Source organism: Bos mutus, chromosome 11 (genome assembly GCF_027580195.1).
Source record: "Bos mutus isolate GX-2022 chromosome 11, NWIPB_WYAK_1.1, whole genome shotgun sequence".
Taxonomy (NCBI): domain Eukaryota; kingdom Metazoa; phylum Chordata; class Mammalia; order Artiodactyla; family Bovidae; genus Bos; species Bos mutus.
The window spans coordinates 99,180,027-99,289,406 of NC_091627.1; the positions used below are offsets into that span (position 1 = coordinate 99,180,027).

Here is a 109,380-nt window from a genome sequence, read left to right on the forward strand (position 1 = left end):
ATAATTGTACTTTGTGCTATACTTTTCAAGATTGTACAATTATAATCTTTGATAATTAAAAAAAAATACACACACAAAGAAGCTGACAATAAATATATTAAAGTCACACCTTTTAAGTTTCTCTAAACATTTAAGGTGGATTCACATTCAAGGGGACTTCCCAAGTGGTGCAAGGTAAAGAATCTGCCTGCTAATGCAGGACATGCAAGAGACACAAGTTAGATCCCTGAGCAGGGAAGATCCCTGGAGAAGGAAATGGCAACCCACTCCACTGTTCTTGTCTGGACAGTTCCATGGACAGAAGTGGGCTAGTGAATCAGAACTTACAATTATTTGAGAAAATTAAATTCTCCTAAACTTTCCATTGCTATTTGTAATCTTGCCAAGATGTCTATTGAAAAATGATTTGACTGTTTCAAGCGCTTAAGTTTTCACTTTATACTGGAATTTAAGTTCAATCTTTTGTCTCTGTCAACTCAAAATCTCAAACAATAGAAGTATACAGTTGCAAACATGCACAGTTTCCTTAATTAAAATATCAGTATCACAGATTAGATCTCATAAATATTCTTTAAATTTAGTTTTAAACTCCGCCCCCCCCCATTGAAAGATGTTTATCCATTATGGAAACAATGATGTCATTTCACACAATTTGGGGATTTCTTTCCTATAGAATTTCAGGGGGCGCCTTCTCAACTTGGCAAGCTTCTTAATGGCCAGAGATTTCAGGCAGGACATGATTGATCCTTGTCTGATGCTAATGGATTACGCCTGACCACAAGTATGTGGTGGCTGGTCCATGGATCCATTATTCAAAGGAGGTCATCAGATAGTCCCAGACTTACAATTAATTATATAAGGACTATTTGAGAAAGACATTCAGAAGTGGCACCATAATGCACAATTTTCATTAGATTGTCTATGTGGATCTTAAGATACATAGTATTTTTTCGTTTCACTGTGAAGATCTTTAGAACGGATAGAATCTCCATTTTTTCAAATATTTCTTCTACTCCTGATATTAAATGATCTTTGCTTGAATTTTGACTCTCCTCTCATGACTTGTCTGAGTACTTGATCATGGTCTTCACAGTTGCTCTGTTAACATGGAGATCAAGTTGAGAGCAGCATTGAGACTGCCGAGAGAGTTATTTCAGACTTATTCACTGGAATATACGTGGACAATAAACTAGAGGGCTCTTTTGTAAGAGTTGAGCAAGTTTTCCGTGCTATTCTTTCTTTTTTTAAAAAGTATAGTTGATTTACAATATTGTGTTAGTTTCATGTGTAAAGTAATTCATATATATATATATATATATATATGTATATATATATGTGGGCTTCCCTGGTGGCTCTGACAGTAAAGAATCTGCTTGTGAAGCAGGAGACCTGGGTTCAATCCCTGGGTTGGGAAGATCCCCTGGAGAAGGGAATGGTGACCCACTCCACTATTCTTGCCTGGAGAATTCCGAGGACAGAGGAGCCTGGCAAACTAAGGGTCCATGGGGTCACAGAGAGTCAGACACAACTGAGCGACTAACACTTTGATACACACACACACGTATGTACTCTTTTTCAGATTTTTCTCCATTGTAGGGTCTAGGCACAGACCCACACATACACACACACACAGTGATTTTTGATCTACATATTTAAGATCAGGTAGCTAAGTATGGAATCCATATAGCTGAACTGACGAATTCAAAGCTACAGAGTTACAGTAGTTGCACCCAACTGCAAGCGCTGGCGATGTGTAAGGGTGCAAATGTTTCAGTGACAAGTAACAGTGTCTTTAGGTAAGAAAGCCAAGGTTTTCAGAGTCTGTTCAACAGCAGACTCCTTCGCTACCTTAGCATACTTCATCTTTCACCAGAAATGGTTCTGTAATTCTCCTGGATAAAGGGAGTCAAAGGCTATGATTAGAGAGTACTTAAAAAAAAAAAATGACAGTGTGCTAGTATTATTGAAAGGCCAAAGAAAGTTTGAAAAATGTCCATATTTTGTTGGGAAATAATCATAGGAATAACATGGATCGAGCAGTTGTTACTGCAATATCTTAAATGCCTCCCAAGAAGTCTATTAATTTCCCAAATCACATGGCCACTATCATCAGTTTTGAGATGAGAAAACCAAAGATTACTTGCCCAACATCATAAAACCAATGATATAAGTGTGTTTTAGTCACTCAGTCGTGCCCAACTCTTGGTGACCCATGGACTGTAGCCCACCAGGCTCCTCTGTCCATGGGATTCTCTAGGCAAGAATACTGGAGTGGGTCACCATTCCCTTCTCCAGGAGATCTTTCCCACCCAAGGATAGAACCTGGGTCTCCTGCATTGCAGGCAGATTCTTTACCATCTGAGTCACCAGTATAGGATCTTATATAAAAAAATTAGGCAGTCAGACTCCAGAGCTACCCTCGTAACCCCTGGCCTATATCTACGCCCCCAAAACAAACTTTTTTGTCGCTTTTTCTCGGCATTTCCCTCCACATTTGATCTTCGCAATTCTTGTTACATTTCCCACTCGGACTATTTTAAAATAAACCCTAGAAACCATGAGGTATGTGTATCTGAGGATGCCTTCCTAAAATTCGCCAAATGTAGTTTCCACTTATTCACAGGGTTGTGTGTAATTGGGTTACTTGCATAATACCGAGGCACAAGTGCCCTAAACATTCATATCAGAAACACCATTCTCATTTTTTCTAGCCTCCTTTGACAAACACTTCCCCACCCTGTACTCAACCTGTTTTCCTTGTTAGCAGTCTATGCAGAGATGTACTGCTATATTTTCTGAGTATGACTGGTTACCTCTCTGAGTCATATTTACCATTATTGCTTCTTGGTTTCCATATTCTGCTTTGTATGAACTATCTAAGTTTCAGAGAAACTCGTGTTCATTTCCTTATCTTATACCAAACCAAACACTCTCAGAAAACCTACAGAATTCTTAAACAACCCTGATGGAGCAAGAACTTGATATGCCTGCTTCCTTCATATGAGTCTGTTTAATGTAAAGATGAAAATCATTTTGCTAAGTGTTAGGAACGGGGGAGCCTGGTGGGCTGCCGTCTATGGGGTCACACAGAGTCGGACACAACTGAAGTGACTTAGCAGCAGCAGCAGCAGGTACCCTATTAGGCTTTCAAGAAATAAAAATGAATAAGACCTGATGATTGCCCTCAAGCAGCTAGTGAACGATTCAGTGGCAGACCATTAACCCTCGTGTGGAGCTAGAGAAAGTCTAGAGAAGAAAACCCAACCAGAGAAGCAAGAATTCTGACTCCCCAGATTGAGACCTCTTGACTGCAGGAACCACATTTCCATATAGGATCAGGTGAACTGGTCATTTGCAAAAACTAAATAAATATCAGTTGAAGGCATACCATGTGGAAGACTTTGTTTTAGGGACCTTTTATTTTTTAAAGTCTTTATTGAATTTGTTACAGTATTGCTTCTGCTTTATGTTTTGTTTTTTGACCATAAGCCATGTGTGATCTTACTCCCCAACCAGAGGTTGAACCCACACCCTCTGCAATGGAAGGCGACGTTTTAAACCTCTGGACCACCGAGGAAGCCCCTGTTTTCAGGATCTTCAAGGAGAATTTTTAAAATTCACCACAATCTCACAAAGTAGATAGTAACTATTATTGCCCCCTTTTCATAGATAAAGAAACTGAGGCACAGAAAAGTAGAGTGACTTTCTGGGGGTCACCTAGCTAGAGAAGATGAAACCATATTTTCAATTAAAAATAGTCTGACTACAGAATCTATTTTTATCGCCAATATCACATATTTTCACTAACTGGGTAGTCTCAGACAAGTTCTTTTTCTAAAAGTAAAAGTAGTATTTGTTCTACTTCAAAAGAATAATTACCATTAATTAACTGCTAGATTTCTAGCCAATGTAGGAAATTCGGGTTTGATTCCTGGGTTAGGAAGATCCCCTGGAGAAGGAAATGGCAACCCACTCCAGTATTTTTGCCTGGGAAATCCCAAGTAAAGAGGAACCTGGTATGCTACTGTCCATGGAGTTGCAAAGTGTCAGAAACGATTTTGCGACTGAACACACACATATTTCAAACACTAATTTTAGATTCTAGAAAAAAACAATAGTAAACCTTGCACACGTTAGTGTGCACCACAGCAGACCATAAATCAAGAAGCCTACTTAGATGGTTTTGTTGACTTGCCATTGTGGGCACTTGCCATTGCGGGCACTTGCCATCTACCTCTACAAGGATAAAGCCATGTGCTCCTGCAGCTGGGGACCCTCAACATTCCCTGAAGGAATTCAGGACAGATAGCAGAAACGAGGCAGTCTGTGCTTGCAGGGAGAAACTGGCAGGGCAGGTCTTCAGATAGTTAGATATTCTCAGGAGCTGACTTTATGAACCTGATTCCTGTATCTCCTGAAATCTAGAAAAATACTAAAATCCTTCATGGTAATGACTGTTCATGACTGGCAAAGTTTCATGAGACTAGTAGAAACTTTCTACAAAAAAATATGTGCTTAATTAAGCATATACTCTTCCTTCATCAAAACCACATATTACTGACCTCCCCCCACCCCCGTCCCCCTCTTTGGAGCAGTTTCTCAGAGATGAGGTGCCATCTCCCAGGCTGTAGTGCTCATGTTGCCCCAAATAAAACTTAATTTGCAACTCTCGGGTTGTACATATTTTTAAGCCGCCAGTATTCATTCATTGATTTCTTCATTCACCCTTGCGAAGGTGTTTAGGAAGACATTAGCATTCAGATTCGTGGCATGAGTGAAACAGACAGTCCTTCCCACTGTGGACGGACATCATCCAACCCATGGTGGCTTGAACTGAACTGAGAAGAGATGAATTCTGTCTCTTTGTCTGGTTTGAGCTGAGATATTGATTTTCTTTTGCCATTGGATTGAGACCTTCACCATCAGCATTCCTGGTTATCTTGCCTTTTGGGACTCAGTGGGACTGTACCGTTGGCTTTCCTGGATCTCCAGTTTGCAAAGATGTATATACATACACACACACACACACACACACATATATATACATATATAATCTATATTAATATATATGAAATATATAAAATATAAATACTATAAAATAAATAGGAGACACCCTGGTGACTCAGTGGTAAAGAACCTGCCTGCCAATGCAGGAGACCCAGGTTTGATCCCTGAATTGGGAAAATCCCCTGGAGAAGGGAATGGCAACCCACTCCAGTATTCTTACCTGGAAAATCCCATGGACTGAAGAGCCTGGAGGGCCACAGTCTGTGGGGTTGCAAAAGAGTCAGACATGACTTAGAGACTAAAGCAAACAGCAAAACATAAAATACATAAAGTAAAAATACTATAAAATATATTGCTGTTGTTCAGTAGTGTCTGACTCTTTGTGACCCTGTGGAGTGTAACCGGCCAGGCTCCTCTGTCCATGGGATTCTCAGGCAAGAATACTGGAGTGGCTTGCCACGCCTTCCTCCCAGGGATCTTCCCCACACAGGGAAGGAACCTGCATCCCTTGCACTGAAAGCTGTGTTCTTGACCACTGAGCCACCTGGGAAGCCCTACTTTGCAAATACTCATTTTCATTCTTGTCATGACTGAAATGTAATGAATAGTCTTTACAGATATTTTTAACAGAGAGCTGCCTGAAGTCTCAAGTGTGGTGTAGCAAAACTGCAAGAATTCCAGCAGTATTATCTAAATTCAGAACTTGAAATTCTGCTCCCAGGGTGTGGGTGGAAGGCAGCAAGCATTGTTTGCTAAATCCATGCTGGCTTGTGCTGCCTGCTCTGTGTGACTTTCCCGTGGGCGGGTCCCTGGATGAGGACCTGTCCTTTTGGCCTCTAAGAATACCTTTCCTCTTTCTGATTCGTTGTGTGTGTGTTTTTTTTAACTCTGCATTTGTAACTTTGGGGACACCCTTGTCCCCCTTACACAGTCCCTTTTGAATACAGTATAGTTAAATAACAGGGTTGCCTCCTGAACCGGATCCGGGACAAGAACAAACTCAAAACAAGGGCAGCCTTCACCGGCGAAACACAACACCAGCGAAACCCAGAATCCGAGTTTCACTTGCTCTTAGTCACCCAAAAAAACTCCTGTGAGGAAACAAAATAAATGAAACCCTGTGGAACCTTCCTTCCTTTTAAACTGGTCCAGAGCCATGATGCTAGGTGACCCTGTATTTTATAAGTTTCTAACTGGCTCTATTTCTCATATTTCCTTGAGTTCAAAGATAATATGTCAATAGAAATAAAATACAGAAATACAAATAATTGCTTACAGGATAATTCACGTTTTCACTTCACTGTACTACTGAATGGGAGATGCACACTCCCCATCAGTGATTTGGCTCCAGCCACTGCCAGCTTCCCAGGTGGCACTAGAGATAAAGAACCCGCCTGCCAATGCAGGAGACAAGAGAGACCCAAGTTCGATCCCTGGGTTGGGAAGATCCCCTGGAGGAGAAAATGGCAACCCACTCCAGTATTCTTGTCTGAGACATTCCATGGACAGAGGAGCCTAGCTGGCTACAGTCCATGGGGTCACAAGTAGTTGGACACGACTGCACACATATGCATGTTGATCCCAGATCTGCATTGCTCTGCCTGAAAACGGAGTAGTGACCCCCTTCATTCGTTTTGCAACACGGTTCTCGTTTCTCTGCTGAGTAAAATGTCTGTGAGTAGGGCAGGAATTGTGACTTCTTACCTGTCATACTTCTTGAGCATCCTTGGCTTGGAAGCTGGTTAGAGTCTCAGAAAGAAAAAGAATTTATTAAATCAAATACTGTGGGCAGATGAAACAACATATCACTTGCTAATTAGAGGAGTGGCCAGCACTGAGGCGGGTGTCTCTTTCATTCCCAGTAGCTTATGGCCCAATTAACAATTAACACCCACTAATGTTCTAAGAAAGAGCTTTCTGTCTGTGTGGCTGGGTTTTCTCAGGAGGAGTTAGAAATAAGATACTTGACAGAGTTGAGTTTGGAAAAAACAATTAAAAACTCCAAGAAACCACCTGCATTATTTGTGGATAAAACATACTTGCAAAATCTTTAGACAACATCAACATATTTGCTGATTTTATTTATATAAAAAATGACTTTCCTAATTTATAAAGTTGTCAAACATACTAGGCTTCTCGGGTGGCACAGTGGTAAAGAATCTGCCTGTCAATGCAGGAGACACAAGAGACACGAGTTTGATCCCTGGGTCAGGAAGATCCCCTAGAGGAGAAAATGGAAACCCACTCCAGTATTCTTGCCTAGAAAATTCCATGGAGAGAGGAGCGTGGCAGGCCATAGTCCATGGGGTTGCAAAAGAATAGGACATGACTGAGCTACAGCACAAACATACTAGAAGCAGTCTTATACCGCAGGTTGGGAAGAAGAGAGACAGAATGCTCCTCTCATGTCACCTCCACCACAGCTGCAGAACCCTGAGTTAACATCATTTACAAAACAGAAATCCAGGATAGTAAGATAGCTCTTGTCAGCCCCTGGTGTCCACGTTTGTCCTAGAGAGAAGCCCATGGCCTCCTAGGGAAGCAGACCCTGAAGAGGCACCAGCCAGCTTCTCAAGGCCTCACTTTTGTCCCCTGGAAAATAAGAATGTCTGATATCACCTTCTCTAATGTCCCTCTAGCTCTGAGATGTGTTATGGACCACCGATGCTGTACAAAGGGCTTTCCTGGTAGCTCAGTGGCTTAGGATCCATCTGCCAGTGCAGGAGATGTGAGTTCAATCCCTGGGTCAGGAAGATCCCCTGGAGAAGGAAATGACAACCCACTCCAGTACTATTGCCTGGAGAATCCCATGGACAGAGGAGCCTGGTGGGCTATAGCCCAAAGGGTCACAAAGAGTCAGACACGACTGAGAAACAGCACACAGAGACATGAGCAGAGCCAAGGAGAATTACTGCCCAGTCCTGCTTATATCTCAGTAATTACACTAAGGGCACACTTGGTGAATACTTCCTGCGGGGATGGATGTCTGTCCTCTGCAGACAATTCAACTGTGAAGCACAGCTGAGAATATGGCAGAACCGGCAAGTGTGCTCCTGGCCCTCTGAAAAATCTCCCTTACAGAGTCTTACAGAATCATGTGTAATAGAGTCTTACAGAATCATGTCTTATAGAATACAGAGTCTTGCTGTCTAATAGCTTCCAAAAACCCTAACTCTCTCCAGACCTCTGAACACCCTGCTTTCAACATAATCAGCAGACAGTGGACTCTGGAAAAACCCAGAAACAATCCCGTGGACATGACACCACGATACTACTTTCTTTGGAGCAAAGGGCTGTGGGACACGTTGCAGTCCCCGCCAGGTCTGAGCTCCGATGACAGTAGGGACCCAAATGCTGGGGTCTCCTCCTCACTCTCCTCCTCGGATTCAAACTCCTCATCCACTGCGTGAAAGAGCGGTTTGGGCCTCAAGATCGCCCTTCCGCCCCTGCCCAGGTGCTCTTCTCGGCCAGCGTTTCTCCGGTAACCGAAGTGCAGTGGCGTCCCTGCTCCGTGTAAGCGCTTCATCGGGATGACTTCAGGTGTCCATCGTCTTTCCTGAATCGTCCCCGTTGGAGAGTGTGTGTTGAACGTGATGGGAGGGAGTTCTGAGTCACTGCCGTCGTGATCTGGGAAAGTATGACGAAAGAAAAAAGAACAGGACTTAATATCCGAGAGTGGGGACATCATATCCAGATGCAGGAACGAAAAGGGTGGCCTAGTCCTCCTGGTGTTTCAGCTCCTACGCTCACCTGTGGCATCAGGTGAAGTCACGTGGCTGGGCACCCATCGCCATGGTCCATCCATAGAGCTTGCTCCTCCTGTCCCAGTCTTCCTGGGCTTTAGGAGGGGTGTCCAGGCAGGACCTCTCTATTTATACCACCAAGTGGGCCCCAAAGGCAAAAGAGCCTTGGAAGAATGTATGTAGGCCTCAATGCAGCAGGAAGTTCCTACACATCTAGGGAAGGGGTGTCCTAACCCAGGAGGACACGGACTGAGTAGGGAGGGACAGTGATCCCCATGTCACAGCCCCGTGAGCTGTGGGGACTATCTGCTGAATGCCCCACCTCCCTCCACGCCCTCCCCTAGAGCCCTGATGGGCATTCGCTGGCCTTGTTCTGTGGGATAAAGACAGATAAAGATTTGGGGAGAAAGTGAGTGCAAACAACTGTGCCCAGATACAGATGGAGAATTATCTCAAATATCAATTATCTGACATTTGATTACAATTCTCTGATAAAATTAAGTCCCACTTCACTACTTTTCCTTCTCAAATTTCTGGGTTACCCACTCCTTTTGCTCACCTAACAAAATTTAGAGGCACTTCTCTGGTGGCTCAGACAGTAAAGAACCTGCCTGTCGATGCAGGAGACCTGGTTCAATCCCTGGGGTGGAAAGATCCCCTGAAGGAAGGCATGGCAACCCACTCCAGTGTTTTTGCCTGGGAAACCCCGTAGACAGAGAAGCCTAGTGGGCTACAGTTCATAGGGTCACCAAGAGTTGGACACAACTGAGCAACTAACAACAAAAAAGAACCCATGAAATTTAGAACCAATTGAGCACATTTGAGGGAAAAAAAATTCACTGGGACTAAGATTTCATTTAGTGTCTAGATTAATTCACATTGAACTGACATTTTAAAGCATCATCTTCCTTTGAAGAACACCCCTATCTACCCAAGTCAAGACTTCTATGAGGTCCCTCAGTGGTAACAGTCATAATGGCTAATATTTCTTGCTTCCCAGGTGGCTCAGTTGTAAAGAATCTAACTGCTAATATGGAGATGCAGGAGACTCAGGCTCAATCCCTGGATCAGGAAGATCCCCTGGAATAGGAAACAGCAACCCACTCCAGTATTCTTGCCTGGAGAATCCCACAGACAGAGAAGCCTGGCAGGTTACAGTTCATTAGGTCACAAAGAGTTGGACACAACTGAGCACAAGCATGGATATTTCTTGCACACTTACTTGGTTGCAGGCATTGTTCTAAGAGTTTTATCTGTGCTAAATGGCTTCACTCAGGGCAACACTTTTCTCTGTGAGGGGTACCAACATTCTCCTCTTTACAAAGAGGTAATGAAGCATGGAAAAGTAGAGTTTTATGTTTTCTTCATGTAAGTCCTATATATATTTTCCTACGACTTTGTCATTTTTATTGAGAGCATATGTGAGATGTCTTTCAGGGCATCTATTGAAACAGCCGTTAGACCTATTTACCTGGTGAATAATGCAAATGCATTTCCAAATGTTAAACAAACCCCACCTCTGGGATAAGTCCTTTTTTTTAAGGTATAGTAAGCCTTTAATATTCTGCTGTTATTTTATTTATGACTATTTAAGATTTGTACATTAGTAGTTGAAGCTGCTATCATAGCTTGTGATACTGACATTCATCTCAAGAAATGACTGGAGACTGTCAGGCTGTCTATCATTCAAGCAACCTAACAGCACCAGCTGTTTGTACCCGGAAGAGTTTTAAAAATTAAATGACTATACACCCTATAGCTGGTGTTATTTTGTTTTGTTTGTTTGCTTTTGTGTGATAGCTCTTTTTATCATAAAATAATGCTACTTACAAGAGTGTGACCTGGGAATAGATGACTAGATCAATGATACAGAATTAAGAGTCTAAAACTCTCTTTGGGCGTGCTCAGTTGCTTAGTCCTGTCTGAGTATTTGTGACCCTATGATAATAGCCCACCAGGCTCCTCTGTCCATCGGATTTCCCAGGCAAGAATACTGGAGCGGGTTGCCATTTCCTCCTCCAGGGGATCTTTCTAATCCAAGGATCCAACTTGCATCTTTTGCATTGGCAGGTAGATTCCTTAGCAGGGTGCCATCTGGGAACCCCATGGGGCTCTCATATAATTGACTATCATTAAGTCATTAATATGATTACTAGGTTCCTATCTATTGACAGCAAAATGTTTCCACAACATAAGGCTGAGTGAACTGGACAATTCACAAAAATTCCCAAACAATGACTATCCTGTGACAATGTATCATGTAGTGCTATGTGTGATTTTTTTTTTTAAAGCAGGTTGTGGTAGGATAAGGACCAGAATGATGTAGGTAGAATTATAGAAGGATGCTTACCAAAATACTCTACAGTGAATATCTCTGGGTGCTGGGGTTTTCAAGTGCTTTCAACCTTCTTTTTTTATGCTTTTCTCTACTGGTTGATTTTTATTTTATATCAAACATGCTTTTATATCAGAAAAAGTTTCATTGTAAGGAATAATTATATTCATTCTTCAAATATTTAATTCTCAAATCCTATGTGTTTAGTTTATTTACATTTCCAATGTGATTTTTAGTCTTAAAAATTTTGTAATATTAGAACAGAGAACGTGGCATATCATATGTCACTTTATGCTAATAGAAAATCAATTTATATACATTTAAAAATAACAGCTTTTATGAGCACAATAGGCAATTTCAATAATTCTAAAATTCTATTTAAGTATTAGATATTAAGGGCTTCCTTGGTGGCTCAGTGGTAAAGAATCCACCTTCAATGCAAGAGATGCATGAGACACTGGTTTGATCCCTGGGTTCGGAAGATCCCCTGGAGGAGGTCATGGCAACCCACTCCAGTATTCTTCCCTGGAGAATCCCACGGACAGAGGAGCCTGGTGCCCCATAGGGTCACAAAGAGTTGGACACGACTGAGCATGCATTAGATATTAAATGGGAAATATCCAATAAGTAAATTTGGTGAAAGTATTTTAGTAAAATATAGCCAACTTTGGAGAATTCTTCTAATTTATAAACCACAGATGAATCCTATAACTTTAAAAAACTGCCCATTTTATGTTTCTCTAAGTCAAGGGTTGGCAATTGATGATCCCCAGGTATATCACCCTGCTGTATCTTTTGGTACAGCTCTTGAGCTAAGACTGATCATTACATTTCTAAATGGCTGAAAAAAATTTTAAGAATATTTCTCAATAAGTAAAAATTACACAAATTTCACTGTTTATCACTAAAGTTATTAATTCAATTAATAAAAGCTATGGTTGTTCCTGTAGTCATGTATGGATATGAGAGTTGGACCATAAAGAAGTCTGAGTGCTGGAGAATTGATGCTTTTGAACTGTGGTACTGGAGAAAATTCTTGAAAGTCCCTTAGACTGAAAGGAGATAAGCCAGTCAAACCTAAAGGAAATCAACTCTGAGTATTCATTGGAAAGACTAACGCTGAAGCTGAAGCTTCAATACTTTGGCCACCTGATGCAAAGAGCCAACTCATTGGAAAAGACCCTGATGCTGGGAAAGATTGCGGACAGGAGGAGAAGGGGAAGACAGAGGATGAGATGGTTAGATAGCAGCACTGATTCAATGGACATGAGTTTGAGCAAACTCCTGGAGATAGTGAAGACAGGGAAGCCTGGAGTGCTGCAGTCCATGGGGTCGCAAAGAGTCATGACTCAGCAACTGAACGATAACAACAATTGTGTTCTCTCTTGCTTGTCATGTGTATACTGATGTAATATTCTTGGTTTTGCCTTTTGGCCTACAAGCCTGAAAATAAAGAGAAGCAGCCGTGGATGCAAGTTACCTGTGAATTCAGCCACCTTCATGTCTCTGCCTGCTGGCAGAGGCTTGCTATAGGGGAAGGAGAGGTAGCGGATGTTCTTGGTACCAGCCTGCAGGCAACAAGGAGAAATAAAAAGAAGAGTCAGCCCCTGTAACTGAGGGCATCACATGGCAAACAAGGAGGATACAGAGTCTTAATGGAGCATCCTGTTTGCATCACTGCCTTTCAGTTACTTTAGTTTAAGGAAAACAATGCTTCCACCTTCAGTATTTTTCCCTTCCCTCTCCTGATGAAACAGACCATGATAAACCTCTCCGAGTTCCTCCCGTGGCCCCACTGGGATCAGGGTAGAGATTAGGAGCTACTCCAAATTCAACGTCCATCCAGCGTCTCCTTTTAAGATTGCCTGGTGTGTGCTCAGTTGTGTCCAGCTCTTTGCGACTCCATGGACTGTAGCCCGCCAGGCTCCTCTGTCCGTGGCATTCTCCAGGCAAGAATACTGAAGTGGGTTGCCATGCCCTTCTCCAGGGGGTCTTCTTGATCCAGAGATCGAACCCGCATCTCCTGTGTCTCTTGCATTGCAGGCAAATTCTTTACTGATGAACCACCTAGGAAGCCCAAGATGTGGCCTCAAAAGGAGCAGTTAAGATGCACAGCTGGTGCCATGAAGATAAGGTCCAAGAATCTTGGCAAGAACAAATTCCTCCCTGTGTCTTCCTGGTAGAGAAGCAAGCTTCCTGATCCTTGGGTCCCCCATCCATGGAGGGGCCCCTGGAGTCCAGTCTCTGGCCACCATGGGAGCTCGTCTAGCCTCACAGTCCAGGGAGTATGTTCCAGTCACTGGCTCATCCTGAGCAGGTGCAGTTTGCTGCCCCATACCCCATGGACTTCCAGGTGGCTCAGTGGTAAATAATCCACCTGTCAATGCAGGAGGCCTGGGTTTGATCTCTAGATCAGGAAGATCCCCTGAAGAAGGAAATGGCAACCCACTCCAGTATTCTTCCCCAGGAAATCCATGGACAGAGGAGCTTGGTGGGCTACAGTTCATCGGGTTGCAAAAAGTTGGACACAGCTGACTGACTGAACAACAACCCCGGGGACAGTTCGGGCCCCAAAGGCCCCCTAGGAACCTGATTAACAACAGACAATGGACAGTTAGCCTCACATTAGTGTGGGTTGGAGCTTGGGCCCCAAAAGCCCTGGGCTGAGAGAAGGGGGTGTCTGCTGTCCCGTACCCCCTTCGCTTTGTCTTACTCTGGCACCAAGGGAGTGGTTGTTTGTTTAAACAGTGATGGGAGTCACCCAAGGAGGCCCTGGTCGGGGACTGGCCCAGCTCGGGGTGAGTTGGTGTCTGCCCCTTACCGGCTTCCCCCAGGGCAGGCTGTGCCCTTTCTTCACGCTCTCCCTGAAGGTGTTCCGACGGCGGATCAGAATCTCCTTCGCCTGCTTCTCGCTTGTCTGGGGTTGGAGGTTGTATTTGTTGTAGGACAAGGTCTGCAGAAAGAGGGGGCATCGAACATGTACTGACATCTCTGCACGGCTTCCAGCTCTGGAGACCACGGGAAAGTCATGCACAAAAACTAGTAGAGGGACTCCCTGGTGGTGCAGAAGCTAAGACTCCAGGTTGCCAATGCAGGGGACCCAGGTTCTATCCCTGGTCAGGCAACCAGATATCACATGAGGTAACTAAGAGTCCACTGGCTGCAACTAAAGATCCTGCAAGATGGAAGTGATGAAGATGGAAGATCCCGTGTGCCACAACTAAGATCTGGTGCACCCAAATACATATTTTAAAAAAATGATTAGTAGAAGGAGAAGGTGACACCCATGCCCTCTGAGCCTCTGCCTCAATTACAGAGATGCAATCTGCGGCTCTGGAGGAAAGGTCTGAGATCCGGGCCAGCCCACCAGGACGGAGCTGCAGTTGAAGCCCATGCCCCTGGCTCGCAGGGGCAGTGGCCCCCGCTGTGCTGTCATCCTGTGACCCTCAGAGTGGTCCTCCCAGAGGTACAGATGCCCAACTGTAGACGCCACCTTTGTGACCATCCTCAGCACTGTAGAACAGTCAGTGTTGCTAATGGTCTTCCACTAGCAACGAGGTAGACAGACAGTTGTCCTGAACTGCAACCTTGAATTTTCCTTCAAGAGAACAAGAGAACTGTGGTGGAGGGAGGAGTCACGTGACCTATGTCAAGACAGCATGATAACCAACCAGGACCTCCTGTATAGCTCTTGGAACTCTGCTCAGTATTCTGTAAAAAGCTAAATGGGAAAAGAATCTGAAAAAGAATGGACACATATAGATGTGTAACTGAATCACCATGCTGTACACCTAAAACTAACACATCATTAATCAATGACACAAATAAAAAACAAAAATTTTTTAAAAATAAGAGAAAAATAAAGGAGACTTTAAGGGGGAAAATGTGGCTAATTCCAACTGCAATGTACTGTATTAGCTACATACTGATTCTGAAGACATTAATTTTTTAAAAAGAGTATAAAATATCTTATTGGTAATTTTTATATTTATGACATGTTGAAATATTTTTGATGTGTGTCCATGCGTGCGTGCTAAGTCACTTTAGTCATGTCTGACTCTCTGTGACCCCATGGACTGTAGCCTTCCGGGTTCCTCTGTTCATGTGACTCTCCAGGCAAAAGTACTAGAGTAGGTTGCCATGCCCTCCTCCAGGGCGTCTTTCCAACTCAGGGATAGAACCCATGTCTCTTATGTCTCCTGGATTGGCAGGCAGGTTCTTTTACCATTAGCTCATAAAGTGGGTTAAATAAAATATATTATGAAATTAAAGAAAAAAAAAGATGGGATGAGAAAGGAAAGACAGAAAGGGCAGGACAGGTGAGTCTCGTTCTCTCATGAAACATAAGTGGAAGCAAAAGTCGTCTCCGGTAGAGCCCCTGGACTTACCATGTATGTTCTCCCCACAGGACTCACTATCACCTATCTGCTCATCTCAGCAAGGAAGGGAGAGCCTACAAAGCTTAGAAGGGAGAAACCTGGAGGGCGACTGAATAGGCCCTGATAAAAGAAGAAGAAAGATGACTATCTAGGAACCTGATAAGAAAAGAGACAATGGACAGTTAGCCTCATTTTACGGTGGGTTGGAGTTCCAATATCTCTCTTATTTCTGAGTGAGTGAGTGAAAGTCACTCAGTTGTGCCTGGCTCTTTGTGGCCCCATAGACTACACAGTCTGTGGAATTCTCTAGGCCAGAATACTGGAATGGGTAGCCTTTCCCTTCTCCATGGTATCTTCCCAACCCAGGGATCAAACCCAGGTCTCCTCCATTGCAGGCAGATTCTTTACCAGCTGAGCCACAAGAGAAGCCCAAGAACACTAGAGTGGGTAGCCTTTCACTTCTCCAGCAGATCTTCCTGACCTAGGAATCAAACTGGGGTCTCCTGCATTGCAGGCAAATTCTTTACCAACTGAGGACTTTCTCTAACCTCACTCTCCACCTCCATGGGGAAAGTCTCAGTACCAGGCACCCTTGGGGCTGTGACCCTCCCTAAGCAGGCTGGTGTTCTTTCAACCAGGAAATTCTTACCTACTTATCTAAGGCAGAAAGTGATAGTCTTGTGGAAATGGTTTCACTTGGAAAGATTTGAAAGCTGCTGGGTTTACTTGACGCGTGCTATCTGCTGCTGACCCGCGTTCCTCCAGCAGGTGCAGGGCCTTTTGCTGACACATTCCCCTTGATCACTGACCTTCTCAAAACAGCAGCCAGAACACATTCACCTACCCCAGATCATGTAATTCTGAAGTCATGGAAAGAGCCATGGCTAGGCAGTTCGAAGACCTGGGTTCTTAACTCAAATTTGTTTTGTGACCTTAAACAAGTTAGATAACTCTCCAAGGGCTTCCAGGGTGGCTCAGTGGTAAAGAACCCACCAGCCAATGCAGAAGACTTGGGTTTGAGCCCTGGGTTGGGAAGACCCCCTGGAGAGGAAAATGGCAACCCACTCCAGTATTCTTGCCTGGAAAATCCCATGGACAGAGGAGCCTGGTAGGCTAGAGTCCATGGGGTCACAAAGAGTCAGACATGATGAAGACAGAAAAAAACAAAACAACTCTTCTAACCTCAGCATCTTCTACTTGAAAATGAGAAACTGTGACTAAATGATTTTGGGGGATCCCATGACATAGTCGCAAAAACCAAGGCCCTAGCAGTAAACTCACTTATAACCCTACTCAACAATTGGGATGTTCCACTGAATCCTCAACCTTAAAGAGCTCCTAATTAGAGGACATTGGTATACATGTCATTTGATTAAATCAAAATTTCAGAAGAACTCACCTGAATAGCCTCTATACCTTTTCCAAAACTGATAAATAGTACGCTTGATAGGTCTCTTTTGTGTGTGTGTGGGGGCGGGGGTGGAAATAGATAGATAGATAGATAGATAGATAAATAAATGTATATTGGCCAAGTGGCATGTGAGATCTTAGTTCCCAGACCAGAGATAGAACCCATGCCTTAGAAACTTGGTGTCTTAACCATTGGACTGCTGGAGAAGTCCCTGATATGTCTCTCTTTTTTTTCCTCAGGCTTTCAGCACTGTGGTTTTGATATTTTAATCTAAACCATCCCAGTTTTCTAAGCTCTATTACAACCAATTATGCTGAGACAGCTCCATCACCACTGGCATCCTGGGGCCATATTTCTTCCCTGGTGGACAAGCTCCATCATCGGTCTGTCTCTGAAGGGGGAGGGAGCCCTGCTGATTCTGGAAAGCCAGGTCTGCAGGGTTGGGGCAGCCTGACCCCACGGCCAGCAACTGGATCTGCATTTGTCTTTCTACCTCGGGGGGCCAATTTTGCTGCAGAAACATAACAAATTAACTTTCTGTTTTCCAAACAAAGCAGAGAGAAATTGCTCAGCAGGAAGGCTGCTTGGGAGAGAGTAACCCGAACAAGAACTGATATCGGGAGGACTGGTTCCAATAAGGGACAAGTCTTATATACACACCCTTTGTCGAACTTGATACATGTTGTGTGTCAGGATGTCCCTCATGGACGCCACGTCTTCAGGGGAAAGTCTTTTGGTTTCTTGTGTCCTCTGGGCCCTGGAAACATCATTGGAGGGAAGCCAAGCATTATTCTTTCATCTTGGCAAGACAAGTACAAAACCATCAATTTACTTTTAGGAGTTCCAATACCCAGAACCCCTGTTTTTCCATAAGCTTTCTTATTGTTTTAGGAAATTTGTAGAAAATATTGGCACATGTGCCTTGACTTGCATTTTGAACATATAGTTTCTTTGTCTATAACTTTTATGTGAGAATTATTCTAACTCATATATATATATATACACATATAATTTTAAAATTTTAATAGGCTTTTTATTTCAATGTACATTAGGAAAAATTACTACCAGCATATCAAACCACGTATTTACGTTAACAATATAAATTTCCTATTTTAAAATCTTACAAAATATTTTTGCCCATAAAAAATTTCTACTATATGTAAGGTGTAAAGAATAATATAATAATAAAGCATGCACACATCCACCATGCAGCATAGAAACAGAACATTATGAATAATTAGTGTTTCCTCCTCTTTGTCTCTCCCTGAACATTTCAGAAGTTTAATCAAGTCTGCGAATTTTGTAGTTGTCCCTCCATTGCCTAATGCATTTTTAAAAACTGGTGACAAACCAGTTATTTTTTCCTCCATATCTATTATGAACAGATATGTTTATAAAAAAATAAAAATCAATGATTAGAAAATACATTCTTAGAAAGGATACCACAAAATGTAAATCAAATAATTCACTGTTAGAGTCAACACAAATTAGCTTATTCCTTGAAGGCTCACAGATAACACCGTGTAGTCACCACATTTGGAACAGCACTAATTTATGCTTCCCAGGTAGCTCAGTGGTAAAGACTCTGCCTGCCAATGCAGAAGACACAGGTTCGAACCCTGGGTAGGGAAGATCCCCTAGAGAAGGGAATGGCAACCCACTCCAGTATTCTTACCTGGTAATTCTGTGAACAAAGGAGCCTGACAGGCCCCAGGTTGCAAAGAGTTGGACGTGACTTAACAACTAAACAACAACAACCTATCCAGTATTAAAACTTTGAGTACATTTATCTTGGAATTCTCTCTTTAGGGATTTTATCTCGGGTTAAAGAATAATGGGAAGAAACTAAAATCATATTTTACAAAGAGAGTTAAACTATCTCCACCTCCACCAGGAAAACCAGCCCAGCTTGGAGACACTGGACCCTCCGAGATTCTAGAAGCAGTTGACTTCTGGCCTCCTTGACCATGAGCACCTCCACCCCCCACCCCCTCCTAAAAGGGCTCAAAAGCTAAGTCAGGGCCAGGTTAGCCAACAATGCACAATTGTCCTCGGAGGTTCTCAGTCATGACATCGCTATGTGCAGAATTCTCATGTGACATACATATTCAATTTCAATCACTTGAGTCTAGAGGTTGTAATTCCTAAAAACTTACTGTATGAATCATATATGCTCACTGTAGAACATATGAACAAAAAAGGAGAGAACTAAGGAAAATTAAATCTATCTTTTAATACTGTCACCTCCCTTGATGTCTTGGTATAAACCCTTAAGGAGTTGTGATTTTTTTTTCTTTTCTAGCTGCAGTTTTTTGAAATGCACACGTGTGCTGATTTACTATTCTCCACGTATGCGTGCATGCTCAGTTGTGTCCAACTCTCTGAGGCCTCATGGACTGCAGCCCGCCAGGCTCCTCTGTCCATGGGATTTCCCAGGCAAGAATATTGGAGTGGGTTGTCATTTCCTTCTCCAGGGGATCTTCCCAACTCAGTGATCAAACCTGCATCCCTCGCATGGGCAGGTGGATTCTTTATTACATGCTTCTAAAGGTCTTAGGATAATTGATCGTAAAGATGAGTAGTTAATGCTTTCAATACAGGCCACTTTTTAAGTCCTTTCCCCCCTCAAACAGTAGCGTCATTGCCAATAAATAGCAAAGACATTTTGTAAATAATGTACGACCGGTAAAAGGATTTCAACCATTTGAATCCTGAAAAACCACAGGACGCCAGCATTTACTTAGCAATGCAATCTGCCAACGGACTAATACCTTTCTATTAAATCAGTGAAATCAGTTTCTATATCTCAGAGCTGAAAATATCAACAGTATTGGTGTTCCGTTACCACCCTCAGTGATTTAAACAATATTATCAGGCTATTTCAACCTAAATGTCCTTCAAACAAAATTCACTCTGATGTAGATACACCCACGTGTTCCCACAATCCACATCTGCACACATTCCTTTATTATGGTAGAAGGAATCTATTGCTAAACAGAAACTACAGCTAATCAAAGAGTTCCACTTCCTGTGTTCATAATAAACTGACCAAAGAGGGAAAAACCATGGGTAAAGGAAATGATAAAGTTAAACCTGAGACAGGAGATCTAATTTGGCATTCTCCCCAGTTTATAATTAACCATTTTGGGAAGGATCAGATTGAGTTAAAGCCCATTTAGGTTGCTGGTTGGGTATATAATGCAGGGATCCCAGAGGCACTGCCTCTTATTAATCCACACTGAGAAGCTGTAGCTAGAAAATTATAAGGAAGAATTACTGACCCAAGCACGGTGATGCATACATTTTCCTACCTGCTACTTCATTAGCAAAATCACCCCTGAAATGATCATATCATGACCACAGAAAAGATAAAAACCACAGAAGAACTGAATGTTAGTAATCTCTAAGTCAAAAAAGTAAAATTATAAACTAAAAGACGCTTGGCACTGGAAGAAGACAGAAAGGAAGTCTTGATCACCTTAAAGAAAAGGTCACTGGTAATTTCATGGCCATTAAGATCAAACTGGGAAAACTGGGATGTAAATGTGTTTGAATGAAAGGTTCAGATTTCTCTTAATCTTTTTTAAAAAAATCAGAGGCTCTAATAATGTAAAAAGAATTTTCAGGACTTCCCTGGTGGTTCAGTGGTTAAGAATCTGCCTGCTAATGCAGGGGACATGGGTTTGATCCCTAGGCCTGGAAGATCTCACATGCCATGCAGCAACTAAGTCTGTGCATCAGAAGTACTGAAGCCTGCATGCACTCGAGCCGGGGCTCCACAGCAAGAGAAGCCGGTGCGATGAGAAGCATCACCACTGGAGAGTGGTCCCTGATCTCCACAGCTAGAAACAAGCCCACGCACAGCAAGGAAGACCCAGAGTGGTCAAAAATAACAATAAATACATAAATTTATTTTTAAAAAGAGGTCTCAATTCTAAACACAGCAATGTAGGTATGAAATCTAGTAGATGTTATATTCATGCCATAATCTGAAGTCCCAAAACATCGAACATATCTGGATTTATCTGGAAGAATCCATGCTCCTTTAGTAGCTTTATACATGAAATCCAGGAAAATGTATGTTGACCAAAGGACGTGCCCACTGAGTAAACAGTGGTACCAGCAGCTCTTCTCTGTGTGTGGCTGCCTCGTGTCTTTTCAGAAAGGTCACCAAAGTGGCCATCACTGAGGATGAGTGAGGACTCATCATGGCCCCGGCTCCCCACAAGACGATATTCCATCACAGAAGTGAACACAGTGTGAGAATCTTCATTCTAGAGCCTTTGGTGTCAGCATGTACGACTATAAACCTACACCTGGCAATATGTGATCAATTGAAAAATTCTTAAATTATAATCAACCAATATGTGCTTTTTTTTTTTTAATAAATGACCTTATAAGTATTTGGGAGTTTTTAAAGACAATATTTGGAAGTCATATAGCTGTAGTGTTTATGCCTATGTGTTTATTATAAATATTTTAATATCTCTTTGTGTGCTGAGTTGTTTCAGCAGTGTCTGAGCCTGCCAGGCTCCTCTGTCCATGGGATTCTCCAGGCAAGAATACTACAGTGGGTTGCCATGCCCTCCTCCAGGGGATCTTCCTGACCCAGGGATCGAACCGGAATCTCTTATGTCTCCTGCACTCGTAAGCAGATTCTTTACCACTAGCGCTTTAATAGCAACCACATATTTTTTAATCAGCTTGAGCCTCCACCCACTGATGTTTCTGAAGAGCTTACTGCTCATGGGTAAAGCAAGGTGCCTCATATTTAGAATCATAATCCAAATACATACTTATCTATGCAATAGAGTTGTTTTGAGACTCAAATAAAATAATGCATGTAAAAGTAACGGAATTCCCTAGAATCAGCATCGTCTACAGCGTGCCATACACAACTTCTGGGGGTAGTGTTCTCCTGAAGGTCACCGAGTTTAGAAATCTTAACCTCTTGGAGAACAATTGCTTCAACTTCTAAAGAAAAAAAATATGTGTGCGTCTTGTTGTTATGCTCTCATAGAGAATCACAAAAAGCGAGCTGAGTACACACTTCTTTTTCCTATTATTGTATGAAGGTTTGTTTTTTAAGAAATTAGCTGCTTTGATCTTAGGAGAGGAATTCCTCTTTGCTTGATGTCCTACAGATTTCTGATGAGATCAAATGAAGGCAATTTAAATACTAGACTTGTAGTAAATATCGATTTTAAAAAACCTCTCCCATCTTGGTTAACTAACTAGTTTGGGCTACAGGAGGGGGTATCTCTAAGCTATAAGGCTCTCTTACTAATCTTGAATGTCAGAAAAATAACTGACTCAATCCAAACACAGCCTTCAAATGAAACTGGATTAAAATTTGCCTTGAGGTCACCTGCTTATGAGCAATACAAAATAATACAGAGATCCAAAATATGTTTTAGCACACAACAGATTGGTCTCATTTGAGATAAGCACCCCTATCCCAGACAAGTCCTCACATCACTAGTGAGTAGATGTTTGAGGATGTTCCTCGTGATCTAAACTGCCTGCACCTCTCCTGTTGAGCATTAAAAGTGAAAAAAAGTGAAAGTGTTAGTCGCTTAGCTGTGTCCAACTCTTTGACACCCCTTGGACTATAGCCCATCAGACTCCTCTGCCCATGGGGATTCTCCAGGCAAGAATACTGGAGTGGGTAGCCAGCCATTCCCTTCTCCAAGGGATCCTCCCGATCCAGGGATCAAACTCAGGTCTCCTGCATTGCAGGCAGATGCTTTACTGTCTGAGCTGCCAGGGAAACCTCGGGTAAGGGGATGCCCAAAAGTTCAGGAATTAAGTGATGTAGGATTTGAGCGCAATGCTGTAGAAAATAAAAGTAAATGCAAAATTATCAGTGATGAATGAAATAGCAACATTTTAAACAAAGGCAAGATCAATATCTCCCACTTTTCTTCCTGTCTCAGGCTCTCATATGGCTCATCACGTCACTGCCAATTAATATTTGTCATCATCTTCTCATTTTAGGATCGGAAGTTTCCTTAAAGCTATGTAAAACCCACCAACAAACCAACCAACCACAAAAGCAGTCTCACCAAGAAATAAGGCAGAAAGCTTTCTGTTTATACCGAGACGCCCTCAGGGATGCTCCTTTAGATCTTTTCCCCAGACTGGGATTTTTCCCACTTAAGAAAGGTGATGGTTTTTCTGATTCATTAGCAAGTAAGGGTGAGAAATAACACGCAGGCATTGAGGACAAGTTGATTCTTATCTCTTGTCTGTTTGCTTTTCAAACATGAGGAGGTTAGGAGAAGGTGGATATTCCTGATCTTCTAAAGATGCCAGGGTGGAGAGGCTGGAGTCACTTATGCTAAATATACATCGTGACTACTTTCCCCAATTTGTGCATTGTTTCTTGGAGGAAAACTGGGCATCCTTGGTAGGGGGTGGGATAATTCTTATGACACTGAAGGGGTTCTTATAAATTCAGATCAATGTCAACGTGCTCAGTCATGCCCCACTTTTTTCCACCTCCTGGACTGTAGCCTACCAGGCTCCTTTGTCCAAGGGATTTCCCAGGCAAGAATACTGGAGTGAGTCACCATTCCATTCTCCAGGGTATCTTCCTGACCTAGGGATTGAACCCATATCTCCTGCATCAGCAGGCAGACTCTTTACCACCACAGCACCTGGGAAGCCTCCATCAGAGGCCTAAAATTTCTACCAGCTCTTGGGACTACCGCCTTCCAGGTGCTCTGGCTGAAGCACCAGGTTTCAAAGGGGATCCTCTTATAATGATGCAGTATGTACCAGACTTACCTCTCCCTACACTGCCTCTTTACCAACTCCCTAAGGTCCCCTGGCCCCTCCATGCTCCTGCTCACAGCTGGTCTCACATAGACTCAAGCCATCTCCCAACTTCCCACAGATCTTTGCCTGAGACACAATTACAAACACAGCCTTCTCTTTAAATATCCCACCAATCACCACAGCTCTTGCTCCTACCCCCTCATCCCACAATCCCAGTTAGCATCCTAGGATGCAGACCTGGTCTTTCATAGAAGACAGGAAGAGACGACTCATGGGAGAAGACAATGTAAGACTAGCAGAGGCACATCAGCAGGGCTTAAAGGGTAGACATGTCTGACCAGGAAGAGAAAGACTTCTAAAATGTGCTAAAAATATTCTATAAACTAACTCGCCCCTCCCTCCCAAAGAAAGATGTCAAAAAACTCTCCTTTTTTGCTAGAAAGTACTTTAGGTGAAATCGATGGAGCATGGACCAAGCTACAAGGAGCCAAGATGTAGATGTTATTCATCTCATTTTTGCTTTGTTGTATCTCTGCCTCTTCACTCCTAGGATCACCTTTAAATAGAACAATGAGCTACTGCTCTCTGTAACTCTGACACTGAAAGTCCAGATCAAGGGCAATGTCACTTACCAACGGGGGGTGGAAAAGGCTGTAGAACTTAGAACCCCCGACTCCACCATCTCAACTGCTTGTTTCATTTCCAGCTTCTTGTACAAGGAAACAAGGCTTGATTTTGGCAGATTCTTTCGGATGAGGATTTTCCGTAAGTATTTATGATCAAATTTCTTAAACCTGAAAATGAAAACCAGTATTTTGGAAATCTTCAGTGTCTGTCATGTTATGTAAGTATATACACTTTTCTTGAAACAAACTCCCACTTAACTGTATTATTCTCAAAAACGCCAGGACAGTGCCTGGAATTCATAGACTCTGAACACTTTTTTTTTTTTAATCATAGAATTCATACACTTTTTTTTAAATAAAGAAAGAACGGCCAGATGGCCTGAATACATTGAAAATCAACCTAACTAAAGGAAGGGACAAGCTATAATCAGGGCAAAAAGTAGGCATTAGATGGGAAGCAGGAGAGACCAGTTCAGTTCCAGTTGTGGGAGAAGAAAGGAGGGGTTGATCGGGGCTTTAGTTGGCCCATCCTGGTAACTGTAACAGTGGCAGCTGCACTTACAGCGATGCTGGCCTATTCAGCCAGAACCCATACGTTTAAATAGCCTGGTAGTTACAGTAGTTTCATTCATTATGCTGCAGATCATTTTGAATCCTGCCAATTAGGTGGAGGCTGGTGGGAGAGCCCACATATACCCTGAATGATGGAGCATCTGAATAAGCCAGATGCTGATGGCCGCTGACCATTGTCTCAAAGCTCGGGCTGACCCATTAGACTCAGCCACTCAGAGAATGTGGGGCCTGCAGTGTCAGCCATTTGTTTGGAGGAGGAATTTTCAATACCTCCAGCCATCTTCCATTCAAAGAGTAATGTATCTGCTGCTTTATTTCCTGGGTTGCTGGAATGTCACCTGGTCTCCTGGTCTGTGGGGTGAATGGACTCTTAATCAGCCAAAGCTCCTCTGGATTGAGCAGGCTCTGACTCATGGGCTCTGTGATCTGTGTTTGGTTCATACCAGGCTCACTCTGGCTCCAACAGGGTCATCCCTCAGCCTTCTTCATGAGAAGCAGTGGTTTCTGTTTATTCCTCAGTCTATCACCATTGGTCACTCAACTATCAGAACTTGTCTGAGTTTCTCAACCTGGGCTCACTTTGACCTTGTCCTGGTCAAGACCAGTGGTCGCCATTGCCCTTGTGCTGTTAGCCACTGGCTCCTCCTGATGGACGACTTGGTGGCCACTTCCTACAAACCCAGCATGTCCTACTTCCCTTCTAGCCTTTCTCATGACTTCTTCCCAGGCTCCTCTGTTCTTCCTCTCCCTTTCCTGCCTCAGAGGAAAGGAGAAAGGAAAAAAAGGAAAGCTTCTCCAACTCCTGTCCTCAGGGAGCTTCCCCTCTTCCCAGGATCCCAGTCATCTCAGCCACATCCACATCTTTGGGTACCAAATACTGACAATTCACAATCTCTATCACAGTCACGATTTCCTCCTGAACTTGAAAGTCAGTTCCAAAAGGGGTTAAGTGAGTATGGGACACTTAAGCAGAATCTGCTATTAACTCTGAACATTCTTCTACAGTCTATAAACTTAACCATGACATTGTTACCTCCCTCTGCTCACTATCTGAAGATCAGATGGTCATTCTCATTTTTCCCTTGCTTCATCTTCCTTTTCTGATGTCATAGCAAGCATGTCTCCCCTAGAAGTATTTCAATATCCCTTCTTCTAATTCTTGACTTTCACTAGTCTGGAAACTTTGTGGCTCATTGAAAACAACAGACCTAAATGCACATCCAGGTTCCACTGTATGGCAGGTTAATTGACTTCTCAGAGTTGGTTTGCTCATCTTTAAAATGAGCATAAGAACACAGGACAGTTAAGGAGATCATGTGAGAGATAACTGGTGTGACAGATAATTCCCCTCTTTCTTTTTATTGGAGTATAATTGCTTTAAAATATCGGGTTAATATACTCACCATTCATATAGTAAAATATATCACCTCCCTCTCGAGCCTCCCTCCCACCCCCACATCCCACCCTCTAGGTCATCACAGAGCACCAGCCAAGCTCTCTGTTCTGCACAGCAGCTTCCCGCTGGCTGTTTCACACATGGTAGTGTATATCTGTCAATGCGATGTGTCTCCCTATTTAATTTTTCTCTTTCTAATCCAGCTTCCACACCACTGTGTAGTTTGCTTTCCGAAGTCCAAGTATGGCTATGCTCCTACTTAATAAATAGCCTTTTGATATGAGTCTTAAAGATCAAATTGAACTTTATAGTATCAATGGCTGTACAGAGATGCTGGACTCTGCACTGTAAAAGTGCATCCTTGTCTTTCCTATCTTTCACCTTGTCTCATCTTTCTGACCATATCCAAACCGGGACATGCTCTCCCTTGCCTTTGCAAGGGAGATACACTGCTTGGAAATACACTGCTATTGCTGACGCTTGGCAGGCTTGCATTCTTCTCTGCATTCTCTGCCTCACTTATTTTCCAAACGCACTCCCACATTATTATATAGTTTATGCATTTGCCTCTGTTATAACATGCCCATGCATGCTCAGTCACTCAGTCTTGTCCAACTCTTTGTACTCCATGGACTGTAGCCCGCCAGGCTCCTCTGTCCATGGGATATTCCAGGCAAGGATACTGGAGTGGGTTGACACTTCCTTCTCCAGGGGGATCTTCCTGAGCCAGGGATCGAACCCACATCTCCTGCATTGGCAGGTGGATTCTTTACCGCTGAGCCACCTGGGAAGCAGGTTGTACTAATTCTCTCTAAAGCACTCAGATCCAAGTTCACCGCCTCCACCCCCTGGGAGTCCACTCCCCAGGACTTCTTCCTGCTTCCTATATGCCGTGACTCCCAGGCCCTTTGTCTTCCTGGCCCCCTTCCTCGGGCTTCTCTCGAATTTCATGCTCAGCTTCCAGGGGAAGCTTCCGCGGTTCCCCACGTCACGTCTACCCCTCCTCGGGGCTGAAAGCTGTCTCTTACTTGTCTCTCACTTGGTAGTGGCTCCACTGCCCACACACATCTTCAACTCCAGCTTTCAGGTGGTCCATCAGCTGACAACAAACACAGAAAAATGATTGCTAGTGAAGCATTAACCCTACAAGACACACAAGGAAAGTTAACACGCGGTGAAAAACAAAGGAGGCTTTGGTTTCCTAGCTCATATCTTCTTTTCTATCACTCTGTTGATAGAACCGAAGCTTACAATGCCTTTCCCAGTAATGCCACCAAGTTTCATAATTCAAAGGCTCTGTAGATAAGTTCTTCAATAAAGCATATGACTTCCAAGGAAAACAAGGTACTTGCTTTGCTATGAATACTATCTTTCTAGAATGATCAAGGAAGATTCTCATTACTGAAATGACATGGATATAAAGCCTAATAACCAATCATCGCTCTAATTTCATTGCAAAAAGAAAAGAAAATGCCAGTGCCTTTTTATACAGTTTCTAAAAATATAGTTTTATGGATATTCTATTATAATACCTCCTGGAGAAGGAAATGGCAGCCTACTCCAGTATTCTTGCCTGGGAATTCCCATAGGCAGAGGAGCCTGGTGGGCTACAGTCCACGGGGTTGCAAAAGGAGCCAGACATGACTGAGCAACAAAATTATAACGACAGAATTATATGTTTTTATCTGATCTTTTTGTCTCAGTATTTACATTTCACCATCCACGCCAGTTATACTCCATTCGCTTTATCCAAATTGTTTATAAGAATTTAGGGAAAAACACAATCTCTTTATAATTTATTAATTTACAAATAATCTAATTAGTGAAGTTTATCATGGCTTCTAAATTGTGGGGAGAAAGTAGATGAAAATACTCAATTAATTCTGAAACAATTATGCACTTTCTACCAATAATTATATCTTTTGTGATAAAAAGAGATAAATACAAAAGGGGTGAAATATCCAGGTTCTATTATTTTAGGTATACTATCTAATTTCTTAATGTAATGAATAGAGGGGATAAAGACAGAGACAAAAATCTTCAGTCAGGTTAAAGCACAGTTTTTTTTAAGTTCCATGTATTTATTATTTACTGTTGGCTGTGCTGGGTTTTTGCTGGCACTTGGTCTTTTCTCTGGCTGAGGCAGCTGGGGGCCCCTCTTTCTAGTAGCAGCGTGTGTTCTCATTGCGGTGTTTCTCTTGTTGCAGAGCACGGCCCCTAGGGCATGCAGGCTTTAGTAGCTGCGGCTCCCAGGTCTAGAGCACAGGCTCAGTACTTGGAGTGCACAGGCTCCTCTGAGGCCGGTGGGGTCTTCCAGGACCAGGGATGGAATCTGTGTCTCCCCCACTGGCAGGCAGATTGTTTACCACCGAACCACCAGGGAAGCCCAAAGCACTCGGGCTGTATTCCACTGTGTTTAGAGGAATACTTCTTTTAAAACGCTCACTCCTTATCCCCAGCTGTTAAATACTTCCAAATGGGTTTGGAAAATTTTTCGGTTTGGATTTCCTGGAATTAAAATGATCTTATTTTCATGGGTGACTTTGGCCATGAAATTCTGCGCTGACTTTGACTTCATCAGTTTTTCCAGCATCAGGGTTAAGGACTCTCAGACATGAAGGAAAACTACACATTATGTGGGTCAATGGTCTCGAAGCCTGTGGCTGGAAGCCTGAATCTCCAGGACAGCGCCTGTGCCGAGTGTCCCCCGGTTACTGTCTGTACTTCACCTGTGACTGTGCCGTACGAGAAACCACTGTCCCGATGCTCTTCATTAGGAACCGAAGCTTCTCACAGTGCATCGTCCGTGCATTAGTTCCCATTTCTATTCCCCAGAGCCACTTGTTGCTGTTTAGTCGCTCAGTTATGTCCGACACTTTGCAACCCCATGGACTGAAGCATGCCAGGCTCCTCTGTCCATGGGATTCTCCAGGCGAGAATACTGGAGTGGGTTGCCATGCCCTTCTCCAGGGGATCTTCCCAGCCCAGAGATCAAACCTGGGTGTCCTGCATGGCAGGCAGATTCTTTACCATCGGTGCCACAAGGAAAGCCCATAATGGCCTATATGGAAAAAAAAAAAAAAAATCTAGAAAAAAACAGATCCTTTCCTAGAACCTTCAGAAAGAAAGTCAGCCCTGCAAGATCTTGATTTCATCCCAGTGAGACTCACTGTGAACTTCTGACCTCCAGAACTATAAGATAATAACTGTAAGGTGAAAGCAACTGAGTTTGTGATAATTTCCTTCAGCAACACTGCTGGTGGGGCTGGAGAGGAAAGAGACCACGTCTAGTGACATATCCACACCTCTAAACCAACTCCCATAGGTGACCAAGAAGGCACATCTTACTAACTTACTAATCATGACCAAGAGATAACTTACACGAGTATGGAGTTCTTCGTTGATGGATTCTTTTTTATTGGTCTTTCTAACATCCAGATACCTGACCAGAGGGCCAACTGTGATTCCCTATGTTGTAAACAACAAAATAAAGGTTTTGTTGTAGCAAAGATTGTCACTGTAGAGACCACGAATCTATTAGCAAAACTAAGGGGACTCCCCATTTTTATAGCTTTGTTTTATACTAGTTTCTCCTGAATAAATGCTCCAGTGTTTACTTTAGTTCTTATTTAATGTTTTTAAATTCTGCAATAAAAACAGATATTCTATTTTAAACCAAGGACATAGTTTCATTCTTTAAAATAAACTCCCATTAGTTTGCTAAGCACTAATTCCAGTTAAAATAAAAACTAGTACTAACTGGAATCTTATTTTCAGTAATACACATTAGAAGTGCTATCATTTACCTGTACCTAAGAACATTTTGATTTTATTATTCAAAAGTCATCAAAATTTAGAGTTTCCGGGATGACCCAAAACATGATCTAGACATATTTGGGAATTTAGTTTCAGTATTGAACGCATATCGTATCCTTGTCTTGGTATTTTATTAATTTAACACATAATCCTGAGAGGAATAGACTTATTTCAATAGGAAAGAAATCTACCAACCTGAATAAATACAGTAAAATATATAACGACTAGGGTAGCAGTAACAAACAATTTCTTCCTAGGAAAAAGAGACAGAGGAAGCAAAAACGCAAGGGAAAAACTTCCAGCTCCTCGGACACCACTGTAGAAAATTACGCACTGGTCCTTGATGGAGAAGGGGAAAGTCCGAAACTGGTTACTGACATAGAAGAGAACAAACACGCCTAGAAGGGGGAGAATATGTATTAGAGGAGAGGGTCATGAATGAGCAGAGACACAGCAGCGCTAGTAAATACAGGTCATGCCATGCGCCCCCAAGCAAGGCAACTGAATTCCATCACACCCACAGCTGTCCGCGCCCAACAGATCAGCTTACAAAGCTTTTCACTTCTCGGCTAGTTGTGGCACAGCAGTGCTTCAAGTCAGAAGTCTTGTTCCCGACAGGGATGCTCACAAATGTGTGTGTTTCCGTATGTGTGTGTATTTGGGATTTCCCAGGTGGCTCAGTGGTAAAGAATCAGCCTGCAATGCAGGAGACGAGGGGTCGATCCCTGGCTTGGGAAGATCGAGGAGAAGGACATGGCAGCCCATGGTATTATTCTTACAATAATGGACAATACCATGGACAGAGGAGCCAGGTGGGCTACGGTCCATGGGGTCACATAAAGTGGGACAAGACTCAGTGACTGAGCACGTCTGTGTGTTTAGAGGAATACATCTTGATTCTTTTGCTATAAGAAATGGCATCTATTTTCTAATCCATTTTCGTAAACTTTGCTCTGCCTTTCAAAATTAAGAAAAGCAATGGTATTACTTGGAGGGTACAAGCCTTTCTATCAACTCCTACTCTCACTGAGTCAGCAGAGGAGGTGTGTGACTTTGAAGGTGAGGGGCCCTCGCAGTGCCTGGGGGGTTCTCTGCAGGTGAGCAGAGCTTGTGTGGGTGATTTGGTTCTTCTTGAAACTCTATGCAAACAAGAAGGGAAGTTGGCAAGGGGTCACCAGGGGGCTTCTTACTGTCAGTAAGTGGAAATGGAGGGTGGAAGAGCTTATTGGAAACAGGTCTTGTCTATCACATCTTTCTCCATCTCCCAGTGGCCCACACGGCTGAGTTACAACCAATGCAGGATTTCCTGGTGAGAGCAGTCCCTTCACTTAAGCTCTGACTAATCAGAGAATAATAAAGCACTCGGTATCCTCATGTGACTTCTAATGACACAGACATCTCAGCAAGCATCCTTGACACTAACTCTACTGCCCTATAGATCACGTAGTATTAGAACTGAAAGGGACCTAATGAATTGGTCCACACCCACCATTGTGTGCTTGGGGTAGAAGTTTTTGAGTAGTTGACTGTCCGCTCAAGATCAAATAATATCACCAACTCAAGAGACCAGAATTTGAGCAAACTCTGGGAGATGGTGGAGGACAGAGGAGCCTGGTGTGCTACAATTCACGGGGTTACAGAGTCCGACATGCCCTAGCTACTGAACCACCACCACCATCACCAAGGTCAAATGACTAGTTAGTGATAGTGACAAGACTTGATGTGACATTATAAATTTATATCAGAGTATTCTTAATTCTTTTCTCCCCTGAAGATCCAATAGGCACGCATATTCAGAGTTAATTTTATGAATAATTTAAATATTCCCACCTTCTTGTTATTCTTTCCTAGCATCCTTTGATAGTAGGGACATTGAAAATGCAGGAGACAATGCAATTTAATGTTTTTCATTTTGCTTTGTTTGTCCCGGCTCCTCCACAGGCTAGTCATGCGACCTTGGACAAGTGTCTTAATCTTGTCAGATACTCAGTGTCCTCACCTGCTTTATGGAGATGCTGACAGTATTTATATCAGAAGATGGAGGTAAAGTTCAATAAACTCAATATTTATAAATAACAGAAAACATGACCTTCTATGTTATAACCCTTCGTGAGTGAGAACTATTCTTAGCTACGATGAGTCAGGTAGTAGCCAGAGAGCTGGACTCTGACACCTGGCTCTGTCCCTCACCCTGATGTGGCCAAGTCATTTTCTTGGGAACTGTTCCATCATTTCCCTTGGATGGAAAATACAGGAGCTGGGCTGGATGGTCACCAAGGGTCAACCATGATGAGGTCTCTGCAACATTAATCTCCTAGATGGTTTCTATTCCTGTTGGCTGGGCTGAGGCTCTGAATCTGATGCTCCTCTTGACATTAACTTGACTCTGTAGGTCCCTGCAGTATTAGAACTTAAAAGGACCTAAGAAATTTGTCCACATACACTGTTTTGTGGTTGGGGAAGAAGCTTTCCAGGAGTTAACCTTCTGTATGTGTGCTCAGTCGCCTCCAACTCTTTGTGATGGATTGTAGCCCACCAGGCTCCTCCGTCTATGGGATTCTCCAGGCAAGCATACTGGAGTGGGTTGCCATTTCCTTCTCCAGGGGATCTTCCCAACCCAGGGATTGAACTCACATCTCCAGCATTGGCAGGCGGATTCTTAACCGCTGCACCACCTGGGAAGCACAGGTAACTGTCTTCCCAAGGTCAAATAGCTAATTAGTGATAAGGCTTGATGTGAGATTATAAATTTATATCAGAGTATTCTTAATTCTCATCTCCTCTGAAGACCCAAGGCACACATATTCAGAGTTACTTTTATGAATGTTTTTAATATTTCTGCATTCTTGTTATTCTTTCCTACATCCTAAAAACCATTCTGAATTTAGAATGGATATATTCAAGATGAGTTATCAGCCATTTCTCCTAATTTCTCTCTGAGTAATTGGCTTGAAATTACCTATCAAAGTCATGTAAAAATGCATCAAATATTGGTCAAAACCATTTTAAAATATAACTGCTTCTAATCAAAGGAAATCTTATAGTTCAGTAATGAGTGTTCTTACTAATTCCAGAAACAAATATACAAGTTAAATTAAAAGGCCTTTGACAAGACATCTCGTGTTTTTAAATGATGCATATTTGATAGGGATGGTCGGACAGGGGAGCCCAGCATGCAGCAGTCCCCGGGATCACAGGGATTTGGACAGGACTTAGGGACTGAACTACAGACAATGAGTTACATTGCAGAGTTGCCTTTACAAAGCATTTTTTTTTTTAAAAAGAAAGGATCCACTTCCTTTGTTTTCTATACATCATACTCAATCCTTGACTAAAACCATCTATAATATTTAGGAGGTTGTTTTCTAGCAGGATTTGCCTTCTATAGACTACAATTTGTGAGATTTCACTTTTCCTGTAACAAAAGTGTAAAAGAGAGCCTGCAGTTTATAATCTATATCTAATTTAAGGTGCAAGAAGGTACAAATTGGCAAAGATGTGATGAGCAAAAGGTAAATGTACTGAGTTATATTTAAATGTGTCTTTGTGAAATTTCTCTCCTCAATTAAAAAAATAAAAGTGCTCTGGCTCCAGCTTTGTTTTAGTGCAAACACTTATCAGCTAGTAATTATTTTGAACTGATTGAGGAACGAACCAGAGAACATTCCTGGTCACCATAAGGTACCCAACCCCTCTACCCCCACCCCCAACCAGTTAAACCAGTTGGCATCATCTCATTGCTTATGCTTTAACCTTGCAGGAAGGAATAAGAAAAATAAAAAGAGAAGCAGGTAGGACTCCGTGGGGCTTGCCATGTCTTACTGATGGCCCTCCAGATCTGGCAGAAGACCAGGGTGAAGCAGATAAAAGCCCAGTTCCACTCGTGGTTCTTTCCAATGGTGGACACGCCCATGAAGATGAAGATCAGGGTCTCGCTGACGCTGCTCAGCATCTTCATGAAGTATTTGATAGTCGTGTATGAGGTCTGGGACACGTTTTCTTCCACATACTTTTTCATGGTCACCGCACAGGCTGTGATTCTGCAGCAGGAACAGAGAGAAGCCACAGGACCTTGCCCCTCACTGGAGAATCCTCTTTTGGTGATGGTGTGTGTGGGTGCTCAGTCACTCAGTTGTGTCTGATGTCTTTGTGACCCCATAGATTGTAACCCCTCAGGCTCCTTTGTGCATGGGCTTTTCCCAGGCAAGAGTACTGGAGTGGTTTGCCATTTCCTCCTCCAGGGGATCTTCCCAACCCTGCGTCTCCTGCATTGGTGGGTGGATTCTTTACCACTGAGCTACCTGGGAAGCCCGTGATGGCACAGAGACACAAATCCTGTTTTTATCCAGACAGAACATCTCCAACTGCAAATGTTCATTTTCTTTCTTCTTCTTCTCACTACCCAAGGGGTCTGCACAAATTGACTGTGATGGGGGAAGGTGGGAGTTGCATGGTTTCCAGAAAACAAAATGGTACATACTTCATGCAGGAGCCAGAAGCAGGACTGTTTCTATCTTGCTCCCATCAAAAGCTATGTCAGCCCTATCTCTTACCCCCAGCTTCACTTGCCTTAAACCAAAACAAAGCCAGTGCAGTTGCCCAGAAAGAATAATTCAGCAAGACCCCTCATACGATAATGTTCCCTACAAAAATTTAATGAGAACATTTTCACTTAAAATGCTTCATTCTAGAGCCACTTAGCAAGTTTGGAAAGGAAAGAAAGGATTTGCTTTGCCTTAGTAGTTTGCTCAATTTTTTTCAGTACATAGTAGGTTTTATTCTTCAAAATATATGTATACTTTTAGTATATTGTATCAAATAAATCAGGTGGGTTTCAAAAATGCAAGAGAGGTTATATGAGCCAAATACATTAATTTGAATAAATTGGCAGAATCGTTACTTAATTTTAGACTTGGGACTTCCTGATGAGAACTAGAAATTTCCTTTCGCTGATGGTATTTAGTTATTTATACTTAGAATATAACTGCTTTACAACGTTGTGTTGGTTTCTGCTGTACAACAGTGTGAACCATCCCTAAGTGTACAGATATCCCCTGCCTCTTGGTCTTTCCTCCCACCACCCCCCACCCATCCCCGCCCCCCAGGTCGCCACAGAGCACTAGGCTGAGCTGCTTGTGCAATGGCAGCTTCCTGCTATGTTTACGCAGGCCATGTACATACGTCAATGCTACTCTCCCAATTCTTCCCACCCTCTCCTTCCCCGTGTGTGTACACACATCTGTTCTCTCTGTCTGCAGCTCTATTACTGCCCTGCAGACAGACTCATCAGTACCATTTCCTAGATTCCACACATATGCGTTAGTATAAGATATTCGTCTTCCTCTTTCTGTCTTACTTCACTCTGTACAACAGACTCTAGGTCCAGCCACATTCACTTTTAAAGAGAAAGACTGATGAGTGCCTAGACTTTGTGAAAGCGAAAGGAAAAGTGTCAGTTGCTCAGTTGTGTCCATCTCTATGCGATCCCGTGGACTGTAGCCCGCCAGGCTCCCCTGTCCATGGGATTCTCCAGGCAAGAATAACTAGAGTGGGTAGACACTCCCTTCTCTGGGGGATCTTCCCAACCCAGAGAATGAACCCGGTCTTTTGCATTGCAAGCAGGTTCTTTACCGTCTCAGCCACTAGGGAAGCTGCCTAGACTTTACACTACTGTATGTAATCAAAATAAATACTTCTATACAATAAAAGTGTGCCCAAGGATCTGGGTATGAGGATAATGTCATTTTTAAAAAGGCAACATGATCAAATATAATAAATCAAGTTGAGAAGCCTGATTCCAAGATCTAAACAAGGATAAACATTTCAAAAACATTTTCATTAGAAAAAAAAATCTGAATTTCTAGTCTTATCCTATCTCTTGAGTTTTACTCCACACTGACCAGTCCTGGAGCAATGACATGACTTAAGTGAAAGAGCAGAAAGCAGAGTCCAGGAATGACAGTAGTTCCTGGCATGTTTCCTTTTGTGCTATGCTAAGTCACTTCAGTCATGTCCAACTCTGTGCCACCCCATAGACGGCAGCCCACCAGGCTCCCCCGTCCCTGGGATTCTCCAGGCAAGAACACTGGAGTGGGTTGCCATTTCCTTCTCCAATGCATGAAAGTGAAAAGTGAAAGTGAAGTCGCTCAGTCGTGTACGACCCTCAGCGACCCCATGGACTGCAGCCTTCCAGGCTCCTCCATCCATGGGATTTTCCAGGCAAGAGTACTGGAGTGGGGTGCCATTGCCTTCTCCAATGCTTCCCTTTAAAATAATGCATTTTTCAAGGAAAAAAGGTAACAACCGAAGTGAGACCTTAACCTTGAACCTCTCCCGGCTCATCTCCGCACCAGCTTTTCTGAGCATTATAAACTTGCTAAGCAAGCTCTCTTCAGGCAAATCACCAGGACAGAGCAAGCGCAGGTGCTGGGGAGAACATTTGTTTGGCAAAGGACCTGAACTGGATTTGACAGAAGTTCAAGAAACCTGAATCCTCCTGCATCGCTTTTGAGGACTAGCTTTAGAAGTCGGGCCTTTCCCAATTCTGGTCCACAAGATGTGGTCCTAAACTCTCCTTATGGGATGGGAGTGGGTCCTCCGTTTGTACTCACGCCAGGATGCCAGAGAGGTAGAGTGTCTCGGCCACTAGGTAGGACAGGTAGCTGAACATGAAGACGATGAGGGGTTCGATCGCAGAGATGTTCTGGGTGAAGCGGGTGATAAACGCAGAAATGAATCCAAAGATGACGCCAAAAAATGCCCCCCCGCACCCAACGATGACGAAGCGGGCACATCCAGCCAAAATGTCCACAGGTTCTATGTCTTCAAATTTGTGCATCTTCGTGAAGGCAATTAAGATGTTATACAAGACCTAGACGAAAAGAAAATGAGAAAAAGGAAAGTAGACTTAAATTAGAAGTGAGAAACAGTTGTGCTTGCTTTGGCAGCACATATACTAAAATTGGAATGATACAGAGAAGATCAGCACTGCCCCTGCTCAAGGATGACATGCAAATTTGTGAAGAGTTCCACATTTTTTTCACCCCAATACAAAAAAAGTTTGGGGAAAAATAAAAATAAATTTAAAAAAATTTTAAGCATCTTAGAAAAAAGAAAAAGAAATCAAGGTAGCCTTTACAAAGTCATCTACATAAATTTTCCAGCTAGTAATACCAGCCAGTCCTTACCATGAGTTCAGATGTTAATTTGTTTAAATTAATTCTAAAGAAACAAATGAAAAACAGTTTACACACAGATTCTTTTTTTTAAATTGTTTTATTGTGGTAAAGTCGCATAATATAAAACATACTATTTTGACCAGGTTTAACTGTACAGTTCAGTAAATGGCAACCCACTCCAGTGGTCTTGCCTGGAGAATCCCAGGGACGGGGGCGACTGGTGGCTGCTGTCTATGGGGTCACACAGAGTGGGACATGACTGAAGTGACTTAGCAGTAGCAGTCAGTGGTACTAAGTACATTCACATTGTTCTGCAACTCTCACCATCATCCATTTCCCAATTTTCCACCATCCTAAATTTAAACTCTGTCCCTAATAAACACTAAGTCCCCAGCCACACAATCTATTAATATACTTTCTGACTCTATGCATTAGTCGCCTATTCTAGGTACCTCGTATGAGTGGAATCAAAACCTATGTGTCTACACCTACTGTATACTGGAATGCATTTTCAAGCTTAGCTTAACACATGTTCTATAAACAGATTGTACCTTAATTCTTTTCTGCCCACTGTGCTGTACAGTAGGTTCTCATTAGTTATCTACTTTATACATCGTTGGTTTACACACAGATTCTTAACTTTGGGTCTAGTTGAATAATACACCACAATAAATTGCATAAGAAGAAATATTGACACAGCTGCGAAAGATTATATGCATTCCAAATCATTTAAACCTGTTCGGCTTCAGGGAGTAAGTACAATCTGTCCTTTGCTCAGTTGTGTCTGTCTCTGTGTGACCCTATAGACTGTAGCCCCCAGGCTTCTCTGTCCATGGGATTCTCCAGGCGAGAATACTGGAGTGGGTTGCCATGCCCTCCTCCAGGGGATCTTACCGACCCAGGGATCAAAACTGCGTCTCTTGTGTCTCCTGCATCAGCAGGGGTTTCCTTACCACTAAACTACCTGGGCAGCCCCAAGAAGTATAATACAGCTTTAAAGCACGGAGCACCTGCTTCGCGCCAGCCTCTTTGCTGAGTTTGGTGTCATTTTCAATTGATTTCCTCTGGCTCTGAATGTACCCTTCAACACAGGCTCCATAATAAACAATGAAAGTCTTTTATTGCTCTCCGGAGTCAGGATGGAATCGATTCATACACTTTTTGCTGTCCATTTGCACATGAAGGTCCAGAGTGTTATCCAGCCCAGCACAGGTTTTGTCTTTGGAATGTGAGTTGGCAGAGAGCAACATTTCTGAAAGTAGTTCAAGTGTTACCAGTCTTCATCTGGGTGGCTTCATCTAGTGAACTCTACTAACGGAGGGGAAGGACCATGAGGGGGGCATGCAACGGCCCCTCTGCTCACAGGCCCTCATGCCCCGCTCCAGGGCAGCTTGGCCACACTGCCTTCTATGTTAGTTCCCTAGGGTTGCTGTAACAAGGCTTCCCAGGAGGCGCTAATGGTAAGGAACCCATCTGCCAACGCAGGAGACACAAAGGTTCTATCCCTGAGTTGGGAATATCCCCTGGAGGAGGAAATGGCAACCCACTCCAGAATTCTTGCCTAAGACATCCCATGGGCAGAGGAGCCTGGCGGGTTATAGTCCACGGAGTCGCAAAGAGTCGGACACGACTGACTACACGGGCACGGATATTATTTAAGCAAAGCAAAACCATGCTCTAAGAAAAACCTTGCCTGAGTTTTTGCAAGAAAATTGTGACTTATGGTTTCAAAAGGAATCCAAAAGAAACTTAGTGGTTGTATCCCAACTCAGTGACTTTCTTTAGTTCGATTTAACCTTTTGCCTGACCTTGGGGCAACCCACGTGCAGGTCTCAGAAGGCCTGGGTGTTGCACTTTGGAGCTGTGCTCATGTCCCAAGGAGTGAAGCCAAGACGAGAAGCTGGAAGCTAGCATGAGACTCAAAAAGCAAATCTGAATGAGTCTAATTGAGACTCTGGGAGTTTATTTGACTCTTAAACCCAAGGAAACCCATGGAGTATGATTGAGACTCAAAGATTTGCATGTTTAGGCCACAAAAGAAAACTCTTTTGCACTGCTCTACAGATTATAAGGAGCAGCCTGATCTGTTCCTAGGACCTGGGAAGGTCAACAGGACTAGTCCTGGCCCCAGACACCCGTGCGCGCTGCCAGGAAGAGGCTATGGCATTTTCAGAAGCTAAAGTCATACGTATAATTAAGAAGACTACACTTACAGACATAATCCATATGACTACATGGAAAACAATTCTTATCTTTCAAATTATATGGCTGTGAATGTCATTACAGTTATGAAAGATTTTCTTTGGGTTCCTTTCAAATCACAATCATGTGTGTATATTTTTAATATATTGGAAGGGGAAACTCAGCCAATGCTAACGCTCAAACACATCCCTGGCACTAAGGAGAAACAAAATCATATTTACCTTCTTTGCTCAGTGGGCAGGTGCAAAATCGGGACAAAATAAGAAACATATATTTTGGAAAACTTCCCTGGTGGTCTGGTGGCTAAGACTCCATGCTCCCAGAGCAGGGGGCCCTGGTTCCACCCCTGATCAGAGAAGTAGATCCCACATGCTACAACTAAGAATTTGCAAGTCACAACTAAAGATCCCACACGCCACAACCAAAAGATGCCGGAGGAAAAAAAGGATCCTGTGTGCTGCAACTAAACCCCAGTGCAGCCAAATAAATAAATTAAAAAAATAAAATATTAAAAAGAAAAAAATATGTATATGTTTTCCTTTGTCCCCAGTACCTGGCACAAAGTTCCTAAAGATCTAGTAATTCTCTGAGTCATTTGTAATGAGTGCTTTTCAATCCCTCCTGAATTTACACTAATGAAGTGACTCTTGCTGGGGTTCCCTTTACCCTGCCAGCAAGGAGGGGGACTGGTTGCTGGAGGAAACAACCATGTGATGGTAAGGTTGTATCTTTCATCCCTACTCCCTGACCCTCCAGGAAGAGGAGAAAGGCTGGAGCTTGATTTCAATACTCAGTGGCCAACAACGTCATCAGTCATGCCTAAGTAATGCAACTTCTGGAAAAACCCCAAAGAACAGTGTTCAGAAAGCTTACAGGTTGGTGCTGGGAGGGTGGTGCACCTGGAGAAGACATGGAAGCTCTGCACACACTCCTCGGGACCTCACCCTACACATCCCTTTCATTTGGTTGTTCCTGAGTTGCACCCTTTCCAAAAATCTGGCTGTTGCTGTTCAGTCGCTCAGTCATGTCTGATTCTTTGAGACCCCATGGACTGCACACCAGGCTTTCCCGTCCTTCACTATCTCCTGGAGTTTGCTTAAACTCATGTCCACTGAGTAGATGATGCCATCCAGCCATCTCATCCTCTGTCATCCCTTCTCTTTCTCCCTCAGTCTTTCCCAGCATCAGGATCTTTTCCAACAAGTCAGCTCTTTACATCAGGTAGCCAAAGTATTGGAACTTCAGCTTCAATCCTTCCAATGACTATTCAGGGTTGAAGTCCTTTAAGATTGAAATAAACTGGAAATAAAAACTAAGCTGCTTTCCTGAGTTCTATAAGCTGTTCCGGCAAATTGTCAAACCTAAAGAGCGAGTTGTGGGGACGCCCAATTTTACAGCCAGTCAGTCAGAAGTATGTTGTCTTGTGGTCGGTGCCTGATGTCAAGGAGTCTTATGGGACAGAGCCCTTAACCTGTGGGGTTTGTGCTAATTCTGAATACTTAGTGTCAGAACTGAAACAAATTGCAGGACACTAAGTTGGTATCTGAAGATTTGGAGAACTGGTTGGAATTGGGAAAAACATGCACACATTTGGTGTCAGAAGCCATGCTGTTAAAAAACAGTTTAGAGAAGTTTCATTAAGTGGTCCTTTTCTGTTACCTTTAACAAGCTCACCAACCTCCCAAGATCACAGTACTGGTAACCCTTTATGGACACCACTATAAAAGTTTGCAAAGGTCTTTCAACACAGAAAATAATGATCAAAGACACCTGCCCACCACCCAGGGTTTAGCAGAAGTGGAGAGTCAACTTCAAATGTGCTGGTATTTGTTTTTTTACCAACTTTACCGAGGAATGATATACAAATGATAAACTGGAGATGCAGTTCAATCCCTGGGTCAGGAAGATCCCCAGGAGAAGGAAATGGCAATCCACTGGAGTATTCACGCTGGGCAATTCCATGGACGGGGAAGCCTGGTGGGCCACAGTCTATGGGGTTACAAAGAGTCAGACATGACTTAGTGACTAAAAAACAACAAATATGTGTGTGTGTGTATATATATATATACACACACACATATAGCAAGATGAGTCAGTAATATACTGTGTACTACACTGTGTAATATAAACACCAATAAAATATAATATACTAATGTAATATAATATAAATACTGTGTAATATACTGTGTAACACACATATGTTCAGTATATTACTGACTCACCTTGCTATATATCTGAAACTAACTTTCAGATAAGTGTAGATAAACTATACTTCAATTTAAATTAGAAAAAAGCTTTAAAAAATGACAGAAGGGAAGAAGCTTTTACCTTACTTCTAAAAAAAGGTCAGAAAATTTAACAAAGAGTGGCAGGATTTTATTGATTTAGGACACAGCAAAGAAGTTTCTTTAAGGAGCTTCCTTTCAATTTAAAAAGCCTGACCCTCCTTCTCAGCTTAAAACATGGTAGGGTAAAGGACAGACCATACTTCATAGCTGCTGTTACCATCTACCTGCCAATCACTTTCAAATACACATTTCCCTCCAATCTCTCTTCCAGGCTCTAGACTCCTATTTCTAAAACTAGGGAAAATTTCTTTTCAGTGGGCTGATTTGATGGTATCTCAGACTTAGCAGTTCAGAACTAAGAGTGATCTTGTCAAAGTGTTAGTCACTCAGTCGTGTCCAACTCTTTGCTACCCCGTGGATTACTGGTGGACATTTGCCCACCAGGCTCCTCTGTCCATGGGATTCTCTAGGCAGGAATATGGAGTGGGTGGAGAGTGCCATTCCCTTCTCTAGGGGGTCTTCCCAAGCCAGGGATGGAACTTGAGTCTCCCTCACTGCATGCAGATTCTTTACCCTCTGAGTCACCAGGGAAGGCCCAGTAGTGATCACTCACCCACAACTGCTCCTCAACCCTGATCCCATCAAGGAACCAACCAGCCTGACATCTCTCATCACCTCCACGCCAACCTGGAGCAAATGCCCAGAGGACTGATTTCACCATCTGGCATCAGTCCACCTACAGGACCAGATGGGAGTCAGATCCCACAGGTTAAGGGTTCAGCCTCGCAGGACAGCCCCTCCTCTGCTTCAGATGTCCAGCACAAGTAAGTCCAGGTTGTCACCTGGGTTTCTGACTCACCAGCTATAGACCCTCCTTAAGTAAGTAAGTAAGGTCGCTCAGCCGTGCCCGACTCTTTGTGACCCCGTGGACTGTAGCCCACCAGGCTCCTCTGTCCATGGGATTCTCCAAGCAAGAATACTGGAGTGGGTTGCCATTTCCTTCTCCAGGGGAACTTCCCGACCCAGGGATCGAACCCAGGTCTCCCGCATTGTAGGCAGATGCTTTAAGCTCTGAGCCACCAGGGAAGACCCTCCTGGGGTTGGTTAATTTGCTAGAATGGCTCACAGAACTCAGAGAAACATCTTACTAACTTGATGACTGATTTACTACAGAAGGAGCAGCCAGATGGAAGAGATTCTTAGGACAAAGGATGGGGGCAGGGTTGTGGGGCTCCTATGCCCTCCCCAGGACCACCACCCTCCCCAAATCTCTGCCAACCTGAAAGCTCTCCAAAGCCAATCCTCTAGCTTTTTCTGGAGGCTTCGTTACATAGGCTGGGTTGATTAAATCACTGGTCATGGGTGACTGACTTTACTCCAGCTCAGCTCCCTTTCCTGTAGGTGGGAGGGGGGAGGCTTAAGGAGGGAGACTGAGAAGTCCAACTCCTTAATTATAAGGTTGATTCCACTGGCAATCAGCCCTCTTCCCCTACGTAGGGGCTTTCCAAAAGTCACTTCATTAGCATAACAAATTCAGCTCAGCTCTCTTCACTTAGGAAATTCCAAGTGTTTTAATGAGCTCAATGCCCTGAATGAGCATGAGCTGGTTGGATGGCTCAATGGACATGAGTTTGAGCAAATTCCGGGAGATAGTAAAGGACAGGGAAGTCTGGCGTGCTGCAGTCCATGGGGTTGGGTTGCAAAAAGTTGGACACAACCAAGCAGCTGAACAACAATGGCAGTGCCCTGAATGGGGACAAAGACCAAACATATATGTTTCTTCTTGTAAATCATAATATTACAAACAGTGAAGGTCTGTGCTTAACTCTGTGCCAGGTGTTGTTTTAAATGCTTACGTGTATCAACTCCCTTGAACCCTCAGACATCCTGGCTCCAGTTTGCAGAAAGGAAACTGGGGGGTCAGAGGGGTTAAATCACTCAACTGAAGGCACACTGTTTGCAGGTAAACAAGCCGGGCCTTGAACTAGGGCATATGGCCTCCCTGTCCATGCTCATGGGCACAATGTACTGCCTCTTGAATACGATCTTCCTGGAGCTAGGATGTCTTTGATGCAGGAAAATATTAATATAAACCAGAGAGAATTATGGAGGAAACTGCTGCTGCTGCTGCTGCTGCTAAGTCTCTTCAGTCGTATCTGACTCTGTGCGACCCCATAGACGGCAGCCCACTAGGCTCCCCTGTCCCTGGGATTCTCCAGGCAAGAACACTGGAGTGGGTTGCCATTTCCTTCTCCAATGCATGAAAGTGAAAAGTGAAAGAGAAGTCGCTCAGTCGTGTCCAACTCCTAGCGACCCCATGGACTGCAGCCCACCAGGCTCCTCCGTCCATCAGATTTTCCAGGCAAGAATACTAGAGTGGGGTGCCATTGTCTTCTCCTATGGAGGAAAATTCACCCCCAAATGAATGTTTTTGAAAATCTCTTCCAAATTAGATACAGTTTCCTCTGGCAAGCTGTTCCCCTGCCATCCTAGCTTGCTTTGAATTTAAGACATCATCCATACCACCTGGGTCAGAATGATCCTCTGGAGGAGGAAATGATAATCCACTCAAGTATTCTTGTTCCCATGGGTAGAGGAGATTGGTTATCCATGGGATCACAAAGAGTCAGGCACAACTGAGTGACTCAGCATGCAAGAAGCAAAAGTATGTCAAATACCCGCCAATGTGGCTGGCCGAAGGTTCCTGCTCAGAAACTCTCGGTGGCTCCTTCTACCACTCTCTCATCCACTGTGCTCCCAAAGAATGGACCATAGTGGCAGCAAGATGCCCAATGAAGACATTATCAGAGGACGGAGAAAAACCAGAGGAGAAGAAAGTAGAGGGACAGGGAGCAAGGCGTGAAGAGGCAACATGGCGTGGCAGTTAGAAGCAGAGATGCTCTGGAGCCAGGCTGCCGAGGTTCAAATCTCAGCCTTGGCCAAGCAGACTTGGGGTCCTCTCAGTGAGGTGGAGGAGGGGGTATGTAGGGACCCCTCAGATGAGGTGGAGGGGGGGATGTTGAGACCCCTCAGTGAGGTGGAGGAGGAGAGTATGGGGTGAGATGGGAGGCCATAGGAACCTTGGTGGCCTTACCTTGTTGCTTATTCAGCAAATTGATGCAGGAAAACCAGGGAGGAATACAAATATAAGAACAAAGTGCCTACAGTACCTGAAGCAGTGCCATATTTAAAACCAAATGCCTACTAGGAGGGAGCTAACCAGCACAGACCTCCATGAGTTCAGTTCAGTTCAGTTCAGTTCAGTCGCTCAGTCATTTCCGACTCCTTGTGACCCCACAGACTGCAGAACACCAGGCCTCCTTGTCCATCACCAACTCCTGGAGCTTACTCAAATTCATGTCCATTGAGTCGGTGATGCCATCCAATCATCTCATCCTGTGTCGTCCCCTTATCTTCCCGCCTTCAATCTTTCCCAGAATCAGAATCTTTTCCAATGAGTCAGCTCTTCACATCAGGTGGCCAAAGTATTGCAGTTTCAGCTTCAACATCAGTCCTTCCAATGAGTATTCAGGACTGATTTCCTTTAGGATGGACTGGTTGGATCTCCTTGCAGTCCAAGGGACTCTCAAGAGTCTTCTCCAAAACCATGACTACTGGAAAAACCATAGCCTTGACTAGATGGACCTGTGTGGACAAAGTAATATCTGCTTTTTAATATGCTGTCTAGGTTGGTCATAACTTTCCTTCCAAGCAGCAAGTGTCTATTAATTTCATGGCTGCAATCACCATTCACAGTGACCTTGGAGACCCAAAAAATAAAGTCTGACACTGTTTCCACTGTTTCCCCATGTATTTGCCATGAAGTGATGGGACCAGATGCCATGATCTTAGTTTTCTCAATGTCGAGTTTTAAGCCAAATTTTTCACTCTCCTCTTTCACTTTCATCAAGAGGCTCTTTAGTTCCTCTTCACTTTCTGCCAAAAGGTTGGTGTCATCTGCATATCTGAGGTTATTGATATTTCTCCCGGCAATCTTGATTCCAGCTTGTGCTTCATCCAGCCCAGCATTTCTCATGATGTACTCTACATATACGTTAAATAAGCCGGGTGACAATATACAACCTTGATGTTCTCCTTTTCCTATTTGGAACCAGTCTGTTGTTCCATGTCCAGTTCTAGCTGTTGCTTCCTGACCTGCATACAGATTTCTCAAGAGGCAGGTCAGGTGGTCTCGTATGCCTGTCTCTTTCAGAATTTTCCACAGTTTATTGTGATTCACACAGTCAAAGGCTTTGACCTGAGCTGGTGTGATATAAAACAATAGCCAGCATGCATGGGGTTCTCCCTGCATGCTGAGCACTCACTGTTCTAAAAGCTTAACAGGAATTTTCTAGTGGTCTTAAGAGCTAAGTAATACCATCACCCTAATTTTACAGAACTCAGGCACAGAGATGACCAGAATCTTTCCTAGATCCACATGCTGGACTTGGCCAAACAAGCCAACTCTATTTTGGAGAAAGACCACTGTATTTCCTGCCCACTGGACATGAGCCCAGTCTCCTCGTCAGTAACATATGGGTTCTCTCCTGTCTTTCCAGCTCCATGAGTTGAACATTCAAAGGGTAAGAATAAGAGAGAAGAGAAAGGGGGACTTCCCTGGTGGCTCAGTGTAAAGAATCCACCTGCCAATGCAGGAGACACAGGGTCAAATCCCCGGGTCAGAAAGATCCCACATGCCGACGAACAACTAAGCCCCTGCGTCACAACTTTTGTGCTCCAGATCCCATGCTCGGCAACAAGAGAAGCCACTGCAATGAGGAACCCATGCACAGCAATGGAGAGTAGCCCCTGCTCACTGCAACTAGAGAAAAGCCTAAGCATCAATGAAGAGCCAACACAGCCAAATACAAATAAAATGAGAAAAAAGAAAAGAGAATGGGAAGAGACCTCCTTGTGCACCCATGTCTGGTCCATCATGGCCAGGCCGGATGCCCTTCAACTTTACTCCTTTTGCTATAGTTTCTTCATCTGTGAAATATGGTTATTCATTCAGGCCTGACAGTAAAAATCTAGGAATTGGATCAAATAGTAAATGCACAAGTGACCCCCATACAGAGCCTGGACATAGCAGCTGCTTCTCTTTTTCTGCTATGAAATTGGCCATGAGATTCAACTGAGGATGGGTGGTGGTTTAGTTGCTAAGTCGTGTTTGACTCTTGTGACCCCATGGACTATAGCCCACCAGGATCCTCCATCCATGGGATTTCCAAGGCAAGAATACCGAAGAGGCCAGTTCTTTCTCCAGGGGATCTCCCTGACCCAGGGATCGAACCCACATCTCCTGCACTGGCAGGAGGGTTCTTTACCACTGAGCCACCTGGGACGCATCTGCTGAGGATACTAGTTATTATTTAAAAGGTATTTGGGTTTTGTCTCTGCTTCCTCTGCCTACCACTAAGGAAATTCTTATGATTAGAGTCATAACCTAAAATATGCAGCAAGAAGGAGAAGTTAAGTGGACAAGAGGCTTGGAGGGTCAGGGCCATCACTCTTTTCCATGGTTCTGCAACATCTTCCCTTCAGTGCCAGGCAGCTCTTCCGTGGATGAGGATCTGCAAAGTTGTCTCAAGTCACCCGCAAATCACAGGTCTCTCTCTGCTGACTCAGACTTTCTGCTGGAAGAGCCCGCGTGTGATGGCTGCCCTCCTCAATGAAAGGGTGAGTCCAAGCCCTGCACTCAAAATACAACTGCCCTGCATTAAATACCAGTTGCTGTCAAACTGCTTTCTAAATCCAGCCCGGAGCTTCTCCAATTTCACGCAGGGATGCAGAAGGGCCCCAGCACACACTTAATATCACTGTGCTGTGGGTGACCACAGAGTGACCTGGAGTGACGTGTGAGCAAGCCCCCATCTCAACCCAGAGCCAACGCCACAGCAGCTTCGCCGGGTGGAGGTCACAGCAGGGCCCTCCACAGATACTCTGGTCAGCCGAAAATTGCAATTTTATTTTGAAATGATCATTTAAAAAAAAAAAGTCCAAGTGGAAGCAATTAAACTTTGGGAAAGTCAAACAAATTTTGTCAGCAAAGAACCCCCAAGCCGTGACGGGTCTAGATGTAAAATCTAGAGACAATTCAGGATGAAGTGAGTCTCAAGTTCAGAGGCAGCCAGGGAGATAGCAGAGCCCCATGTTTTCATGGCTGCCTGATGCAAAGAGCTGACTCATTGGAAAAGACCTTGATGCTGGGAAAGACTAACAGCAAGAGAAGAGGGAGACTGAGGTGGGAATGGTTGGATGTCATCACCAACTCAATAGACATGAGTTTTAGCAAACTCTGGGAGATAGTGAAGGAAAGCGTCCATGGAGGTCACAAAGAATCAGGCACGACTTAGTAACTGAACAACAATAAAGACTACGTCTCGGCAAGAAAATTTATAGGCTGCATCAAGAAAGAGATTGTTCTATGAAAAGTAAGTGAGGTGGTACTGTCATTTCTAAATTTCTCTAACTGTGGAGCCCTATACCAAGATCACCAAGGCCACAGATGTGGAGCCCTGTACCGAGGTCACCTTTGGAAGTGACCAAGCCCCACTTCACTTTCACTTTTCTCTTTCCTGCACTGGAGAAGGAAATGGCAACCCACTCCAGTATGCTTGCCTGGAGAATCCCAGGAACGGAGCCTGGTGGGCCACCATCTATGGGGTCGCACAGAGTCGGACACGACTGACGTGACTTAGCAGCAGAGCCCCATAGCAACAGTTGCCTTGAATTCCCCTGACCTGAACCATACAGCTCTCGGATCCCATATCAGGTAAAAATGCCCACCCTATAGCGTCCTAACCAATCATCTAATGCCAGCCTTCCTGCAGGAGTTTCCTCTGTCTTGAGGCTACAATAATTGGCTACTATCCCGTGAAAGGTGTCGGCTCTCCCTTGCGATGGCCCACTATTCTAACAGCATCTCTCACTCTAAAAGATATTCACCTCTCATTCTGTCTCGTGTCTGCAAATTCTTCTCCACCTGGCGCACAGACCATGACACTAAACATTTATGAAGAGGAAGTAGAATAATGGCCTCATGATGGGTTGCCAAGAGGCCTTACATGGCATTACAGTCAGCAAGGGACCCCAAGGGACTTGGATATGAGTACAGTGAGATGACGTCTGGAGGCACCATAGCTCAGAGAGGCTGCCCTAGGAGGGGGAACTGGTTCCCAGCTGGCATCACTTATTCTACTGTAACAAAACCCCAAGCAAGAAAGCATCTAAAGAAAGAAAGGGTGGGGGAAAGGGGATCTCCAAGATGAGTCCAGCCCAGTCCTTTCCCAGATGTAGCAATATTTTATATCCAGATGGGTCAGTTTCTTGACACTTAAAGGCCATGAACCAGGAGTTCTCAAACAATAGCCATTGTCTGAGATGCTGGTTAAGAATACAGATTCCCAGGCTCCATTCCCAGAGAGTGGGGATCAGTGGGTCTGGGGTGGGGTTTGGATGTCTGAGTGCCCATCAGACCCACTTGGGGGATTCTGAGGCACAGAGCTTGAGGGCCACATGCTGAGAAATGAGGTCTCTGAATGGGCTGGCAGGCTGGAGGCCAGGGTCCTGTGGCGACTCGCTGACAACTTGGCTTTCTGAGACACTCACCCAGCAGGAAAGCTTGTGCCCGTCTGATGAGCCTAGAGTCATGCTCAACACTTAGAGATTCTCATTATGAATAAATGAAGTGATTTCTAATTTCAGGTGTGGGTCTTCCACTTGGTGAATCCACCCCATATCTTGGATTATTTTCCCCTGCCCCCAGTACTATCTATTTTGACCTAGTTTGATCAAATTCTCACAATAGAATCTTGTGCCAGGATGAACAAGGTCCTACCGTAGAGCACAGGGAACTATAATCAATATCCTGGGATAAACCACAATGGAAAAGAATTTTAAAAGGAAGGTATGTATGTATATACCTGAGTCTCTTTGCTGTACAGCGGAAGTTAACACAACATGGTAAATTAGCTTCAATAAAACTGATACATGAAAATTCTAAAAAGAGAAAATAAAATTATGACTAACAATACTAAAAAACTGTATGCTAGGTGACTTACATAATTAATTGCAAAAGGGAGAAAATTTTTTTAAAGTTTGTATGATTTTTGGTTATGTACAATGTCAGAAAGCAAAATATGAAAATAATATGATAGTAGGTTTGACTACATACAAATTTAAAACTTTTACAGGATACCAAGATTTAAAATAATTAAGGAACAAAATGGGAGAAAATATTTGCTTTTTATGTAGCATCCAAAAGTTTAAAATTTAGAAAGTTTAAAAAGTTCCTTTTTAAAGTTTTCTTTAAAAAATAAAATAAAAAAAAAGATCAGCAAATGGTCTCAAAGAAAAGGGACAAAAATCAATGCTTGCATACAATAATTGGGACACACTTATTAAATATGATTCATTTTTTATATGAAATCCAAGTTTAACTGGTGTCCTATATATTTATTTAAGTCTGACAACCCTGATAGGACATGAACATCCAGTTTGCAGGATAAGAAACACTAATGATCTACAATTGTTGAAAAGATGCTTAATCATCATGCAAATTACAACAAACACTTGTCATCCTTTTTTTCTCATTAGATGGGAAAACATTAAGAAAATAAGGCCCTTTGTTGACAGCAACACAAGGAAATATGCACTTATGAATAACACATGTTCTATGGAAATATAAGTCCATAAAGATTTCCAGGAAATCTTGGCAGCTGTGTACATAAAAACTGAAATTAAGGTTTAATATTGTATTTGGTAAAAAGGGGCGGGGTCCTGAGTGACCCTACTGCAAGCTCCCCCTGCAACCTGACACCAGGGTAACATCCTCCAGCCGATAAGCTCCTTATTCAGGGACCAGTAGTTGCATATCCATGCGAACTGGGGCCCAGTTCCCTGCCAGCTTGTGGAATTACTCAAAAGAATTTGATAAAGAATTGATACATGTATAACTGAATCACTTGGCTGTACACCTGAAACTAATACAACATTGTTAATCAATTATGATCCAATATAAAAAAATTATAAAAAAAGAGCAAAGAACCTCGTCTCATCTCATTATTGCCACCCAAGTAGCTAGCACAATGCCTAGAACAAAATAGGTACCAAATAAATGTTTGTTTAAAAAAAAAGTCAAGCACGTCTTTCCCGAGGACCCAGGAGGTACCCCATCCTTCTAACAGTGTCTTCTGCAGACACTGAGAGCTCACTGTTTCCGAGTGCAGCTCCCACGTGACCCTGTGGGGTGTGTTACGTCTCCTCCCCTGAACTGTGAGTATAAGTGACTAATACACTGTCATTAGTCTCATTTGTTAACTGCTGGAGTCACTCCTGAACCCTCGGGTGGGAATCCCTCCTTTACCAGCTGAATGAAGAAGAGGTGATTAGAACAGCATCTCTCAACTTTTTAAGTGCACCTATTTTTAAACACTTTTAATTTTTTTAGATTTTTTCAGCATGGACCATTTTAAAAGTCTATCAAATTTGTTACAATATTGCTTCTGTTTCATGTTTTGTTTTGTTTTGTTTTGTTTTGTTTTTGCTGTGACATATGCAAGATCTTAGCTCCCCAACCAGAGGTCGCACCTGTACCCCCTGTACTGGAACATGAAGTCTTAACCACTGGCCCACCAGGGGAGCCCCCAGGTACAACTACTTTTTAACCCAGAAACTTTACTTTCAAGAAACTATCCTATATAAAGGCACACAAGTACAAAAGAGAGATGCATGTAGAAACAAGAATACTTATTGCAGTATTGTTTTTGAAAGTGAAAAACTGGCAACCACGTGAATATTCATCCATGGAGAAATGGTTAAATAAATCATTGCAAACGTCATCTATGAAACACTCTGCAACAGTGGGAAAGATCTAGAAAGAAGTCTAAGATTTGTTACATCTAAGCATACATCTGATATAATCCCACCCAGTTTATGTAGAATGATGCAAGGAGATCCAACCAGTCAATCCTAAAGGAAATCAACCCTGAATATTCACTGGAAGGACTGATGCTGAAGCTTAAGCTCCAATACTTTGGCCACCTGATGTGAAGAAGTGACTCACTGGAAAAGACCCTGATGCTGGGAAAGACTGAGGGCAGGAGGAGAAGTAGATGGCAGAGGATGAGATGGTTGGATGGCATCACCGACTCAAGGAATGAATCTGTGCAAATTCGAGGAGGTAGAGAAGGACAAGGATGCCTGGAGTTCTCCAATACAACTTAGCGACTGAACAATACCAATGCTTACCTATGCATATGCCTGTGTTCAACATAAAGACCGGAAGGGATATGGAAACTGGATCCAGGAGGGTGAGGAGAGGGCCAGATGGAGGCTTTTGTTTACTCGGTATAATTTTGTACTATTGGAGTCTCTTACACTGAAAGTGCATTCTAGTATTTGTTATGTGATGTGATATCAATGTAAAAATAAGAAAGGTGCATCGAAGTTTATATAAAATCATGGAGACTAACCCCTGGTGAAGGTTTACAGTAACATAAGGAAACAGCAGTGCAACAGCCAGTCTAGAATGTTCCAGCACCTCTAGCCAAAGACACCTCTGGGGTTGATGCTCTGTGCTGATCTGGCCTGTAAACCCTTCTCAGCTTCTCTCCCAGAGGACTCCTAAGCAGAGGTGCCCCCTCACATTCTCTATGGGAGTCACACAACTGAGACTGATAAACAAGCCAATGCATTCGTGCAAACCTGCCATCATCTCTCTCCCGACCCCTAGCTTTTATCTAACTTCATCATCTAAATCAGGACTTAAGAAAGAAATCTAAAAGCTGAGGTCCGATGCTGAGAGAACATTAAATCCGAAGTATTGCTTCTCCCAGGCTTCCCAGGTGTCAGTGGTAAAGAATCCGCCTGCCAAGGCAGGAGACACAAGAGACACAGGTTCAACCACTGGATTGGGAAGGTCCCCTGGAGAAGGGAATGACAACCCACTCCAGTATTCCTGCCTGGAGAATCCCATGGACAGAGGAGCCTGCCAACTATAGTCCATGGGGTTGTAAAAGAGTTGGACACGACTTAGAAACTAACAACAATAGTGTTGCTCGACCCAGTGTGAAAACACAGAAGAGCCTTTAGCAAGGGTTTCTGCAAAGTGAAAAACCAAATTCATCAGACTTACGCATCCTCTCCTCTGTTTCTCTCTTTAAAGAAGATAGTGGGGATTTCCCCGGCAGTCCAGTGGTTAGGACTTTGCCTTCCAATGCAAGGGGTTGCAGGTTCAATCCCTGATGGAGGCGCTAATATCCCACATCCTTCTTGGCCAAAAAACACAAAACTTAGAAGCTAATGAAGGCGAGCAGTGTAGCAAGCCAGTGTCGGCACCCTGCAGATCCCAGTGGCGGATGTGGCCAGGCCGCCCGGGCCAGTCTCTGTGCTGCCCGCTTCCCACCCCCGACCCCTGCCCCGCTCCCTGGGGACCGTGTGTGCGTCTCACCACGCTGATGCCGTCATTGAGCAGGGCCTCCCCAAAGATCATCATGTATAGCTGCTCGTTCACACGTGCCTCCTCGAACACGGCCAGGACGGCCACCGGGTCCACGGCCGAGATGAGGCTCCCGAACAGCAGGTTCTGAAGCAGGTTGATGTCGCCCAGCCCAAAGGCCGGGACCTGGCAGATCAGGTAGAGCGAGAGGCCGATGCCGAAGGCGTTGAGCAGGGCGCCCAGGCCCGCCCACCACAGGATGGAGCCGAGGTTCTCGAAGAAGGGCCGCGTGGGCATGAAGTAGCCGCTTTCCAGGACGATGGGCGGGAGGAGGTACAAGAAATAGATGCTCGAGTCCATCACCGGCGGGGACTTGTGGTCCGTTCCGAAGATGACCGCGCCTACCAGCGCCCCCACGAGGATGAGCAGGCAACTCTCGGGCATGAGGCCCGGTAGCCTGCGGTTGAGGTGGAAGCCTGCGGAGCAGAGAACCAGGATGAGAGGTGGGCAGGTAACCCGGCTCTGGTCGCTGGGACACCAGTGGAGGTGGGTGCCAGGGGCCTTTCAGAGCCACGCAGATGGGTACCCAGGCAAGCCGGCACGCATCCCCCAGCCTCAGCATCCTTGTCAAGGCTGGAGCTTGACAAGATCAAGTGCTTCCCACAGCCTGTGCAGGTTCTAGAATCTTCTCAGTCCTTCTGTGCCCTCCTGCCTCCTCCTGCTTTCTGCCTCCTCCATCCTGAGGGCTATGAGAGAGAGAACTCGGCTCTCATGCAAAACTCGCCTTTGAAGCTCAAGCAAGAGTCTTGAGGGATCCACAGGACAAACTAGCGAATTTAACAAAAAAATAAGCAACTTCACAGGTATAGAGAACAAACTAGTAGTTACCAGTGGGGAGGGGGACGGGGCCAGGGTAAGATATAGGTAGGGAGTCAGAGGTGCGAACTATTAGGTGAAGCATAAGCTACAAGGATGTATTGTACAGCATGGAGAATACAGCCAATATTTTATAATAACTATAAATACAGTATATCTTCCCAGGTGGTGCCAGTGGTAAAGAACCCGCCTGCCAATGCAGGAGACATGAAAGACACAGGTTCTGATTCCTGGGTTGGGAAGATCTCCTGGAGGAGGAAATGGCAACCCATTCCAGTATTCTTCTTTGGAGAATTCCATGGACAGAGGAACCCAGCTGGCTACAGTCCATAGGGTCGAACAGGGTCAGACACAACTGAAGACTTAGCACCCATGCATTAATGGAGTATAACCTTTAAAAATTATGAATCACTATGTCCTATACCTGTAACTTATATATACACTGGCACTTCAACTAAAAATAAAATAAAACAAGCATTTTTAACTTAAAAAAAAAATGTCTATCACTGGGATTTAACACCAGCTCCTTCCAAATGTACACCTCCTTCTCGACCAAACCAATAAATAAAGATGAAAAATCTTTGTTTCCCTGATTTAACCAGTGACATTGCCAACCAGTCATCCACTTAAGAGGAAGTCAAGTGGCATTCTTATGAGGACTCCATCACCTCTGCTCCTCATGCATCAGCAACCTATTTTATCACTTACACCTTCCACTCGCTGCCCCTGACACGTATCTACTCTCCTCCACTCCCGTGACTTTCACTGAGGGCAGGTTCTCCCCACTTCTCATCCACTCACTGCAGTGTCTTCCTGACCTCCTACTTCACCCCCCATCTCCCAGCCCATTCCACTTCCTGCTGCCAGATGTTCTACACCATGTATATCTGGGTGTCGAATCCCCGCTCAAGGGATACAGTCCAGGGGGGTCATAAAAAGTCAGACACGACTGAACAACTAAACAACAACAAGGGCTTAAATAATTGAATAACAGAAGGGAAGGCATTTTAGAAGGGGAGAACTCGGAGAGAAATAGGGGAGAGTCAGGAATAGCCCTGCTGCTGCTGCTGCTGCTAAGTTGCTTCAGTCGTGTCTGACTCTGTGCGACCCCATAGATGGCAGCCTACCAGGCTCCCCCGTCCATGGGATTTTCCAGGCAAGAGTACTGGAGTGGGGTGCCACTGCCTTCTCCAATAGCCCAGCTAGATGGTTTCAAAAATATCTTCATTCATTGAGTAGATTCACCTTGTTACTGAGTCCAAACTTGCTCTTTGGAGGGCCTGGATGCCAGTTTCTTTAAAACACAGAGACAGAGGTGGTGAGGAATTAAAGTAAAAAGCCCTGTAATCTTGCAAATATCTCCTGGGATGGCTAGCACTGGGAGGGCATGTGTTAATTTCTTCCTTCGTGTAGCAACCCACAGGTGGACCCAGTAAGGGTGTTTCCCTGAGCAAAGGCACTTTGGTTTAACCTTCAGGCCGAGGGGCTGGGTTCACTAAGGCAGGCCATTATGTACAGACAGTATCCTCTTAGTAAACAGAAGCAACGAGAAGCAAAGGTTAAAGTAAAAGAAACAGATCTGACCTGTAGTCAGATTTTGTTCTTCCCTGCAACAATCTGACTGGAGCACATTTTAATTGGGAAGATTATTAGGGGAAGAGTTGCAAGATAATTTTGAGCTAAACAATGAAGGGTGTGAAATTCAAGGCTAAAGAGGTAGTGTTAGTCCCTCAGTTGAGAGGAGCAACCCCACATCCAAGGAGCGGTAGCTGCGCAGGTGCAGGAGGGCCTAGAGGAGCTACTCCACGTTCAAGGTCAGGAGGGGCTGCGAGGAGATACCCCTCATCCAAGGTAAGGAGCAGCAGCTGCGCTTTGCTGGAGCAGCCGTGAAGAGATACCCCACGTCCAAGGTAAGAGAAACCCAAGTAAGACGGTAGGTGTTGCAAGAGGGCATCAGAGGGCAGACACACTGAAACCATACTCACAGAAAACTAGTCAATCTAATCACATGGACCACAGCCTGGTCTAACTCAATGAAACTAAGCCACGCCCGTGGGGCAACCCAAGACGGGCAGGTCATGGTGGAGAGGTCTGACAGAATGTGGTCCACTGGAGAAGGGAATGGCAAACCACTTCAGTATTCTTGCCTTGAGAACCCCATGAACAGTATGAAAACGCAAAATGATAGGATACTGAAAGGGGAACTCCCCAGGTCAGTAGGTGCCCAATATGCTACTGGAGATGAGTGGAAAGAATGAAGAGACGGAGCCAAAGCAAAAACAATACCCAGTTGTGGATGTGACTGGTGATAGAAGCAAGGTCTGATGCTGTAAAGAGCAATATTGCATAGGAACCTGGAATGTTAGGTCCATGAATCAAGGCAAACTGGAAGTGGTCAAACAGGAGATGGCAAGAGTGAACGTCGACATTCTAGGAATCAGCGAACTAAAGTGGACTGGAATGGGTGAATTTAACTCAGATGACCACTATATCTACTACTGTGGGCAGGAATCCCTTAGAAGAAATGGAGTAGCCATCATGGTCAACAAAAGAATCCGAAATGCAGTACTTGGATGCAATCTCAAAAATGAAAGAATGATCTCTGTTCATTTCCAAGGCAAACCGTTCAGTATCACAGTAATCCAAGTCTATGCCCTAACCAGTAACGCTGAAGAAGCTGAAGTTGAACGGTTCTATGAAGACCTCCAAGACCTTTTAGAACTAACACCCAAAAAAGATGTCCTTTTCATTATAGGGGACTGGAATGCAAAAGTAGGAAGTCAAGAAACACTGGGAGTAACAGGCAAATTTGCCCTTGGAATATGGAATGAAGCAGGGCAAAGGCTAATAGAGTTTTGCCAAGAGAACGCACTGGTCATAACAAACACCCTCTTCCAACAACATAAGAGAAGACTCTACACATGGACATCACCAGATGGTCAACACTGAAATCAGATTGATTATATTCTTTGCAGCCAAAGATGGAGAAGCTCTATACAGTCACCAAAAACAAGACTGGGAGCTGACTGTGGCTCAGATCATGAACTCCTTATTGGCAAATTCAGACTGAAATTGAAAAAAGTAGGGAAAACCACTAGACCATTCAGGTATGACCTAAATCAAATCCCTTATGATTATACAGTGGAAGTGAGAAATAGATTTAAGGGCCTAGATCTGATAGATAGAGTGCTTGATGAACCATGGAATGAGGTTCGTGACATTGTACAGGAGACAGGGATCAAGACCATCCCCATGGAAAAGAAATGCAAAAAAGCAAAATGGCTGTCTGGGGAGGCCTTACAAATAGCTGTGAAAAGAAGAGAAGTGAAAAGGAAAGGAGAAAAGGAAAGATATAAGCATCTGAATGCAGAGTTCCAAAGAATAGCAAGGAGAGATAAGAAAGCCTTCCTCAGTGATCACTGCAAAGGAATAGAGGAAAACAACAGAATGGGAAAGACTAGAGATCCCTTCAAGAAAATTAGAGATACCAAGGGAACATTTCATGCAAAGATGGGCTCGATAAAGGACAGAAATGGTATGGATCTAACAGAAGCAGAAGATATAAATAAGAGGTGGCAAGAATACACAGAAGAACTGTACAAAAAAGATCTTCATGACCCAGATAATCACGATGATGTGATCACTCACCTAGAGCCAGACATCCTGGAATGTGAAGTCAAGTGGGCCTTAGAAAGCATCACTACGAACAAAGCTAGTGGAGGTGATGGAATTCCAGTTGAGCTATTTCAAATCCTGAAAGATGATGCTGTGAAAGTGCTGCACTCAATATGCCAGCAAATTTGGAAAACTCAGCAGTGGCCACAGGACTGGAAAAGGTCAGTTTTCATTCCAATCCCAAAGAAAGGCAATGCCAAAGAATGCTCAAACTACCGCACAATTACACTCATCTCACACACTAGTAAAGTAATGCTCAAAATTCTCCAAGCCAGGCTTCAGCAATACGTGAACCATGAATTTCCAGATGTTCAAGCTGGTTTTAGAAAAGGCAGAAGAACCAGAGATCAAATTGCCAACATCCGCTGGATCATGGGAAAAGCAAGGGAGTTCCAGAAAAACATCTATTTCTGCTTTATTGACTATGCCAAAGCCTTTGACTGTGTGGATCACAATAAACTGTGGAAAATTCTGAAAGAGATGGGAATGCCAGACCACCTGACCTGCCTCTTGAGAAACCTATATGCAGGTCAGGAAGCAACAGTTAGAACTGGACATGGAACCACAGACTGGTTCCAAATAGGAAAAGGAGTACCTCAAGGCTGTGTATTGTCACCCTGCTTATTTAACTTCTATGCAGAGTACATCATGAGAAATGCTGGGCTGGAAGAAACACAAGCTGGAATCAAGATTGCTGGGAGAAATATCAATAACCTCAGATATGCAGATAACACCACCCTTATGGCAGAAAGTGAAGAGGAACTCAAAAGCCTCTTGACGAAAGTGAAAGTGGAAAGTGAAAAAGTTGGCTGAAAGCTCAACATTCAGAAAACGAAGATCATGGCATCTGGTCCCATCACTTCATGGGAAATAGATGGGGAAACAGTGGAAACAGTGTCAGACTTTATTTTTCTGGGCTCCAAAATCACTGCAGATGGTGACTGCAGCCATGAGATTAAAAGACGCTTACCCCTTGGAAGGAAAGTTATGACCAACCTAGATAGCATATTCAAAAGCAGAGACATTACTTTGCCAACAAAGGTCCGTCTAGTCAAGGCTATGGTTTTTCCTGTGGTCATGTATGGATGTGAGAGTTGGACTGTGAAGAAGGCTGAGAGCTGAAGAATTGATGCTTTTGAACTGTGGTGTTGGAGAAGACTCTTGAGAGTCCCTTGGCCTGCAAGGAGGTCCAACCAGTCCATTCTTAAGGAGATCATCCCTGGGTGTTCTTTGGAGGGAATGATGCTGAAGCTGAAACTCCAGTACTTTGGCCACCTCATAGGAAGAGTTGACTCATTGGAAAAGACTCTGATGCTGGGCGGGATTGGGGGCAGGAGAAGGGGACGACAGAGGATGAGATGGCTGGATGGCGTCACTGACTTGATGGACGTGAGTCTGAGTGAACTCCGGGAGTTGGTGATGGACAGGGAGGCCTGGTGTGCTGCGATTCATGGGGTTGCAAAGAGTTGGACAGGACTGAGCGACTGAACTGAACTGAACTAATACAATGGACTTTAATTAGTATCCAGAGACACGCCAAACCACACACCCAGCCCACTGGCTTCAAGACCAGTTTAAGTTCGCCTTCTAGAGTGCTGCTTTCTCTGTTTCTTCCTTTTTTTTTTTTTCTTATTTATTTTTGGCTGTGTAGCATTGCTGCATGAGGGCTTTGTTCAGTTAAGGTGAGCGGAAGCTACACTCAAGTTGCGGTGCCCAGGCTTCTCATTGTGGTGGCTTCTTTTGTTACAGAGCATGGGCTGAAGTGTACAGGCTTCAGCAGCTGTGGTACACAGGCTTAGTTGCCCGCAGCATGTGGAATCTTCCTGGACCAGGGATCAAACCCGGGTCCCCTGCATTGGCAGGCAGATTCTTAAGCACTGGACCACCAGGGAAGCGCTCTCCATTTCTTACTAAGAGCTTCCTTCTTCTCCTTCTCCCCTCTCTTGCTCCTCTTCCTTCTTCAACGAGTGCTTATTTTAATCACATTTAACGTTTAAAATATGTAAGGTAGGCAGAAGAGCCCCTAGTGTGATTTTTTTCAGGCCCTGTGTCTCCCCCGGGGTGGTCCTGCTTCCAGGAACTGAGTTTCCTGAAATGAGCCCACGTCACCTGCCTGAAACTAAGGCGTATCTACACACTGATAGCAGCAAGAGGGTTCAGCCTGTAAGCAGGGCCCTTTCAGGGAAATACTTTGTGAATTTCACCTTTCTCAACTCTTCTCCCTTTCCATAATGGACAAAACAGTCACTCACTTTTAGACTTTACAGTTTCAGGGCCTGAAACTTAAATGGCCACAGATAACTAAGTCCTGCCTGAAAGTCAAAGATGGCCCTTGTTGGAGCACCTATGAGGCACGACTAGACTCACCCATCTTTTCCTTTGAGGCTAGGGACCGAAATGATTCCCACACATTGCCTGGGCACTCAATACATGTGTCTTGGTAGAAGACTGAATAAAAGAATGAATGATAATACTAGCGATTATTAATCAGATTTTGATTCAAGCTTTATAATATAGAATATAAAAAATCTTTGTGGACTCCTTAAGTGTTAAAGTTTTATGTCATTATTATTATTATTATTATTTTTTTTGCTATCGTATATAAAGTTATCCAGTCAATCCTAAAGGAAATCGATCCTGAATATTCATGGGATGGACTGGTGCTGAAGCTGAAGCTCCAATACTTTGGTCATTTGGTTCGAAAGACCTGATGCTAGGAAAGACTGAGGGCAAGAGGAGAAGGGGGCGACAGAGGATGAGATGGTTGGATGGCATCACTGATTCAATGGACATGAGTTTGAGCAAACTCCAGGAGGTAGTGAAGGATGGGAAAGCCTGGTGTGCTGCAGTCCATGGGGATGTGAACAAACGGGCATGACTTAGCGACTGAACAGCAACAAGAGTAAAGCTACAAGCCCAATGCCTGGATCACACTATGCATTCACTAAATTTGACCTTCATTTCAAGTCGCTCAGTCGTGTCTGACTCTTTGCAGTCCCATGGACTATACAGTCCACGGAAGTCTCCAGGCCTTTCCCTTATCCAGGGGATCTTCTCAAATCAGGAATCGAACCGGCGTCTCCTGAACTGCAGGAAGATTCTTTACCAACTGAGCTATCAGGGAATCCCTCTTTTCATGTACAATACAAAAATAATCTGAATTCTTAAAGGCCAGCAAAGATGACATTGTTTTTCAATAGGCATGCCCCACCTGATAACTTACTTTAGTTTTTTTTTCTATAGCATGTTGAGTTGCATCCACATGAAAATCAAGAACATTTAGGCAGCAGTTCAGTGAACAACAGCATCCTCACAGGACTCTCAACTTGTAGACATAGTCTGGGCACATGCAACACCTCTAAAGGACTATCTGTGTTTTCTGTTGGTATAAAACATACACTGTGTGCATTGAGATGTTTAGTGGTATAGAATGGAAGCTTCTTTTCCATTAAAAAATCCTTATTTGCACCAGGAAGAGATCTCAGGAATAATTTCACAGATGAACAAATTGAGATTTAAAAAGGCAGCGTGACTAGTCAGTGGCAGATTTAGTTTCTTGGTTCTGGACCAACATCACGCATTCCTGTGGAAAGGAAGGGAGTGGGTGGGACCAGAATCGCTGGCATTTTGACAAAGGACATCTCAAGGTCACAGAAGATCACCTGGACTGTTCTTAGCATCTGTGTGCTTGCAGGAAAGGTGATAGACCCCTAGCTCTGAAGCGAGAATATCATCCCCTTGGGAAACCCCATGATTACTTGAGCACTTCTCAGAAATAATGTGAGACCCTCTGTGTCATCGGGTCATGTGACCGCATAAGAGTTCTTCAAACTGACAATTTATCTGCATACATTACGAGCTCAAAATGAATGGCAGTTATGAAGGGCGCCTAATGAATATGCCGGTGCCCCCAACATCCACGAGGAGCGAGTTCAATGAAATGGCCAGCATCCTGAGTTAACTGTCTGATTTCTTGCCTTAACCCACATTTCACAGCCATTCCAGACAAAACATATAAATAGCCACCTACATACTTCACTGTGTCTCCTTCACTGAGACAATCTATCTATTCAAATAACAAAGTTTATCACTAAGGCAAAGGAGATGCTATGCTTGACCACTGAGATAATTGTATCCGCCTTCCGCTCTGGAATACCTGTTTTTAAGGAGACAAGGGGGTGAAGTTGGGGATTAAATGGTCTCAGAGTGGAATCCATCACTTTGGCTGGAGGCACTAAGAACCCTGGCTAGAATTTCATCCATTAGCTTGAATCCACTTTATGTCGCAGAAGAAACCACAAGTGCTCCCTTGGCTCCTCTTGGCTCAGGTGTAAACCAAGATTTTACTGACAGATACCATCTCTAATTCCACCCTCCCTCATCACTGAGGGATATGAGTTGCCACTGGTTGCCTTGTTTCTTGCTTTCTGTCAATTTTCAAGGAGCACACACCACTTTTAAAAATGAACAAAGAGAGTCATTGATGAAGCCCATGGTTCCATGGCCAAGAATGAAGAAAGCACATTTTACAGAAGAATCATTATGTGGGTCCTAAAATTTCCAGTGGGCATCACCCCAAGGTCAGCATACTTTACTCCGCATTTCTTAACGCACAGAACTTGAGATTTTTACATACCAAATAATGTCACATGGCTGTCACCCTGAAAGGAGATGAAATAGAAACAACCCAGAGCCCAGAAGTAGGTTCTTAAATTTCATAGCACAACCTGAAGCAATAAATGGCCAGACAAAAATGCCTTTCCCTTGAGTCAAGAGAATACAATTTTTATCTAAGAGCAGCAATAGTTAAAATCCACTTGACCCACCATCTACAAGGCATTTTCATACACATTATCTCACATAGAAAACAACTCCCCAAACCAGCTAACACACTCGGGGCCTTACCTATTTTTGCAAGTGATGCTAGGAGTATCCAGAGGGTGACCTCGTAGGGAATTTGCACGTAGTCATAATCCAGTGTGAAGACAGATATTGTCTCGGCTGGCTGGGAGCTGGCAGCAGCATACCGGACATTAAGCTCACGCCGGGCAGAGGAGTCTGTGGATCTGTTCAACTCAGAAGATGCTCCGCAGCACTGGAGGGTCGCTAGCAACAGGCACCAATTCCAAGGACAGAAAGGCACAAACCCCCGAATGCCCATGCTGGGGCTTCTCTCAGGGCGTGTGCCCTGCTGCACCACTCTTGTGAAGAGAGGAGGATTGTCAGAGCGTGCCAGCCGCCACCTGGGTCACAGGTGATGTACACACAGCCCGTGGGTCATTCCAGGAAGAGTCCAAGCGTGTCACTGAGCTCCAAGTACACATGTTTTCCAGTCACCTTTACAGCATTTGTGTTCAGGCAATACAGCTTCTGACTTAACGCATCCTGTCACTCAGCAGACTCGAGAAAGCCCAGAGAACTAACTACCTGTGTGACTTCCATCCAATCATGATTCGAAGAGCAATTTATGAAGCAGAAATACCTGTTCCTTTAAAGCTGTTTCCTCACGTCACTGCACACTGGTTTCATCTTGTGAGCGAAAATTAAAAAGAACACCATGGTTCTCATTCCAGGTGTCACTAGGGCCCTCCTAACCAGGAAGAGGGTTCTTCCCTGTCTCCCAGAAACCTGGGTTGCACTTGCTCCTTCTCTCCTCCCCCTGCTAGCTCCCTTGTTTTGCATGGCCAAGGCTGCAGGTAGCTCTTGAACCACACTTAATTATTTGCTCAGATTTGACTTCTGTAATGAAATACTTTCCCTGAGTTCTCTGGCAGTTACACTGCTGACACCTAGTGGGAAGCCTCAGTACTACACCTTGGAAGGTTCAATTAATGATTAAGTACTAGTCAACGGAGAAGGCAATGGCACCCCACTCCAGTACTCTTGCCTGGAAAATCGCATGGACGGAGGAGCCTGGTAGGCTGCAGTCCATGGGGCCGCTAAGAGTCAGACACGACTGAGCAACTTCACTTTCACTTTCATGCACTGGAGAAGGAAATGGCAACCCACTCCAGTGTTCTTCCCTGGAGAATCCCAGGGACGGGGCAGCCTAGTGGGCTGCCGTCTATGGGGTCACACAGAGTCGGACACGACTGAGGTGACTTAGCAGCAGCAGCAGCAGCAGCAGCAAAGCTATGGTTTTTCCAGTAGTCATGAATGTAAGAGTTGGACTATAAAGAAAACTGAGCGTCGAAGAATTGATGCTTTTGAACTGTTGTGTTGGAGAAGACTCTTGAGAGTCCTTTGGACTGCAAGGAGATCCAAACAGTCCATCCTAAAGGGAATCAGTCCTAGGTGTTCACTGGAAGGACTGATGTTGAAGCTGAAACTGCAATATTTTGGCCAACTGATGTGAAGAGCTGACTCATTTTTTCCAATGAGACCCTGATGCTACAAAAGATTGAAGGCAGGAGGACAAGGGGATGACAGAGGATGAGATGGTTGGATGTCATCACCAACTCAATGGACATGAATTTGAGTAAGTTCTGGGAGTTGGTGATGGACAGGGAGGCCTGGCGTTCTGCGGTTCATGGGGTCACAAAGAGTCGAACACGACTGAGTGACTGAACTGAACTGAACTGATTCGTCATTTCAGTGGTGTCCGACTCTCTGTGAGCCCATGGATTGTATCACCCCAGGTTCCTCAGTCCATAGAATTCTCCAGGAAAGAATGCTGGAGTGGGTTGCCATTCCCTTCTCCAGGGGATCTTCCCTACCCAGAGGTTATACCTGGGTGTCCTGCATTGCAGGCAGATTCTTTACTGTTTGAGCCACCAGGGAAGCCCAGAGATTAAGGTGACCATGTAATCGTCATCTAAACCAGGTTCATAGACAAACAGATTTGAAATATGATGGAGGGAAAACTCAGCTTGCAAAGCAGAGCACCAAAGGAATTTTTATGGCATTTTAGGTCAGCAAACTAATGACCCATCTGAAGCTTTTGGTTTGATCATCTGATGACTGTATTAGCAGTAGAAACCTGGCTTCCTCTGACCGTTTTTGGTGCCGGGTCCCAAGAAGCCTTGTGATCCTTGTCATCTGCTCTTCTAAACCCGTCTTCTCGTGGAGTCCAGTGGTGTGGAGGGAAGGACATCCTCTTCCCAGTGGATCCCTTGTAATTTAAGTGACCAAATCCGGTCCACCCTCAAGAGACTAATTAAGGGGTGATGTACCCAGCAGAGAAATCTCTCTTCACCTAGGACCTCAACTGTGCACAGTTGGAAACAAAGTTTGAGGTGGGGGTTGCTGGTTTTCTTCCTTTTTACCCTCAGTTTCACAAAGCCGCTTCTGTTCTCAAAGAGCAGAATTGACTTTTCTGTGCATGCCCATGGTTAATTAGATAATCACCTTCCTCCAAGAATAGTTTTAAACAAAATGATCAGCACATCTTTTCTTCTTTCCCCTAGTAGGCGGCATAATTGACTTTACCGCACAGTGCTTCTGGAATTGAAGTATCCATCGCTTGCCCCAAAGCTCTTGTTACTTTGTTGGGGCTTAAATTTGATTCTTTTTTTAGGAAGAAAGGAGAAGAAAGCAGGGATAGAGAATTGGCCAGTGCTGTCCAGAAACACCATTTGCTTTCCAAGCCCGCAACTAGCAATTAAGCTGGATGGCTTCGGATCAAGGGCTGGCACGTCACACCCTAAATTGAAAGCCTGCATCCCGTGCTGGAGTGAAGTCAAGAGCTTTGACCCCGCTCTCAGGACAGAAGAGCTGAGCTCTGTCTCTGCTCCCCAAAGTCAAACTTCCACTACTTAGGGAGGAACAGAGGACGCTGTGGAAGGGTGCGCTATACTCTGGGAGATTCCGCATCGTCAGAGTAGAGGCACCACGGTGCTGCTGGTGGATGGGGCGGGCGTGAATATGAGCTCTGAAATGAAACATGTCTTCACACCAGAGTGTGGCTCCTGGCTCGGTCTTCAATTCTAATGTGATCGCTTCCCTAAGGGAATAGGGATTTTGTAGAGAGAAGAAAGTTGAAGTTGTGTGATCTTGGGCATCTTCTAAACACCACAGAGCTTCAACTGCCTTATTGATGGTAATGATGATGGTTCTGATGGTGATGGTGGTGATGATGATGACTATCTTAAAGGTGATGTGGAGATTAGGTGATTAAATACATGTCTGAGAGGAAAGTGCTTAGTACATAATAGACACCAGATGAATTTTAGATTCTTTTTTTTTAAATTTATTGGCATATAGTTGCTGTACAACACTGTGTTATTACAGTAAATTGAATCATTCATACATGTATCTATTTCCCAGGTGGCTCAGTGGTAAAGAATCTGCATGCAAATGCAGGAGATGTGGGTTTAGTTCCTGGGTCGGGAAGATCTCCTGGAGAAGGAAATGGCAACCCACCCCAGTATTCTTGCCTGGAGAATCCCATGGATAGAGGCGCCTGGCAGGCTACAGTCCATGGGGTGGCAGAGCTGGACACGACTTAGCAACTAAACAACAACAGGCTTCCAAAGTGTCACTAATGGTAAAGAAATCACCTGCCAATGCAGGAGACATAAGAGACTCAGGTTCAATCTCTGGGTCCAGAAGATCCCCTGGAGGAGGGCAAGGTTATTCTTGCCTGGGAAACTCCATGGACAGAGGAGCCTGGCGGGCTACAGTCCAGAGTCACAAAGAGTCGGACGTTACTGAAGTGACTTAGCATGCATGCACGCACATCACACTTTGAGCTTCAGCCAAGCTGTTGTGTGTCTCAGTGGTAATACATTCTCTTCTATTGCTGAGAAGTACTTAATTTTTGCATGTACAGCTATTGATGGATTGGTGCACTCTATGCCAGGAATCACTCGATTACCTCTTGGCCCCAGATTCACCATTCAGTATCTGCTCCACGGAGTGGACTTGGTTTCTGAAGCATTTATCCTTTATGGTGAGCACCTTGTAGCTCCATCAGCAGAGGGCGCTGGAGGGACCATGCAGGAGAGCCTTCCAGTTTCCTGCTGCTGTTTTCTGTGTTTCTCTTCCTCTTGCTGCCCCATCTATCAGCAGCATGGGTGTGTGGTGTCTGCCAGTGCCCTTCCAAGGCTGTACACACAGAGGAAACTGCCTCTCATCTGTCCTGGACACCATGCAGTTTAAGCCTCTGGCCCACGAAGGATACCCCCCGACCCCACCCCGTGCCCCTGTGCACAGCCACATCACTCTGACTCACCTGCACACTGGCTTCCCAGGTGGTCCTAGTGGTAAAGAACCCGCCTACCAGTACTGGAGACATGGGTTCGATCCCTGGGTGGGGAGGATCCCTCTGGAGGAGGGTATGGCAACCCACTCGTTCTCTTGCCTGAAAATGTCCATGAACAGAGAAGCCTGGAGGGCTACAGTCCATGGGGTTGGAGAAAGTATGACTTGAGCACAGCCCAACACGAGGAATAAAAATATATTTACGCTCTCACTTTCTACTTGGAAATAATATTTTACTACTTCAAATTGTGTGTGCCTTACCACCACACAAAGGCCCCTACCTTGTCCCTTGTATGTTGATATTACATCTACCTACATTGAAAATTCCATCCGAAAATGTCACGGTTTTGCTCTCAATGGACTCTATCCTGGATATTTGAAATATTATGTCATGCAACTCTGGATCTTATGAAATCCTATGTAGGATGCCACTTTGTTTAAGCAGGCAACTGACCTAGTTGGACTCAAGCCCAAAATGCTAACCAGCCTTGTGGTTTCACTGTCAGTTTTTTTTCACTGTCCTTCAGTTCTGTCTGGGCTGGTCCCTGGAGCTCAGGAAGCCGTCTATCCTATAGTGCTGTTCTCAGAGTTTATGCTGTTCTATTTAGGGTCAGATTCACGCCTCTGAGGCTTGGCGGTGAGTTTGCTTTCCTGAGTGCCTTCCTGTCTATACTCAGCAAGGTATGCTCAGGTTCTACACACCTCTGGCTCCCTCTTCGAGAGTGCGGGTGCTCTTAAGCGCCCCACCCTGCAGTGTGTTTCCCGTCGCGGCTTCCAGCGCCCCCACCAGGTGGTAAGAGGAAAGAAGGAAGGGTCAAGAGATGTTGGCCACGCCCTCTTGAGACCACAGCTCCACGAATCAAAACGGACACTTTCCCCCGCCCCCCACCACAGAGACGTCGGCTCTTGAAACCAAGCAGGTACTCAGTAGTGTAAGTTATGCGTGTATGTGTACATATATACCTTTGACAATATTCTTTCCCACGATGATTTATCGTAGGATATTGAATGCAGTTCTGTGTGCTGTACAGGAGGGCCTTGTTTATCCGTCCTATATATGGAAGCGTACATCTGCTAATCCCAACTTCCCACTTCATCCTTCCTCCAACCCCTGCTCCCTAGGCAGACAGCAGTCTGTTCTGTCTGTGATTCTGTTTCTGTTTCACAGATAGGTTCTTTTGTGTCATATTTGAAAAACCAAACCGATTTCTATACGCATCTAATCCAAGCTTCATAGCCACAGTGAGAGGGGGAAAGGTGGTTGAATGCTTACTCCATTTTATCTGGTCGGAGAAGGCAATGGCACCCCACTCCAGTACTCTTGCCTGGAAAATCCCATGGACGGAGGAGCCTGGTAGGCTGCAGTCCATGGGGTCGCTAGGAGTCGGACACGACTGAGCGACTTCACTTTCACTTTTCACTTTCATGCATTGGAGAAGGAAATGGCAACCCACTCCAGTGTTCTTGCCTGGAGAATCCCAGGGACGGGGGAGCCTGGTGGGCTGCCGTCTATGGGGTCGCACAGAGTCGGACACGACTGAAGCGACTTAGCAGCAGCAGCAGCAGCAGTCTGGAAAGGTAATAATATAGATAGTAAATGTGGGTGTTAAAACCCAGGTGAGACCAGGTACATTGTCAGATCTGCCTGAGATATCACCCAGGGTCAGTAAAGACCATTCTACGATGTGCCCTAGAGGTAAGATGACCACAATCTAAAGTGGGACACATTTTCAGAATCAGAAATTATACTCTCACTATGAAAATTGTACTTGGACAACAGGTATGAAACAGAAGCAGAGCATATGGGCACCTTATTTAGAACGTGCGGTGGGGGAAAAAAATTATTCCTTCACATTGCATTTTACCGAGATCAATTGTTTAATTACCATCAATCTCCTGTATCACAAACTCATTTTGGCTGTCCACCTTATTTGATTGAATTACCTGTAAGAAATATTAATAAAGCTTTATCCTAAATGTTTATTTGTCATTCTCAGTGCATCAATTCACCTGAAAGAGTGTATTCTGTAAATGGTAGACCTAGTTTCTTTTTTGTGTGTATGCAGAAATAAGCTTTGGTTAATCTAAGAACAAAACTCCAAGGACCTCCTGGTGGTCCAGAAGCTAAGACTCAGCATTCCCAATACAGGGGGCCTGGGTTTGATCCCTGGTCAGGGAAATGGATTCCACATGCCTCAACTAAAGATCTCACACGCCAAATCGAAGGCTGAAGATCTCAAGTGCTGCAACTAAGACCCAGCACAGCCAAATAAATAAATAAGTATTTTAAAAAGAACAAAACTCCGGACCTCCAGAAATATCAGCTATGGCCATACTTATTCTAGAATAAAAGAAACCTGGATAAACTGGCCGAAAGAGATTTCTGAGGCTTAGGTCTCTGAGAGTGACCGACCGGAAAACCAAGGACTCGGGTCATGCCCATGACACCACGGGACAATGACAGTGTGCCTCCTTCCCTTCTGAGAGCCTGCAATGAGGCTTCCCACAAGAAACTCCGTCCAGGAATAATTTGTACCCTTGAACTCATCTTTAACTTTATCACTGAAATTCCCAACAAGGATGCTGTTCGATGCCAAGCCACCGTGGTTTGTGTGATGTGGGTGCCTCTGTGCAAAGAAACCTCAGAGCCTTTCCCACCGGCACTAAGCAGTGGCCAGATGACAATGGCTTTAAACCTGGATCATGCTCACACCAGTGAGCAGGGCACAGTATGTGTGAATCAGTCCAGAAGGTGCTATGCTTTACTGCACAAATGAATTGCTCCCTTCTATTGGGGAAGCTCCAGTACTTTGGCCACCTGATGTAAAAAGCTGATTCATTGGAAAAGACCCTGAGGCTGGGAAAGAGTGAGGGTAGGAGGAGAAGGGGACGACTGAGGATGAGATGATGGATGGCATCACTGATTCACTGGACCTGAGTTTGAGCAAACTCCAGGAGACAGTGAAGGACAGGGAAGCCTGGCATACTGCAGTCCATGGTTTGCAAAGAGTTGGACACGACTTAGCAACTGAACCATAACAACAAATGGGGAAGACGGAGCATGACATGTGCACATCCGTCTGTGACTAGAACACTGTTATAACTGCAGGTTGAACTCTCATCAGGAAAACACACTGATGAGAATGAAATGAGCCTTGTCTAGGAGAAACAGGTACTTGGTCCCCCAGCTGATGGTCCATCACTTACGAGGACCTCAATGAGACTGGTGGGTCAGGAAGCACATGGGGACCACCAGTCTTAATGGGCCAACAGTTCAGACTTAAGCACTGTTCAAGCCCTAATATTGCTATCTGTCAACCAGTGTAGAGAATTATTTCCCAGACTGTTGTCTTGGCTGCTGCCTCTTGCCACTGTCTTTCTATTAGCTTGGCCAAAAAGCTCCATAACATCTTACAGAAAAACCTGAACGAACTTTCGGGCCAACACAATATTTTGCACATAAGATCCCTGGGTCAGGAAGATCTCCTGGAGAAGGAAATGGCTACCCATTCCAGTATTCTTGCCTGGAGAATCCCATTGACAGAGGAACCTGGCAGGCTACCGTCCATAGGGTTGCAAAGAGTCAGACATGATTGAAGTGACTTAACACACACACTCACACATACATACACACACACACTCACGCATGCAAAACCACTGGTCGATTCCTTGTCTCCTCATTGGCCAGATCATGTTGGCTTAATTGGTCCCCACTTCCTGTGGTCCAGAGTAAAGCATGAACTTCAGGCCCTGCACAAAGGCCAGGAGACAAGGAGGAGCTGACATTAGCCCCACTCTGCTCCCTAAGGCCTGTGTCCTGACTCAGGGCTGTGTCAGCCCAGAAGAAGGGGATCTTCCTTCTAGTTCCCACAAGGACACACTAGAGATGAACCAAGGTCCTGTCTGGTCCTTGACCCCTGTTTTCTCTTTTCCTCCTTGCGTACTGGGCTCCAGTGAATGGTGAACACAGAGTAAGAATTGTCTTCTTCACAGAGATGCTTTAGGCAAAGTTTTAATCACTTGTTTCTAATAAAGTAATATTTATTTGATTGCAAAGATATCTAAAGTGATGTGTACGAAACAAAATAGACACAACAGTCCACAGCCACCACTAGGAAAATCTTAGGGACTTTGTGGGCCGAATGTGTGCAGGAGTCTGGAGAATTCGCCCTCCCTCTGTCCTGTCCAGGGAATCAGAGCCTTGCACCACAGCTTCCGTTCATTCCAGTGCCGCCAAGCTTGCTCGGGGCTGGCAGGACCCTTCCCGGTGATATCAGCCTGGTGTGTGCTGTGTGTTCCATCCATCAAGGTCTCTGCTCACCAGGGGCAGGACGAGAGGCAGAGGGAGGCGGTTCACATCCATTTTACCATCCTCCAGGCTGGGAGCTCCTCCCAGTGGGTTCTGTCTTACTGCGTCTTTTCCAAAGAAAAAATCCATGGCATAGTTCTCAGATGGTTCCACGTGACTCCCCTGGAGCTTTTCACAGGCATGTGGTAGCGTATTTGGGTCCAGAATCTAGAGTTGGGAGGAACTGATTTTAAGCCTTTCCAGGTGACAGAAGGCAAAACCCTGAGAGCTCTTCTCACTAGATGAGGTAGGGACTCTGGCTCTTGGAAGGAAGAGAACTTAATTAAAATCAGTTTGAGTGTTTGATCCTCCAAAGCCAGATTCACCGCTGCTTGTAGTTCAAAGATGCTGGGTCCACTGACGTAGTTGGGGCTCAAGATGAAGATTCCCCTCCTGCTTTTCTTAATAACGCTGACAATGTCCTCTGTGTACACTGGAGAGAAAGAATTTAATTATTTGCAATTGTTATTGTTAAACCTTGAGTCACCATAACCCTGAATCTCCCAGATCCACCCAGCGGGGTTCTTTGTGATGGCAAAGGAAAGGAGAAGCCTGATTTTCTCCATCACTTTTACTGCATCTACTAACTCTACAGACAGTTGGATTATATTCCGTGTCTAGTGACTGTCAGTTCAGCTTCCTCCCCTGTGTTCTCTCCCCTCAACTTCTGAGTCCCTCCAGGATCAAAACTCACTGGAACCAGGTTGACTGGAGTGAGGGAGGGGCAAGCAATGTCCCTGGCTCCTGGGTGGGGGCCTCTGAGGCAGAGGAGGACGGTGGGAGGAATGAGGTCCACACATCTCATGGGTGCCTGGCCTGGGAGCCTGCTGAGCCCAATGCTGAGTCTGTGGCTGGCAGAGTCCCAGGAAGGAGAGGGACCACTCATTTGGGAAGACAGAACTAACTTCCGGTTGAGGAGCCAGAAAAGATATCTTTGTTCTGGAAGTCTCTCTGGGCTTTCTGAAGATGGATTTTTTTTTTCATGATGGAGCATGTCTCTGCAACACATGGCTTTCTGTGTCATTGCCCAAGATGTTCTAAGCTCATGAATCCTTCCAGAAGATATGTAGCCCAAGACAAAGAATGGAGGACAACACGCAGAGTGCATGCCTATAGCTCTCCTGTTCTGCGTTTTCTGCCAGCTGCAGACCTACCTCCCCCAGGGGCCACGTCCCTTTCAAGCAGGCACAGGGTATATCCATATTTGTTTTCCAAAACATCAGGGAGAAGATTCAGAGCCAAGGTTTCCTCACTCAGAGATGAAGAGGCCTCGCTCTCAAAGGGGCTCCATTTCGCATAGGATACAAAGGCGTCAAACTCCTTTTGGTCTGAGAAAGAGGAACAAGAAAGAATGTGAATAGCTACCTAAGCTCAAGCCTTATGGTAAGTGGGGAAGAATTAAGACTTGGGATCCTTGTTTAGTTACTCAGTTGGCTCAGACCCTTTGTGACCCCATGGACTGTAACCCGCCAGGCTCCTCTGTCCACGGGATTCTCCAGGCAAGGATATTGGAGTGGGTTGCCATTTCCTCCTCCAGGGGGATCTTCCCAACCCAGGGGTCAAACCCACGTCTCCAAGATTGGCAGGCAGATTCTTTACCACTGAGTCACTGGGGAAGCCCTGAACTGATTTTGAAAGTCAAAAGCAGCATCTGTGTTCACTATTTCAGAACCACACTGCTGAGGGGCATCCACTGTGCACCCAGAATCAGATTCTAATCAATGAGGCACTCCTGTGTCTTCCCTGAGGTCAGATCAAACAGCCAGGGCTTTTTTTTCTGATTAAACAACACGCACTCCGGAGTTCCTCCAGGCTGTCTCTGTAGCTGCAGCCCCGCTGTCTTATTAGGTACACATCAAAGGACAGTCTGCTCCATCGAAGCATGATAATATCCAGAGAACAAAGCCCTGTGAGGGCCTGGCACGCTAGCGCGCTGACGGCACACATACCAGGGTTTGAACCCCCAAGTGTAAAATCGGGGACGAACAACCCCTGGCAGGCTGCTGCCAGAGTTTCCTGGGATAATGTAGATGAAGAGTTTAGTGTCTGACTTACAGCAGGCTTGTTCCTTTCCCTTTCAGATAGTGAACTATATTTTGGAACTTGTTTAGGGTATTTTAAGGTCTCATACGGAGAAGGCAATGGCACCCCACTCCAGTACTCTTGCCTGGAAAATCCCGTGGACAGAGGAGCCTGGTGGGCTTCAGTCCATGGGGTCGCTAGAGTCGGACACGACTGAGCGACTTCATTTTCACTTTTCACTTTCATGCACTGGAGAAAGAAATGGCAACCCACTCCAGTGTTCTTGTCTGGAGAATCCCAGGGACGGGGGAGACTGGTGGGCTGCCGTCTATGGGGTCGCACAAAGTCGGACACGACTGAAGCGACTTAGCAGCAGCAGCAAGGTCTCATAAGATTCTGTTGGGGCTTCCCAGCAGCAAAGAATTTGCCTGCCGATTCAGGAGAGGTGGGTTCAATCCCTAGATGGGGAAGATCCCCTGGAGAAGGGAATGGCAACCCACTCCAGTATTCTTGCCTGGAGAATTCCGTGGACAGAGGAGCCTGGTGGGCTACAGTCCACGAGGACACAGAATCAGACAGGACTTAGCAACCAAATAACAATAACAACAAATGCCGTTGTTGACTCAACTATTATAAATACACATAGATTCTAAGGTGTGCTGAAGAACTAAATGGAAACTTTGCTACTGCTACTGCTGCTAAGTCGCTTCAGTCGTATCCAACTCTGTGCAACCCCATAGACGGCAGCCCACCAGGCTTCCCGTCCCTGGGTTTCTCCAGGCAAGAACACTGGAGTGGGTTGCCATTTCTTTCTCCAATGCGTGAAAGTGAAAAGTGAAAGTGAAGTCACTCAGTCGTGTCTGACTCTAGCGACCCCATGGACTGCAGCCTACCAGGCTCCTCCGTCCACGGGATTTTCCAGGCAAGAGACTGGAGTGCGGTGCCATTGTCTTCTCCGAATGGAAACTTTAGAACATCTCAAAAGTTAGCCTCTGGGCTCTGAAATTGGACACAACTGGCTCATTTTCCAGCCCTTTGCATAATGCCTCTCAAATAGTATTACTGGAGAGAGGGGATACGTGTATACATATAGCTGACTCACTTTGCTGTACAGCAGAAACTAACACAGCGTTGTAGAGCAGCTCTGGGTGCGTGCTCGATCACTCAGCCGTGTCTACCTGTTTACGACCCTGTGGACTGTAGCCCACCAGGCTCCTCTGTCCATGGGATTTCCCAGGCAAGAATACTGCAGTGGGTTGCCATTCCCTTCTCCAGGGGATCTTCCCGACCCAGGGGGTTGGATTCTGCCAATCCCCACTGGCAGGCAGATTCTTTACCAACAGTGCCACCTGGCAAGCCTGGCACGGACACGTCCTGTGTGCTTACGTTGTGCTACATGCCATTCTAACCCTCAGTGTGTCCATTCAACGAGCCCACATGGCATTCATTGTGGTTACAACCCTACTTCACAGAAGAGAGAACGAAGGAGGCACGGAGATGTTAAGTCATCCACCATCTTGCTTTAGGATGTTGAGTGGAGAGTCATTTTTAAGTCCAATATGTCCTACAATAGCATCATTGGCAAGATTCCTAGTAACTGGAATGAGAAGAGATCATTTCTCCGCCGGGGGCCCAACCCTCCCAGGTGTAAAGCCACCAGACCAGCAGAAGGACCTCAGAAGCTGGGGGTCATGACTTTGCCCCTCAGGGAACGTGCGTGTCCCAAGCTCTCTCCCTCTGGGTCCATTCAGAGGGGAAACAGCAGAGGCGAGGTGGGCCGTCTTACCCCCGAGCGTCTTGTCCTTGCTCCGGTAGGTTCGGTAGACCAGCACTATTTCAATCCAGTACATGTAGAGCAGTGCGCCCGCGGTCAGCACGCCTGCCAGGCCCATGACTGCGCCCAGGAGGATGTAGAGGAATACCACTGGGGACAGAGATGCGCGGGTGTGAGCTGAGCAGTCACAGAGGCAGAGCGCCCTCCCACACACCCACACTCAAGCAGCGCCTTCCCGGCACCTCTGCCAGAGGTGATTTACCAGAATCACTGCCATTGAAAACATTTCTCTTGATTCCGGACATGTCTTAGATCACATCTTGAAGGAATTGTCATAAAATAAACTCAAGAGAACCCAGGATAATGGCCAGTTCCTGATTGGGGTGACTGGGGAAGCTGACAAAAACTACTTTTATTTACTTTTCCCTGATAAGCTTCCTTCTCATTTATTGTAATTTACTTTCATGTGTTATCAAATCTACTAAAATCTAAACTTCCTGGAGCCCAGAGCTACTTCCATCTTGCTTTCTCACCTCTAAAGTACCTAACACCTGGCACCTTCAACCCACACCTCTACAGAGCATCCACCAGGCGCCGGGCATTACGTGTGTCCTAGTTAAGCCCCACAAGCATTCCAAACGTGCTTGTTCTCTCATCTCTATTCATCGGTGAGTAAATGATATCACCTTCAACTCTGAACTTCTTAAAGAAATTTGAAAGCCATTCCTTATCAGGAATTTCCTCTCCAGCCACAATCTGTGATATATACATGTAACTCCTAAACTGAGCGTTTTTCTCCATCTCCCTTCTTTCTCTTCTCCACTCGCCAAGTCCAGACCATCACATGCTCCAGATTTGGAAGCCAGGGGAGGACAATAAGAAAGACGGCTAGGTCCCAGAGTGATGCCTGTCATGTAGGGCACGTTCTGTAGCTCTTTGCAGAAAGAATGAATGAGTGAATGAACTTGAATGAACAAATGATAGGTTTCTCCAGCACAGCCCCTGTATGCAGAATATCAGTAAGGGGACCAGCTCTCAATCACCGATGTGAAACTTAACAGCTGTGTGGCCTTGGTGAAGGTATTGAGTGAATCAACACAAGCAAAGTGCATGCTTAGCTTGACATCTAGTGCACGTTTGTGGCTATCATCACCATGACTACTTTTTAGGGAAGTTCCTCTCCTCCTAGGTAAAAGCAGTTGCGTGCATTCTGCATCCCCCTTCAGGCTTACCTCCTGTCTTCTTTTTTAGCTGGATGGACTGAGTAGTGTTCCCAATGGAGTTCTGGGCAAAGCAAATGAACTTCCTGTGAAGATCACTCTGAGTAACTTTTTCCAAGAGGACAACACGTTCTATGACTTCATCCTTTAAGGTGGATTTAACACTAGGAAAAGAGGCAAAATATCACACCGCTTGGGTAACACATATTGACATGCATTAAACAGTTTTTGGAACTTGTATAAGCAGACAAACTGTTTGGCTTTCAGAAGCACTGTCAGATAGTACAAGGAGATGCTGGAAGGATGGAGGATACTCAGGGATGAGCCACTTTTTAAAAATGATGGAGTTGGCTAAGCATCATACTAAGTACTTATACTAGAATATAATTGGTTGTTGGAGAAGACTTTTTAGAGCCCCTTGGACTGCAAGGAGGTCAAATCAGTCAATCCTAAAGGAAATCATTCCTGAATTTTCATTGGAAGGACTGATGCTGAAGCTCCAACACTGGCCACCTGATGCGACGAAGTGACTCATTGGAAAAGACCCTGATGCTGGGAAAGATTGGAGGCAGGAGGACAAGGGGACAACAGAAGATGAGATGGTTGGATGGCATCACCAACTTGATGGACATGAGTCTGAGCAAGCTCTGGGAGTTGGTGATGGACAGGGAAGCCTGGCATGCTGCAGTCCATAGGATCACAAAGAGTCAGACACTACTGAGCAACTGAACTGAACTGAACTGATAATTGCTTGTGGGCCTCATCCGATCTTTCTTTCATGACAAATTCCCCTTAAGAAGAGATACTGCAATTTATAAATGTCTAACTTCTACTGAAGGACTTCCTGGTGGCTTAGCAGTAAAGAATCTGCCTGCAGATGCAGGAGCCGCAAGTTCTGTCCGTGGATTAGGAAGATCCCGTGGAGAAGGAAATGGCAACCCACTCCAATATTCTTGTCTGGGGAATCCCATGGACAGAGGAGCCTGATGGGCTACTGTCCATGGGGTCACAAAGAGTCCAACACGACTGAGCAACTAAACAATAACAACAACAGCATTGTAAATAAAGCTGCTGTGGACGTGCATAAAAAAATAAGAAAAAAATAAGAAAAAAATAGCTATCCCATCTCTGGGTCTCATTTTCCAGGTCGGATTGTGTCAACTATTCCTCATGCCTCATAATTTTGGTCAGACTGCTTATTCCTGTGCCTTTTCCTCTGGATACACTCGGACCATTAAGGACTACAGAGTTCAGACCCTGACTCACCCCACTGTGAAAGGAGGACCCCACGGGGGGATGGGAGAGTCTGGCACGGGTGCAGAGTCTTCTCCAGTCTGTTGGACACACCGAGTCTATTCAAGTAGCCTGGGTCAGTGTCTGCTTGTTAGCATGGTGGGCAAAGCAGCCACAGCAAACTGTTCTACAAACAGAACTTTGAAACAGCTGATAAAATTTTTTAAAAATAAAAAATTTTTAAGTAATTTTTAAAAAGGGACTTCAGGGACTTCCCTGGTAGTCTAGTGGTTAGGACTGCATTTCTAATGCAAGGAATGCAGGTTTGATCCCTGGTCAGGAAACTAAGATCCCACATGCTGCACAGCGCAGCCAAAAAAAAAAAAAAAAGTACAGGGAAAAAAAAAAAAAAAAGGAGATAGGGGAGAACTTCCGATAGTCTAGTGGTTAAGATTCTGGGCTTTCATTGCCAGGTTCCTGGGTCCAATCCCTGGTCAGGGGAGTAAGATCCCACAAGTCACAAGGCCAAAAATAAAAAAATAGATTAAAAAGTAATAAAATAACTGAAATATTTAGTTCTATGACCCTCTTTGACTGTATCCCGCCAGGATCCTCTGTCTATGGGATTTCCCAGGCAACAATACTGAAGGAGGGTGCCATTTCCTACTCCTTCCCAACTCAGGGATGGAACCCACATCTCTTGTCTTGGCAGGCAGATTCTTTACTTCTGAGCCACCAGGGAAGCCCATACAAAACTGCCTTTGGCCCCCAAGTTTAAAATTAACTCACACTTTGCACGTCTACGCTTTTGCTTGCTCCACTAGCTGGCACTAGTGGCCACACCATCAACCGTGGGTGTGTGCGTGCAGCTCTGGGTGGACATTTGAGGGGTTTTTTAAAGGTGAAAGGCTTTCGTAGGAGTTGCAAAGAATAAGTTGGCTCATTTCCTTCTTACCTTCTTCCCTTGGGTGTTTTGATTTCCCGCTCCTGGTCAGAATCTCTGATGTACCATTTTATCACAGGATTAAAGTTTATTTCGAAGCCAAATCGTGCCGTGCAGTTAAGCGTTAAAGGCTTTCCTGAAAAGGAAGGGGCCACAGAAAACAGGAAGGCCGCTGGTGAGAATGATGTGCCCTGTGAAGGAGGAAGACGCCACCTGGAAACTGTCCCCTGAGGCGGTCAGGTTCACAGGTAGAGCAGGCGTGCTGGACATAGCCATTGAGAAACGTGTAAAACCAGGAATAGATCTCAAACCTGTGGCTATATTTACCCAAATGAAGACTGGCATGGTCATACACTAAGAGTTCTGATGTGGTTTCAGGATAAACACCAGGAAAATGAGCAGTTTCAGTGACTAGCCCTGTCTTCCAACGCTGCTGCTCAAGCAGTTACAAGGGTGTTGCTGAAGAATATTTTATAGGCAGTATTTGCATTTCTTGTTGTTGTCCGACTCTTTGTGACCCCATGGGCTGCAGCCTGCCAGGCTTCCCTGTCCTTCACCATCTCCCAGAGTTTGCTCAAACTCATGTCCATTGAGTTGGTGATGCTATCCAGCCATCTCATCCTCTGTCACCCTCTTCTCCTCCTGCCCTCAATCTTTCCCAGCATCAGGGTCTTTTCCAATGAGTCGGCCCTTCGTATCAGGTGGCCAAAAGCACTTGCATGCTAAATGAAAATCCTGAGGTTTTTGTGATTATCTGGATATTCAGCTCTATTTTGAATTGTGCTCTGTGGATGGGTGTGTACGTAACTATACTGCCCTCTTTCTACCCATTTTCTGGGGAAGGGTTATCCAGAAATTCAGTATTTTAACCATATAAAGTTTAGGGACTTCATTTGAAAACTCACCTTGATAATGCTTTTCCTACAGTAATAACTTTAACATTCACTGGTACCATAAACAACCCTCCTGCCAGTGCCGGAGACATGAGACACTCAGGTCCAAGCCCTGGGTCAGGAAGATCCCCTGGAGGAGGGCATGACCACCCACTCCAGTCTTCCTGCCTGGGGAACCCCATGGACAGAGGAGCCTACCGTCCACAGGGTCGCAAAGAGTCAGACACGACTGAGGCTACTTAGCACAGCACATAGGTAACTTGGCTATTTTTATATTAATTAATGCTTTCCTTCCTTCTTTCCTCCTTCCTTTCATTCTTGTGATGTTGCCTGTACTATTGGGTTGGCCAAAAACTTCATTTGGGTTTTTCCATGAGGTCTTACAGGGGAAACCCAATGAGCCGTTTAGCCAGCCCAGTAGCTCTAGTTCATTATCAGGATATACCGCTACCGCCACCTAGTGGTAATTTACCATATCTATTTTGACGTTTCTTTCTATAATGAGATAATATTATCTTCTTGTTTAGTCACCAAGTCTTGTCTGTAGCCCACCAAGCTCCTCTGTGGGATTTCCCAGGCAAGAATACTGGAGTGAGTTGCCATTTTCCCCTCCAGGGGATCTTCCTGACCCAGGGATCAAACCAGTGTCTCCTGCTTTGGTTCCTGGGTTCTTTATCCCTGAGCCATCAGGGGAGCTGTAATTAGCATCTAAAAGAAACTGCTACGCAGTGGTCTTTTACAATAATATTACTTTTTTTCTTTCTACAAGGATAAATACTTTATTAGAACTTAAAGTAGCATTTATTTTACTGGCACAATCAGCACTTGGTTTTGAAGACAGCAGTTCTTACTTGGCTATGTGGGAAGATGCAGATATTATTGAAGCTGACAAAATCAAAGGGAACCACTAGACATTGCTTCCCCCTCCACCCCAAAGAAGACACTACTTTGGAATACAAACAGGGATTGTAGTATTCTCTTGTGGTTATCTTAAAGGCCAAACCAAACTCTGTGTTCATACATACTTAGTGCTGCCTAAGTTGGTAAATGGTTAAATTTATAATCAATGGACCTAACCAATCTATGTTCCAATTTATGTGGAGTACGGAAGAATCTTTTTTAAAAATCTATTAACCATGGTTGACATTCAAGTCACCCTTATTTCTCAATGCAATTTTGTGAGGTCACTTTTACAAACCATGGCTTCAAGAGATTTAGCAACTGTATAAGGTCACAGAACTTGTCAGTGGCCGAGTCGAGATTCACCTCCGGTTCTGTTTGACTTGAAATCCTGATGCTCTTCCTTGAACCACACTTAGACCTGCTCCCAGAAGCACAAGGTCATTCAGGGGTGATGACCCCACCCATCTTACCAAGTTCTACTTCCAAGGTGTCCTTGATGGGATCCAGAATATCTGGTTTGAGATTAGTGTTCTTCACTAAAAGATAAAAATAGAAATCATTATTTGCATTGGAAATATGAAGGCCTGGTCTGCAGGGTCACATTTTGATCTAATTTGGGGGAACTTTTCCAGATTTTATTCATAATCCATAAGACTAGAAATTCAAGTTTGCATGTGAAAATCATGCTTCCAGAAATGACTGTGACATCAGATTGCAGGTTTTGGCAAAACAGGAGTCCTTGATAAGTCCATATCTGTCCAGGCACATTTTCTTCCAGGCCAGCCTGCTTGCTGACCACAGACTTGAACCCTCATCTTTACCCTCCAAGATTGGTTTTTGGTCCATCTGGAGAAATGGAACAGGAAGGAGAACCCACCTGAGGAAATGCACAGGTCAGCCAGATTGGAGTTCACCTCTTCCTCCATCCTCAAATTTACGATTTATTTCAAAATAAAGGTGAGTTCAGCCCTTCATGAATCATTTATCCCTCAACTTTCTGTCACAAACTTTCAAATGTGCCTCCACTGTCAAACTCCCTCCTGAAGATGCCTCATCTCCTAAGATAGGAAAATCCACCTCTTCTACTCTGGGCACCTCCTATTCTTCTCCCACTTCTCAGGGACCTCCTTCCTTCAATTACACCACCTACTTCTTGTATCTTTGACTTTCTCTCTCTCTTCCCATCAGCATTTATCCTTGCTCAGTCTTTCCATCTTTTTTTTTTTTTTTTTTTTTTTTTTTTTTTTGCCACTCCCCGCAGTGGCTTGTAGGAATCTTAGTTCCCTGACCAGGGATTGAACCTGCAACCTCAGCAGTGAGAGCTCAGAGCCCTAATCATTGGACCTCCAGGGAATTCCCCAGTCTCTCCATCTTAAAACAGAGGAAAAACACCCTTCAACTCACATCCCCACCCCTTCTCCTTCCTTCCCCGCTGAGTTCTGCAAGGAGCACTGTGTGTTCATTTCCTCCCCCTCCCCTCCCACGCATCTGATTTCTGCTCCCATCTCTCCACTGAAAGCCCTTTGGCCAAAGTTGCCAGTGACCTCCATGACCTCCTTGCAAAAAAATCTGCTGGGCACAGCTGAGTTTTTAACTTGCTTTCCCTCTTAGTAGCTAGGTCAGAGAAGCAAATGGCAACCCGCTCTAGTGTTCTTGCCTGGGAAATCCCATGGACAGAGGAGCCTGGTGGGACCCTGCGTGGGGTCACAAGAGTCAGACATGACTGAGTGACTAAACAACAGCAAGCAGCCTTGGCTGCTGCCGGGCACGCTCTCCTCTCCTCCTTGGGCAGCACATTTCCGGGCCCCGAAGCTGGCCTGTCCTCCCAGTCTCTGCTCACTGCACTAAGCGCTGTGGGCTCCTCCTTCCGCTCTGCCTCTGGTGAATATCACTCCGCAGTTCTCTCCGGGTGGTCTTCATTGCACCTGCTCTCCATGTGGGGCAGCTCCAGGTACCTTCCCCGTGAGACGTCTCTGCCCTTGAAAGGTTCTCTCTCCTGCATCATCAGTTTCACTTGTGTAACTGCTCCCTCCTGGCCCTTCCACTGATACCCACTTGCTGATGCAAATAATGACCCTTCTCTTCCCAGAGCCAGTGATCTGTTCCCGGGTCTCACCACATGAGGCCAAGCCTCACTCCCTCCTTCTTGCAACACCTTATCTCTGAGTTCCGGGGCAGTTTTCCTCTGTCCTCGCACCCCTGCTTCAACTCCTGTGAGGACGCTCCTTGTCCCCCACACCCCCCAGCGCTGGATGCTCTGGCTCTCTTCTCTCTGTCCTCACTCCCAGCCTGACCCCGTCTCCCTGGACTGTATGCCAACCATTCTCACATTCACAGCTCCAGCTCTTACATCCCAGTCTGGTTTACCCAAACACCCACTTGTCACGGTGACTTGGTGACTGAAAGTCCTTTCAAGGCTAACACTGAATTTCCTCCTCATACTCACTTCTTGTTCGTCTGTCTCATGACATGGTACCACGGTTTGCCAACTCATCATGCCAGAAAAGTAAACCGTCTTTGAGTTTCCTCTTTCATCTTGCACTTAAACTCCATCCACATGTTTTTTACATACATATAAAGCCATTTCTAATCACCTCTGCTAGGTCTGCTCAAACAGTGACCAGAGAGGACTTGCCTGGTGGTCCAGTGGTAAAGAATCCACCTTCCAATGCAGGGGACAAGGTTCCAACCCTAGCTGGGGAACTAAGACCCCACATGCCATGGGGCAGCTAAGCCCAAGCCACATCTAGAGAAGCCCATGCACTGAAACTAGAGAAGCCCACACACAGAAATGAAGACCCAGCACAGCCCCTCCCCCCAAAAGTGACAAGAAACATCTTTCAAGAGCATAATTCAAACCTGTTGCTTCTCGCCTGTTCCCTCTACCAGCCCCCTATACCACATCCTGCCCTTCCACTTCTGTTCCATCCCATCCCAGCTCACCCCGTTCCTCCCCATTCTATCTCATCTTCTCTCAGTGTATTACAGAAAGTCCACCTCCTTGCCCAACTTAAAACCTGGCTCTCGTCCTGGACTCCTCCTTTTCCCTCTTCCTCACTCCTGATTCCCAAGCCCCTTTACGTGTAACTCCTTAAATATTTCTGGAGTTCATTCACTTCTCTCTATCCCTCCATCCCTCCTAGTTCAGGCCGCCATCAGCAGTTGCCTGCTTGCCTCATAGCAGCCTCCTAATTCTTCTTCCTGCCTCCACTGTTGCTCCCCCAAACACATTTTCTGCACAATAAGCAGAGAGATCTATGTCAAAACCAGATCTATTCATGACACTCTCCTTCATAGAACCCTCAACAGCTCCCGGTTGTTCCTTGAACAAAGTCCAGACTTACTAGAACAGTGTGGAGTCAGTTCTGCTTCCAGATACCCTCAACTCACTTTCTTCTGCGCCCTGAATGCACCATGCTCTCTCTCATCTCTCGCACATTAGCTGTGCTGCTCACTCTGGCTGGAATAGCATCTTGCCCATCTTCAGTGGGCAAGATTTGTCTTTGCCCCTCACTTTTCCGCTGGCCTCGGTACCCAGGTGTGGGTTTGATGGGCCTCCCTCATGCTTCACTGCTTCCCTTTCTCTCTATTCATCCTACTGAACCGTAGAAGCCTGAATCCTCCTGGTTTGTCCCACAAGATAGAAAGTTCTGGGAGGTCAGAGAAATGTCCAGATGCTCACTCTTACATCTTTAGCATCAAGCCCAGTGCCTGAAATGTATTAGATGTTCTACAAATACTTGTGTGAGAATGAATACGTGAGACGACGAACGAGTAAGTGAGGAAGACAGACATGATGACAGAGAAGGCATGAAAAGATGCAATGGATGTTTCAAGGTATCCTCTGGGAGAGAGAAAAGCAAATCCTGCCACTGAAAGTTTGATGGGGCGAGTTATCACGCCTGAGTGAAAGAGCAACTGCACTTGGAGGAGCAGCCAGTGCTCCATGTGGGCTATTTGCCTTCTAAGCCCTCACCCAAGGAACAACCTCTTATAAATGTAAATCTCTGACGTCGGCAGTGGTGGCGAGTGCGAGGGCCAGGAAGGAGACAGGTCTCGGGGTGCCTCATGTGGTTTGTATCTCGTAATGAAAGAAGAGGAAGTAAAAGTAATTAATGGATTTACTCAGAGCTAAGTCAACCATTCTGAGTGGTTATGTTTTGAGATCAGCCATACTTAAATTATATCATATAGTTTATCCACGCTGATATTTGTAAATCGAATGAGAATGACCCAACGGAAAGCCTGGGGTGAAAATAGACAAGTCACAGAAGAATAAGCCCAATGGGCCAAGAAACGAGTGACGGGGTATTCAACTTTGATAGTCGTCAGAGAAACGTAAATCGGAATGGAAAAAGAGAGTCCAGCTGAGACAAATCAGAAAGTCTGAAACCTCTTCTGACTTTACTGAGGCTTTCAATGGCCAAGTCAAAGATCTCTCTTGCTAAGTGTCACGTTGCAGTTGAAACTACGTGGGTTACTTTCAAATATCTTTTGATATTGATTTCTAACATGATTCCACAGTGATAAGAGAGCACACTCTGTATGATTTCAATACCTTTAGACCATGAAATTTTTGCACCTTGTTTTATGTCCTTGGATATGTCCCAATGTCTCCCGGCTTATAGTCTATGGAAACTTGAATAGAATGTATATTCTGCTGTTGTGTGAAAATTGTATAAATCTTAATTATGTTGAATTGGTTCACAGTGCTTTTCAGGTCTACTATATCCTTCTGCTTCTCTGTATATTCATTCTATTAATTTTTGAGAGTTTTATATTCAAACTCCAACTAAAAATCTCAATCTATCTACTTAAAAACGTAATTGTAGTATATAGTAGAACTATATGTAACTTTGTTCTGGATTTTCTAAGTTTCTTATAAACATTATCATACTTTCATAATTCAAAAAATAAAATAAATAGAAAGCCTGAAACCACCAAATATTATTAATATTTGGGACAAATAGGAATCTGTACATTGCTCATGGGGGTATAATTCAGCAAAATAATGCTTAAGAACAATCCCATGTGTTTATAACACAAATCTCATTTTATAACATAAAACAATATCCTACTTTATTAATGGAAATATACATACGTAGCAAAAGCATAAACATGTAGATGGAAAAGTGGGCTACAACTGCAAAGAGAGGAAGTGGGAAGGGCTGGGGACCCAGACCTCAAGCTCTATCTATAGCGTTTTGTTTCAGTAAAGAAACAGTGGGATGGAAAAGCCACTGTTGAAGCTGGTGACGGGCACATGAGGGTCGCTTATCTCTGGATGTGAAACATTTAGTATTATTTTTAAACGTATTACCACTCATGTGTGAAATACTTAATCTTTTTTGTTTCTGTGCATGAATCTTTCATTTTTTAGTTAGGATTTTTTTTTTGAGGTGGATCATTTTAAAAGTCTTTATTGAACTTGTTACAGTATTGCCTCTGTTTTATGTTTTGGTTTTTGGGCCAGCAGGCATGTGGGATCTTGACTCTCTGACCAGGGATTGAACTCACATCCCCTGCCTTGGAAGGCAAAGTCTTAACCAGTGAACTGCCAGGAAAGTCCTATATATATATATATATATATATAGTATCACAAAACAAAGAATCAGTGCGTAAAAAAACCAAATTGTGACACCTGAATATGATCCACAAAAAGGCCTTCCTTAGAGGATGGAAGCTGGGTTAATGGAAAATTGATGTTTACCAATATTCCAGGCTTTTCATGACTACAGTCTATGACTATCTTCTTCCCCTCACCCCCCAAAAGGAAAAACATCACTAAGCCAAAGAAGATAACTTTAATTGGGTAATTGGACTTGAAATATCAAATATTGAAACCAAAAAATCTCACTTACCAATGGTTTTCACATGAACAACAGCTCTTACTGTCCATGAACTTGAATTATCTGTCTGAGTGTAATCACACACGTACGTGCCCTGGTGATAGAAATAAACTTCATCCACTTCAATTGGGTTGCTCCTCTTTTCAGAGAGAAGTTTTCCATTCTAATGCAAGAGAGAAGAAAATTAAAGAACGTAACCAGAGAGTTACTATTCAGATAAAGTGCTGCTATAGCCAAACCTCACGAATCTGAACCAGAGAAGGTCAGTCAGACATAAGGATATTGCAGAAATCATACCCTCAAATTGTGAAAAAAATTCTGTGTTTGTATCTTTAGGGACACTGTAATATTTACTGACTGATGGGTGATAAGTTTATCATTAGTCTTGTAATCATTAATTCTCTAACCTTCACATAGCACTTGGCCTTCCAACTCCCCACTAAGAGTGTACCAACAAGTACTCCAATGGTATATTTCTCACCACTGCAGTCAAGGGAAAAGAGATTTAAAAAACAAAACAAAATAATGATAATCTATTACCCATGATGCTAAAGCTGAAACTCCAGTACTTTGGCCACCTCATGCGAAGAGTTGACTCATTGGAAAAGACTCTGATGCTGGGAGGGATCGGGGGCAAGAGGAGAAGGGGACGACAGAGGATGAGATGGCTGGATGGCATCACTGATTCGATGGACGTGAGTCTGAGTGAACTCCGGGAGTTGGTGATGGACAGGGAGGCCTGGCGTGCTGTGATTTCTAATGGGGTCGCAAAGAGTCAGACACAACTGAGCGACTGATCTGATCTGATTACCCATGTAGAGACTTCCCTGGTAGCTGAGTGGTAAATAATCAACCTACTAATGCAGTAGAAGCGGGTTTGATCTCTGGGTCAGGAAGATCCCCTGGGGAAGGCAATGGCAACCCACTCCAGTGTTCTTGCCTGGAAAATCCCATGGACAGAGGAGCCTGGCGGGCTACAGTCCATGGGCTCATAACAGAGTTGGACATGACTTAGCCATTAACAACAATGCATGTAGACTGCTAAGTTTTTTCTCTGCGTATTTCATATGATTATTCTAAGGATTCTCTGACTGGGTTTGCACAGACTACGCTTCCATTTTACAGATGAGAAACTGAGGTTCTGAAGTCTGTGTTTTACTCCATATCGTACAGCTCATGAGAGACCTGAGGATCCATCTACATTTTTCTGATTCTGAGTTTCATGTTCTGATTAAGGAATTTCCCTTCCACTTTGCCTGCTGACTCGCAGAAGCAGGAATTCCCCTCCTCAAGTCTCTGTTGTGTTTCCTGTGGCCCCAGAAAGAATTTCCAGTAGGTTGGCCAGGGGCTGAGAAGAAGATCAGAGCTGGTCAGAGCTGGGCAACTGCAGGTAGGAAGTCAAACAAGACCAAGAAGGGGGACAGATGAGGTTAGACAGTGTTTAGTGGATCTCAAGGATCAAGAAGCTTTTAAAAGGAAGCTTCAGAGCATGGGGTAAAACTCAGAGATGAAACTTCTAGAGAAGATGGTAATATACCTGAAGAACAGAAATTGGTGAAGGTGGGTTTTAAATTATATGAGAAAGTAGTACAGAGAAGAGGATGCAGAACTGGAACCAGACTGTAGCTGGACCATGCGGAAGATGAGTAATTACTAAGTGAGCCTGATTTATTTTAATGAAAAGTAAGTATGGCTGAGTATGTATCACTAAGATTTTATGAGATGGAGGCTTCCTTAGTGGCTCAGTGGTAAAGAATCTGCCTGCCCACACAAAAGTCAAGTGTTCAGTCCCTGATCAGGGAAGATTCCACACACTAAGGGGCAGCTAAGCCGTGCAGCAACTACTGAAGTAACGAGAGAAGCCATAGCAATGAGAAGCCTGCACACCTAAACTAGAGAGTAGCCCCCGTTTGCCTCAACTAGAGAAAAACCTGCACAGCACCGAAGACCCAGCATAGCCGAAAATAAGCAAAAATTTAAAAACAAGACTTTATGAGACAGAACTCAAGCAAAACATCAAAGAAAAGAGATAAACCATTTGTCTCAAGACGGATGGGAAGCCCTTCTAATAAAACAATCGTAAATGATCCAAGTAGAAAGAGGTGCCGCTGGGGCCTCATGAGAAATTCTTTGTTTTGCTCAGACATGAAACAGTCATGAACAAAACAGGGAAGGAGAAGAGCGGATCAGCGTGAGTGTATGTAAAGAGCATCAGTGAGTCCTACAGAGAACTGACACCTCTGACACCCTGTGGATGGTAGCGTTGCACAGAGGGTAGGAAGTTGCCCAGGGTTCAGAAGTTTCACAGTGAGAACCATTGAATGGGCCAATGTGTGGACCTTGGAAATAATTTCCAAAACCCCCTCCCTCCCTGGCATCATATCAGCCTTTGGTCTGGCGAGTCTCACCTGCTCCCCAGCTCCCCATGACCCTGGGCTCACAGGATGTCACTGGGTATCAGGGACAAGAAGAATGAGGCCAGAGGAAATGAAAAGAAGTGGCGGTCTATGTGTGAAGATTCCATGGAACTCAGGTTCAGAGAGGATGCAGCAGCCACGTCAGTGCTGTGGTGTGTGAGTGAGGCCATCTTAAACCATCAGTGGAAAAGTCATTCGGGCACAGTCCTACTGGCAGGAGGTCACGGCCGTGTCGTGGGCACCCAAGGCTCAGTGCCCCAAGCCCTTCCAGAAGAGCCTCTCCCACTGCTCTAACTCTGCCTTGGGTCAAAGAGTCACTAAAGATTGAACAAAAAACACACTCCCCTTAATATTAGAAAGAATGAATCTCTCAGTCGTGTCGACTTTTTGTGACCCCATGGACTGTGGCCTCTGTCCATGGGATTCTCCAGGCAAGAATACTAGAGTGGGTTACCATTCCCTTCTCTAGGGAATCTTCCCAACCTAGGGATTGAACCCAGGTATTCCATATTTCAGGCAGATTCTTTACCCTCTGCACCATCAGGGAAGCCCTCCCAGTGATACTGACTTGGTAAAAAACTTCATTTGGGTTTTTCCACGACATCTCAAAGAAAGATCCAAAGGAACTTTTGGACCAGCTCAATATAACATCATCTCTAGATGAATTCTGTTTAGGCCAGTTATTTGTCCTTATATTTTTATTTAGGGCTTCCTTGGTGGCTCAGACGGTAAAGAATCTGCCTGCAATGTGGGAGACCTGGGTTTGATCCCTGGGTCAGGAAGATTCCCTGGAGAAAGGGATGGCAACCCACTCTAGTATTCTTGCTTGGAGAATCCCATGGACAGAGGAGCCTGGTGAGCTACAGTCCAGTCCATTTGAGTTAATTGATTAATTTATCATTAATGTTAAATTTATGATTAATCTATTTATTATTAAATTATTAACCTACATCTCTGATGTCTCTTGCACTGGCAGGTTGTTTCTTTACCACTAGCGCCGGGGAAGCCCCGTTTGTCTAATGTCATCACTTTTAGTGATATGCTGCTTCCAGGAGGTCTGTGACTTTCCATGATACCGTGTATGTGTGCGTGTGTGTGTAAGCACAGGTGCACACACACACATGCAATGCATGCACTTCATGCAGTTCATGAAACATAACCTAAATAACGACCTGTCCAAATCTTTATCAGGATGGATACATGTATGAGTTTGCTGTCCACCTGAAACTATCACAGCATTGTTAATCAGGTATCAGTTCAGTTCAGTTCAGTTCATTCAGTCACTCAGTCGTGTCCGACTCTTTGTGACCCCATGAATCACAGCACCCCAGGCCTCCCTGTCCATCACCAACTCCCGGAGTTCACTCAGACTCACGTCCATCGAGTTGGTGATGCCATCCAGTCATCTCATTCTCTGTAGTCCCCTTTTCCTCCTGCCCCCAATCCCTCCCAGCATCAGAGTCTTTTCCAATGAGTCAACTCTTCGCATGAGGTGGCCAAAGTACTGGAGTTTCAGCTTTAGCATCATTCTTCAATACAAAATAAAAACTTTAAAAAAAGATACAATTTTAACAACAGTCATTGTTTGCCTGCTTTTAAGACAGATGCTACATCACCACTGAACACATCCTGACCTTTGAAGCCAAGCCAGAGAAGAAATAAAACTTCCTTTTGTGCATGTCACACGGTGTTAGGGTTTCATTCGTAAGAGTGGTTTATACAGAAAGCTGTCAACTACCCTGTGGATTGTGCTTACCAGAAAGCAACAAAGCTTTCATTTCAGGGACACGAACATTGAAACTTCAAATGCATTTTCAACTTAAATAACTGGGGACAAGCTTACTTTCCAGGACTGGGAACAGCCACCTTGACATAGTAAGATGTTGATCACCCCAGATGACGGATTCATTTGAACTGTGGGAAGCTTTGTTCTTAAGAGAGAACTGAAAATAATGAACAGAACCACTGACTTCACTTACTACAATTTAGAGGTTATGAAATTTTTTATTTTTGATTCAAGGATGTTCACTTATAATGTTGTGTTAGTTTCTGGTGTATAGCAAACAGTTACACACACACACACACACACACATACACTATACATGTATGGATGTAAGAGTTGGACTATAAAGAAAGCTGAGCACTGAAGAATTGATGGTTTTGAACTGTGGTGTTGGAGAAGACTCTTGGGAGTCCCTTGGACAGCAAGGAGATCAAACCAGTCAATCATGAAGGAAATCAGTCCTGAATATTTACTGGAAGGACCAATCCTGAAGCTGAAACTCTAATACTTTGGCTACCTGATGCGAAGAACTGACTCATTTGAAAAGACTCTGATGCTTGGAAAGATTGAAGGTGGCAGGAGTAGGGGATGACAGAGGATGAGATGGTTGGATGGCATCACCGACTCAATGGACGTGAGTTTGAGTAAGCTCCAGGAGTTGGTGATGGACAGGGAGGCCTGGCATGCTGTGGTTCATGGGGTCACAAAGAGTCAGACACAACTGAGTGACTGAACTGAACTAATAAAATCTCTCATTGTTTCCATTGTTTCTGCATCTATTTCCCATGAATTGATGGGACCAGATGCCATGATCTTAGTTTTCTGAATGTTGAGCTCTAAGCCAACTTTTTCACTCTCCTCTTTCACTTTCATCAAGAGGCTCTTTAGTTCTTCACTTTCTGCCATAAGGGTGGTGTCATCTGTATACACACACACACACACACACATGTATATACATATAATGGAGAAGGCAATGGCAACCCACTCCAGTACTCTGGCCTGGAAAATCCCATGGGCGGAGGAGCCTGGTAGGCTGTAGTCCATGTGGTCGCAAAGAGTCAGACACGACTGAGCAACTTCACTTTCACTTTTCATTTTTATGCATCGGAGAAGGAAATGGCAACCCACTCCAGTGTTCTTGTCTGGAGAATCCCAGGGACGGGGGAGCCTGGTGGGCTGCCATCTATGGTTGCACAGAGTCGGACACAACTGAAGCGACTTAGCAGAAGCATATACATATACATACTCTTTTTCCTATTCTTTTCCATCATGGCTTTTTACAGGATATTGACTATAGGACCCTGTGCTATACAGTAGAAACTTGTTATCTATTTTATGTATAGTCATTTGTATCTGCTAATCCCAAACTCCTAATTTATCCCTCCCCTCCTTTCTCCTTTGGTAGTCATAAGTTTGTTTTCTATGTCTGGGAATCTGTTTCCTTTTCATCAATAAGTTCGTTTTTGTCGTATTTTAGATTCCACATATAAGAGATACCATATGATGCTTGTCTTTCTCTATCTGACTTACTTCACTTAGTGTAACAATCTCTAGGTCCACCCATGTTCCTGCAAATGGCAATGTGCCATTGTTTTTTACGACTGAGTAATATTGTATTGTGTGCATGTGTGTGTGTGCACGACATCTTCCTTATCCATTCACTGGATGGACACTTCCATATCTTGGCTATAGTAAATAGTGCTTCAGTGAACATTGGGATGCCCGTATTTTTCCAAGTTAGAGTTTCGTCTGCACGTGTGCTCAGGAGTGCGGTTGCGAGATGGTATGGCGACTCTGTTTTCCTTCTGAGGAACCTCCATGTGCTGCCTATAGTGCTGCACCGACTTCACATTCCCATCCCCAGCGTCGGAGGGTTTCCTTTGCTCCACATTCTCTTCAGCAGTTTCTATTTGTAGACGTTTTAATGAAGGCCATGGTGACCAGTGTGAAATGATACCTCTTTGTAGTAAGGTGTTTCTTAAATTAGGATTTCAATGGGGCAGTATGTTTTCAGTGTCACTTTAAAATATAAAATTGAGGCCTTAAACACACACTCACCCTCCCTGTTCACTTACTTCTACAATGGCCATAACACTGGTTGTCACTGAATCTCAAGAGAATCAAGTGAGGAAATAGCATCTCACCCCACAATAATTTTACCTCCAGGAGTATCTGATGCTGAGTCTGGGAATACAAAAAGCCAACAGGTAGAGACTTCCCTGGTGGCTCAATGGCTAAAACTTTGTGCTCCCAATGCAGAAGGCCCGGGTTTGATCACTGGTCAGGGAACTAGATCCCATAGGCCGCAACTAAGCCCCGGTATGGTCAAATAAATAAGTACATTTTTTAAAAGAAATCATAAAAATTATTTGACCAGTGGCAATTTGAAATAATGATTTTACATTAATAAACAGATATATTTGGAAGTCGAATTTAAACTTTCGCATGCTTTCTTAAAGCAAAGTATTGAACTTCAAACAAGCATTACAAGTGTAGGAGGCAACTTAAACTCTCTTCCCAGATTCTGCCACCCCGGGGTCAACTGCCATCAGAGGAGATGCTAATGCAGCATTTGTGTATCTGATAGGACTCAGAGAAACCATAAGACTCAGTGGGAATGTGAAATGCTTTTGTCATGAAGTTTACTCACACGTCGTTCCTAACTCAGAATCATTTGGGAACTTGTCTTTCCCTAGTTCCTGTTCCCTTTTTGGCTTAACACTGCCCTCCCCACCCGCTACTCACCAGTGCGAGACACCTGTCCCCTGGGAGGCCTTGTGTTTGCTGTCTGGTCTGCCCAGATGTGCCCTCTTCAGAAACTACTCTGGTCTCCTGCTGCTTCTAGAAACCCTTCAAGACACACTTGTTGGGTGCACCTTTCACCTTAACCATACCCTTTGCTTTCCAAAGGCAGTAAAGTTGAACAAATCAGGTTTTCTGCATGAGCGAGTGGTCATAAGTTTATGTCTTAACCTCCCATGTCATGGACTTGAGTTTCAGAGGATTTTCTGGCACTGATCAAGAGGGTGGTTCTAATGATTGGGACATCAGACTCTGTGGCTGCTAGGGGATAGACTGCTTTAGGAAGTCAGGTCTTTTCCGTAGACATGAGGCCACGCTTTGGGAAGTTCTGGAGCAGTGGTCCCCAACATTTCGGCACCAGGGGCAGGTTGCATAGAAGACAGTTTCTCCATGGACCAGGGTCGGGGGAGGGGGTGGTTTTGAGATGATTCAAAACCATTACATTTATTGTGCACTTTACCTCTATCATTACCACATCAGCTCCTCCTCAGATCATCAGGGTTAGATTCTGGAGGCTGGGGACCCCTGCTCTAGACCTCAGATTCAAACCCACGCTTCTGTAATGTACGTAAGGAGCTATTACCATCAAAAAACAAACTCTGGCATCAGATTCAGAGAAGTCATTCTTACCTGGTACCAGGTCACCTCTGGACTTTGTGCATCACTTTGGTGGCTGAGACCTGGGCAGTAAATGGAGCTCACACTACCAAGAAGAAGGTGTTGCTTATGTGAGACAGAACTCTCACAGGACATATTTGTTTGGGGCTGAACTTCCAAGATCATCCGGACACAGCAGGCATTCTCTTGGGGGCTCCTAGGGAAGTTAATAAAGTCCCATGAACACAGAAGGTCAATCCAGTCAGTCCTAAGGGAAATCAACCCTGAATATTCATTGGGAGGACTGATGCTGAAGCTGAAGCTCCAATACTGTGACCACCTGATGGGAAGAGCTGACTCATTGGGAAAAAGACCCTGATGCCGGGAAAGATTGAAGGCAGGAGGAGAAGGGGGAAGACAGTGGATGAGATGGTTAGATGGCATCACCGACTCAATGGACATAAATTTGAGGAAACTCTGGGAGATAGTGAAGGACAGGGAAGCCTGGCGTGCTGCAGTCCATGGGGTCACAAAGAGTCGGACACGATTTAGCGACTGAACAACAACATGAACACAGCCGCTATATTCAGATAGTAAAGGACGTGGAGATGTTTGCAGAGAGAAATGCACTTGAGACATTACCTCATCCTAGGTCTACAAATATATAACCCGGCATGATTTATCCCCGTGCTCAGAAAATGAAGGTTGCTCTTCTCCTGGATGACCTGAGGAGCATTCTGAGTGATTTCTACTGCTGGGTCTCCATTCTGAGGCTGTAGGTACCACTGGACATCAGATAGGTTCTTACTGCCACTACAGGGCAGGTATTCAGAAGCTCGGGTGGGTGAGAGTTGACTTCCGTGGTAGAAGTGGGATTTCTGTGGCTCTGGCAAATCACAAAACAAGACAAACTCCTCTCCACACCTTGCAGAGTATGTTCTAAGTGGCTTTTCAGTGATGCAATCTGGAAACCACAATAAGCAAAACAACCCAGAAACACATTAGAAGGTGAAACTCTATAGCGTTGGTGCATATACACTATAAAGAATAAAATAGATATAGAGTGGGAAACAGTTGCACAGCCCAGGAAGCTCAGCTCGGTGCTCTGTGATGACCTAGAGGGGTGGGGTGGGAGGTAGGAGGGAAGTCCAAGAGGGAGGGGATATGTGTGTACATATGGCTGATTTGCGGTGTTGTAAAGCAGAAACGCACACAATATTGTAAAGCAATTACATTCCAATAAAAAAAAAAAGCAACTCTGTCTTTAAACAGTGACTGGAAAATTGCCTATTCTGTTAAATAAATATTGAAAGTTGTAATTTAAAAAAAAGAATACACTCTAACTTATATTTCCAAAGAGTATATGGTTTCACAAAGAATTAAGCTCCCATGGGTCGTTCTTCTTATTATTTCCCATTTTGTGAGGAAAAGAAGTTCAGGTCTCATTCCCTTCCACTGGTCTTCAGCATCACTAATAGTAATGGAGGTTTCCTGTTAGAGATGGCCAACCCACCTGTAATTCCTCTTCAGTTGCATCCGCTGAACACTCAGAGAGGGTAACTGGGCTCCCCATCAATGCTTGGGATCAACTCAAAGCTGTTCAGCCCAATCATGTCTCCCCAAACACGTCACCCCCATTTTAACAGCAGAAAGGAAGTGCTCTGTATAATTATATCATTTTCTCATGTATTACAGAATATCTGTCACTTTTAACTTGGAACATAAGACTCACAGGGTCAGCAGGAAAACTGAAAACCCCCTACCTGGAGTATTCAATCCTCTAATTCTCCCTCGTGCGACAAGCCAAAGAAGTATCCAGCCCAAAGAGAGCCTCATTCTCCCTGGGTCCCTGTCATCGCCTCAGGACATTGGTTCTGTGGTCAGAGTAGAGGACATTGCCCCTCAGAGCTCCACCCTGAGAATCCTCTTCATTTCTGTAAATCAAGAAATGGGAAATGAAGAAATTGGAACCAGCAATCAAAACGCAAGTCACACAGGAAGCTTTGAAAGGGCAGGTCCTACCCAAGAGCCCTCACATGCCTGCACTCAAGTGGTGTTTTCAGCGGTGTGTGGCAGTCCTGCGTATGTCACTTCTTACTCAACTGAAGGCAGAAGGGCATCTCCGACTCTGGGTCCTGCTTGAATTTATACTCTGTACAGTGTGTTCTTTTGATGCTATTTCTCCCTGGAATACTTTTTTTTTTCTTTTCTTAAGTTTCTCACCAAGTATGTATATTTTCAGGCTTCTCTGGTGGCTCAGACAGTAAAGAATCTGCCTGCCATGCAGGAGACCCGGGTTTGATCCCTGGGTTGAGAAGATCCCCTGGAGAAGGCAATGGCAACCCACTCCAGTACTCGTGCCTGGAGAATCCCATGGACAGAGGAGCCTAGCAGGTTACAGTCCATGGAGTTGCAGAGTCAGACACGACTGAGCGACTTTGACTTCACTTCTAATCACATATATTTTCATGAGCAGCTTAGAAAGAGTTAAAAGAAAGTTTTCCTGAAAAGATGACCCAAGTTGAGTGAAGATGCCAGATTCTTGTTAGGGAAGCTAGGCCTGTAGCTCATGTGTATAAATGAGAATGTCTGTGCTTTGCTGGTTTGTAATAGATGCTAGAGAACAGAGGATGTTTGACTTGTGCCCCAAGTGAAACAGGGAGCATTGTTGCTGGGTGGCATTTCTAAGGATTCTCTGAAGTCTGAAAGGGAAAGAAGGTCACCCCAGGGTAGAATGTCCGACCCTGGACTGTGTTCACGGTGGTTTTGTCCACCTTGTTGATAGAGTGGCTGTTGGATGCTTCAAACCATTTGAAAGAGAGGAGAGATGAGGTTGCTGGGTGCATACCCGGGTCCATTCAGGTTGTTGTTCAGTTGCTCAGTCATGTCCAACTCTTTGTGACCCCATGGTTTGTGAGGTAGTTTGAACATTCTTCGAAGACATTGCCCTTCTTTGGGATTGGAATGAAAACTGGTGTTTTTCAGTCCTGTGGCCACTGCTGAGTTTTCCAAATTTGCTGGCATGTTAAGTGCAGCACTCAAACAGCATCATCTTTTAGGATTTGACATAGCTCAGCTGAAATTCCATCATTCCACTAGCTTTGTTTGTAGTGATGCTTCCTAAGGACCACTTGACTTCACACTCCAGGATGTCTGGCTCTAAGTGAGTAATCACACCATCATGGTTATCCTGGTCATTAAGGCCTATTTGGCACAGGTCTTCCGTGTATTCTTGCCATTCAGATTGCCATAACAGAAAACCAAAGACCGGGTGATATACCCAAGAGAAACATCTTTCTCAAAATTCTGGGGTCTGGAAAGTCCAAGATCGAGGCACCAGCAGGATCACCTTCTGTGAGGCCTCTTTTCCTGGTTCATAAGTGACACCTTCCCAGCGTCCTCATATGGCCGAAGGGGCTACCCATGTCAGGGAAACAGAACACAGAGACCACCCTGACCTGAAGCACAGAGGAAGTTTGGAGGAAAGACTCGGTATTGACGGTAAAAGCCACAGAGAAGCTGGGCACAAGCAGTACTGGACAGCTTCTGTGAGGCTTGGCCACGGCCCATCAGACCCACAAGTGTGGAGGGCCTAGGGTGACCGGGACGAGGGAGTCAGAAAGGAAGGTGGGGAGTGGGGCAAGCCACGCCCTCCCCAGGCTACCCTGTGCACAGGAGACAGGACAAGGAAATGTCTCCTCCTGTGCTGACTTCATTCCACCTTGGAGGAGAAGGAGTGGGAGGGGGAGCAGGCCAAATGCAAGTGAGGGTGAGGAGAGAGAGCATGCACCAACTTCTCTGAGGAAGCAGGAAGAGGCAAACCCAGAAAACCACAGAGACATTATCTTGGATGGAGGCGAACAGGGTCATATACAGTGGGAGGTCCCTCCAGATCCGTTTGCCCAGGTGGGACCCGAAGTCAGGATGTTTCCACCTGGCAGCTGATCCGCTGAGAGGAGGGCGTGTTCAGCGAAGAAACGGCTTCACAAGATGGTGGAAGACCTAGGGGGCCAGGGACGGGGACCAGAGTCACCGCATCACTTTTCCCCAGTGGTAACAATGTGGGGGTGAGAGGTGGCTCTTCTTATCTTCTTACCAAGATTGTAATCAAGGAATAGGGCAGGATAAGTAACTGCCTTTCAAGATGCGGTCTGCCTCCCACCTCTGTTTGCCTTTCCTTTGCCCACAAAGCCACTAAAGGGACAATATCTCCATCTCCAGTCACTGCCTGGAAATAAGTCCTAGAAGCATCTGCCTAGACAACAGGCCTGAGAATGTAATTTCTGTGCTGATAACCTCACCAGACCTCCATCCATGAGATAAAGAGTCCATTCCAAAGCATCAGACGCCAAACCCTGTATGACCTAATATGGCTCCCTCATGACTTATCTTGTGCTTCGTCCCCAGAGAGACCTCCACTGACCACTTGCAGCATGATCAAGTGGTCTACCTCCCTCCCTCTTCCCCACTGCCCCAGCCAGCAGCCATCTCTCTTTTTACTTGCGTGTTGGATTGCTTTGTCTTAGCACTCATTATTGTCTGAAAAAATCTTGTTTTAGAGACTTTCCCCCTAACTAGAATCAAAGCTCCATGCTGGCAGGAACTGAGCCTGTCTCGCAGGCTGCACAGCCTAGGACAAATCTTCGTGCATAAATCATAATCAATTCTATTGTCCAAATAAACGCAGAAGAATTCAGGAGCCAAAACAAATCGATATCGACACTTAACTTGCCGTGTGACTCTAGCTAAGACACTTAGCCTCCTTCTGCATTTCAGGATTTTTTATTTGCAAAATAAACTATTTGGACTGTAATAGCTGTTCTTTCACCTTAGAGCTAGGGGACTCAAACTTCTGGGGATTTGGCTGGGAAACATGCTTTTTTTTTTTAAAGCTCCCTGACTGGGGAAATCATGAGACTCTATGATTTCTAAGATTATCTCAGCTCTAACATTCCATGGTTCCATGATTGAATGACCAATGACCAATCATAGAAAATCAGCTACCATGACACCTGTAAGTCTCCAGTCCTCAGAAATTCCCATCCAAATCTTGAGTGGACAGATGTTCTGTCCATGACAAGCTCACTTGCTGGCATAGGACCTCAGGCTGCCTGGGACGGTCCCTAGGCTATGCCTTTGTCTCTGGGATTGCATTTCTCAAATGATCTCCATTATGAGAATCACCCAGAATGCTTGTTACAAATTCAGATGTCTGAGCTCTTCAAACCATATTAAATCAGATTCTCAAAGAGAAGAACATTGGGCTCTATATTATAAACAAGTGTCAGGGGACTTCCCTGGTGGTAAAGTGGACAGGAATCCACCTGTCAATGCAGGGGACAGGGTTTCTATCCCTGGTCTGGGAAGATCCTACATGCTGTGGAGCAACTAAGCTTGTGTGCTACAATTACTGAGCCCACGAGCCTAGAGCCTATGCTGGCAACAAGAGAAGCCACCACAGTGAGAAGCCTGTGCACCGCGATGAAGAGGAGCCGCTGCTCATCGCAACTAGAGAAAAGCCTGCGTGAAACAGTGAAGACCCAGTGCAACCAAAAATAAATAAACGAAAAAACAAACAAGTGTCAGGGACGTCACCGTGACCCAGACAGCGTCCCGGGGCAGTCCTGCTCAAGGGCAAGAACAGAGCCTGGGGAGGTGGGTCTGTGCGAGGGCATGGCAGTTATTGCCAGCACTGCCGTGAACTGAACGTGAGAGCTGGTCCATTCTGGAAACCCCCATCCGTGTGGGATAACTCAATGGGTTTTGTTTGTCAACATCTACCTTTTTGAGATCTTTTAGTTTCGATGAGATGCCTTCCATTCCACCATCACCAAAACACTTCCAAGAATCATAAGGAATTATCCAAGATGCCTTTATCAAACACTTATCATGCACTGAGCAACTTAACCAAACCAGGCTGCAAGTCTGTTCATAAAACAGGAGTAAAACAATAGCCAGGGAGCTCTGAATCTAATGGGGTCCTAACCTTTTACATACTTTCTGCTCACACTTGGGAAGATGGCTGTTGTCTTTCTGGTTTTACTGATGGACAACCAAGGCTCACATTGCTTGAAGAGTGGACCCCACTATTAATGATAATTGCACATCTTAGAAATATTAGAAGAGCAATTTGTGTCCGTATGAAGAGGGTCTCAGAGACTCTAATTTTCCTATCACCGTATGTCATCATCTCAGAGGAGCAGATGAGAGGGGGCTTCCCTGGTGGTCCAGTGGCTAAGACTCTGTGCTCCCAATGCAGAAGGCCTGGGTTCCATTCCTAGTCAGGGAACCAGATCCCACATGCCTCAACTAAGTAGGAGTCTGTATGCCACACTAGGAATCCTGCAAGCTGCCACTAAGACCTGGCACAGCCAAATAAATAAAATTTTTAAGTGGAAATGAGAGTCACAGGGTGACTTCAAGTATCTGAATGGTCTCTTCTCCAAAACAGCTTCCATACCTGCTTTCCATATTTCCTTTGTCAGAGGTTGACGATCCCTCCCCTCTGCCCAATCAGTTGGTCAAGACTACGCTTTCAATATCTTTGGTTGATGATGAACTATTCTTTTGCTGATCCAGGCTTTTGGTGGGAGAATAAGAAGAGGAAAGGCAGGCATCAACAAAGAATCTGAAACTCAAGTAGGGGAATCCCACCGTCAAAGACAATTTCCCGCGGGATCATCGGTGACTATACACAGAGAACACATGTACATGTAGACATCTGATCTGGTGTAATAGCAACCATTTAATTCAACTACTATAATTATGGTTCTCACATAATCCGTGGTAGCTTTATATACCATTGTCTAGGAATTACAGAAGGTCAAGAGTATAGCTGGATCCAGTGGCTAAGACGCTGAGCTCCCAAAGCAGGGGGCCTGGGATTCAATCCCACAGGCCAATCCCTGGCATTGATCTAGGCTAGGGAACTAGATCCCACATGCTGCAACTAAAGATCTCATTCATGTGCCACAACTAGAACCTGGTGCAGCCAAACAAATAATTTTTTTTAAAGAGTGTAGCTCACACTCTCAGAGATCTTAAGGCGGTCAAGTCAAGACAAGCATTGAAATTCAGCAACCACCTTAAATCCCTCTACTCTCCAGCTTTCCCACAACATACTTGAAGCTTTATAGAAAGGCTTATTTGGTAACCACAAGTTTTTTAAAAACGTGAAGCCTCCATATATAGAGAGGTATAAAATTTGCTAGTTCAATACCACACCTATCAGTATAAAATAGTTTATGAAAAGGAACTGCATTAGCAACCCATCCTGAAAATGTTTCAAGTTCTTTTCTCAACTTATATTTGCTGGTTAGGAAATCTAGTGAAAAAAAATGTACTTCTAGTGAAAAATATGTCTTACCTGTACTTCCTGTCCTTAAGCCACTGAAAAGGAGGAAGGAACTTCAAGGCTTTATTTCAGTGACTGCCGGCTTTTCTGTCTGATGAAGAAATGTGAGCATATCCATTTTGAAAGAGGAATACAGTATGTCATCCTGCCCAGAGAGATACATTTAACTCACATAAGTTTAGAAATAATAAGCTAAAACTGGAGAGAAAAAAAAAGGAAAATCTTTTACTAAAGGAAAATGACCATTGACATTGTCAAATTCATGATCATAAAGAGAAAAATCAAATGAACTGCCTCTATCAGTAGAAGGAAATGACCGAAAGATGAAGCATCTAAAATTCTCTCCAGACCAACCTCCTTGACTAGATGAGGTTTGCGGTTAGGTTTAGTTGAAAGAGTGAGTAAGCCTACTTCCTTTACAGGAATTTCCTGTACAGATTATTAGCATTCAACTCAATTTCTCAACTGTGGGTTTTGGGTTTTTCTATTTTGTTTTGTAAAACTCCCCAAAATGTAGCCTTTATGATATAATCTAAAGCTTCTCTTGTGATTAACTTTTTTAATTCTGCAAAAGAAAAAAAAAACTCTATCAACATTTATTTGAAACAATAATTTATTTATATAGACATGGAAATGAATTTAAAGTCTAAAATCACCAAGGTTTTTTGGTGCCTATTTTTATTAAGGAAAGATTCAAAATATAACATATAATTAAGAACAGCCCGTGTGGCGTGTGCTCAGTTGCTCAGTTGTGTCCGACTCTTGGTGATCCAATGGTCTGTGGCCCACCAGTCTCTTCTGTCCGTGGGGTTTCCCAGGCAAGTATACTGGAGTGGTTTCCTACTCCAGGGGATCTTCCCGACCTAGCGACCAAATTTGCGTCTCCTTCATCTCTTACGTTGGTAGGCGGATTATTTAACCACTGAGCCACCTGGGAAATCCCAATTAAGAATATTACTGTTCCTTTCATAGAACAAATAAAATCACTTAATAAGAACCTGAGGACTCTCTGAGAGCACCCTGGTCAGAAAGAGTTTTGATTAAGCTTCTTGGTTAAGCCTAGAAACCATCCTTCCTCAAGATAAGGCTGATTCATTGAGCATCTGAATGCTCCAGGGCTTTTTCTACATTTATCTAGAGGATGATGTAAAATGCAAAAGAAGACTACATTCACTTTGGGATGAAGGTGAAATAAGTGTTTACCTGAGATGGAGGAGAAAAAAGGGAGTGAGTTATTATAACTAGGAATGAACCCCAAAACATATCCGTCCCAGGTCACAAATCTGCCTAGAATTCCAAGAGAAAATGAGGTTTCTTCCAGGCCTGTTTCCAGACAGGTCACAGGGAACAGATGAACAATATTGCAGGCACGTGAGGCTCCAGGCTCACAGCGTCATGAGGGAGCAACACAACAGGAAGAATAAAGACCTGGGAAGAGATGTGTCTAGATTGGAAGGGAAAGGCCAAACATAAGGGTTGTCTATGGCCTGTACTCAATACCTGTTGAATTGAACTAGATTCAAGTGAGTTGCAATGTGGGAGCTGGCTTTGTGAAGCTTCAGAGATCCTGATGCAGACCTAGGAGTTGAGTCTAAAGTGATTCAGGGAGGTGATTAATAAAGTGAGTTTGACAGCTCAAATCGAGAATGAAGAGGGCTTGACAGGAGAGGCAATCTTATCTACAGCCCTTGAGGAGGAACTAAAGGTCCTTGACTTAGTTTTATGGCTGAACTGTGAGCATTTCATTTTGTTTTATTGCTATCCTTTGTTTTTGCACTTTCTCACTTTGATTATATTTGCTCTTTGGAACTCAAGGAAGCCTAGGCAGCTAAAGCTCTCCTACAGACAAGAGTGGGGGACTCAGGGTTCTGTCCCTGGGGATGCCTCCAGGGGTCCCCTCAGTTTCACATTCCCTGAAGAGTTTAGCCCCCAACTTACTGTTATGCTCACCAGAACAATGCAACAACGCAAAACGGCTGTCTGGGGAGGCCTTACAAATCACTGTGAAAAGAAGAGAAGCGACAAGCAAAGGAGAAAAGAAAAGATAAAAGCATCTGAATGCAGAGTTCCAAAGAATAGCAAGGAGAGTTAAGAAAGCCTTCCTCAGCGATCAATGCAAAGAAATAGAGGAAAACAACAGAATGGGAAAGACTAGAGATCTCTTCAAGAAAATTAGAGATACCAAGGGAACATTTCATGCAAAGATGGGCTCGATAAAGGACAGAAATGGTATGGACCTAACAGAAGCAGAAGCTATTAAGAAAAGGTGGCAAGAATACACAGAAGAACTGTACAAAAAAGATCTTCACGACCCAGATAATCATGATGGTGTGATCACTCACCTAGAGCCAAACATCCTGGAATGTGAAGTCAAGTGGGCCTTAGAAAGCATCACTACGAACAAAGCTAGTGGAGGTGATGGAATTCCAGTTGAGCTATTTCAAATCCTGGAAGATGATGCTGTGAAAGTGCTGCACTCAACATGCCAGCAAATTTGGAAAACTCAGCAGTGGCCACAGGACTGGAAAAGGTCAGTTTTCATTCCAATCCCAAAGAAAGGCAATGCCAAAGTATGCTCAAACTACCGCACAATTGCACTCATCTCACACGCTAGTAAAGTAATGCTCACAATTCTCCAGGCCAGGCTTCAGCAATATGTGAACTGTGAACTTCCAGATGTTCAAGCTGGTTTTAGAAAAGGCAGAGGAACCAGAGATCAAATTGCCAACATCCGCTGGATCATGGGAAAAGCAAGAGAGTTCCAGAAAAGCATCTATTTCTGCTTTATTGACTATGCCAAAGCCTTTGAGTGTGTGGATCACAATAAACTGTGGAAAATTCTGAAAGAGATAGGAATACCAGACCACCTGACCTGCCTCTTGAGAAACCTATATGCAGGTCAGGAAGCAACAGTTAGAACTGGACATGGAACCACAGACTGGTTCCAAATAGGAAAAGGAGTACGTCAAGGCTGTATATTGTCACCCTTTTTATTTAACTTATATGCAGAGTACATCATGAGGAACTCTGGGCTGGAAGAAGCACAAGCTGGAATCAAAATTGCCGGGAGAAATATCAATAACCTCAGATATGCAGATGACACCACCCTTATGGCAGAAAGTGAAGAGGAACTAAAAAGCCTCTTGATGAAAGTGAAAGTGGAGAGTGAAAAAGTTGGCTTAAAGCTCAACATTCAGAAAATGAAGATCATGGCATCTGGTCCCATCACTTCAGGGAAATAGATGGGGAAACAGTGGAAACACTGTCAGACTTTATTTTTCTGGGCTCGAAAATCACTGCAGATGGTGACTGCAGCCATGAAATTAAAAGACGCTTACTCCTTGGAAGAAAAGTTATGACCAACCTAGATAGCATATTCAAAAGCAGAGACATTACTTTGCCAACAAAAGTCCGTCTAGTCAAGGCTATGGTTTTTCCAGTGGTCATGTGTGGATGTGAAAGTTGGACTGTGAAGAAAGCTGAGAGCCGAAGGATTGATGCTTTTGAACTGTGATGTTGAAGAAGACTCTTGAGAGTCCCTTGGACTGCAAGGAGATCCAATCAGTTCATTCTAAAGGAGATCAGTCCTGGGTGTTCTTTGGAAGGACTGATGCTAAAGCTGAAACTCCAATACGTTGGCCACCTCATGCGAAGGGTTGACTCATTGGAAAAGACCCTGATGCTGGCAGGGATTAGGGACAGGAGGAGAAGGGGACGACAGAGGATGAAATGGCTGGATGGCATCACTGACTCCATGGACGTGAGTCTGAGTGAACTCCGGGAGTTGGTGATGGACAGGGAGGCCTGGCATGCTGTGATTCATGGGGTTACAAAGTGACTGAACTGAAGTGAATTTTCATATTCACTTAGATGATCCAAGGAACACCCTGATCTCTCAGTTCTTCAACTTCCTTTCTTCTAAGTGTCTTGTCCTTCACACCAACCTCAGGCATTTATTCCTACACCTGCCGTTACTAGCAATTGACAAGCCTCTGTAATTTCCATGTCAAGCACCCTCTACCCTAACAGTCTCCTCCTATCAGCTTATTCCCTGAAACACTCCAATCTGGATTCATTTGTGACATCATGTGGTCACAGATGAATCTTTGTTGATCTTACCAATTATGATACCTGCCATTTCTGCATTTTCCAACTTAAATTTTATCATCATTCAGCATTATCAGTCACTTGCCTATACCCTTATTCACTTGACACTCTATTTTGTTGCATTAGCGTGAAAAATACTAACTCTACCCCCTAGTTAAACATGTACCACCGAATATGGCTGGAGAAAAGACACAGGCGTGCTGACTGGTCTCAGTAAGATATGGGAGACTATAATCGCCATTGCAGGAGATTCAGAAGACACAGGTTCAACTCCTGGGTAGGAAAGACCCTCTAGAGGAGGAAATGGCAGCCCAGTATTCTTGCCTGGGAAATCCTATGGACAGAGGAACTTGGCAGGCTACAGTCCATGGGGTCACAAAGAGTTGGACATGGCTGAGGGACTGAGCATGCACATTCACACATGAAAACAAGGAGGGAATCTCACAAAACCAAGTGAAGTTTCAGAAGAAAAGAGAGGTGGCTACTGTGGGCTATAGCAGAGCAGTCAAGAGGGAGTGAAGAGTTTCCATTAGAGTCGGGGATCCAGAGCCTGCAGAGTGTGAGAAACGCTGCAGCAAATGGATCAGGGATTAATGACTAAGCCAGGCATAGCCTGCCTTTCTAAGAACTTTGACTTTGGACAAAGTTGTAGATATAATCTGATGGCTTCCTAACAATGAAAGTTGTGCTTTAACCCCCAAACCCACCACTACCACAAACACATTTTCCCTCCCTTTCTGCCTCCAAATAATATACCATAATTTTAGTTAAATGAATATTTACAACATTGTGACCAGGTAAATACCATGTGTGGCTGAGCCATATAATGCTATATAATGTTTTTCATTGAAAAAGACCCTGATACTGGGAAAGACTGAAGACATAAGAAGGGGGCAGCAGAGGATGTGATGGTTAGATAGCATCATTGACTTAGTGGACATGAATTTGAGCAAACTCTGGGAGATAGTGAAGGATACGGGAGGCTGATGTGCTGCAGTCCTTGGGGTCAAAAAGAGTCAGACACAACTTAGTGACTAACACTTAACACTTTGGAAGATATCCTTGGAAGATTAGCCTTCAGTTCAGTTCAGTCGCTCAGTCGTGTCCGACTCTTCGACCCCATGAATCCACAGCACATCAGGCCTCCTTGTCCATTGAGTTGGTGATGCCATCCAGCCATCTCATCCTCTGCTGTCCCCTTCTTCTCTTGCCCCCAGTGCCTCCCAGCATCAGGGTCTTTTCCAATGAGTCAACTCTTCGCATGAGGTGGCCAAAGTACTAGAGTTTCAGCTTCAGCATCATTCCCTCCAAAGAAATCCCAGGGCTGATCTCCTTCAGAATGGATTGGTTGGATCTCCTGCAGTCCAAGGGACTCTCAAGAGTCTTCTCCAACACCACACTTTAAAAGCATCAATTCTTGGGTGCTCAGCTTTCTTCACAGTCCAACTTTCACATCCATATATGACCACAGGAAAAACCATAGCCTTGACTAGACGGACCTTTGTTGACAAAGTAATATCTCTGCTTTTCAATATGCTATCTAGGTTGGTCACAACTTTCCTTCCAAGCAGTGTGTCTTTTAATTTCGTGGCTGCAGTCACCATCTGCAGTGATTTTGGAGCCCCAAAAATAAAGTGTGACACTGTTTCCACTGTTTCCCCATCTATTTCCCATGAAGTGATGGGACCAGATGCCACGATCTTCGTTTTCTGAATGTTTAAGCCAACTTTTTCACTCTCCACTTTCACTTTCATCAAGAGGCTTTTTAGTTCCTCTTCACTTTCTGCCATAAGGGCGGTGCCTAGAGTCTATTTCCCTTTCTAAACAATTCTATAATCATTTCTATCTAGTTAGAAAGGATTGATTGCATTCATTACATCTAAAACATGGCTTATTCAGACATGTTGGATTTTGCCAAATAAAATTGTCACATGAAATCTCAAAATAAAAATGGGTAAAAGCAGTGCTGGTCTGGTTGACAGGTTGGAGGGAGTGGGATGTGGGGAGAGGTCTGGAGTCAGCACATCTATATGCCCGCCTCACTCCATCCCACTGCCTGGATATGCATTAAGACACCTCTCATGAGCCCTGGGATTCCTGAAACCCAATTTGAAAGTTGATTTTAATATGTTAACCATTAAGTAGTATTATTATTTATTGGTGTATAGTTACTTTACAATGCCATTACTTTCTACTGTACAACAAAGTGAATCACTATTACATACAGGTATATCCCATCTTTTGGGATTTCCTCCCTAGTAGGTCACCACAGAGCGTTAAATGGGGCTCCCTGTGCTATACAATAATTAGTTATCTATTTTATACATCGTATCAATAGTGTATATGTGTCAATCCCAGTCTCCATCTCTTCCCCTTGGAATCACACACTTGTTCTCTATGTCTGTATCTCTATTTCTGCTTTGCATATAGTTTCGTCTGTACCATTTTTCTAGATCCACATATATGTGTAAATACACAATATTTGTTTTTCTCTTTCTGACTTACTTCACTCTGTATGACAGCTTCTCTAGGGTCTCACCATTAATTATTAAACTTGCACATCAAGTTGTGGCTATTGTGTAAATGGGGCATCACATGTTCCCCGGATGGTATGTGCAACCACAAGGTAGGCTACAAAGAGATAAAAGCTGGTTTTCATAAGCCTCTCGCAGATACACAATGTTGGTCTCAGCCCTCCCAGCCCGGCTTGTGATCACTATCAGTGTGGTCCGGAGGCAGGTCTGCAGGGACCCTGTGTCCTGCCTTCAGCGCACACAGCCCGTTTCCTGTCGGAGCTGTGGTTTGGCCACTCTCTGAAGAGCCCTGCAAGGCTCCCAAGCCCATCTCTCAGAGTAGCTTCTGCTCAGGAAGCTGGCTCCCCCCAAAGCCCAGGTCTCCTCCTTCAGAGCTGCACTCGTGCCGGGGTGATGCGATGAGATATTTCCCCTGAGCATTTAGAGCTGCGATTCAAATCGATTGTGCCGGTGTCTCGTTCAGACAAGCATGCTGATAATGGCTGCAAGGAGCTCACCCTCATCTATGCCCGGCTGACAGTCCTCTGGAGCCAGCTGGTCAACCGCTAGCATCCATATTGGATGCGCTCCTCATACTTGTCAGGGGCCTGACTCCCTGTATCTTAGCAGGTACCTCAGTCGAGTGTACATTCCCATCCTGTGGAGAACTTGGGTGCTGTTGCCCTCCATCCCTACCCTAGTACCCTAGAAGAACCCTTGTACTCTTTTATCCTCCTCTGAGCCGTACCTTGGGAAGATCCACTGGAAGAGGAAATGGCAACCCACTCCAGTACTCTTGCCTGGAAAATCCCATGGGCGGAGAAGCCTGGCGGGCTGCAGTCCCTGTGGTCGCAAAGAGTCAGACACGACTGAAGCAACTTAGCTTGCGTAGCATGAGCCAGTCCTAAGCAGCCCTGCTTCCTCTCTGCAAGACTGTCTAGACCCTCTGGTACAATGGATCTCCCCAAGAAGTGCCCACAGCTTCCCTCAAGTCTCACTGTGCAACAGCCCATAAAGAGAGGGCTCGGTACCCTCTCTGCTCCAGCCTGTCACACTAGCTACCTGTATGCTCAGGATTGGCCCCTGGATTGGTCGTGTCTCAGGTTCCAGGCTTTAGAATATTGGGTAATAAGGTCTCTCTCTGCTCTCAGAGTGGAGAAGGAAATGGCAAAGTGGAGAAAGAAATGTCAACCCACTCCAGTATTCTTGCCTGGAGAATCCCATGGGCAGAGGAGCCTGGTGGGCTACAGTCCATGGGGTCACAGAGAGTCGGACACGACTTAGTGACTAAACCACCACCTGCTCTAAGAGACTGTCAGAATAATTTAGTAAATACTTCCAGCACATAATGGACACACACGGAGTGTTTCTTTGTACATCTTAAGTGGCGGACTCATCTCTGATTTTCTGAGACGGACTCCACATGTAAGGACATATGAAGTCATAAAAGAGAATGACATTATTTTATCAGCCAGTTACTTATTGGTCCTGGTTGGAAATGTTTGCACTTACATTTTAAAATATGCACGTGAATTAACTGGCATGTGAATAACCTGATATTCCTGCTGGGCATTGGGTGGCCTTGTGACAGTAAGCTCAGTTTTGGCTCCTGGATGGAAGGTGAAACTGAGAAAGTATGTACAAAGCAATTTGACATAAAAAAAGATAGATGGAAATGTTCATTGTGAATGACCCA

The 109,380-nt window shown here is 44.5% G+C and overlaps 2 protein-coding genes and 1 non-coding gene across 3 annotated transcripts; 1 reads left to right on the forward strand and 2 right to left on the reverse strand.

The window, feature by feature from the left end:
• Positions 1–7,142: 7,142 nt before the first annotated feature.
• On the reverse strand, positions 7,143–63,313 carry SLC9A4 (solute carrier family 9 member A4). The gene is made up of 12 exons (XM_005899943.3): positions 62,631–63,313; positions 53,187–53,650; positions 36,678–36,937; positions 33,889–34,106; positions 30,262–30,464; positions 29,632–29,718; positions 27,279–27,349; positions 24,288–24,449; positions 17,536–17,632; positions 13,907–14,038; positions 12,566–12,653; positions 7,143–8,634 (listed from the first exon to the last, which is right to left on the reverse strand). Exons 1-12 carry the CDS (start codon positions 62,884–62,886, stop codon positions 8,279–8,281), a joined length of 2,394 nt encoding a protein of 797 aa, XP_005900005.3. The 5' UTR covers positions 62,887–63,313; the 3' UTR covers positions 7,143–8,278.
• LOC138990086 (U6 spliceosomal RNA) lies at positions 36,998–37,104 on the forward strand. Its single transcript, XR_011466251.1, has one exon. It is a non-coding gene; the product is annotated as a U6 spliceosomal RNA (small nuclear RNA).
• Positions 63,314–70,957: 7,644 nt separating the features above from the next.
• IL18RAP (interleukin 18 receptor accessory protein) lies at positions 70,958–101,394 on the reverse strand. Its single transcript, XM_070379869.1, has 11 exons — positions 101,077–101,394; positions 95,474–95,644; positions 94,353–94,674; positions 93,744–93,927; positions 86,124–86,274; positions 80,733–80,798; positions 78,479–78,602; positions 76,303–76,454; positions 75,083–75,220; positions 72,429–72,602; positions 70,958–71,707 (listed from the first exon to the last, which is right to left on the reverse strand). Exons 2-11 carry the CDS (start codon positions 95,544–95,546, stop codon positions 71,334–71,336), a joined length of 1,758 nt encoding a protein of 585 aa, XP_070235970.1. The 5' UTR covers positions 95,547–95,644; positions 101,077–101,394; the 3' UTR covers positions 70,958–71,333.
• Between the last annotated feature and the right edge of the window lie 7,986 nt (positions 101,395–109,380).

Excerpts from the sequence above, each read along its gene's own strand:
- SLC9A4 (XM_005899943.3), bottom strand. The coding sequence starts at position 62,886 with ATGGGCATTCGGGGGTTTGTGCCTTTCTGTCCTTGGAATTGGTGCCTG. Across the intron at positions 34,107-36,677 it reads TACCTCTCTGGCATCCTGGC|AATCACAGCCTGTGCGGTGA; the intron begins GTGAGTACAAAC and ends TTCCTGCTGCAG. Across the intron at positions 14,039-17,535 it reads TGTATCAAGTTCGACAAAGG|ACCTTGTCCTACAACAAATA; the intron begins GTGTGTATATAA and ends CTCTTTCTGCAG.
- IL18RAP (XM_070379869.1), bottom strand. The coding sequence starts at position 95,546 with ATGAGGCTCTCTTTGGGCTGGATACTTCTTTGGCTTGTCGCACGAGGG. Across the intron at positions 86,275-93,743 it reads CAGAGGTGACCTGGTACCAG|AATGGAAAACTTCTCTCTGA; the intron begins GTAAGAATGACT and ends CTCTTGCATTAG. Across the intron at positions 71,708-72,428 it reads GGACGTGGCCCCTGGGGGAG|TGTACACAGAGGACATTGTC; the intron begins GTAGGTCTGCAG and ends CTTTCTCTCCAG.